This window comes from Xyrauchen texanus, chromosome 20 (genome assembly GCF_025860055.1).
Source record: "Xyrauchen texanus isolate HMW12.3.18 chromosome 20, RBS_HiC_50CHRs, whole genome shotgun sequence".
Lineage (NCBI taxonomy): Eukaryota > Metazoa > Chordata > Actinopteri > Cypriniformes > Catostomidae > Xyrauchen > Xyrauchen texanus.
The window spans coordinates 12219782-12363960 of record NC_068295.1 but is presented as its reverse complement, the minus strand read 5'-3'; the positions used below and the strand labels follow the sequence as shown (position 1 = coordinate 12363960).

At 39.0% G+C, this 144179-nt stretch overlaps 3 protein-coding genes and 2 pseudogenes across 3 annotated transcripts; 3 read left to right on the top strand and 2 right to left on the bottom strand.

Annotated features, from left to right (window-relative positions):
* The first annotated feature begins 11559 nt into the window (after positions 1-11559).
* Positions 11560-34091, top strand: LOC127660316 (molecular chaperone MKKS-like; annotated as a pseudogene).
* A 676-nt stretch (positions 34092-34767) lies between these two features.
* On the bottom strand, positions 34768-39719 carry srd5a2b (steroid-5-alpha-reductase, alpha polypeptide 2b). The gene is given in 5 exon segments (XM_052151608.1): positions 34768-35376; positions 35568-35730; positions 37144-37211; positions 37931-38116; positions 39431-39719. Coding segments are annotated over 5 exon segments (759 nt in total). The 5' UTR covers positions 39706-39719; the 3' UTR covers positions 34768-35309.
* Positions 39720-45000: 5281 nt separating this feature from the next.
* LOC127661101 (protein MEMO1-like) lies at positions 45001-63330 on the bottom strand. The gene is made up of 9 exons (XM_052151669.1): positions 63016-63330; positions 58983-59064; positions 58834-58902; positions 58388-58500; positions 57818-57929; positions 49397-49539; positions 48808-48884; positions 47435-47539; positions 45001-46164 (listed from the first exon to the last, which is right to left on the bottom strand). The coding sequence occupies exons 1-9, from the start codon at positions 63074-63076 to the stop codon at positions 46033-46035; spliced, it is 894 nt and encodes a 297-aa protein (XP_052007629.1). The 5' UTR covers positions 63077-63330; the 3' UTR covers positions 45001-46032.
* A 9593-nt stretch (positions 63331-72923) lies between these two features.
* On the top strand, positions 72924-113845 carry LOC127660315 (WD repeat-containing protein 27-like; annotated as a pseudogene).
* Positions 113846-137946: 24101 nt separating this feature from the next.
* LOC127660961 (uncharacterized protein C14orf93-like) lies at positions 137947-141180 on the top strand. The gene is made up of 8 exons (XM_052151466.1): positions 137947-138021; positions 138833-138872; positions 139077-139118; positions 139379-139539; positions 140381-140442; positions 140530-140603; positions 140702-140820; positions 140948-141180. The coding sequence occupies exons 4-8, from the start codon at positions 139480-139482 to the stop codon at positions 141164-141166; spliced, it is 534 nt and encodes a 177-aa protein (XP_052007426.1). The 5' UTR covers positions 137947-138021; positions 138833-138872; positions 139077-139118; positions 139379-139479; the 3' UTR covers positions 141167-141180.
* The last annotated feature ends 2999 nt before the right edge of the window (positions 141181-144179 follow it).

Here is a 144179-nt window from a genome sequence, read left to right as displayed (position 1 = left end):
GGAAACAGACAGAAAGAATCCAAAATCATGCAGGTTTATAGTTTAGGTTGGAGCACTGCACTCCGATCTTTATTCGCTGAGTGAGAGAGATCTCAATTCCACTCTTCCCTTGTAAACACATTCTCCAGCGGTAAGGCTGTCTGCAGCAGCGTGCTTGTGCTGGCTATGGGGCTGGGTCACAGGCATCCAGCACTGCTTTAAGCCCTCCTCACAGGGCCTGCCAAGAAGAATCAGCCTGGTACACTGTGCAGCACTTGCAAAGCCCTCTCCCACGGCTATTAGTAACCATTCATCTGGGGAGCCTGGGAAAATGCCTCCAAACCCGCCAGTTTGTCAGGGGGAACAGCCTGCCAGGTGTTCTCTCCCCTTCTGCCACACCAGCACTGTAAGCCCTGGCCCTGTGGAAAAGAAGAAGGGGGTCTGTTAAGGAGGTGGGGTATAAAGACCCCATCCATTAAGACCTGCTCATAAGATCAAACTCACTGGTGTGGGGAGAAAATGCGTATAGGTAGAAAAACTCAGTCAACTATAGATGGGCATGAAAGTGCAAACAGCTGTCTGCGTTCTTTGGCGCGTCGTAATTGTAATTGCCTCAGTGTGAAAATCATATGTTACGTGTAAAGACGAAGCTGGAAAAAGTGATGGGAGTTACTGTCTGTCATTTTTCAGCCCAATAATAACACAGTAAAAAGCAATCGAACAGATGTCGAACTCAGTCAGGCTCAACGCAACAAATTGAGAACAATCAATCAATCCTAAAGCTGCACTGTCCTCTTTGTGAATGTACAGAACAATATGGATAAAATAACATCGATAAAGTATAAATAACATGTACGTGTTAGCTTGGATACTTTTAAAGGAAAGCTTCACCTTATTAAAACTGTCCAGAATTGTCATTTTTAATACTTGAAAACACTAATATTGGCAATATTAAGATGCATATAGAATGGAATATGTTTACAAACACAAAACTACCTGTATTAGTACTCAGTATCGGCCGACACCCAAAACTAGGTACTTGTATCTGCCTTCAAAAATTGGTATCTGTGCACCGCTACTTTTGTAGACTATTCAAACAAAACAAAAATCACAAGACATGGTCTTGGAAAATGTCTGTATGCGAATGATTGTACAGACAGTCAATTTACACCAGCTCGCTAATAACACTTCACACCAGTGTGTTCATATTGACTGATCTTGTTTGACTAAACAACTTAAACAGAATTAGCTGTCGGCCTCAAAGTAGGTGGAGCTTTAGGTCACATCTACTGATGATGTGCACCAATGGCAGTAAGAAGGTGCTTAGCAGCAGGTAAAATGTTTTTGAAAGATTTTATTCTAAATGACATAACACCAGTTCGTTCGGCGATTTCGTGTGAAGTATATCAGGGCCTTTACTTACCCTGTTGTTCCAAACCTTTATGACTTTCTGTCTTCCCTCATAAACTAAAAAAAAATATGTTAGGCAGAATGACTGCCTCACTAAACATTTACTTTAATTGTATGGAGAGGGGAATGCAATGAAATTGATGAATGGTGACTAACACCATCAAATCTTGCAGTGCTCTACAGAATATAGACAGTCATAGTCCCTTTAAGAACTTTTGTAATGAAAGACATTCACTTGATTTAGCTTGATCTTAAAAGGTTCTTTGGTGGAGACATTGAGCAAAAACTTGATTAGCTCATGTTCTCTGTTTAAACCTAATTCTGTTTTGAACTCGTAACATCAGAGATGCTAAGAAGATTAGGTTAAAGCACTTAGCAGGGACAGGGGCATATGGGGGCTGCAGGTACTGGCTCTGTCCTGACAGTCACCACGTTTACATGGAATTAATAAAGCTGGTTATTTCAGGATTTTTGAAGAAAGTGGCGTTTGAAACACCATGTAAATGAGAACGCCGATTTCCTTAAGCCATTGAAGGGATAAACAGAAAGCGGATGAACACACCTAGGTTTCTCCAGGAGAATGCTGATTATGTGGCTATGTAAACACAAGCAGCATTCTAACAGTGCGCATGTGCGTTGAACAGATCGCATAACAAAAGTCATAGGATTGAGTTCAACAAAATATCAACAAAACGTTTGTGGGACTAGTGGGAAAAGCACATACACAATAAACTATACCCATTTATAAACACCACTGTGAAATATCCACGGTCCCTTACGTTAGCTTATATGCACTGGTACATTATGGGAATCCCACAGTTTTACGTAAAGGGAAACCTGACTATTGAAGCGCAATTCCACTGCAGGTTGGGATAGAATGGTAAGGAAATAACTCAGCAACAACTCTGGAATATCTGGAAATAAAGCAAAGTAAAAGAGAATAAAATAGAGAAGTTTTCCTCAGATACCATGTGTGTTATTTACACAAGCATCACAGGGAAATATTGTTGCTCTGGAGAAATCTGCTTACTGACCGAGCCACATGTATACAGGAGTAAAGAATAAGGTGCTTATACAGTGCATGTAAACTGAAATGCTGCTTTCTCACAATAACCCGCTTTCTTGTGTCCATGTAAATGTATTCTATAAATGCCACTCTTTTACCATTCTTCTCACTCTAAATATCATTATGCTGTATAAGAGGGAATATAAAAAGTAAATGTCAGTGAGAAGCACAAATGGCTACATAAGACATCATAATCTGCCTCCTTCAAGCAGAAAACATTTCCTTGGTTAGTTTGCCAAGAGTCCGGCTCGTGCTTGCACCAGGCCAAGACTTTTGGTGGGAAAAGTTCCCCCTTTCCCGCCCTCTCCAAAGCATAAATAAATCAACTCACTATGAGCTAATGGGGAAGCATGAGGCAGCCAGTCAGGGGGAAAGATACAAGGGCTGACATTTGGAAAATGGCCTTTGCAGCTGAGAGACGAGCAGACTGCTCCGGAAATGTGTTGGCATGTGGCACTCGCTGGATGTGATGAATGTGACAGGCACATCGAAATCTGCAAAGACAGCCATACACAGGTTGATAATGCACACATCTTTGCTGAGAGTGCACATAAATTGCTGTGCTTAAAGCATGCATGATGAAACCATGCAGATTGAAGTAGGTTGACACGTACAAGGGCAAAATGTCTCCAGTGAATGAGTGTTCACATAAAAGGATCTGGGGAGCTTTAGTTGTTGATAACCAAGAGCTGGAGCGGTCACATGTTCTGTGACTGGTCAAAAGCAGAAATCTCTGTGACGGTACATTTGCAGAGGTTCTCATACCACACAAACACCAGGGCTCAACAATAAGAATGTGCCACAGACAGAGTTTTGGGCCAGCTGACAGAACATTCACTTGCCCTTTTGGGCCTGTTCTGTGTTGTCACTGCATCTTACATTGAATGAATGAATGAATGAATGAATGAATGAATGAATGAATGAATGACAGATGGATACCTCATAGTTGTGTGTTCAGTTTAGATAAGGAGATCAGCATTTTAGTGTTTGACCTCCACATTGAGCATGTTACCCTTACATTTATTCCCCCATCATAGTTGAGTTTCATTTCCTGCCAGAGGCCTAAAAATACTTCTAAACCTCTTTGATCATGGATATATAAGTGAAGGAGACAGTCTGTCCTCACACACACCCCATATGTGTGTTTTATCATTTATTATGCTTATCTGTCATTTATAATGAGTCAGCCTTTCAGCCTTTCTGATATATACTAGACAATGACCCTGTTCTAGCCCAAGAGTAACACATCAGGCTTTCTCACACACTTTGCAGAGATTTCTTGATGTGCTCAGCAGATTAGCTCATAAGATATCTGAAATCGATCTGTAATGAGGGATGCTGGACACATAAACCATGTCAAGAGTGAAAGTTGAAATGAGTTCTTCTTCATCTGGGAAACCAGCTACTGACAGATTGAGAAATACCCCAACATCCAAAGCAAGACTATCAACATTCAGACTCCCTCAGTTCCTCCTCCTTTATTTGGTTTTGGGACTTATCTCTTTCTTCTTAAGATGAGCAAGACAGCATGCAGTTTTAGTACAAAGAAACAAAAACAGCCCCATGAAGAAAAAGGCCCTGTTCATACATCAGCAGAATACGGTTATCAGTCCGGTATTGAAAGAAAATTAATTGGTTATGTTCACAAACAGTTCGGTAACAGCCAAAGTGACTCCCTTAAAATTTCACGACTCACAAGGGGGTTTATTAAAGTGAGTCCGATTAAACTGTGCAATGTGAACAGAAATTCAGTCAGTGGACAACCAGTTATCTCTCACACCATTTAATTTCAATAGCTACTCTTTACTGCATACACACTGCTTATTTAATGTATTAGTTGTGTTTTTTTCATGTGAGGTTCTGGGAACTGACAGAGACAGAGATATAAGCTGTGTCAGTTTTAGATCCAATCACTGTCTTTCCACTGGGCTGCTCCCACCAGTTTTGAGGTCTGGGTGCAACCCAAATGCTGCACCCTACGTTCAGTTAAAAATCATTTAAAGCTGTTGTCAATTAATTTTTCACAGATAAATGAGTGCCTCTGTTGGACTCGCTTATTAAACAACATTGTGTCAACTGTGATGAGACACAGAAAAGTGTTTAAGTTGCTATCTTTGATATTTACTTTTTTCATTGTTACTACTGTGGTTAGCCTACATGTTTTATTCACAGATATCCCAACAATAGAAAAGACCTTTGGTTACTTGTTCATATTTACATAATTGGATCTGTTCCTGTAAGTTATTGAATGAACAGGAGAATTTGAAAATCACACCTTTACTGTAAGTAAACACTGTTGTCAATAACAAACACTGATCTACATATGGCTACATTTACACAGTCTGAGCAGCTCAACATGAAGGAGAAAGAGAAAGAGATACACAGTTAAGGACACCTACACAGCAGTACAGCTGTGCCTTGACATGCCATGAGAAAGGCTGTAACATCTAAAAAGGAGATATTTCTTTTTATGAGCTTAACTGCCCTGTAATCTACCTCTCTAAATGGGACCTGGCTCATGCAGTGAGTCAGCCTTTTACAGGCTCTAAGACTTAGACTTAGAGTCTAAGTGCTACCTGTGCAAAACAAACGGCCTCCCTCAGACTCCCTTCTGCCCCTCCCTCTCCTTTCACAGGGCAGGTTGAGGGGTAATGCATTAGAGAAAGAGGGACAAACACAATGAGAAGACAATAAAAGTGGGCAGACAGCATCTCCCATTCTCATCTGTCCAATTGACTACATTGTCAAAAGTATTGGTAATTTGGTACCAAATCAATAGGAAAAAATAAATAAAAATTAATTAATCATTTACTCATCTAAGATGTGTATGAATTTCTTTCTTCTGCAGAACACAAACAAAGATTTTTAAGAAAATATCTCAGCTCTGTGGGTCCATAAAATGCAACTGAATGGTGATCAGTCCTTTGAAGCTCCAAAAAAGCAGATAAAGTCAGCTTAAACATAATCCATCAGACTCCAGTGGTTTAATCAATAGCCGCTTTTCCACCACTGGGCATTACGGTTCTGAGCACGGTACGGAACAGTTACAGTAGCATTTCCACTTGAGCAAGTTTCAGCACGGCATGATTATAAACCATTTTCTTATCGGAATTATCAGCATGGTTAGCTAACCGTCCTCAACCTTTCTCAACCGTGCTGGTGGAATGGCTTACATGATGACTCACAAATGTCAATTTGCCAACGCCAAGGTAACTTATAGTGCTTTTAGCTGTTTCTAGCTTGCCAAGTTTAATATTTGGCTGAAGTTAATAAAAGTTAATACAAAATTAGAGTATGTTTAATGTATCTTCATGATTTCATGTTGATGGTTTAACTAGTATTGTAGCATATATCTATATATATATAGATAGATATGTATTTATGTATATTTATTTATTTATTTACACGCCTTTTTCCAAAAGGGAAACTCTAAATATATCAAATAATATACTTTTTAGCTAGTCTGTGAGCTTACACAAGCCCTCATGATGATAAACCTCTCGCCTTTTTCTCTTTGCTTTCCTTTTTGTGACATGGTCCGTGTGTATCAGCATAGTAAAACCAGGGGGAAAAGTAGTCCTAATCACTGAAACAAGCAATCGTTCTCCATAGCGCATTCACTCCAATGATTACTTTTCACACCGTCACCATAGACTGATCTGTTACGGACATTCAAATGATTTCACTGCACCACAGTGGCAAAGGAAACTGTAACCGTGAACTGGCCCAGAACGGTTTTGCGATGAGGACTGTTTGGCCCGAGGGTGGAAAAGTAGTTAATGTCTTCTGAAGTGATTCAGTTGGTTTTGGGTGAGAACAGACCAAAACATAAAACCCCGTTTTCACTGTACACCTTGAAAATCATGATTTCAATCTCGATTACACTTCCTATAGCACCATCTAGCACTCTGCGCATGCATCAAGCACTAGGAAGTGTAATCAAATTATATGCTGTACATGCTGGAATTTCCATATTAAACAAGGAGTAAACAATCATAAATAATGTTTTATTTCCTGTTTGCTTACCAGCAAAATGTTTTTCGATTATTAGTCAGGTGAATAGGAATTTTACAGGGCCAAATGGCAACCCTAGTCGCTGCTTTTTTAGGAGGCTGTGTCAAGTTAAATGTAGTTAAAAACCCATCTCGAGGGCCACACATTCGGAGTTGCGCTCCATCCAGCTATGTTTGAACAGGAGAATGCATTCTCATCTTGCTGTAGTTTGTTGCCTGTAGAGCTGGAGTTTCACTTACTGCCCCCTGCTGACTTAGACAAAAATTGAAGACGATTCTTCAATCTTGAATTGCTTCAGTGGTAGGAAAATGTCTTATTACAGTCCAGGGGATTGATTAATTGTCTACATTTCATGTAAAACCATAAATTTTTATATTATTTAATCACACTGAATAAACGTGTTAAATCAACACCCCTAGTCAAAACACAACAAGAAAAACCAATCTTTTCTTCCCAATTTTGGAATGCCCAATTCCACTACTTAATAGGTCTTTGAGGTGGTGCGTAAATCCTCGCATCTTATCACGTGGCTCGCTGTGCATGACACCACAGAGACTCACAGATTGTGGAGGCTCATGCTACATTCAGCAATCCACGCACAGCTTACCATGCACCCCATTGAGAGCGAGAACCACTTAATTGCGACCATGAGGAGGTTACCCCATGTGACTCTACCCTCCCAAGAAACCAGGCTAATTTGGTTGCTTAGGAGACCTGGCTGGATTCACTCAACACACCCTGGATTCGAACTCGCGACTTCAGGGGTGGTAGTCAGCGTCCACTGACAACAAGAGAACATTAAGAAAAATAATGGGGGTGGGTGAAACATATGGCCTGCATATAAACTGAGGTGGAAGCCAAGTCAAACACATACACCACATCTCTATGGGGGTGAAGGTGAAACTCATGGGAGGGCTACCGAGTCTCAACTAGTTTTTATTCTTGCTGGCATGCAGGTATGGCATACATTTCTCCACTCAGTTTTGAAATCATTCCCTTCTTGCTGAGGGACAGCCGGGTGCAAATTGTTCTAGCTCTGAATCTGTGTGACACTTCTGGTGTTTATGAAGGCAAGATAGTTTTTGAAGGTGTGAGGGAAAGTTGCAGGTCTTCACTTGTAGCATCATCATAGGTAATTATATATTTCAATAGCCTACAGAAAATTGTCAAATATGCAGACGCAACTGATATTTGTCATATCTTGACGGGTACATTTAGTATTGTATTGTAAAACTGCAGTGGCATTTGTGGTTCAACTGGGAGCAACAAAATACACATAAATCAAAATACTGTGGTTAAACATTAGTAGACCTTAATGGACGTAAGAGACAGTTCTGTACGTCACCATCATCTGAACTGAGTTAAATAATACAATTAAATATGTAACATTGCCCAACCAACAGCAACAAATCTAGAATGTTCTCTCATGGTTTTAATCATGACTTTTGCATATAATAATGGTGGAAACATCAATGGCTTTGTTTCAGAACGTGGTGAGCTGCCTTGCTGTCTACTGCCTACTTTTTTTTTATCTTAACTGAAATGGAACCATAAGTGCCCGATTTGGAACTCTCTGCAAAAGCAGCAAATCAGTGCTTCATTTAAAAAGTGCACAGGACACTTGACTCACAATTGATTTCAATAAAGTTTGGAATTAGCATGTTGTTAAGCTAATGTCAAAATACTCAAAATAAAAAATCAAGGGTTCAGTTAAGCTCTTAAAAATGAAGTGAATAACTGCAAACTAATTGCAGAATAATTGGGTTTAAAGGCAGATATGTGAAGCTTAACATTTTTTAAATGTGTGTATTTAAGGTGTACATTTGTTTAAATTGTCACTTTTACAGTCGTTTTAGGGTTTTAGGGCCATGAAAAAAAAGTTATACATTTGGATATAAATTCACAAAGAAATAGGTTAGTAAGCAAATTTATCACACTTAAATCATGTTAAGGCACATATTGTTTACATCTTGTGGCTATAGTTTTGAAACAGTGAGTATTTCAACATTTACAGATTTGCCACATTATATAATCTATATTTCTCTTTCATCATTCAAAATTTCAAACAAATTTTTTTTTTCACTGAGCATATAGCAAACACATTATGGAATTGTTTTCTCCATGAAGGATACATGTGATGCTGCCCCAGGCTTTTGGCTAAAAGAATGTATCTTAGAAGGAAGCATAATTATGCTGCCCACCTTTTGGCACAGCCTTTGCATTGGGAACACACCTATGATGCCTAAAAAAGCTGCCTACATAGGCAGCTCACTAGATTTAGGAACAGAATCCTAGAAAGAGCAGTGAGGTCAGAGTGAGATCTTTCCTTAGTTTGGCCTGGATCTTCAGGTGTCTGTCCTCTTGAAACCACCTCACCTTTTGCTCCATTGCATCTCTAATGAGAGAGCCCACTTCCTGCATGTACAAAATCATGCTGGAACACAGACTCCAAGGAACTGGGGTTTAGATCCACGTGCGGTTTATTAGAAAGGTGCAAATCAGGCAGCAAACAATTAAAGTATAAATCCAGGTGAACAAGACGTAATCAAAGGGCAGGCAGCAGAGAATCAAACAGTGGGTAAACAGGAAGGAGTCAAACATAAGCAGGCAATAACAACAATGTAAATGCTCAGAAATTTTAGCAATGGCAAAACAAGACATCGCATTGATTCTAGTTAGAACAGCGCTTAAATAAGTGGCTCATGACATGAGGAGGTATTCGACGGCGGGGTCTCCCACGGGATCGAGGGGCAGGTTTCTCCGAATAAGTCTTGTGGAACTCAGTGGTGAGAGAGTGACCCCCGACATCTGGAGTCTAGGAGTTCTCAGACCAGATAAGCCTCCTCGCAATCCACGATTATGGGCGGGGAGTTCGGATCATAGTTCTCCTCCTCCTCTCTCAAGCCACCAGCGGGTTTGAGCAGTGAAACATGAAAGGTGGGAGAAAATAGATAGTTAGAGGGTAGTTGAAGGCGATAAGATACCGGAGTGATTTGTCTTAGAATCTTGAAAGGTCCCACATATCTGAGGCTGAGTCACTTGTGGAGAGCCAAACCCATTGACCTGGTGTGTAGTTGGGACTGGGGCATCAATGACGATCGCCCTGTTCCTTCTGTCTCCTAACTTCCCTTTGGAGATGGACATGAGCTTGGTCCCACACTTCTTTGCTCTGCCGTAGCCAGTCGTTGATGGCCGGTAGCTCTGTGGGTTCTCCTGACCAGGGGAATAGAGGGGGTTGAAATCCCAGCACACATTGAATGGGGGTCATGCCCGTGGATGACTTCGGAAGGGAATTTTGATCATACTCTGCCCACAGCAGATACCGGTTCCAGTTAGCTTGATTCTGGTGACAATACATTCTAAGAAAGCGTGTGATCTCCTGGTTTAAGCATTCAGTCTGGCCGTTTTTTGGCCAGTTGTGGATGGTATCCTGAAGTGAGTCTGATGTAAACATTGAGTTGTTGAAAGAACGCCTTCCAGACCGAGATGTAAACTGTGGACCCCTGTCGGAGACGAAGTCATCAGGTAGTCCATAGAAGCAAAACACCTGATGCAGAAGATGTTCAGCAGTCTCGAAGGCTGTAGGAATCTTGGGCAAAGGGATTTGTCGACATGCTTTAGAGAAACAATCAATAACAGTTAGAATGGTGGGATTACCTTGGGAGACAGGGAGATCTGTGATAAAGTCGATGGTGATATGAGACCAAGGATGATGGGGGTTGAAGGAGTCCTGCAGGAAGTTGCTTGGAGGATTTGTTCGTTGCACAGGTGGGACAGTTGTTGATTCAAGAGATGGTTTCAGCCTGCATAGTGTTCCACCAGAAACAGTTCCTGAAGCAGTTGAAGTATGGCTGCGATACCTGGATGTCCAGAACTAGTGGTGGTATGGACCCATTGTAAGGTCTTTTCCTGAAGGAGCCATGGTATGTAGGTCTTATCAGATGTTCATGGGGAGTCGGGACCTGAATGTGAGATTGGGTGATTTCTATCATGATGGCCCATTGGATGGAGCTAAGATTAATGACATGGGAATGATAGGTTCCGAAGTCTGGTTTTGGGTGTCAGACTTAAACTGACAAGAGAGTGCATTGGCTTTGGAATTATATGTACCAGGACGATATGTAACGGTGAAATTGAAATGCCTGGATTCAGTCTTTTGGCCAGCATAAATATTCAATGCTTTGATGGTCTGTTAGCATGAGGAAAGGATGTCTTGCCCCCTCCAGCCAATGTCACCATTCCTCAAGAGCTGCTTTCATTGCCAGTAATTCTCAGTTGTCCACATTGTAGTTTTTCTCTGCAGGAGATGGCTTTCAAGAGAAATAAGCGCAAAGATAGAGTTTCGGAGGCATACCATGTTGTTGTGAAAATATGGCTCCAATCCCCGTGTTGGAGGCGTCTACTTCAAATGTGAATGGGTTATTGGTGTCAGGATGGTGCAGAATGGGGGTGGAGGTGAAATGGGTCTTCAAGATCTTGAAGGCCTGGAGGATCATTGTAGACCAACACAGTTTGGTGCCCTCTCCCCTTAACATAGATGTCAGTGCAGCAGCAAATTAACTGAAATTCCAGATAAACTGTCTGTTGAAATTGGCGAACCACAGTAAGCACTGCAACTCCTTCACGGACGTGGGTTGAGGCCAGTTTAGTACTGCACGTACCTTGTTGTCGTCCATGGCCAGCCCCTCTGAACTGATGATGTAGCCTAGGAATGATGCTTTAGCACAGAGTTGGTGGTGGATTAGACGCTGAAGGACTGTTCTGACATGGGCGATGTGTTCTTCCAGGGAGTTTGAGTAAATGATATTGTCGATATGTACAATTACCCACTGGTTCAACATATCTCTGAACACATAATTTATGAACGACTGGAACACTGAAGGACTATTAGCCAATCCGAAAGGCATGACCAGATATTTGTAGTGGCCATCGCATGTGGAGAATGCTGTCTTCCATTCAACCTCCTCCCAGATGCGAATGAGACTGTATGCACTGCGATGGTCGAGCTTGGTGAAGTATCTTGCGGTGTATCATCCAGAGGTAATGGATAATGGAACTTTACCGTTATGTTGTTGAGAGCAAGGTAATGGATGGAAAGACGGAGCCCGCCATCCTTCTTTGCCAACGAAGAAGAACCCGGCTGCCGCAGGTGAGATGGATGGTTGAATGAAACCCTTTGACAGTTCCCCCTCAATGTAATGTCTCATAGATTCAGCCTCGGGTTCAGACAAAGGAAAAATCCTCCCTCGTAGTAGTGTAGTGAACTTGGCAACAGTTCAATGGCACAGCCACCACAGGCCTTACTAAATGCTTTAACAAGGTCATCATACTCAGAAGTACTCTGTGACATTAGTGGTTCCAATGGAAACAGGTGAAATTGGCTTTAGGCAGCTGGAGAAACAAGTTGAGTCCCACCGGGAAATTATTACTTCACAGCAAGAAACATGAGGGTTGTGTTGTTGAAGCCATGGTAATCAAAAAATTACAGGGTTGTGTGGCGAATTAATGATATAGAGGCACGTCCTTTCTGTGTGAATCATGGCAACTTAGAGAGCGATATTGGTGTAATGAATGTGCCCAGTCCCCAGGTGACGTCCATTTAATGCTGCCACTGTCAAAGGAGATTCACAGGAGAATAGTGTTATCTCAAACCTCTTGGCTAAATTTTCATCAATAAAATTGCCTGCGGCACCTGAATCGATCATGGCTTGAGTGGTGATTATGTTCTGAGAACCAGTTATAGTGACAGTGGAATCATGACGTTACTCGCCGCGGGTTTAGATGATTGGTGGGCAGTAAGGGACAGGTTACACGTAGATGTCCGGCCTGATCGCAATATAAACACAGACATTGCCTCATGTGGTGTTCTCTCTCCTCCGTTGTCAGATGTGCATGCCCAATCTGCATGGGTTCTGTTTCACATGTGCTGAATATGGTTTGCGATGTGACCATAGGGAAGTAAGTAGACTGGTCTTCGTGAGCGGATGAGATTATCTAGGCGAATGGCTAGGTCAATAAACTGGTCCAGGTTCTCCCTTCATCGTGGCATGCAAGCTCAGATTGTAGCTCCAGACTGAGTCCCCTTCAGAAAAGTAGATTGAGTGTGTCCTCTACCCACACTGTCTGAGCGGTGAGAGTGCGGAATGAGAGCGGTGACCTTCCCCTGTCGGAGTAAGAGTAAAAGCTCACCAGCATTATTTCCTCCCTCGGGATGCTCGAACACTTCTCGGAAAAGCTGGAGAAAATTATTGAACGTGGTAAACCTCAATCCCTCATTAGACCATATAGCAGTTGCCCAGTCCAGAGCCCTTCCAGTTAATAAGGAGCAAACAAAGAGATGCAAATGTCATCAGAGGGATATAGTGTGGGTTGTTGCTTCACAAACATCGAACACTGCATCAAAAATTCCTTGCATTTAAATGATGTTCCATCAAACTGCCAACCCACGAAGCAAGGTGTTCGGAGAGGGGGGGTTATTTACTGGAACATGTTGAAATGCCTGTGGTGGTTGGCCCAATACAGGAATGTGGAGGTTTTGTAAGGTCTTTACTAAATCCTCCATTAAAGCAGTCAGCCAGGTGACTTGTTGTTGATGAACAACCACAATATTTGCTTGAGCGGAAAGCTCTGTAGACAATTGGAAGAGCGCCGCTGGTTCTGTAGTTGGCGAAGTCTTCTGTAACACAGACTCAGATGAACTGCGGTTTAGATCCATGTACGCTTTATTAGAAACGGTGCAAATCATAAACAGACAGGCAGGATAATCTCCAGCAATAGAACAGGGTACACAGATGAGAGACGTGGTAATAAACAGGCAAGGTTCCGGGCAGACAGCAAACAATCGAAGTATAAATCCAGGTGAACAAGATGTAATCAAAAGGCAGGCATCAGAGAATCAAATTGGGTGTAACTCTTTCCCCGCCAAACACGGAATTTTCCGTGTTTTATGAAAAAACGCTTCCCCGCCAAACACGGAATTTTACGGGTTTCCGTGTTTTAGGTGTTATACGGTAAGGAAGACCCCTCCGCATGTTTTGAAAGAGTACGCAACTCTTTGATCAAAGAAACAGACTGCGATCGTCTCAAACATGAAGAAGTGGAGTATTGAGAAGCTCAAAATATCAGACATAAACATGCCTTTTTATCAGCTTTTTGTATGAAATGTTGTTTTTTGACAAAACCGACCTCTGTTCAAGTCGCAATAAAAAAAGAACAAATGAAGATAAAATAAAATCGTTTTTTTGCCTAAAAGCAGAGGCTCAGATCTTTATTGTGATATATAGCATCTTCATATATTCATGGAAGAAAATATTCTGCGGGCCATTAAATTTTAGCGAAAATCGTCAAAAACCCTGGCGGTGGCTGGCAACTTTTTTTTAAAAACGCTGGCGGGGAAAGAGGTAAACAGGCTGTTGTCAAACACAGGCAGGCAAAATCAACCGTGTAAACGGTAAGAAATGTTAGCCATGGCAAAACAAGACTTCGCATTGATTCTAGTTAGAACAGGCTTAAACAGTCCTTGAAATTGGGAACAGGTGTGAGTGTAATCAGTCCAGGTAGGCATGCTGGGAAATGTAGTTCACAAGCTCCTAGAATTCGGGTGAGGGAGACCTCTGGTGGTGAGCAGGAGAAGTTTGTGACACATGCAAGTTTGCACATACATTTACATTCATGAGCACAAAGATAAACCTCCCAAGCAAGGCTAAATATTCACAGGTGACAAAGGTCCTAAACGTTTTATAAGGAGCTCAAATTTAACAGGACACTATTTGTGTGAACCTAGGAGGGGAAATCATTCTAAGCCTTTCTGCATTTTGGGCTCCAGGGCCAATGAAAACATGTAACTTATGAAGACAATGAGGTGGGGAAAATGAGGTAAACATGGAGGGTGTCTCCCCAGGGTTTTCCTTTAATTACTTAGACTGTGGCAATTATCTAATGTTAATGTTATTACCAGTGTCTCTGACAACATAAATATTTTATTAGTTAGTGTTATTATCTGTTGTGGTATTGAAGCTGGTATTGAGAATCGTAAAATTTCCCTACCGACTACTGAAATGTTGGTAATTTTGTGATAATGTATAGACTTTATTGTTCATGGTAGATCTTGCTGCAATAACATGATGAAAAAGTAGATGTCATTCAATAGAACTATGAGCATCCCTGCTGTAAATTATGACGATGGAGGCGTATCTATATTTGACAACCATACGTAACATAAAATAATTATCATATGACTGTAGGATATTACATATATATAATTTAGAGATAGGTGTAGACGGGGACATTTAGTGTCCGTGTTCTCACCATAATATGTAAGGAAATTTGGGGTCTCAAAATATGTGAGCAATGAACTAATAAAACTATCCTTATTCTACATTATTTTGTCATTAAATATATAATGGAATTAGTCACGTTCGATAACCATTATAAATTAGATAAATGAAAAATAACTAGATTATTTGTCTTTTCCACCATTGAAACCATATTATATCGATTTCAAATAATAAGTCTAGTTTTATCCCCTCACACTTTCTATTGTACAGTATTATGATTAATTCACTTATTGAAGTAATATTATTCTCATGGCTTAATGAGAAGAATATCACACGTATTCAGGTACAGCGTTGAAGTGAAATCTTTTAGAAACACGAGTGACGAGATTATTCATCAAATATACCACAGTCAAATCATCTTTGAATACCGATAAACTTTATTGCTATTCTAAACATAAATCTAATCTAACAAATATATACATGAGAGAGGTTGGTGAGTAGTGACAGAATGTGAAATGAAAGGAACTTCATGGAGTCTATCGACAATGCCTTAAAAACCATTTATCCTCATTTGAGTCTACATCGATTTGCTATTGGATTACTCTGAATATTTAATCAATACACCAGCCCTTTGAGCACAAATTGGAGGTGTACTTTCGTGTATTTGGTATGTCCAGGTGTTCTTTACGTCGAAAGTACTTGGTTAAAAGTTAATTCCGTCGATGTGTAGTCAAAGTTTATTGTCTGGTATGAATGATGTTAGCTGTGAAGCGAGGCCTTCTCACTCCTTCTCGGGACGTCGAGCCCCATGTATAACAATTAGCGTACAAAAGGGCTCAAAACTAAGCGCTTTTCATGTGGAGTTCAAAGCGGTGCGAATCATTTGAATGTGACTTCACAATTGCTGTAGAATAGTGGACAGCCACAGCCTGTCAGGCAATTAATAGTGTGGAGGAAGAGGGTGTAAAAGATTTACTGTGCATTGCAATGAATACGCAAACCTATGGGGACAAGTTCTTTCAATATGTTTACCTCACACTTAGGCTTTGGGAAACCTTTCATGTTACTTGGTGTTATTTTAGTGCTTTTCTATCTTTATACTGTAAAAGGCTAAGTTTGGAAAATTTTCATTTCATATTGTTTTCTTCTCTTTTTTTTTATTAGGAACTAAATGCATTTTGACAGGAAAATAAATATGTATAGTCATATTTCTGAACTATCAAGATCTGTGATTAACTATGAAAAATTGACATTGCCAATGCTGGGTGTTCTATACATGACAGTACCGCATTTTAGAGGTCATGTACTGTACTGTGTACTGCATGTACTGTATCACATTATCACTTGCTCTGATAATTTGTGAAAATGTATGCCTTTGACATTGACAATAAACATTTACCTGTTTATTTTATACTTTTATATTTGCTAGTGAATGTTTAATTTGAAATAGTGCATTGCTGATGTGCATCAGTGCAGGTGTAGTTTTGTAGCAGTTCAAGTGTGGCAATGCAGTAGCAGTACAATTGTGGTCATTTGGAAGCAATATTCCTGCAGTTTTCTATACTCAAGTACAAGTGTGGTCATTTGGATGCAGTATTCCAGCTATTTCCAGTACTGCAGTAATACTGCGTCCAATTTACCACACTTGTACTACAGTTAAAAAAATGCAGTTATTTTTTGTAAGGGTGAAGAGCACATGCACAAACAAACAGAAACACGCCCTCATTCCCGTGCCTTCCTGTGCTCCGGAGAGAACCATCTGGCATTGCCTTGAATGCCTGAGGGCGATATGTGAAGATCTACCAGTACAGTGAAGTTCCCACACTTTGAGAGAGAGAAAGAGAGACTGAGAGTATGTGAGAGAGAGAGAGAGAGAGAGAGAGAGAGAGAGAGAGTAAGAGAGTAAGAGAGTATCTGTGAGAGAGAGAGACACAAAACGAAGTCATATCCGAGCTGCTTGAATGGCACATACAAATCCATAGCTAAAGGCAAGTCACACCATCCCCTTCCTCTTGTCTTTGAGCAATTGCTGCCCCCGCCCCTCTCCCCACAACTTTTACAAGCTTTGTAAACGTATCTCATTAACATTCAGTAATGTCAGTAACCAGATACACTTGATCTCAAAGACGATGTTGTTAAAACCAAAGTTTGTAGCTAAACTCAAAATTTAGCCATGCTGAGGAGTAACAGAATGGCTAAAGGAAACAGTTTACCAAAGGATGCCCTTGTTAACCTATTAGTTTATGGAAATGTGATGAGAAAAGGAACATGGTACAGCTTGTATTAATAAGGGCCACATTTCGGAGGGCTGCAGAACATCATCTGAAGATCGGAAATCTTGGAGCACGACGTCAGCACATCAGGGACAATAAGTCACAGACGACTGCGAGATCCAGAGCCATCACAGCCGTTTAAGTGGTTGTTACATCTCCACTTCACACCGGCCTGATTATGTTTTACACATGAGCGCAAGAGCGAGCCTGTCGCTACACTCCGGTCCATTTCAGCCTCTGACACAGGCTTTTCCAGGACCACCTGCAAGAGAACAGAGAGGAGCCAGAACTGCCCTGAATCATGTCAACACCTGAATGCAAAGCTATGTGTGTCCACATTGATGCTGTAGGGATGCAGCTTAAATGACAGTGGGGGGACAAGCTAATGACATCAGAGGAGAGCAGCTAAAGGAGGAATTTGCGATCCTGAAGACTCAATCCAAAAAGAAATTCCCCTTTTCAAGATACACATGAATGACAAATAATGACAGTGCAAAACCCATTCTACGAGAGTGCCTGCTAATGCTCTGCTAAAACGTAAGTAAGTGAGTGTTTTAGTGAGCTCTGGAGAGGAGGTGAAGTGGCCCAGACCAGGCGGTATGAGGGAGGGTAATACTTTTGATTTGTGTTGTTTTTCTCCCTCTGTTTTATATCTCGTCTGTGTCTTTCTCTCCCTTCCCATAAGTGATGATTTACGTCTCCCCATACTAGGGTTGTCACGATACCATAATCATATCTTACGATACTATACCAGCTAAAGTATCACAATACCAAGTAGTATCATGATACCACACGATAGTATGTTAATTCTTAACACAGTTTGTCATAGTGATTCTTAGAAACTAGCCATTCCACTTGTTGCTCTGGGAGTGGTGAAAATAACTGATGGATGAACTGGGAGAAGGCTCAAATGGACTAACTTGTCACCTAATACATTCTTAGTTTGATGGAGAACAAAAAAAAAAAGAAAAAGAAAAAACCTTCACCGCATCAAAACGGCCAGTTCAAACGGATACAGCTTTAAACTTTTACTCCATTATTTGTTTTGTTATAATGTTGGTAACATAAAAACACTGATATTTTAATGTTGAAAAGACTGCTTTGAGAAACTGTTTCATTATTAAAACCACTTCAGCCCCTCTCACCTTGTAAATAGCAGCGCGAATGCAGATTACACACACACCGCCACTGAGACGTGATCAAACCGATCTGGGTTGCGCATCCCAAAAGCATCGCAAGATTAAGTAGATTGAAGGAACCATTGGTGCCAAAGGTTTCTACAATCTATTGAGGCTTATGATGCTTTTGGGAAATGCAGCTGAACATAAGTGAGAAGTTAACTCCTCCATGCATTTGAAAAAAATAAATGAGTGCAACTTTTGATTTTTAAACAATAAAAATAAACATGAACCATGTTCCTTTTCTCGTCACATTTCCATAAACAATAAAAAATAAACAATACCATATAAGGGGCAAATTGTAAACAGCATTTTGCGCTCTTAAAGGGCACTGCGTGAAGGGGGTGCCACTTGAAAAGACTACATTATTAATGTTATTGCAGACATAGGTCTGATTCAAATGAAGGTTTTAGCTAAAATAATATTTCCTACCATATATACAATTATGGTTCTGTCGTATTAATGGTACTACCATTTAAAAAATACTGTGGCACCGGCAGTATTTGAAGCTTTAGTATCGTAATACCGTAGCACCGGTATACTGTGCAACCCTATACCATACTGGAGGATTCTACAGCGACTGAGTAAATAAAATGTCTCCAGCATTCTCATTTGTCTTATACATCTGAATTTATCTCCAGTCAAACATGATTATGGCACAATATTAGCACAGAGACAGGCAGCTATGGCCAAATAGCTTTGTTTTTACATAAAAGCATTTTTTTCCTCTACTTGCTGCTTTGTGTACATGAGAGTAAGTTTAGCATTGAACACAGCCATGCTGAACTTGAAGAACAGGCTGCCCCCTTGTGTTAGACTCTAGACTCTTGGATGTGTCTTTGAATTATAAGTGGCTATATTTGGGTGGTGGCGTGTGAAATGCAATGAAATTAAAGTGAATGTTACTGAGGATAATATTCTACCAAACATCTCAATTTGTGCCTCAGGGAAGAAACAATGTCATAGAGGTTCGGCGAGATAACAATAACAGAAGTTACATTTTTGGGTGAACTATCCCTTTAATCCTTCACAGACAAGCAGAGACAAAAGCTACAAGAGGAAACAGAGGAATCCTTATGTATGAGGAGGAAACTATGTGTCTATGTGGAGGACAGCAGGTCCTTTACAAAACACTGGGCGGCTTTCTCCTCACTTCTTTGTGCTGTGGCCATTTTGCAACTGACCAGTGGTTTCGGTTGACTGCCTTCCACAATTACCGTGGCGTGGGAAAGCATTGGAGGGGATGGACAGGAACTGTCAATCAGGGAATGAAAAGGAGCTCAGCGATGACAATCGCATGATGTGTCTTCATATGCTGGCAGGAGTGGCCTCTGGAACTGCTGCGCTATTGTATGCTGTCCTGTTTTCTCCACTTTCTGTTCGAAATCTGAAATATGCCATTACAAATGACTGCAGGAATGTTCCCAGAGTTAGAGAGGCATTTTCAGTCTGTTTTTTTCACCAGGCCCTGTGTGAAAAACCGGACTATGGGACAGCTTGAGGGAACAGTAAAATGGATTTGCCTAAAATGGGAGTCTGTCTGAAAATATAAAAGTTAAAGGGATAGTTCACTTACCCATGTTGTTACAAACTCATATGACTTTCTTCTGTGGAACAAAAAGGATATGTTACACAGAATGTTAGCCTCAGTCACCATTCACTTCTATAGTATCTATTTCCATACATTAAACTATGGAAAGAAGTGAATGAGCCAAACCTCCAGCCAAACATCTTCTTTTATGTTTCATATGAAGTCAAGCCGATATGGAACAACATGAGGAGGAGTGAATGATGATAGATATTTAGGTAAAGTGTTTAGAAAGGACAATGAGACTCGGTTGTTGAAGGATTTGTGCCGTTAGTGTTAAAGATATAGGGGGCGGGGGAAGATGTCTGTAAACTTCTTGTCTCTTGGATTGGATGTTTTTGCAAGGAGCAAGACAGTCATGTTATAAGTTACAGAGACCCCATACTGGGAGATTTGCAGTGACTGCACTAGAAATGTCAAAAGTGCCAGTACTTCATTACAAATTATTAAAATTAAAAAGATGTTGTGATACCATTGTTTCTGCAAGTACAGGTAGTACCAAGCATCGACTCAATTTGATACATGTGCATTGTCTGACTGACATAAGACTGCTTTCAAATGCTTACAGATTAATTTGACGTACTTGGGGAAAAAATAAATGCACAATGAATCTAATTAAAACGTGATTGGTCCTTGTATGATGTTTAAACCCCAAATGCAATTGAATTAAATAAATATACTGTCTGCATGTTCTGCGTTCTTTACAGTGAAAGTGTGAAGCTGCTCATATGCTAAAATCACAATAGAGCAATAACTGCTTATCTGGAATAAAAGTTTGATTCAACTGGCGACAGAAATGTGTGAATATTTAATAGTAAAATGTAATATTCACTTCTGTTGTACTGAATAGATGTTTTTAATCAATGTTTTCAATTATACTGTGATGCTCTGTTGTGCAGCACTTTATTTGACAAAACATAAGACACATAACATATTGTGTTTTATGCTGTGAAGATCTTTATATTAGCACCTAATTTGCTAAAGAAAAATGCAATGTATGTTGAAATGCAATTATTTTTATTTTATTTTATAAATGTTTTATGAATTCATTTTATTAAACACAATTTTGATGCTGTTGATGTTGACTTAATTGAAAAACACTTGATGGAAATATGATTTATTATTTTTCATAGTGTCTTTGCTGCCAGATCACTCTTGTAAAATACATTTTATCTCAATGAGTTTTATCTAGTTTATCCTAGTTAAATAAAGGTGATTGAACTGAACTGAACAAGCAGTTGTTTTATTTAATTAATTCATTTGATATTTAACTTTTTAAAATGGGCTAACATATTTTATCCATTTTTGCTGTGGTATTGAAATTGGTATCGAGGATCATCTTTCTTGCAGATATATTTTCAAGTTGCACAAGCTGGGTTTGTTTGCGGAGTTTCTTTTGTTTGCTGAGTTACCTTTTAAAATGGACTAGGTTGTTTATCCTCTATGTGTGAATGTGTTAAATACCTGCAAATTTCTACAAATCTTAAATTGGGTTGAGCAATGAAAGTCTTTGACATTTCTGTGTCATTTTCGAGAGGAATAGTGATATTGTGTCCAGGAAATTCCTTTCCAATAGGAGCTTGTGTTGTTGTTTTTGGTCTTCACCCTAAGAGCAGTATTAATCATTGTATATAGGGCTTGAAAGAGGTAAAGAGCAAGGGAAAGAGATTGTAATGCTGTCAAACAACAACTACTTTTTTTCCCTTTTCTACAGTATATCCTTTTGTTAATTGATCTGTTGAATGCACCAGAGGCTTCCTGTGTGTCAAGAACCTCCTGATTAAACTCACTCTTATACCTTTCTCTCTTTATCTGATCAGAATGACCTGCCAAAAAAAGATACAAAGGCACTGGAAACCAAAGAAACTATAAAAACAAAACTGTGCTCAGACCGAAGTCCACGGCTCAGGCCTGTTGTAATGCTAAGCTGTTCTATTTTCTGCCTTCAATCGCTGAGTCAATAAATGAAGCAATCACAACACGGGCTGCTTTTGTTTTTTCTTCCTGCCTCTGCTATGCATCATTTGCAGTTCCCAAGACGCTCCCTTGCTACCTTCCCTTATCTCTGTTTCTCCCTCCCTAACTGTACTTTCACCTGCCCTCTCTTTTTGATTAGTGTCGGCCGTCGGCCCAGGAGCAGTTGTGCAGCAGTTGCCCATTTTCCACCACATCCCTGCCCTTCTACCACTGCTATCACTGCTGTGAGAACTACAACCCCTTTCTCTGCACTTAGCTCCAGGGCTAACATTAACCAGCCACAGATTTTTATGGAGAGAGAGAGCGAGAGAGAGCGAGAGAGAGCGAGAGAGAGAGAGAGTGAGTGAGTGTGTGTGAGTGTGTGTGGCAGAAATAGTCTCACTCAATAAAACTCCCCTCTCTGTCTAGATCCTTCTTTGTCTCTCAGAGAGTTGCAGGTCGACAAACAGTCTCCCGTGCCTAAGGGGAACTCTTTAGATCAATTGTCGTTGCCTATTAGAAGCTTAAAACCTTGGTCTTGACTTGGTGGTTTTTTATGGAGTGAGTCATCTGGCATTTCCTGAAGAGGGTCAGCATTGGTGCTGTGAAACTTGAAGGGAAAGAGAGCCATGAAACACAAACAAGTTGAACTAGATTTAAAAAAAAAATTTAAGAAAGTGAGTGGAGCTCACTAATGGCAGTGCAAAACTCACTGCCATTATGCTAGGGTGCTCTGGGTGGTTGTCAGGGAATTGCTATGCGGTTGCTAAGGAGTTCTAAGTGGGTATTAGTGTATTGGAAGGCAGTTGCTAGTGTGTAGCTAGATTGTTCTATGTGGTTCCTAAGTAACTTACTGGCCCAAGTCAAAACAGCATACCTCTGAATACTCTTTTGGCTTTGGTCCCAAAGTTAAGAGGATGTTGAATCTACATATTGCAGCACTTCTCAAAACTCGCATAGATGCGTTTTACGTCCTCAAGTCTTCAGAATTTGGTCTATCGAGGTAGTTAGACAAGACTAACTTTCAAAAGACCATAAAAACGAGAACACACTCTTTAGCCAGAGAGTCAGGGCCTCAACTTGAAGCATGAGTCACCTTACTTAGGAGCATTTCTTTGCCTATCAGAGTTGCACTTCAGAGAGGAAAGATGGCATTTGCAACTAGGAACAAAGCAAAACCTGATCTGGTGCAACACAGACCGGATGATATAGATTCATAGGCCAAGTGATCGGTCACACATATGATGCATGGAGTTCACTTCAGTAAAAGCCATTTTGTTTTACAATTCGGGGGATTCCTTTGATCCCCATAATTCTATATACAGGGTTCCTGCACTTTTTGACCTATTAAATAGCTGTGATTTTTCCATGATTTTTAAGATTTTATTAATTTCCATGATTTTCAAGGCTTGGAAAATAATTTTAAAGGGATAGTTCACCTTAAAATGACAATTCTGTCATCATTTACTTACCATCACATTTTTCCAAACTTGTATGACTTTTTTCCCCCTGGAAGCTCACATGGTTAACTTTTAAGAAAACTTCCTACTGGCTGCTAAACAATTTCTTACTGCCATTGGTCCATGTCATCAACAGGTGTGACCTAAAGCTCCACCTACTTTAAGGCCAAAAGCTGATCCCTGTTCAGTCGGTCAAGATCAGTCAACACTAACAAACTAGCGTGCAGTTATTAGTAAGCTGGTGCAAATGTACCTACATCTGTACGATCTTTTGCATAGAGACATTTTCCATGACAATTCACATGATATTTTTTTGTTTTGTTTTGTTTTATTTGATCTACAAAAGGAATCAAATCTACTCAAATACTCATAAGTGCCCATTCACTCATACCATCTGCAGCAAAAGCCATTCACACATCAGCCCAAACTGATATGCTCTCTTATCATCATTCTTTTGTGTTTTTTGCATATTAACACTTTTATACACCAATTTTGCAGTAGTATCATAAATTACAATAACAGAGTGAAATAGGCACATATTATGACCATGTATAGCATGTTATTAGCACATTAGCACCATGAATTCAGAATGTAAACAAGACAAATTAAATATTATACTGCTTATGCATTACTTTAAATCATAATCAAATGGTTAAAACTGCTTTTTTTACTGACCTCATGTGAATTCTACTCATAGAATGAGGCATAAAGTCGTTGATTAGGAATTTAATGTCATTAGTTAAGTTTACATGTAGTCTTGTGCGTCCTGCATTCCTCGTATTTAAATGCTTCTCTAAACGCCTCTCACAGTGGTGTGGCAGGTGTCTGAATGTTTGCAAACAGTATACCGTTGCTCTGCTGTCTTGAACTTCTTTTTAACCCTGAACGAAGAAGAACTTCTCTGGAAGCATATTGGGGCCGTAAAATTCTCTGTGTTCTGAAACAAGAAGGAATGCCATCTAAACAAGAACACCGAATTTCTTATGCCATTTAAGGGATTAAGAGAAAGCATTAAACACACCAAGGTTTCTTCCGGGAAAGCTACTTATGTGAGAAGGGTATAACTGCTGTATAACTGTGTGAGTTCCAAATCGCCATTAAAGATATAGGCCAAGGCTTTTTGGAGTAACCCTGCCAACTTTTGGAGATTCTGCCCTCATTTGGAGGTTTCCGGCCGGAGGCTTCTGGCTTATGTGGCCATGTAGACACACAAGCGGCGTTCAAACAGGTTTTTGAAGAGTGCGTATTTGCTAGGAACAGACTGAATAACAAATTTCATAGGATGGAGCCCAACAACAAGTCATCAAAACAATTCTGGGAGTAAAGTGGGAAAAGCACATACACTATAAACTATACAGATTTATAAACACCACTTTTTCATCACTGTTTCACATATATGTGCTGGCACATTGAGGGAATACCAGAGTTTAAATAAATGGAAACCCCACTTTTGAAGTGCAATTCCACTGCAGATTGCGATAGAAATGTGTGGAAACAAGCACAGCAACAACTCTGGAATATCTGAAAATAAAGTGAAGCAACAAAGAATAAAATAGTGAAGTCTTCCTCTGTTCCCATGTTTGTTATTTAGGCAAGTGTCGCGGGGAAATTACGTTGTTGGGGAGAAAGTTGCTTATTGGCCAAGGTGCATGTATACAGGAGTAAAGAGTATGCTACTTATACAGTGCATGTAAACCGAACAAATGCTTTCAGGTGTCCATGTAAACGTATTACTGTATTTCATGGCGACAAAAGTGGTGATGCACCAACTAAATCATGGGATATTTAGCATTACCTTCTATTGTAATTGAGAAATTTGAAATAATTACATTCTTGTTTTAAATTAACAAAGAAACAAAGTTTTTATTTTCCTTTGTGATTTAATAATTCATGCATCAGAGGATTAAGTGTGTAGGGAGTTGATTATGCACTCAAAGCCTCTCAATATTATTAATTACCATGCATGGAAGCCAGAGGTCAGAAAAGTTTTGCGAATACAATTTAACTGCAAAGCAGAGCTGAGAACTGGGCCAGCTGATGGTATTGTTTGCTTCCCTGGTTTAAATGTCTCCCTGTGGTCACATTGTTGGGCATGATAGTTCCTTTCTCAGAGAGAGCTACATATAACAGTATCATTATGTGCAGACTGGGAGGGTGCAGTTAGCAAGTGGTGCTCTCCCACAATGAAAAACAAAAAAAAAAGGAGAGCGAGAGAGAGAGAGAGAGAGAGATGATGATGATGATGATGATGATGATGATGATGAGTAAGATGTAGCCAAAGTCTGCACTTAACATGGATGGATATGTGTTATCCACAACAGCATCCAGAAACTGGAATTAAAGCTTTATTATATGACACATCCACAAGAAAAGAGACCTGTGGCTTTTGTAGTGCTTAATAGAAACATCTGATATTCATTAGCACTGACATTCATTCATCTGGCCAGAGGATGAATAGACAGGGCCAGTCTAGTATGTATGTTAGAGAGAAACAGGGGAAAGACTTTCAGCTGGATATAGAGAGACGCATGATTATAAAAACCGCAAGCAGGGACATCACCTGGGAAGTCTTTTTTTTTTTTTAAGCGACTATGCTGGTATGGAACATATAATACAACCTAATGTTGCAATTAAAACATGTTTGTGTGTGTGTGTGTGTGTGTGTGTGTGTGTGTGTGTGTGTGTGTTGTTTGTTACAAAATGCAGGGCAAATACATAATGAATACGGGCAAAGAACATGAAAATTAGGAGCTAACTTCTGTAAACTACATAATGTTTACAGTTTGACAGATCGATGCTACAGAAAATTGTGTTTTTAATGTGTGTTTTATGTATATGGAGTCTATTGAATAATCTTATTCTTTTAACTGTACAGCACTTTGGTATACTCTGTAGTTTTAAAGTGCTGTATAATTACATTTGATTTGATTTGAACTGTACTACCTGTGACTGATACCGACCATTGCTGAGATGACTGCCCCCTCTAGTGTTTGTAAAATGAACTATGTTTACTTATTACAAACAGCTACGAAAACCTTTCTATATGTTTCATGTGTTCTTTTGGTTATCTAATAATACAAAGAGGTATAAAAGGCAAATATGGTGGCAGAAAATTTAATGATCAGTGATTTTAAGAAGAATTTTAAGAAGAAAGAAGGACAGTTCCTGTGAGAAAGATCTTGATTCATCACCATCGCACCATTAAACTGACCTACTGTAGCTCAAGGGTAGTTGTCACTGCAAGTTGTGCATTGTAAAGTCAAATCAGATGAATAGTATCTACTAAAGTGTGTGTGTGTGTGTGTGTGTGTGTGTGTGTGTGTGTGTGTGTGTGTGTGTGTGTGTGTGTGTGTGTGTGTGTGTGTGTGTGTGTGTGTGTGTGAGCGTGTATTTATCACTTTGTGGGGACCAAATATCCCCATAAGGATAGTAAAACCCGAAATTTTTGACCTTGTGGGGACATTTTGTTTGGTCCCCATGAGGAAAACAGCTTATAAATCATACTAAATTATGTTTTTTGAAAATGTAAAAATGCAGAAAGTTTTCTGTGAGGGTTAGGTTTAGGGGTAGGGTTAGGTTTAGGGGATAGAATATAAAGTTTGTACAGTATAAAAACCATTATGTCTATGGAAAGTCCCCATAAAACATGGAAACACAACAAGTGTGTGTGTGTGTGTGTGTGTGTGTGTGCGTGTGTGTGTGATTTACGAGGACAATTTTGTAAGTTACAAATTAGTAATTACAAGGGTATTATGCTATAAATGTGATTTATGAGGACATTTCTAGTGTCCCCATAATTCAAATCGCTTAAAAATCATACTAAACAATGTTTTATTGAAAATGTAAAAATGCAGAAGGTTTTCTGTGAGGGTTAGGTTTAAGGGTTGTGTTAGGTTTAGAGGATAGAATCTATAGTTTGTACAGTATAAAAGTCATTATGTCTATGGAAAGTCCTCATAATGATAGGTAGACCAACATGCGTGTGTGTGTGTGTGTGTGTGTGTGTGTGTGTGTGTGTGTGTGTGTGTGTGTGTGTGTGTGTGTGTGTGTGTGTGTGTACAAATTTTCAAGTGTCTACTTGTTTCTTGGGGTTCCTGTAGCTCAACTTGTAGAGCATTGGGCTAGCAATGCCAAGATCATGGAAGGCTGTTCAATTCCCAAGGAACCCATAAACTGATACAATGTAAACCTTGAATGAAGTTGCTTTGTATAAAAAAATGTCTGCCAAATGCATAAATACACATGTTACTGTCTACTATCAACAAACAAAATATAAAAGATTACATAGTAAGATCCAGTGGCAAATACGTTTACATACATTGACTACATTGCTAAACAACCACAGACAACCAAAATATGGTTAAAATCTCCTAATTTAGTGAAACCCAAATCCTTATAGTGAAATATTCGTGTTTACTAAAGCGGCAGTTTAATGGAACAGTACAAAATAAAAATAAAAATATAACAAAAAAAGGGAAGTGAAATAGTCAACACACTCTTTTCCTGAACGATTTTCTGGGACTGTTTATAATTTAATTGGCTATAACTACTTTACATTTTTGTTGAAAACGACTCGAAGATTTTAACGAAACAACAATAATGAAAGAAGCTTCAAAATTGTCTCCCGCCAACAGTTTGAAACTTGCCCTGTCACGTTAGGACCCCAGTGCACAAGTTGCTATAGAGACACAGCCACGAGCAGGACTGTAGGACTGAATTATAGTCACACACTTAGTGTTTACAGTTAGTGAATTCAAATTCAGTTATTGTTTTAGATTTAAATTTTTTATTAGAACTGGCACATTTTGGATAGCACATGAGACCCATGTGTAAAACATAAATACAGACTGCCAGGACTTTACTGTACAGTGTTATGGTTTAAAGAGCCCATATTAGGCTCATTTACAGGTTTATAATTTATTTTGGGGGTCAACTTGAATAGGTTTACATACTTTAATGTTAAAAAAAAAAAAAAAACATTATTTTCCTCATACTGTACATTGCTGCAGCACCTCTTTTCCCCCTCTGTCTGAAACACTCTGTTGTAGCTCCTGTCTATTTAAAGCCTCCACTTTCCGATTTGAGCGATTGTCGGAAATGTAACGCCGCTTACCATAACTGAGATTCAGCTCCCTATGCTTCCTGACGAGCACATTCCTGAGCAGTGCATTCCTGAGGCGGGAATAGCTATGTCACAAAAGTAATGGCTAGACTGCAAACCAGGTGTTTCAGGCAGTTCAGGAGCAGTGTTTTCTGTGGGAGAGTGTAACTCCCTTTGGCGTGGACTTTGTGCTTTGTAAATTTGCAGACCTTTTCTATGCACAAACAGCTATATTACACATGAAAGCATTAAAGGACCTCTTTAAGGCATTTCTTTCTTATATATTCAGTTGACTGAACAAAACGTCAAACATTGCGGTATGCACTAGGCTCGCATTTTAAACTTCACTCACAGTACTACATTTCACGCAAGGTACTGTTATTTTTTTGGAATAGAAATGAGCAACATGAGTTGTTAGGATCCATCTTTTTATATAGATTTTATTTTATACATAAACGCGCTAGATGAATGGCCTTTGACCGTCTCACTGTATTTAAAGTGTCTAGCGCAGGAGTGTGTTTTTCAGACGCTGTGACACATGGAAAGAACGTAAAACGTCTCGACACCTGCGTTCTGTTCTGTGCCTTGTGTCTCGATTTTTTTAGTGTAAGAGACATACTCAGTAATGGCTATGGGCCTACTGGCAAATTGAAAAAATCCACAACAATGTTGGGGTCACGTGCTGATAACGTCAACCTCCACAGTGTTGCTCAATAGAGTTGTTTTGTCTGAACCACTTCTCAAACTGATCTCAAATGCCATTCAGCATCACACCTTACATTACAGTGACTGTGGGCTGTTTATGGGGACTTTCACTTTCCAACTTATCAAACACACACAGAAATATGGCCTCAGGACTGTTGCAGCATCCAATGTATACAAACAGCTTTTGGAGACAGGTGTGGTTGTAATGTCCAAGTGGACTTCAGCTGTTCTGATTCACTAGTTGTACTGGCCTGCACCATGCTCAACAGCAAACCAGCCTGCATGTTAAATAGAAGGGAGGCGCATTCAGTTCACTAATCACACAGGCCTTCCTGTATTCCATCCCATGCAACCTCTCCATTGAGGTTGACTGAATGTGTCGAACAGTCTTATAACTACTGTCTGTTTTACTGAGCCATTTCATGTCAGTCAGAGACAAGTGCGCATCGCATTACAGATAATCTTTATTCAAATGCTATACTTATCTCAGTACATTATTGTAATAGAACAGAAAATATCTCAAACCAAGAAATCTTCACTGCCATTTCTAGTTACTGTATGTTCCTTCTTTATGATGACACGGGAAAGTTCTCCAAACGCATTACAAACCAATATTTCCCTTTTACAACTTATATTTGAATGCCTTTTCAATTAGTTACATAAAAGTGATTTAGCCTACTATTGGATTGATAATGATTACTTCTGTTTCAAGTGCTTAACTACATACTTTTTTGTTCTAAATGTGAATTAAATGAAAATCAGTGTTCAAAATCAGTCTGTTCAGTTCATTATTTATCCAGCTGAAATCGCCAGTTCACACACACCAGTGAAAGAGTGCGAACGCACAATCAAGAGTGCCCGTCCGGTGCGCCTGCGCACATATTTACGGCAAATGTATTTGTTTAAATACCGATATGTGCGTGGAAAATCGCGTAAGCACATCTCAATGCCAATTTTGTGCGTACGCAACGTTTATACATCAGGCCTCTGGTCCTTTCAGTGTGGTGCTTTTCAGCACATCTTTTGCAGGTGATTTCTCAGACGTTTATGCAAATTTGGAGATCCATAGAGGGGTGGACCCAGAACTTGATATCCTTCAGCAGCTCGTGCAGCTTGGGGAACAAATTGTTAAGGATAATGTGAATTTATTTGCATGTCAGAGAGTAGTGCACCCACTCCTTCAGCATTATTTGAGGGGAAATGAAGTTGTCGTGATGGAGAGACTTGGTCTTGCCTTAATGGAGCCATTTAACCAGACAACGGGTAAATTGCACTATTGGGATAGTTCAGCCAAAAATTTAAATTAATTGCATTTATTCCATCTTTCACTCCTCATTCATCATATCCTGAACACTTGTTCCATTTGTTGGACAGATGACATATCAGAGAGCAGAACATGTGTTGCAACTAACACTGAGGGAGTCCCACGCCCTTCTTGGAGGAGGCTGCACTGAGACACTTCTGGCCTCCCATATTACACACATGGTATTCTATTTCACCATAGTTACACATCACATTGCGTTTCATGTGTACTATATTGATTATAAAGTTTCACTTGAACATGATAGTTTCATTAGTCACAATTTTATGAAATGGTTTATACGTTAGATGTTCTTTATATCTTCAGAATATTTGAACGTGAAAATGATTATAATTCTCATTCATTTAATTGAATTTACTCCACAGAATCAGTCCACAGCCGCCGAAACAGCTGCAATTCTAGGTGTCTCTCACTCTGAGTTCCTCATGGCAAGCGAGGTATTCTGCAGTTCTCTTCACACTGTGGCTCTTTCCTTAGAACACGATGGAACAGTCTCATTGACCTGACATATGCCCTCCGCTGGGTCACAGATATAAACTCCCAGACCTTTGCTGGGTGAACCTGTTGCTGTGGCCTAGTGAAGGACAGATCCGATCTGGAGAAGACCCCTCTAAATACTATTTACCATGTTTTCACTCCTGTTACTATTGTAGAATAATCATTTTTTAGATGGTATAATAATCATTCTTAGATATCAAAATACTTATATGAGTTTCTAGGCCTTTGTGTGAGCCAGGAGAGAGCATATGAGGTTACTAAAAGTGTTGATGCTGCAGAGAACACAAAGAATGGTATACAACCTTGAAATACAGGATGTACTTCTTTAATCAGTTATTATATGAATGGTGTCTTGTATTTTTGCAGCTGGTGTTTTGCTGTTTCTGTTAATTAGTAGTATTCTGACATATATCTTTGGTGTATTTCCTTTATGCTGACACGTATCTCTAAAATATATGGTGTGTCTCATTAAAATACAGGATGCACTTCTTACGAAAACACTTTTAATAAGTTAGATATCTCTTATATGATATGTTTCTGGCATGGTGTTTTACCTTGATGAGTTAAATATCTTTGGAGCTTGTATTTTCTTTCATTAATCAAATGATACTGTGTATGAACAAACAAGGCCGCCTCATTATGAGGGTACACTGAAATGTAGGGCAAAGGTAAAAGGTATGTGATGGGGACATGGCTGTTTGTCTCATACACAGGTGTTTCTAAAATTGATGCACTTTTACCATGAACTATGACTTATGTCAAAAATAAGTGGAGTTACCAGTTGATGTATGTTTTCTAAAAAATAATTAGATGGGGGATTTTCCACCAATATTTAATTAGTGAGGAAAATAGAATATATTGGTGGCGAAGGAAAGAGACAAGAGTAATTATTCTATTGGTCAGAGATAATGGGCAAGAAGATAACAAAAAGGTATATAACTGAGAACTCAGGAGGATAGAGTCAGAACGGACAGCTGGCTGGTCTCATGTTTGTTGGTGTTCAATAAACTACAATTTTGGCATCTGGAACTCAAGACTCCGAGAGTTTTCTTAAAACTTAGAGAGATTCATCGTGATATTCCACGACATATCTTTGGCGCCCAACGTGGGGCTGGCATTGAGGTCAAGGGGGCAGAGGTCGCTGGTGGGACGGCTTGCACGAATCGCACAGAAACACTGGCGCCAGAAACTGAGGTAAGCATCTTTGCTTAAGGTGTTTTTGTGTGATCTGTGGTAGCGAGTCCCGGTAAGTGGCTTCCCTAAGACTTTTGCCAGTCCGGACATAGAATAATTTGAACTAATTGGCTAAAATAGAGGCGAGTTCCAGATTTCAAAAATAGGGGGGTGGGATTGTTTAAAGAGAGTTTAAGAAAGTTTATTTGAAGAAGGTAGAAAAAGCCTGGGGTGAGTCGAGAAGCGACGCGTGAAAATTCCCGGTTAGGTGCATTTATTCAAGGTTTTGCCAGAAGAGTGGCTGAAAATCCTGTACAGGTGAAAATCATAACACGGGTGGAGAAGTGAAATTCAGTAAAATTCCTCCAGGTGTTAGATTTAGTTATTTATTGAAGTGTTTGACGGAACCCGGACTGTGTAGAAAACGGGGAAATGTTGAACTATGTGCATGTTTGAGATAATGAATAATGTGCATGACTAACTATTGTTGGTGCATGTGTGCTTACGGTACTAAATGCGCTGTTTTTGTGTTTATTCAAATGCATGTTTGCAGTGTTGATGATGTATTGTGTGCAGAGGCAGAATAATACAGAGAATCAGGTGCACAAAGGAAATGCTAAATGAGAGCAAAAGTGGAAATTGAATTGAAACAGTGAATTGAATAAAACAATTGTTGAAAAAGTATAAAGACGCAAAATGGCACCGGATTCTCTGATATCTCCCTGCCTTGCTCTCACTCACTGGTCAGCTGAACGGACAGCTCTGTGAGTGAGGGGAAGGGGAGATTCAGAAGAGAAAAAATAGAATAATTGGGAAAAAGATAAAGAAAAGGCAAAAAGTTTTCCATTACAGTGAACAAGACTAGAGAAAAATGCAGAGACAAGCGAAGTTTTGTAAAGTTGGAGATCAATGCAGATCTGAAGAGTGGGAGAGAGAATTGGAAAGAGCGCTGATAGAGTTAAAGGGAATCAGCGATCATTTTTGGAAAGAATCAGAGTACATAGATTACGCAGGGCAGAAGAGAAAATTAACTGCAAAAAAGAAGGAGTTAATGAGAGCCTTAACTGAAGTGGTGAATTTAGGAGAAATAGAACAGGAGTGGCCATTTGTTAACTGGTTGGATGTTGCGGTTAGGAACATAGATCCTAAATTATTTGTGGATCACATAACTACACTCTGTAAAGCAGACCATAGAGATGAGATAGATATATACAAGGGACATTTGAAAGTGTCAGTCAAGGAGGCAAATATTCCTTACTTGAAATCTGAAGTGGCACATTATTGGGAAACGTTGTTTTAAGAGGGCAGACTTGGATAGGGAAACATAGATATGCATGATATAAAGCAGAATACAAAACTTAAGTGTGTATTGCTAATATAGACATAGATAATGATGCATTACTTATGTGAAAGCAATGTATTGCTCATGTTGAAATACATATGTAATCAAAAATGAAAGTATAATGCATGATAAAGCAAATAATTAGAAAAATGAATGCATTAGTTTAAACACTTGTGACCATGCTGTATGTATAAGAAATAAGTAATGTATTATCTTATTATCCAGTTTAGACTTTGTACCCAAGATGTATGTATAAGTAGTATGTGAGGTATAACCATGTTTTAAGAAAAGTTTTGTAATTCACAAAATAAGATTATACTAACAAACATAAAGCATGAATAAACAAATAGATGGTTTTGAGAAGAAATAAAGTGAAACCATATAAGCAATAAAAGAAGGAACATAAGCAAATAATAAAATAAAAGAATAAGAGAAAATAAAAGTTAAGAAAATAAAGAAGATAACAAAAAGGTATATAACTGAGAACTCAGGAGGATAGAGTCAGAACGGACAGCTGGCCGGTCTCATGTTTGTTGGTGTTCAATAAACTACAATTTTGGCATCTGGAACTCAAGACTCCGAGAGTTTTCTTAAAACTTAGAGAGATTCATCGTGATATTCCACGACATTACCACTGACAATCAGCCCAGAATATTAGATTCATTCCCTGCCACAGAATGCTTTGAATGAAGCCATTGAGATGGCTAATTTTGTTCTAGATGTTAAATCCATGATCAGGGATGTAAATTAATTTAGCTTTGAATGAAGATCTAAGCTGGTACCCCAAAGGTTGTATGTTCAAACATTGCACAGCAACCTAATCATTGCCATTGTGCCCTTGTGCAAGGCACTTATCCCCAGGTTGCTCTTGAGATTGTTTCTTTGAAATAAGTGAACAGGAAAAGGATATACAGTTCTACTTTTGGGCATTTTTATGCTCCAAAATGCACAGACAAACAGCATTAACAATGTCCATTAGACTCCAGTGGTTAAATTAATGACTTATTAAGTGATACGATTGCTTTTGGTGTGAAAAATATTGAAGTACTTTTAACTATAAATCCTCGCGTCCGGTAAGCAGCAGTGTTTGCGTTCATGAGAGGGCTGAGGTCATGCAGTCTTTCCAGCGATGGCATGACAACATTCCATTCATTGCAGCAGATGATCTCTACCTCTGTTGGCATTGCCTACATGTGCACCACCACATCTTCTGAGCTCTCTGTCTCTCTTGTGCTGCTGTTGCTGCAGCCTCCTTCATCTCCACATTATAGCCCAGTATTGTTATTCAGATGGGCTCCTGCAAATTATATTAGGTGATAATTTGCATTTGACAAGCTACCCAAAGCCACTGATCATTGTGAAATTAGTATTTTTGAAGATGGATGATTGACAACATTTTACAAAAGCATTTTATTTCACCATTCTTTTCATTATAGTCTCTATTCCCTTTGACAAAAATCATACTAGTGTGGTATTGTACAGTTTTTCTGTGGACCATTAAAATAAAATAAAAAACAGAGTGCAATAAAGTAGCCTTTTGTTTTTCCACCAAAAAAATAAACAATTGTCATTATTTACTCACCCTAATGTCATTGCAACCCTGTATGGCTAACTTTCCATGGAACACATTGCATTGAATGGTGACTGAGACTGATAATTCTGCACAACATTTCCTTTTGTGTTTTACGGAAGAGAGAAAGACATACAGGTTTTGAAGAATATACATTTTTGAGAAAACTAACCCTTTAGGTCTTGGGCACATGGGAAGGTCAAAAACTTTTACAAACAATCTGGTAACAGTTTCGAGACATACTGTAAATAGTCATATCTTTTCTACTGTATGAAAATCAGACAATAAAAACAAACCAAAAGTATAGGTGTACAGGGCAGGAATTGAGGAGTTTAATTATTTCCTTAGTTGTAATCTGTCAAAACGTGAAGTTAAATGCCATTTATCTGCTGTGGCTCTTCAGAAGATGAAGGGTATGAGAGATCTTCTTGATCTGGGGAAATCTTTGAACGTCTCATTATAGAACCTGGAAAACATTAAAGAAACCAAATGTCTTTCTCCAAGACTCATTTCATTGTGTGTTACAGCCTTATAGGCTACTCTCAAAACTCACTCTCTGAACCAATGATATACCTTGAACCAATGATATTGGCACAGATGAGCAGTTTGACATGTAAGTCATTTTTTAATCAATAAGATTTTTATTAGATTTTTTACCTGTGATTTGACCTGTGATAGGCTCTAGGGCCTATGAAGCAAATGGTGAAAAAAGCAAAAGAACATGTGGGTAAAGACCAGGTAGCAAGAGCGTAGCTCAACCACTCTACAATTTCTCCAAAGAAATTTGCTGCAGACACATACTCAAATAAGCCACCTGCAGTTAAACAAACACATAAATCAGTCCAGGGTTTATTCAGTGAAGCTAATTGCAGTTTACTTACACAGACTGAGATGTGAGTGTAACAGTAGCCAGCTGGTAGATAGCTGTGCAGTGTGTAAACCTCCCTCCCCTGTCCTCAAGCGGCACACTAGCAACTGACGCTAGAGGCAGCAGCCTTTAGCCTCCTCGTAAGCATGCCCACCTCCCATGCCGTAGATGCCGCTTCGAATCCCGCTCGGAGTGGTCAAGCAGGACCGGCTACAGTGGTGTCGTGACCCGGATGGGATCGAGGTTTAGAGGGGTGAGTGTAACGGTAGCCAGCTGGTAGATAGCTGTGTAGTTTGTAAACCTTATTCTCCTGGCCTCAAGATGTGCATTAGCGACTGATGCTAGAGGCTGTAGCCTTTAGCCTCCTTGTTAGCACACCCCCTCCCATGCCGCAGACACCGTTTCGAATCCCACTCAGAGTGGGTCGAGCAGGACCAGTTACATGAGAATTAAATGGATAGTTCACCCATAATTGAAAATTGTGTAATTTTCTCACCCTCATGTTGTTCAAAAACCATATAACCTTCTTTTTTCCATGGAACACTAAGACCCTTTTTCCAACTCGTATTCAGATGCAGTTCGGGTGATCCGATCACATGTGGTCAGCCCAAAATACAGGTCTAAACAGGGTCTTAATAGGTTCTGTGATAGAATCACAGAAATCACGAACGAATGTGGTCAAAATCACATGTGTCCACATTGCATTTTAGGTGTAAACGCTAATCCATTCTGTATGTGTCCCAGCAGCAATGAAAAGCAACCCCTCACCTGTCAATCAATTGTTTCGCTAAATCAAGAGTTTCAACTTTGCTGTTTACAAGTGGATTTTAAAGGAAATATCCGTTCAATTGGAAAATGTTAAAATGCGAATGCATACACAATCACAAGAGCTTCACGGATCTACTTTGATGTTACTGATATCAACACCGATGACAAGCATGTACACTAAGCTCCTTTAATACAGGTAATCAAATAAAAAAATAACGGATAATTTTGCTTGACATGTTGCATTTGTGCTTAGATTAAATTTCAGCCGCATCTGGGAGAAACAGCACGTTGTTTTTGTTTCGTGCTTTTTTGTCTTTTCTGATTTTGTTGTGCTTTAATATCATGCAGTAACACACTGACATAGTGATTGATGTATATGTATGTCATCATGAAACAGAGACCCTCCCCTCCAAATCCGAACACAAGTGGTCACATGAGACACATTTAAGTGACCAGGTGTAAACAGCAATGTGTCTCACCTGACCACATGTGATATGATCACCCGAGAAGCATCTTAATACCAGGTGGAAACGGGCCAAAAGGAGAGTCTCAGTCACTATTCACTTTCAATTGTGTAGAAAAAGATGCGATGAAAGTGAACAGTGACTGAGACCTCTCCTTTTGTGTTCTTCAGAAGAAAGTCCTAATGAACAAACAGAGGGAGAGTAATTGACAGACTTTTCATTTTGGGTGAACTATTTCCTTAAAAGGCTCTCATCAAAAAGGAAGTGAATAGGGACAATTTTTGGAGGATTTAAAGGAGATTATAAAGCACTTACATTAATTCTTCTATTAAAACTCAAGTATTAATTGAGCTGTAAAGTTGTTTAAATCATCATTTTAGGGTTTGTTGACATTACATCATCCTGGCAACGAAGTTGTAAAATTGGCTATAACTTTACACAGAAAATCTCCCTAAAATCATGTTAACATGCATTTTTTTTATGTCTTGTGGCTATACTTTTAAAACAGTGAGTATTTTAACGTTTACGGCTTTATTCACTTCCATTGTAAGTACCTCACTGGAACCCAGATTTTAGCGGTTTTTTTTATGAAAAGGAGGCACCAGTTAAAATTCATTTTTGTGGTAATCAATATTATGCCTCAAATGCTGTCATCTTAACTTGTATTGAACCCGGAATATCCTTTAATGCCTAATCTCACTCCACAGTCAACACAAATCAATATTTCACGCATATATTTATTTGGCAAATAGCGGTGTAATAATCAGGATAATGTGCAGTCAGCCGGTCATTGTCACAAAATAAACCCCTTCAGGGTGATACAAGTCCTAACCACCCTGTTCGGGTTGTGATAACGACCTGCTGACTGTATGTTAGCCCTTACATAATAAATTGTGTATAATTTGTTATATAATACTAATTCATTCAGTAATTGAGTTTTACCAGCTAATAAGCGACCATCAGAGATCCATGTGTTTTGATATGTAGCACAGTGCAGCAGATAGTGTGCCTGCAGGAAGCCATTAATAGAGCAAAACACCATCCCAGACAGCATAATGTTGAATGGAAATGGACGTCCTTTGGTCAACAGAGAGTAGATGCAGGTCCTGGAAATCAGGATGTAACAAATACGTACACTATTATTACCATATTGTTTGTGATAGGCCTATACATTGGATAAATTCCATTGGTCACATGGATAAATATGTAGCTTATTACCATACTTGCAAAACTAAGTATATGTGGCGACTTAATTTGAGGTATCTAATCAAATTAATTATCGTTGTATTAGATTCATGCTGAGTTTTTTGTATCAGTACCTGCTCTCAGATTTAGCCTGCCATGATTGAACACTCCATGATTGTAAGGGTTTAGTGATAACACCTGCTCACAAACCTGTTGTGCTTTGTCTAGATCACACTTCTGCTGAACTATTCATGCGCTTACATCTTCATTCACTGGGTTTTGGCCCTGTCATGTGTAATTACAGATCAGTCCTGCTTTAATTTGAACAAATCTCTGGTGTTGCATTTTCTTGGACTTGTGGTCAACACAGCATGAAAGTAATTAAAGTAGGAATGTGGAACATTCCAATCAGTATTTTGTCTTTAGATTTAGAGAACATTCCGGGTTCAATACAAGTTCAACTTATTGACAGCATTTGTGGTATAATGTTGATTACCACAAAATTTTTTGTCTCGTCCTTCCTTCAAAAGTAAAATTCGAGGTTACAGCGAGACACTTACAATAATGAGCCCAATTATTAGAGGGTTTAAAGACAGAAATGTGAAGCTTATAATTTAATAAAAGAACTTTGTAATATTTAAGCTGTGAAGTTGTTTAAATCCTAATTTTATTGTCATTTATAATTTAAGTGTTTGCTATGTTAAATCGTCATGGCAACAAAAATTTTAACATGCGTGTTGTTTATGTCTTGTGTATATATGTTTGAAACAGTATTTTAATGTGTCCGAATTGACCCCATTCACTCTCATTGTAGTGCCTCACTGTAACCCAGATTTTTTCTTTGTTCAAAGAAAAAGAGGGACAAGTCAAAATTAATTTAATATTAATCAACATTTTGTCACAAATGCTGTCGATTATGCTTAACTTGTATTGACATTTTCTCCTCATTTGTTGTGGGTAACACAAACACATCAATGTTTTGTGTAATTGCATAACTTGAGTTCAGTGCATACAAGCTAAACAAGGGATGGGTAGCATAAAGACTACAGGAACATACTCCAAAAATATATCAAAGTCAAATACAGAGTTGAAATTCAGGTGGTTATATGTATGCAATAATCTGTTCTGGTCATTCTATTCTAGTTCTCACTTATATATTGACAACTGTAAATTATTAATTCTTTTTTAGCCCAGCCAATGTTCTCCAACGTTTTCCCACCATGAACAGCACTTACCTTTGAAAGTAGTGCAGGCAGAATGTCCAGAGCATCAAGTGCTTCCCGATGCTGTGGTTCCCATCTGTGGTCAACAACAAAAGCAGGGGCAACAGCAGAGCAGGCAGCTCCTGGAGGAACCAGGCAAGCCTCGCGGGCACCATCACAGCACTGGTAGAGGTGTCCACATAACGGCCATAGGCATCATGAGACTTCATGAGGCAAATAAAGTGCATAACCCCACCCAGGATCATCCCCAAACTCAGGCCCTGCACCAGAAGGTCCTGACACTGCATAGAAGTCAGCTATATGTCCAATTTCAGACCAGGTTTGATTCTATTGCCGGATCTCCCATCTTAACCCCTCACAGAATTCTGCAAACAAGCCATCTCAGAGCAGCTCCTCCCCAAAAACCAGAGGGAGAGCTAAGTCATCCTGTAACATGCACCCTGCTGTAATGTGAGAATGTCTTTCTGAAAGAGATTTCACTTCTGACATATTGACAGAGTTGTCCATTTTTTTCATTACTGAACTGGTGATGAGTTGTGAGCAATGCAGGACACAAGCAGGACTATTTATTTGGTTTTGTCTGTTTGTTAGCTATTTGTATGCAGTGATGGGTAATTAACCAAAAATTATTAATTACTTCTCTAAAATTTTAATGAGATTACTGATAACGTCATGGGAAAAGTAATCCCATTACTAATTACTTTACTTTTAAGTTACTGTCTTAAATGCTTTTTCAAAAAAAGTTTTTTCTGCTCAAATGGTATTGACTTGTTTGGTGGCACATGCCCTTTGGCTGTCAGAGAAACGCAAACAGATGTACATATTAACGTAATTCCTGTTTTAAATGTATTCTACATAAATTATATTATTTTAGAAATATATGTAACCCAAGTAATGTATTTAAAAGTACCTTAATTGAGATTAGATTCATTGTAATCAGATTACACCAAACACTGTTTGTACACAACTTGGATATACTTTTGAATGCATTTGGATATACTTTGTTATTGGACACCGCTTGTCATTGTAGAACACGGATTCAGTCTCACTTTACTTACTAAAAATAAACTTTCATTGACCTGTTTGTTCAAATCAAAACATGAAAAGCTGGGCAAAAGCGGTAATTATTTTAATTAGTGAAGAGAGATTTCCGAAAGTCAAATGTGTTTTTTCTTTTGTGTTGGCGTACATAATATCTTTCAAACTGAATGTCCTCTCAGGTCATATGCGTTTCCCTAAATACTGGCATGATCATTGTTTGTCAATCTTTCGATCAAGTTCAGAGAGCTTCTAAATTTGAAGAAACATTTTTGAAATCATGCCACTCTGAGGTTAACAACACATCATTTAAAAATCATGCATTTACTCTAAAGTTCACTAAAGGTCCTTAAGAGAACACCCACTGAGAGTATAATGCACAAACGGTGTGGAAGTAGGAAACTCTGTCAAACAGCTGGAAGTATGCCCGAGTATTTCCCCTCACACCATTTAAACATAATACCAATGACCTTTCACTGTTTGTCACTAATATAATGCAGTCACTCAAAAAGTTACTTAAAACCACAGGATACCCAACAAATCCAAATCCCTCGAATTTAGATTTTTTTTTATAACAGCCTGATATCCAAATGGGAACATTAGCCATTTCATTTTGATGGATGTTGTGTATAAAATCACAAAGCACTTTATTAGGAACACATTGGTCGTAATAAAGTGCCCGATGTGGTCTTTGCTGTTGTGGTCCATCTGCCTCAAGGTTTGACATTTGTCACAGAACGTGTCAGGAATGAGGACCCAAATGCAGGAATGAGTGAAAAATAAAATATATTTTATTAAAACTGAAAACAAAACAGGCAACACAACACACAGGGGAGAGAAAACAAATCAAAACATAAAAGTAAAGATAATAACTACGAACAGGCACAACAACAGACTGACTACTAACAAACCAATCTGACAAATACAAGAAGGAAGAGGGCACAATATATAGGCAAAGCACATGAGGAACAGGTGAAGACAATAAGTATGACAAGGACTAAATGAGGGAGAGTCATGAGGGTAACAAGGAGGCAGGTCAAGAAAGAACATGGCTAAGACAGACACAGCCAATTACACATACACATGAGACACACACAAACAGAAAACAGACAGGGATGGAAGGGCAGACAGAACAGGATCATGAGAGTATTGTGCATTGTGAGATGCCATTCTGCTCACTACAATTGTACAGAGTGATTATCTGTGTTACTGCAGCCTTTCTGTCAGCTCGAATCAGTCTGGCCGTTCTCCATTGACCTCTCTTATCAACAAGGCATTTCCATCCACAGAACTGCCTCTCACTGGATGTTTTTTGTGTTTGGCACCATTAAGAGTAAATTCTAGAAACTGTTGTGCAAGAAAATCCCAAGAGATCAGCAGTTACAGAAATACTCAAACCAGTCTGTCTGGTACCAACAATCATGCAATGGTCAAAATCACTGAGATCACATTTTCCTCCATCCATTCCACATGGTTGATGTGAACAGTAACTGAAGCTTCTGACCCATATATGGATGATTTTATGCATTGCACTGCCGCCACACTTAGATAATCACATGAATAAGTAGGTGTACATGTGTTCCTAATGAAGTGCGCATTGAGTGTATTTACCTGATCTGCAAAAAGAAAAACAAAGAAGCAGATTTTTAAAAGGCCAGCTATCTTTTTTACTTCTACATTAAAGAGCTGTCTGAGTTTCCTATGGCTTTTTTATTTGAGAGCATGATGTAACCTTGAGACCAACACTGCAGTCATTTTTGTGAGCATTTTTGGTCATTTAAACGTGTGATCGCCACAGCTGACACCTGTGTCCAAACCAGCTCTACAATGTCCACCTCTCCAAAACAGGTTCAATGCAACACCAAATGGCTCAGGAGACTTTGAAATGCCAGCACTGCTAAACTGAGAACAGATTAATGAAGTGATATTTGTTCAGTTGGACCAATTAATGGGAATCACTGTCTCTATTTCCCCTCAGAAAAAAAAAAAATAATACAATTTAAATATGCAAACAGTATAATACAGAATGGAAACCAAACCCAAATTTCGATGAAGATCCAAGAGAATGCCTGGGAAACACAAATTAGAATTCAAATAGGAATTCCTAACCATTGCAAAAGGGGGAAAACAACTCTGTTACACAGGGTTCATGTTTGATTAAATTTAATGACTATGTTTTGCTGCAGTTTGAAGGTAATGTGGTTAAAGGAAAGCTTGTGGCACAACACCTTAAAGGCATGGACTGTATCGCTATCGTTTGCCCTGTCAAGCTTTTCCTTTATATACTTGGAAGAAACTGTTTTCTTTAAAAATGAGGTTTTGCCATGTAATTAGCACTATTAAAGACATTTTAAACTTTTTTGCCTAATAATTTTACCATAGTTTCTATTAAAACATGATTTGGGTTATTACATAATGTATTATTCAGATTTTCTTGAATGGAAAGTAAATCTCAGACACTCTATGCCAAAAACTGAACTTCCTTGAAGAATTATTGTTTATGGAGAACTTTAGAAAATATGAGTTTGTTTTATGTTCCTTGAAGACTAAATCAGTCTACATTCATCAAAAGAAATAAGCAGAGAATAACGTTATTTTGCAGGCATAGCACAAAGCTAAAATGTATATATATGCATGGCAATGTGAAGATTGTATACGCAGTATAAAGGAAGGGCAAAGCAGAGCAAACGAAAATTAATTTCATATTATCTCTGTTACTATGCTGTGCAGTTGTCACATATTTGTAAACATTTTCTAAGCTAATGCAAAATTATTTATTGAAGTATTTCAGTCAGATAATTGATGTACTGTCAACAAACTCATAATTACTGTGGATTGCTTTCACTGACCACAAATCTTTCAGACTTAAACTCAAAACTGCACATTTATCTTATTCTCAAACCTGTGGTTAATAAACCACTCACTACACAGTAGTTTGTGGCATAAACTCACTTGAAAGGCATCATCCATGATTCTGCTAGCCTCCAGTTTGGAAAAGGTTAACAGAGGCAAATGGGACAACACTGACTCATGTTTTAATATAACGCTGCTGCCAAGTAAAATTAATCTTGTTAAAGACTTCTCACAAACTGAACTAAATGAGGGTAAAGGGTGACTTCTCGCAAACTGCTTGTAAACATGTCACAAAAACCATAAAGCATCACAAACACAAGAAATAGCAAAAGAAAAACCACACTATTGTAACTTTTGTCATTACACTTTATTGTTTCTTTGTAACTTCGGCCATGACCATTTTGTCATATCTGGCGAGAATTTTGTAATGCTTCAATGTAACCTGAGATTCAAAAATGACTCCACTAAAGAGCGCTTCAATTAATTCTGACATATGTTTGACAACATGTGACCTGCTATTTTCTATGCAGTAATAGTTAGAATAATAATCAACGGCACTAACATAAAAACTGAAACAATTCTAACAGTAGAAGATGAGAATAATTCTCTAGAACAGGTGTTGTGCTGGGCTCTCCGACAATGAACTGGTGAAGCTGACAAGTCCCTTCTCCTACTTTGTACATGTACAGTGAAAACTGAAGACAGACTAAATCAAGTCAACTTTGACTGTGGGCAGATGAAGGGTAGAAAACACAGGACAAAAATAAAACATTTAACACTGACCCATGGCACATCTGCATGGTATGACATGTTTTGACTTGTTTGAGACAATCCAATTTCAGTAGGGATGTATAGGAGCTTTTGCCATTTTCCCTCTAATGGTGACCCATGCTACTGAGGAGATCTCGCTGCATTGTGCTCTTTAGAAGGCCTTGAGTAAATAGGTTAAGAGAAAAGCTAGACAACATGCTTAAGCCATGGGAGAGAGACTCTGCACCTCTGGCGGTTCCTTGATAAGGGTGTGCATCACTAACTACAGGTCAGCTATTAAACATGGCTGCTAACTATGGGAAGGTAAAACGGTTAAAGAATAAAGATGATTCTGGTGATGTGGAGATGTGTCTATAGGGTATAAAGGGACAGTTCGCACAAAAAATTAAAATTCTCTCATCATTTACTCACCCTCATGCCATCCCAGATGTGTATGACTTTATTCTGCTGAACACAAATGAAGATTGTTAGAAGAATATCTCAGCTCTGTAGGTCCATACAATGTAAGTGAATGGTGGCCAGAACTTTTAAGCTCCAAAGAGCATATAAAGGCATCATAAAAGTAATCCATATCTCAAGAAGTGGTTTGATAAGTGTGGGTAAGAAACAGATAAATATTGAAGTCCTTTTCTACTACAAATCTTCACTTCACTTTTTTTTTTTTTTTTTGGCAATTCACATTCTTTGTGCATATCGCCACTTATGGGCAGGGAGAATTTATAGTAAAAAAGATTGAAATATTGATCTGTTTCTCACCCGCACCTATTATACCACTTCAGAAGACACGGATTTATCAACTAGAGTCATATGGATCCCTTTCATGCTCCTTCTATGAGCTTTTTGAACCTTCAAAGTTCTGGCCACCATTCACTTGCATTGTATGGACCAACAGAGCTGAGATATTCTTCTTAAAATCTTCATTTGTGTTCAGCAGAAAAAAGAAACTCCTTCACATCTGGGATGGCATGAGAGCGAGAAAATGATGAGAACATTTTCATTTTTGGGTGAACTATCCCTTTAACTTGTATTGCACTTTCAGGACACTGTATACACTGTTATGCTTCCACACAGTTTGTGATTATATGTCAAACAAAAGCATAATAAAGATAATTTAAAGGTTAAATAACAGCATTTAACAGTATACAAAAAAATACGAAAATAGCGGTAACAATAAAGGGAAAAATGAAACAGAACAAAATCTAAGAATCAGAGAAAATACTTTAATTTGACTACAATAAAAGATAAGCTTAACAAAAGAACAAAAATATATATTTTTTGGTATATCTGGTACAGTGGTGGGTTAGTGGGTATTGTGTAGCCCTTTTGTTAATAACAGTAGGCTTATGAAGGACCAATGCAGTAGCTATTACTACAATTCTCAAGGTGCACATGGACATAGCATGTTGCAGTCTGTCACTAAATAAATTTTTCTCATTACTTTATCATTCGGCGTGAAACGTTTAATGTAGATTATATATGCAGACTTGCATAAAGAGTGCAATATCATTATGTATGTTTTTTTTACTTTTATTCAAACATTGTAAATCGTAAGGTCTTTCTTTTAAATTATACAAGGGCTCGCTGGACACCTAAAATCCTTGGAGGGTCAAGAGCATATTCTAATGCCTCATTAAGACCGCCACATAACAAAGCAAACACAACCAAAAATCTGACCTTGCAACACCCAAAAACTGACTGCACTTCAATCTATAGCATAATCCATGTTGCCTCACGTGGAAAAATAGGGTACAGGGAAAGGTAGAAGAGGTTAGTAACTTGTTACATCTGGACTCAAGGTATATATGAGGATCCCAGCAGCAACAAGCTTCAAGCAACAAGGCAGTGAGTTAGTGAGATGGGTTTGAGAATATACGTTCAAGAACGGGGCAGAGTGGTGGGGCAGGATTCTGGGTTCTTCTATGAGGCTTCCATGGTTTCCGGGAGAGTTCACCTCAATGAACGACGAGCGCACCAGCAGCGTAACTCACTGAGCTGTCCGACCAGTTTCGGCACTGGCTCGACTGTGCATAGTTTAGAAAAGAGAGGTTCATGTCTACGCCACTCTTTTTCAGTTCCGCCACAGCCTGGTGGAGGGAAACAAATTATGGGAGAGTTAGACAGGCAAAGAGATACTTTAAGACTGATAACAATAATCTTAAAAGGATAGTTCACCCAAAAATGTAATTCTGTTTTCATTTACTTGTATGTTATTTTAAACCCATAGGACTTCCCTTATGACTCTGTGAAACACAAAAGGAGATGTTAGGCAGAAAGTAAGCCTCTTAGGAAAATGAAAATTGAAAGTGAATGGAGACTTGGATATTACTTAGCATCTCATTTTGTGTTCTATAGGAGAAAGTAATCCCAGGTTGGACTAAATTACATACTAATTTTCTTTTTGGGGCTACCTGTCCCTTTTAAAGCTTCATAAAGAAATTATGTAAAGTTGGAAAGAAATAAGTTTGATGGGCACTGCAACAGTTAAAGCTTCACCCAAAAATGAATATTTTCTCATTATTCACTTACTCTGATTTCATCCCAGATGTGTATGACTGTTGTTCTTCAGAAGAACACAAATTAAGATTTTTAGAAGAAGATAATGCTCTGTCCAGGTCTTTATAATGGAAGTACATGGGTGCCAGCACTTTGATGGTCCAAAAGTCACATTTAGGCAGCACATAATTAATCCATGCGACTCCAGTCGATCAATGAATGTCTTCTGAAGTGAATCGATAGGTTTATGTAAGAACAAGTCGATAATTAAAATGTTTTTAATTTAAATCGACACTTCCATCCAGGGCTCTGATGCTGTTTGAACTGGCCAAACTCTCACGTGAGGTTCGTTCATCTGTTGTAAATAAGTGCCACTTTCGAATTCTTGAGTGAACTTGCCGACGCGCTTACGTCATGCTTCGCATCAGCTGCTGGCAGGAAGAGCTTTTTAAAGTTAATAACATTTAAATACAGTTTTATTTTTTACACAAACATATTGATTTGTTTCAGAAGACATTCATTGATCGACTGGAGTTGCATGGATTACTTTTATGCTGCCTAAATATGACTTTTGGACTGGAAAGAGCTCTATCTTCTTCTAAAAATCTTAATTTGTGTTCTGCTGAATATAGACGGTCATACACATCTGGGATGGCATCAGGGTGAATGAATTATAAGAGAATTAAAATTTTTGGCTGAACTATTCCTTTAAGTGCTAGACTAATTACCATGCTTAAGAACTAGCATTACTGGAATAATTTATGCCAGTGCTTCTGCTTTATTAAGTCAATAAGATCTTGCTAAAATGCCTTGAGGGAAATAAGCGAAACTGTTCATATGAATCATTGATTAGGTACTTACATTTAGAAGAACACCGATGGGATGGCGACCACAAATAGTATTATGATATTTCTTCAAATAATTGCTAAAGGAGATGGGGTCCAACTGTTCTATAATTCCCATTCCCTAAAAAGAAAATTAACATATATGTATTTCAAACACACCAACAAAGCCTTTCTTTAATGATCCCCACATTATTACTGACATGAATAGACATTATGATATACTATATCACTAGGTACAATTTAGAAATGAGGTTCTAAATCTTGATATTAGTTAATGCATTATGAACCATTTTTAACAGCATTTATTAATTTTCGCTGATGTTAATTTATAAATATACTACTGTTCAATGCTATTCAATATATTTACTAATAGAGACAAACCAGTACATCGGTTTTACAGATTAATCGTGCCGGTAGTTGCTTTTTGGGATTATCGGTTTTCGCCAAAAATCTATTACGATAGTTGCCAATAGTTTAATTATTTCTCTGTGACCGGCATTTGAGAATTCTGCAGTTAGAAATATATATATATATATCTCTATCTCTATCTCAGAATTTCCGCTAAGAAATTTTGGTGTTGGCCAACCTGTCTAGGAATGACAAAGTTTGCAAGACAAATTGGAAAAATCTGGTCATTTCATTTCGGTGTGTATTTTTCACTGTAACCTGATGGACTATGCATAATAATGTGATATAATGACATAAAATGAACAGTAAAAAATTTACTAAATTTGCCACATGTCTTTTCATTTACAAAGAAATATTGAAATGACCAAAATCGTTATGTCTAGGGCTGTGCGATATGAATAATATGCTTCTTATCAGACAAATATATCTGTGTTTCATGTGAGTGTTGTGTGCGCTTTCTCTGTATCAAATAATTGTGGGCGAGTCCAGCAGGCTTCCTGGAATTTACAGGAAAGCCAGAGCAGGATCACTTCGTGCTATGTTCCATTACTTTGGAAAGACCTTGTGATTCTTGTATAACATATACAATCTTATTGTACAGAGCTACCAAATAATACTTAAAAATAAGGCATTACATAGTTTAAATAATACACAAGTATTTCCTAATAGAAGTTTCAGATCAAACTTGATTCTTGAAGCAAAAGTACTTGGCCCGGTAGGTAAGCCTTTAAAAATGTTGGGTTGCTCAGAACGTATTCTATTTTACTTGGGTGGAAAGTATTAAAGTCTGTCTTTGAATCACAGGCTTTGATGTCAAAGTAACCATAACAATGACTCTCTAGTTTGGAGAAAAACCTTTTTAGAAATAGCGATGGCAAATGGCACAACATTGCAAATCCAAACCCATAATGGGGAACTTGCATGTTGACCTCATCTGCCAAACCTCAATTACCAAAGGAAAGGGCACATAAACTTGTTTACCATTTTGTCAAGGTGCTCGATAGATCTGTAAATTTCTCCTTGACCTTCATCGTAGTAGGTGTAACGAAAACGTTGACCTGCAGAAGATACACAATAGTCTTTCAGAATGAGAAAAAAGTTGAATATTCCCACAAAAATCCTAAAATGCAGAATTTAAGCAGATCACAGCTTTAGCCTTCTATAAGCCATGTCACTCTATAAGTCATGTTACAGATTACAGAATACATGCTGTAAAATGTCATTTGTAAAGTATTTCATTAGATTACTCAAGGTCAGTAACGTATTCTAAATACTTTGGATTACTTCTTCAGCACTGGTAGATTTTTTTCACTTGTTTTGACAACAAAAACATAAAGACAAAATACACGTTAAAAACAATACATTCACTGAAAAAACTAAATATCTTATGCAGTGTTGTTTCTAAAACTATGGTTTTAGAGGTAAAGAGGAAAACTAAAGGTTTTCCATCAGAAAAAACTGAATATTAAATTAAACAAATAATAATAATAAATCATTATTGTAATATTGACAATTTAATGTTTTCCCAAATTTGGGGGAACAAATTCAATGTGTGTGAGCCGTTACAAACCCCAGTGGCAGAAGTCAGAGGAGATAATGAAGAGATTGGAAGGGTCAGCCAGGTATTTGCTTAGCAGCTTGCCGTATTCCTGCTCTTTAGACTCACTCAAAGCTCCCACTAGCACAGGGACGATGCTGAAATCATCTTTATGGCTGACATTGAGAAACGAAAGACGAAATATTTCCCAAATCATTAAAAACAGAACAATATATTAAACAAAAGAACTAAACAAATACTTCTTAACTGAAATAACTGAAAAATCAGTTATTAAATCAGACACAGCTACATCAGGTAACATAACTCAAAATCCATCTGAATTAAATGACACATTTAGATCGTATTACTCACATTTCAATACTATTGACCAAAATGCATGATTAAAAGTAGAATTATATCTCGAGGAATGTCTTGTACCTAAAGTATCAAAAATGCAATCAGATTTTTGGGGAAAACCTTTATCCATGCAGGAAATCGCTAAAGCACTTGCATACAGTTTTGGCCTCCGATTTCTACCCTATTCTCTAAAGTAATTAGTGAAATTAATGAAGCAGGTAACATCCCTCATCATATGAATACTGCTTATATCTCTCTTATTCAAAAACCCAAAAAATATTATACTCAATGCTCCAACTTCCATCGGATATCATTAATCAATTTAGATTTAAAAATCATAAGCAAAGGGGGCCTGGGTTGCTTAGCGAGTATTGACGCTGACTACCACACCTGGAGTCGCAAGTTGGAATCCAGGGCATGCTAAGTGACTCCAGCCTGGTCTCCTAAGCAACCAAATTGGCCCGGTTGCTAGGGAGGATAGAGTCACATGGGATAATCTCCTCATGGTCACTATAATGTGTGGCTCTCGCACTCAGTGGGGCGCGTGGTGAGTTGTGCGTGGATGCCGCAGAGAATAGCGTGTGCCTCCACACACGTTACATCTCCTTGGTAATGCGCTCAGCAAGCCACATAATAAGATGCACGGATTGACGGTCTCAGATGCAGTCAACTGAGATTTGTCCTCCACCACCCGAATTGAGGCGAGTCACTACACCACCACAAGGACTTAGAGCACATTGGGAATTGGGCATTACAAATTGGGGAGAACAGGGGAGAAAATTAAATAAATAAATAAATCATAAGCAAAGACTGGAATCTGTAATCACAAATCTTATTCACGCAGATCAAATTGGTTTCATTAAAAGGGAGACAGTCCTCAAAAATAACTAGAAGGATAGTCACTATAGTTAATTATTATAACACCACCAATACAAACAAACCACCCTCTATAATTGTATCTCTTGATGCGGAAAAGGCATTTGACAGTGTTGAATGGTCCTTTCTATTCACAACACTCTGCAACTTTGGTTTTAAATCATACGTTATCAACTAGATTAAAACACTTTACATTCACCTACAGCATCGGTCGTAACTAATGGAATCATATCAAATCTATTTCACTAAAAAAAAGAGGTACTCAACAAGGATGCCCATTATCCCCTTTATTATTTGCACTTTTCATTTAACCCCTGGCAGCTGCAATTAGACAATGTTATAATATTTCTGGAATTCAATCTAAATCATCATAAAATCAATTTATATCCTGATGATATTTTATTATACATATCACAATTCCATTTTCATCACTTCAATCAGTCCATAATCTGATCAGTGACTTGAGCAGACTGCCAGGCTACTCCATCAACTGCACGAAATCCAAGATTCTACCAATCACCAAACTGAGCTGCTATGCTGAGGTATATGTTTAAGTTTAACCATGCCCCCCAACTACAATACAAGACATAATGGAAAGATGGAATAAATTACCCATATCACTAATAGCATTAAAAAATGAGCATACTCCATAAAATCAATTAACTTTTTTCTATGATCCCCATTAAGCCACCTCCAGAGGAGGTCTCTCCTCTTTAAATATTTCAATATCTAAGTTTTATTGGAAGAAAAAAAAAAAAATCACTGAATAAAATTACCAACCCTCCAAAAGCCCAAACAATTCAGAGGACTTGGAGCCCCAAACCACTCTATACTTTATTTCTAAACAGTTAATTTACATCACTGAATCCATAACTCAAACCTTCCCAGGTTAGATATCGAAAATGATTCAACATTTAGACATTAAGTATCTCCTAAACTTCCCCTAGTTATAAAGGCAATATTTCCATTAATACCACCTTAAATGATAGACAATATTGCCATTAAAACCACCTTAAATGATAGGTGGAAGTCACTCAACACATTACATTTCAGTCTGGAACCATCAAACCACAGCAATATGGCTCATCCCAATGTTTTTAACCAACAAAAAACATTTAGTCAACAGAGAGTAGCAACCAGCCTGGGCTATCTATACAACGATGGTCTGTTCATGACCTTAGACCCTATTCAGTCAAAAAAACAACATACTCAATCAAGCTTATTTTAAATATATACAATTAAACATATTTTTTAGAAAATCAGTAAACCTTCAATATATCAAGCCTTGGTATTCTTAAAACTGAGAAATTACAGTCCCAAATATATAAATTAAAAACATCCACAGACAAACACATAGCAGTTCCAATTCAAAAATGGATTACTGACATCGATACGGACAATTAATATCAACTGACAAGCAGTCTTTCACAATATTTATTCCATGTCCTGCAATACCTAAATTCAACTGATCCAATACAAGATTATCCCCAGAACACACATCACAATGTACAAACTTCACTGCATGGAATACACACAAAATAACATGTCAACATTGTCCAACTTTGACCGATGGTTATTTTCATGCGCTTGGACATTTTCCACATATACAACACTTTAGGTCAGAGGTCATATGCAGGCTTTCAGAGATACTTGGCTTCAGCATCCCATTGTGTCCCATAATAGTGTTACTTGGAGATGTGTCTACATTAGGGTTGTGCCGATGGACGATATCATCGTCCATCGTGATGGCTGACCAACATCACGATGTAGAGCCACCATCGTGATGCCACGCCCCCTTTTGCGAGTCTTGCTAGTGTGACTCACTAATCCTAGTCTCTTCTATAGTTAACCTAAAAACGTTGCAGGGATTGCTCTGTAAATTAAATTGAGAATATAACTAATGCATATATGCTATTTTAAATACTGTAGTATATGCCAGAGACGTGACGTGTTAGTCTGTGAAAATACCGTGTCAGGCAGGCTACACAAATATTGATCTTGACATTGTTAGCTTCTTGTCTTTTTTTTACATGTCTTACACTGTACATTTAGATTAAAATATTTTATGCTGTAGGCTACAAGAAAATAGCCTTTATTAATTAATTATTAGTAGTTGTAGTGTCTCAGAAAATCTTGCTCATTGTCACATAGCTCTTGTATACACTGAAGCGGCAGTTTAAGATAAATCCAGACCAGCGAACGTCAAATAACTTTTGTCTGGTTAATACTTTTAAAGAAAAATTTCCTTGGCCATAAATCCATAATGTCAAATCAAATGAAAGAAACAAGGTGAATATGAATAACACACATTTATTAAAACATAGAAGAACAACAAATAAAGAACAAGAAAACGGGAACAACACTCAGACCGAAAATCGCCATTAACATTTCACTTATAATTAGCAGCACAATTAACTTCATCACAGGCTACAAAATAAATTATGTTATTGAAATATTGTAAAGTGGTCATATGAACTACACAAATGAACGTTTAAAAAATAATATGCAAAATCGAATAGCTCCATAGCGGATGGCTGAAAAATGCGTAAAGAAGTCTAATATCTTTCACCATAGACCATGTTTAAATTTCGATGTTTCTGGCCAGAAATACCAACATATTCACTTTATCTGGTTTTAATAAGCTGCGGATTGGAGTAACTGCACTACCCACTCTGCTGAAGACCCGCTCTGATGGAGTACTGGTAGCACACATGCACAGATATTTCCGTGCTAATCTTGCCATGAACGGAAACCATTTGTCGTTCGTTTTCCACCAAGTCAGCGGGTCCTCTTCCCCATCAATGGCCATTTCCTGCAGGTACATGGTCATTTCTGCCTCGACCTTTTGCTCATCAGTGAGTAAAATAACGAAATTATAGTTTTTATGTGGAAAATAGTATTTATGTAAAGAGATATATTAAAATAAAAAGTGCACAACTCTTCTTAAGTGAAAGCTAAAAAAAAAAAAATGCTTCACGTGTCGTGCAACCTACTGATAAAGCGCCGACGAGTCATTAGTTGGGTTAGTAAAATAACGAAATTATAGTTTTTCATATAATTTTTGAAAATTATATGAAATTATATAATCCCCCCCCGCCGATATCATCGTCCATCGCAATGTTTTACTGTCAACATCGTCAACTGCCAATTTAGGGGACATCGCCCAACCCTAGTCTACATTAAACATTTCTAAACATCTCAATCCATCTCATTGACGTTTACAAACAAAATAAAAAAATTTACTCAACTGGAAAGAACTAAACTTTCAATAAATCACTGGATCCATTTGTTATCAATGTACTCCAGTCTGGAGAACTGATTCCTTTCCCTCATATCACGATAAGACCACGATTACAACTATGCTGTGTTCCCTTATATAAATTATACAGTGTGTCATCTTATGTAGCTTATTTTGGTAAACCACATTCACTTTTTGCAGTTGTTCTTTTTCTCTCTCTTTTTGTCTCTCTATACAGTTAATTGTCTTTGTTCATTTTGTTATATTGACCTGTTCATTATAATATGTTATTTCCCCTGTATTTTGTATTTAATGTGTTTCCTTCCCCTCTTATTTACCCCTTGAAAAATGTCACACAAGATATATATTTTTTCCTCCACCTTCTCTTTTTTCTGTGTTCATATTTTGTGTATTATTGTAAAATCAAAAAAAAATAACATCGTGCTATGCCTAATTTAATCTCTCTCTTAGGGTTTGAGAGCTGAGGTATGATAGTATAATATATCTATATTAAATAACAAAGCCTTTCGAATATTAGTTGCTCGGCAACTGATCGAAGTGTTTGGGAAAATTTTTTAAATATCTAATAAAACAGGTTAAGGTAAACCATAGTAAAAAAAATTAATGGAATAAAAGAAGCGATTGGTGGTTGCTGCATTACTAACTTCAAAAATCACAGAACATCCATCATGGCAAATTAATTAGAGCCACTGCACTGGGTAAACAGATCCTGACAACAGAGATGAATGAGCATTAGAGTGGGACTGTGGGTCAATAATGCTGTTGTCTGCATAGAGATAAGATGAAACTGTAATCAATCCTTTTTATTCGCTGGGCAGATTCAGTCCAACACAAGAAAGTGCATTTCTTATGACGAGTTAGTTCAGCAGGAAGCCAAGAACATGAATCAGTAGGGCTATAACTAATAACTATTTTGAAATATGTATATTTCTGGTCTAGTTCATGAAATACAAGTACAAATTTTGGTGCAAATCCTCCATAAAAACATTCTTACATAATTTGTAATATTGAATGTTATAATTTACACTCACCTAAAGGATTATTAGGAACACCATACTAATACTGTGTTTGACCCCCTTTCGCCTTCAGAACTGCCTTAATTCTACGTGGCATTGATTCAACAAGGTGCTGAAAGCATTCTTTAGAAATGTTGGCCCATATTGATAGGATAGCATCTTGCAGTTGATGGAGATTTGTGGGATGCACATCCAGGGCACGAAGCTCCCATTCCACCACATCCCAAAGATGCTCTATTGGGTTGAGATCTGGTGACTGTGGGGGCCATTTTAGTACAGTGAACTCATTGTCATGTTCAAGAAACCAATTTGAAATGATTCGTGCTTTGTGACATGGTGCATTATCCTGCTGGAAGTAGCCATCAGAGGATGGGTACATGGTGGCCATAAAGGGATGGACATGGTCAGAAACAATGCTCAGGTAGGCCGTGGCATTTAAACGATGCCCAATTGGCACTAAGGGGCCTAAAGTGTGCCAAGAAAACATCCCCCACACCATTACACCACCACCACCAGCCTGCACAGTGGTAACAAGGCATGATGGATCCATGTTCTCATTCTGTTTACGCCAAATTCTGACTCTACCATCTGAATGTCTCAACAGAAATCGAGACTCATCAGACCAGGCAACATTTTTCCAGTCTTCAACTGTCCAATTTTGGTGAGCTCTTGCAAATTGTAGCCTCTTTTTTCTATTTGTAGTGGAGATGAGTGGTACCCGGTGGGGTCTTCTGCTGTTGTAGCCCATCCGCCTTGTGCGTGTTGTGGCTTCACAAATGCTTTGCTGCATACCTCGGTTGTAACGAGTGGTTATTTCTGGCAAAGTTGCTCTTCTATCAGCTTGAATCAGTCGGCCCATTCTCCTCTGACCTCTAGCATCAACAAGGCATTTTCGCCCACAGGACTGCCGCATACTGGATGTTTTTCCCTTTTCACACCATTCTTTGTAAACCCTAGAAATGGTTGTGTGTGAAAATCCCAGTAACTGAGCAGACTGTGAAATACTCAGACCGGCCCGTCTGGCACCAACAACCATGCCATGCTCAAAATTGCTTAAATCACCTTTCTTTCCCATTCTGACATTCAGTTTGGAGTTCAGGAGATTGTCTTGACCAGGACCACACCCCTAAATGCACTGAAGCAACTGCCATGTGATTGGTTGATTAGATAATTGCATTAATGAGAAATTGAACAGGTGTTCCTAATAATCCTTTAGGTGAGTGTATGTGAAAATTGATTTAAGAACAGATCCTCAAAAATCATAAATTGTTGCATTGAAATAAATGTTGCAATGTACGAAAGTATGGATTTATGAACAAATCCTCAAAAGTTATAAATTGTTGCATTGAATTATACACTCACTTTGCACTTTATTAGGAACACGCTGGTCCTAATAAAGTGCACATGTGGTCTTCTGCTTTTGTAATCCATCCGCCTCAAGGTTCGACATGTTGTGCATTCTGAGATGCTATTCTGCTCACTACAATTGTACAGAGTTGTTATCTGAGTTATTGTAGCCTTTGTAGTAAGATTGAACCAGTCTGGCCATTATCCGTTGACCTTTCTTATCAACAAGGCATTTCCGTCCGCAGAACTGCTGCTCACTGGATATTTTTGGTTTTCGACACCATTCTGAGTAAACTCTAAAGACTTTTTTGCTCAAACCGGTTGTCTTGCACCAACCATCATGCCACGGTCGAAATCCTTGATCACATTTTCCCTCATTCTGATGGTTGATGTGAACATTAACTGAAGCTCCTGACCTGTATTTGCCTGATTTTAAGCATTGCACTGCTACCACATGATTTGCATGAATAAGTAGGTGTACAGGAATTCCTACTAAAGTGTTCAGTGAGTGTCACAATTTACAAAAGAATGGATTTTTGCACTATTGTGTGGAAAAATATTTTTTAATACTGTATATAAAAAAGTTACAATATAGAATATAGATTACGCAAAACAATTGAAGAGAAAGTGATGTCACTATGGAAGGTTCTGCATGCATAGCAACAAAGAACCTACTTATTAATAATGAAATTAGTTGTTGATTTTCTATTAGCCGCGTTTCCACTATCAGGGTAAATGAGGGCGTGCTAGAGCTAGTTGTGTCGTCCCCCCCATCATTTCCGGGGCTTCGTTGTGCCTCCTCTGGGCCAATGGCCAAGCACGCTTGCAAGCATTTTTAGCCCGCTGATTACCCTGGGGCCATAGAAGGCTAACTGGGGATTGAGGTGTGGTGAATGTCAAAGGCAAAGCTTCGCTGAATCAGGTCTCACTTTACACCAATCAAAAACCAAAATAAGCAAACAAACAGCATCTTCAGTCTCCACCATGTTCATTTCAAGGGCCATCTAGTGTCCGGTGTCTGATACTTCAGCTTGAGCTTCCCTCTTGCTTGTGAAATGGGCAGGGTATGTGAAGTTGGCACCAGGGCAGCGTGCTAAGGGTGGGTTTTAGGGCAATGCTGCAGGGGTATTGGCCTGATGATGGGAATGCAGATCGATTTTGTTTTCATGGCTCAAGATCCGAGGCTATTGGCCCCTGCTGATAGCCCTGGTTCGCACTGGCTTGATAATGGAAACGGGGCTATTGATTAGTTGTTGCAGATCTACAAATCAGTCACTTAAAGAGTAAACGACTAGGTGTCAATGGCGTAAAACATTTATGTGAGAATATCATATTTTATAATGTCAGCCTTAACACAAGATTGTGAGACAATGTTAAAAAGCAAAAATGCAAGGGTGTGACTTAAAAAAGTTATTGTAGCAAAACTACCATTCTTCATTTCTTGTGATAAACTGCTTGCATTTGTTCTATTCCCTACTCGTAAGTGGCTTTGGATAAATGCATCTGCTATTTCTTTTTTCAAATCGATTAAGCAAGGAGTCTGTCCAGAATTTGATATGCTAACTGTCCTGATAATGACATTTAGCATCTGGTTTTTACCTCTCCATGGCTTTAGCAGTGTAAGGCAGGTGCATCTCAATGCTGTGTTCATCTTCATCTGTTTGCAGACTCATCCTCTCAAACATGCCCGTTTTCCACAGATCAGCATAAACTGCCGGAGAGTGAAAGATAAGATGGGGGAAGGGGAATGCTGTCATTTTAATCCCTTATGTGTTTTTACTTCATTGGTTTGCATTGAGGAGTTACAAACAGAATGAGTAATCCACAAAAATGAAACAAAGCGTCATTAATGTAAATAGCATCAAATAGATTATCTTTGTCATATTGTTATGTTGCTAATTGCACATTTGTCATGTTTGTGGACAATGACAACAGCTATTGGATCACTATCAGTATTGTGAATTTATTTTTGTAATATCAAATATAGTCATATCTGTGGTGAAAATGGGCACACAGAAATCTCTTATGTCAGGCTCTGTTTGATGGCGAATGAGCCAGAAGCAAAAGCTATTTGGATGAACACATTTTGTGCAATGTCATTCAGTCTATGTGTAATTCTCCACAGGTTTTCGGTTTGTAAGTGGGCAGGGAGGAAATAAGATTGTTTACCCTTCTGGTCGATCCTCAGGTCGTACAGTGGCGTTCTGTAGACCTCGGCGGGGGAGAGGGCACAGCGGGACAGTGGCACATGGTGAGAGGGACCGAGAATAAACACCCTCCGACTGCAGGGTGAGTATATGCTGAAGTTACCTCTCTACCCACAATAAACATTATGGCTACTTTAAAGGGGCACTCAGTAAATGTTTTCCTTATTAAAAAAATTTTAAATCCCTGTAATCTGACACTTTCGCTCAGAGAATAAATTATTCGCAGCAGACTGTGAATAAAGCATTTCTACAATGGCATCGGTAACTGAAAATGTTTATTTTTGCATAATGCTGCATCCACACCATTAGGTGTCAGTAAAAGTTCAAGATCGCTGCCATAATGGCCAGTGAAACAAACAAAATTACTAATGGAACATTCAAGAGAATTTAAAAAGCAGGCCCACTTACGTTATAGAGGGGTCCACCTGCTTGTAAGCATGAGCGGCGCATGCACCACAGTAAGTGTAGCCAGCATGCCTGGAAAAGAAAGCACTTGAGTGCAAAACAACAACTGAAACAGAGCCAAAAAATTTATGTTATTGTTTAATTTTACATACGGTGCTATTATGGCTCTAGCTGGACCCGCTGTAGATTGTGCTTGAGATAACCAGCCCTCAAGTTGTGAGTTAAGTTGGGATCCTAAATGGAAAGACAGAGACACATAGTATTATCAGATATGATAGGTACGGACATCATTTGACAACTTTGACACCTCAGTGGGAAAGATTATTTGAACGGCTTCCAAATATAGCTTTTACAGGTTTATTCTAAAAACTTATTTGAACAAGGCAGTAAAAGAATAGTGTTTAAGTTTAAAGTAAGATTAGATTTTGGGATTTGTTTATGCATAAATGAAATGTTGCTTTAGACCCTCTCTGTCCTGCATTTTGTTTTGGCTGCACACAAGCATCAACACACAAGAAAGAATAAAAAAATTCAGGTCATGGTCATGATTTCGAACTCGATCACACCTCCTAGCGCCATCTAGCTCTGAGCATGCAACAAGCACAAGGGAGTGTTTATCAAGTTTGAAGTCATGATCATGACTAGAGACTAATTAGATACAGTTTTGTGCTGTTTCTGCCTAGAGGCTGGAGTTTATTTTGTGGAGGAACACACCTTCGAGACAGTTATGTGGATGAATCTATATGTTCTTTGTGTTTAATCCACCTATTGGCTGGAGTTTGTTAAATAGATCATTTTTTGTTTTGTAATTCTGTCTCACAAAATTTGTATAGAAACACCAGAAATGAGCAATCCGATGGCACGGTTGTCGCGGGGGCTGTTGTAGGCGTACATGGACTATCTGAATTTAGAGGGATGGACGACAGTTTCCGTCGTTGTACGCAGGACTAATGCACACGTTTTTCTTTTTTCTGTTTGTTTGGTTTGGGGGGAAGGTCGGGGTTTGATTGTTGCACTAATGTTGGAATGTGGTCTTTATAATTTAGTTTATGACACACAATCTATTTTTTCTAATATTTCAAAATGTCAAATGTTAATATGAGTGAATTCTCTCTCTCCATGTGGAATGTGAATGGGTTGGGGCACCCCATAAAAATAAGAAGGTTATTTCCCTTCTTAGGAGTAATAAATATGATCTAGTGTTTCTACAAGAAACGCATCTTTCACTGCAGGAAGCTGAAAGATTTGGGAAGATATGGGGTGGACTTGTTTTCTTTAGTGCTGGCTCAAGTAAGAGCAGGGGAGTCATTACACTGATAAGTAAGCATCTACACTTCAAATGTCTCAAACAGATTAAAGATAAATTAGGAAGAGTCATTATTGTTTTCGCAGAAATTCAGGGACAAAGTCTTATTTTGGCTAATATTTACGCACCTAACGTTGACGATCATGGCTTTTTTTGTAGATCTTGAAGGCATGTTGCAAGCCGCTTGCACCCCTCATGATATAATATTGGGAGGAGATGTTAATCTTTTGATGGACTCAGTCCTTGATCATGGTGAAGCAAAAGAGTGTAACCCCATGTAAAGGGATTAATGGAAAGGAGGAGGCAAGAACCGGCTTGACAATATAAATAATATTTTAATTAGAAACTTAAACAAAAAGACAAACACACAAAGGTGTCGGACAGCTGTCCATAAATCTCTCTGTGCCACTGCAGTCTCCGGTCGGCTTTTATCCCTCTCTGAGGCTTGATTAGCCTGATTAGGGGCAGGATGTGTGGAATCACGACCCAGCCCCACCCCTAAACAGAATATTTAAAGAATATCTATACAGATAATCTTTTCTCTCTGGAATGGAGATGCTCAAATCAACAGACATCACACTAGCCTCCCTTGATAACATAAAACATAACATATGAATTTAGTATTACAAGCTTCCTGCATCCTTGTCCTTCCTTCATGAAACCCCCTTCAGGCTCTATTGAACATGTGTTTCAAATGTTACTTGACCTTATGTAGAAATCCTGTTCACAATTTGGCAGAAACTTTGCAGAAATTACACCTTGAATGTTCTTGCCATTAGTTCCAGAAATTCCCTTTATGTATAATAACCCTAATGATCCTCTAGTGATAGCAAATGGTTCCAGATATAGGACAAAAATATTATCTTCAAGCATTCAGTCACCTTACAACCAATGTTCTTAAAAATAAACAATTACTCAATGGGTAAAATGTCTGTGCCTAATCCTTTTCAGCCTCAGACAGTATCATTGTCTCATTTCTAATGACTTTCTTAACAGAGTTTGAAAGGAAAAGATAACAGTTCTGAGGACATTTCAACTTCAGCTGATTATGTAAAATTACACATTTAAACTACAACCAATTTGGTCACATTTTAACCGTAATTAATAAAATCTTTAAACAGTAGTGAGAGAAACCAGGTCTAAATACTGACAAATATGCTACAGTAGTTATTTATAGTGGTCGACATAAGGGATGTCAATAAAGATAAAACAGGGTGGCCAATGGCATAGTACAATTTAACAATAGCATGTGAGAAGATTGATTTTAATCTTACATTTAAATGACACTTATTGTACACAGTAGTGAGAGAGAAATTATCAATTGACAAGTCTGTTGATATAATTTGGAACTGGCACACTTTTGTTAATCTGACATTCTGCCTCAGTTATTGGAAGATCGTGATAATCTCAAAATAGTTAAAAATACATCTATCACAAGACATTTGATTCAAAGAGTTTTCACGGATAACATTCTAAATGGCTGGTAAACAATCACCGATATAGTCATGTATGGCAGAGTATCCCTAAGTGAAATAAAATAAAGAAAAATCAGGGGTCGTGTTCTCTATTGGCTTTTTTATATATATATATATAAAGATGACAATATAACAAGTTGGAAGTAGACCCACCAAAAACACATGCAAATACTCAACAACAACAAAAATCAGTGTTTCAGACAAAACAAGACTAATAGTAATGATAGCATAAAAATGAATGTAGAAGAATATATAGAGAGGCCAGCACCATATACTGTATATACAGTGTATGACAGTGTAATCCAGTGTTTGTGCTGCACTGGAGAGCTTTTGTCATGCATCCTTTGTTCCTGCATGAGAAAAAAACACAACTGGTCCTCGAGTCTAAAAACTCTTGTGTGCTGACTGCATTTACTAGAATGGAACAAGACATATGAATGCTGATTGATTTAAAAAAATAAATAAAAATAAAAAAACAGTTTTATTCTTCAGGAATACACAGCTGTCATGAACTGCAGAATCATATACTTCATCAAAAACCATTTGCAGGGTCATCCCAGCCACTGAATTACTGAGGTTTATCTGTCTGGATTTACTGATTCACCAAAGTGGGGCAAGAAAACGTTAGTGTGGATAGTATATTAATCTGTGGTGTTTGCTTGTGTAGTGTGTGAGCTAACCGGCTAACTCTTGGCCTGTTTTTGTTCTCAGCTGCTGATACACACAGAGTAGCTAATAACAGAAACACAAAATACACAAAAACAAACAAATCTGAAACTCGCAGCCTGATTGAGTTAAATCAGCCTCATTGGCTTTTGAATTTAAATGTGGTTATAGTTTACTCAATAAACCCAGAAATAATCTTTAAAAATTACTGCCATCATGGCACAGTTAACTAATCCATAAAATAATAATCTAAATGCCAGGACAAGGTAAGATAAATTAAATTTTATGATTAATATAACACTTTTGTTTACTGGTTGTTTGCACGCATTAGTGAGCAGAGTAATCGGAGTAGTTGCTTTAAACAAAATAGGCTACACTTAATATGTCTTAGTTTACAATGTGCAGTGTTACTAAAGCTTAATTGTTTTCAAACAGAACCGCAGAACAGAAAAGGGCAACGATGTGAAAAACGCCCTGTGGTCTTTAAACCGTTTTAAGCATAACCATTTAAAAATTCCCAGCTGATCTCACATGCTGTGTCTTAAAACCTAGTGAGCTGCCTACCTAGGCAGCATGTCTGGCCATCATAGGCGGGTTCATCAAAGACCTATGATGCCCAAAAATGCTGCCTAGGTAGGCAGCTCACTAGGTTTTAAGCCACAGTCATACGCGCACAGACACTGGTGTGAGCTATAGCTGGACATCAGACCCGGGCCGTTGTCGGGTCTCTGGCTCTACCTGAGGCGGTGTACCAGCTGCCGGCGTGGCTCGCTTCTCTGCACACCATCCGGTTCGACATCTTGGTGCCCGCGCCGCCTATCTTGGTCCAATGAAACCTTGTCAGTGGGGAGAAGAATGCTAGCACAAAAAAGTATACGCCTGTACTGAAGCTATGAGCTCAGGTAAAGAGTATTTTATATAATATTTATATAGATTTGAGGCATATAAGTGAAGATGCGCAAATATATAAAACAGTTGATAGTCTGGCTGTGAAGAACAAAGACCCAACCAGTTCATCCGCTGGCAGCCAAGTTTGTCTCTGTTATCCGGATGGGCAGGCTTGGCCTAACTCGGTTTCCGTTCCGTCAGGAAAATGGGCGGGAAGAGTTGAGTGACAGATTAAAACGAGGGACTGATTGGTCAATGAAGAGCAAAGGCGTGTTCGAGGAGACGCATATGTAAATAAAGCTTTGCTGATTGGAGGCCACTTTGTGTTTGGCTGAAACTCATTGGCTTAAGAAAGACGTAGGCGTGGTCTCAATATCATTCTGTTTGTGAAATCAATCAGTGTTTTTAAAACCAGAAATTAGAATGTGCTTTATTGCCAAGCGTTCTCAAAACACAAGGAATTTGTTTGGGGGTGATAGAAGAAACAAGTGCACACAGAACATTACAGTGAGACACAGAATATAAAACAAGGTAAGAGTATAAATAGACATACAAATAATAGGACGTATAGAGTGGCGTATGTACATATGCAAGAGGTAGTGTATGAGCAAGGTAGGGTTTGTAAAGTTATTTAATTAAATATGTGAATTTACATATGTACATGAGATATGTATTTAAATATTTGCACCATGGGGGAGTCCTGGGGCAGTTTAATTGTTCAGTTTAAATGGCCTGAGGGTAAATGCAGAGATAGTTCACTATCATCTCCACTGTTTTTAGGGTGTTCAGCTCAAATGATAGTTTCAGTACAGTTATAAAGTATGAAAGTACTTTTGGTCTTCAAGGAATTTGTGAAATGTTTCATTTAAATTTCTAATGCACATTAATGCTATTAACAAAAAAATATTAAATGCCACAGTACGTGCTTGTTTGTCTAAAAAATAGAAGTACTAATGTGGCCAAGAAGAAAAGTACACTGCTGGCAACAACCTATTATTTATCTCATTTAAGTAATTTAAAAATAAAACAGATTGAAATATGTTAGCTTTTAAAGGATGGACCATTCAAGCAATTATGTGACACTTCAGCGTGGCATAACCTAAATAACTACTAGTATATTTTATAGCCTATATTCCTCAAATGACACGTCCGAGTGAACCTTTTCATCTTCGACTCTTTCTTTTGAGAATGATAGACGTACATTCCAAATTAATCTCAAGGTAAGAAGGTTGACTAATGTTTGCCACCAGAGGGCGGTGTTGCCTAGAAGATTAATTAGCTGTATTTTGAGGATAAGACGGTGTGTTTCTTTGCTCTTACTTCTGCAGGTTGGGAGAGTTTAAATAGTCAATCAGAGGCGACAGATCTGATGCACCCCCAGACGATATAGATGCATCCAAGTAAAACCATTAATCTTCAGTCAAGTGTCGAAGGCTGTCATTAGCCTATATTAAATACAATAATTAGTCAGGGAAAGTGTTAATGTCACTCGACTGAAACAAAACTGCGACAGATCAAATTCAGGGGGCGAAATTGTACCGACACTGTCCGGTTTCTAAAGCAACGAGGACGCGAGTTCAGCTTGATAACAAGCCAAAAATGAATTGCAACTAAAATACACGAGCAGACGAGCTTGAGTTAAGTACTTAAATATACGTAATTTATAAAAATATATTTTTTAAAAGCTTGAACAGCAGCATACATTTACTATTAGGTAAGTTGTGAAGGCGATTGGTACTTTTAAAGCTGATGTCATTAACTGGGCATTTACAGCGAAACATGTAGGCACTGTTTTCCATTAAGATTTTCCGTTAGCCTACTTTTAAAAAATCATTGCCTGCTGCCCCTCTCACTGTGCTGTGACATGGCAGTACAAGAATACAATTTCACTCGCATCCTGAATTAAAGACAAATACTGTAAGACAACAAGACTCAAGAGTGCTCTTCTCTGGAATAGCATTTTTTCTCTGTCAATCACTTTTTTCTTTCAAACATGACATCTGTGTTCCAGGTGTAATTGCTTCTGGTGAGTTGTTGGCACATTGCTAGGCAGGGCAGTGCATCTGTCACTATGCTTGTCCACTGAATGCATAAGTGGCAGCATGCTCAGGTTCCAGAGTGTTTGTATTGAATGCAGATGTATGAAAAATGATACAAATCATTTTTGTTTGGTGATTTGCAAAACATAACTCTCTCTCAAAATAAAAAGGAAACAAATGTCATTTTTACTCATCGCCAGATGCATCACAAATCTTCTGTATCCCTGCTGTACAAATCATGGATACAGAACATTCCATTATCCAGACCAGCCCAAATCTATCTATCTACAGTACACTCACCAGCCACTTTATTAGTTACACCTGTATATCTACTTATCCATGCGATTATCTAATCAGCCAATTGTGTGGCTGCAGTTTAATGTATAAAATCATGCAGATAGGGTTTAGAAGCTTCAGTTAATGTTCACATCAACCATCAGAATGGGGGGGGAAATGTGATCTTAGTGATTTAGACTGTGGCATGATTATTGGTTTCTGTAACTGCTGATCCCCTGTGATTTTCACACACAGCAGTCTCTGGAGTGTAAAGAGAAAAAACATCTATCGAGCAGCAGTTCTGTGGGTGAAAATGGCTTGTGAATGACAGAGGTTAGAGGAGAATGGCCAGATTGATTCAAGCTGACAGGAAGGTGACAGTAACCCAAATAAATGTGTGTTACAACAGTGCTATACAGAAAAGCATTTCTGAACATACAACATGTCAACATTGAGGCGGATGGGCTACAGCAGCAGAAGACCCCTCAGGGTCCCACTACTGTCAGCTTAGAATAGGAAACTGAGGCTGCAGTGTGCACATACTCACCAAAACTGGAAAGAAGGCAGTTAGAAAAACAATGCCTGGTCTGACAAATCTAGATTTATGCTGACATACACAAATGGTAGGCCCACTGCAGCCTTAGTTTTTTCTGTTCTTGGCTGACAAAAAGTGAACCCAACTTGGTCTTATGCTGTTGTAGCCCATCCGCCTCAAGGTTCGACATGTTGTGCATTCTGAGATGCTATTCTGCTAACTACAATTGTACAGAGTGGTTCTCTGAGTTACCGTAGCCTTCCTGTTAGTTCAAACCGGTCTAGCCATTCTCTGTTGACCTCTCTCACCAACAAGGCATTTTCATGCACTGAACTGCCGCTCACTGGTTGTTTTTTGTTTTTCACACCAAGTAAATTGTTGCGCGACTGTTGCGCGTGAAAATCCCAGGGGATCAGCGGTTACAGAAATACTCAAACCAGCCCGTCTGGCACCAGCAATCATGCCACGGTCAAAATCACTGTGATAAAAAAAAATTCCCCATTCTGATGGTTGATGTGAACATTAACTGAAACTTCTGACCCATACCTGCATGATTTTATACATTACACTGCTGCCACACGATTGGCTGATTAAAATAATTGCATGGATAAGTAGGTGTACATGTGTTCCTAATAAAGTGCTCAGGGAGTGTGTGTGTATGTATGTGTATATATATATATATATATATATATATCATTATATTTACTAGATATATTACATAACATATGTGTGTTTGTTTTAGAGAGAGGAAGTGCTTGGAGTGTTGCAATCTCACCATGGTCCTGTCACTGCCACAGAGTTCTGTCCATGGGACTTTGATCTTCTCATCTCAATCTCAGAGTACCGAACATGTAAGGTATACATGACACAAAAAGGACAAAATAGCAGTACCTTTCCTAAACATGGACAGTCTAAATGTGGAACTTCTGGTATTGCTTTTGAATGGAAAATATTTATTGTTGATATAATGTTTTATTTGATTTTTGCATAAAGCATGTGATGTAAAGAAGGGGGATATACTCTGCTGTGCTCTCAGGTCAGTGTACAGTTTCTAATACCAAAATTTATACAACTGAAATCGAACTACTTCACTCATTATAGCCTATGAAAACTCAGCTGAACTTGATTTAGTCATGGACCGTTGTTCCACGTGTTTCAAAATTAGTTTTCTTAACTTAAAATTACTATGTAATCTCAACACAAAAAGTTTGTTTAGAAAGAACCTAGTTGAATTAGGTAGACCCAACAAAATTAGACGTGTCAATATAACTCAAATAATCTCTTATTTCTTCATGTATTAACTAATGAAAGGGAATCATAGCATGCTAAATGCTGGTTGGAAGCACTACAAAGTGTAATTTATTAACTATGCTATGGTTAGAACAGAATTTGCACAACAAAGCAAACAATCACTTGCATGTGTGATGTTTACCCCCTAAACATAACTCTTCTAAATCTCAACATAACAAACATTAAAGATTAACAATCAGATTATTAACAAAAGATTATCCCCCTTTTATATTAATCTTGCATAAATAAAAACATAAAACAACACTTAATTTAACATTTACTCCCTATCGAGACCCATGCAAGGCATGCTGGGAAATGGAAATCCCCTGCCCAGTTTCATCAATGCTACATTAACACCACAAAAAGTATTCATGTAGTCCCCACTCAAATGGATTAAGTAATCTTCCTTAGAACACAGTGAATTCAAGTTGTGACAAAATGTTCTAGAATTATGTTGCTTTAGTTAATTAAAATGAGTAAATTGAACAAGTAGCAAAAATAATTTTTTGAGTGCAGAGAGAATATGTGCTGAAGATGCAGAATTGTTTATTCCACAGCGTATCCACTGCTTAGTTCTTCATGGAACAAAACAAATAGCTCATCAGAGGGTCAAGTGATGATCAGGTTAGTCTTACACAAAGTCTGTGTTGTGGAATCTATACACCCCCTTTGACATTGTTAATGTGTCTTTTTTTGTGGTTGATGGTTTGGTGCTACACTATCCCTGCCAACCACAAATGTTGCTTGATGTCAAAACTGGACATTCCTAAGCTTTATCAGAAGCATCAGAAAAACATTAGGAATTTCAAACCACCTCAAAATGGAACAGATGATTAGAAAATACTCACAAACCACAGTTAAGACTGGGTATGACTACTGTTTTTCATTTACCTACCTCACTGGGGAAACAATACATCTGCTTCATGTGAAAAAGTGTTAGTCTTGCTAAGCTGCATCTGTGTGCTTTTCAAGGAACATGTTGCAATGGCAACAGTGGAGACAGCAAAGCCAGTTCTGAGAATCTGGGCCCAGAGACCGCTGTGCAACCGCAGAGGTTGGTCTTTTATAGCTCTGGAGACTTAGTGGAGTTATGTTGCTTTTAACCTCCTGAGACACTGCGTCCATATACTTTTTCTTTTTTTATTGGGACAGATACAATATACATAGATAAACTGAAACAGCTTTCCAATGCAAGTAGCATAGTTTTTATAGTGAATGCTAATTTGCAACACTCATCCCTAGAAGGACTTTTATGAAACTACAAATTTAAAACACTATGGTTAACACTATAGGCTATGCATAATTTAATTTCATTTTAATTGACTGATCTCAGTTCAGGAGGCTCTACACTGAAAAAAAATGGAAAGCAGCTCTATTGAATATACTAAAACAGTACACTTAAAATCAAGGCTGGACTGGGAAGAGAAATTGGCCTGGGATTTTAAATGTCAACTTGCCCAAATTGATGTTGATCCGAAAGTTGTTGGGGTGTTCGCTGTCCTTTTCTGCATATCGCGGCACCGTTCTGCAGTCCATTCTGTATAACAATGGCCAGTCGGGAAAATGCACGGTACGCCAGATTACCAGTCTAGCCCTGCTTAAAATTAACCTAATACATTTATGTTTGAGATGAGAACATAATTATACTGTGTAAAGTCCAAGTAAAATTCAACACCGTCATAAAAAAATTATATGATTGCATTGATTGGAAATTATCAAATTGATTTGGACTTCTAACAGATGGTGTTCACTCAAAATGATTTTTACTGCTTTCTCAATTTACTTAATTAAATTGAGCTAATCCAACACATTGGGACTATGTGAAAAATATTTGTTGAAGTATTTCTGAAACGGGAAAGGGGATTTACATTTTCAAGCATGCTTTGCATGAGACTGGATTGGGAGAGTACATTTTGAAATTAAGTGTTATTTTAATATATTTCTACACAAAATTAAAGTAGGAGCCTTGTTAGTGTTTAATGTTCTGTTATGTTGAGATTTAGAGAAGTTTCTGTCATGGTGGATATTTTTCGGAGGTTACAATTGTGGAGAAGAGTGAAGCTAATAGTCAGGTTGAGGATGGGTGATATTCATCAGAAAGGATCATCAGCATACAGACTGAGTGAGGATCAGTAGACCCTCAACAGTACCATTCTTGTCATTTTAAACAAAAAGATGTGAAGATATTATGCTAATGTGTATAGTTACTAGTTAGCAGCAAGCTGTTAAATTGAGTGGAGAATTGGGATAGATCTAATTTAAGTGAGATTAACTTAATTCCTTTGGGTTTATGCAACAAAACTATTACGTAGAACCTACTTTTTCATTCATATTAAGGAAACACATTTTCATTATGTGGAACCGATGTTCATAATTTAATTTAGTAAAACCAACAAAAAGAAAGGCTGTCATTAAAGGGTTAAACTATCGGCACACAGTCATGTGACAAAACAACATGCCACCTATCTCAGTTTCATTTTTCTTTGAGAGTGTAAGGCGGGGTGCCAAGGTGTTTGCATACAAAGGACAAAACTCCCCAGGGAGGCAAATAGCAATTTCTCTGAGAAAATCAACATATGAACTTTCTCACAATTAGCATCTCTTCCTGAGGCACCACACCCCACTGAGCAAAGATTGCAAATTCACTCCTCATTGTTGCTCTTCCACGTCTGTCCCATTCCCACCCTCCTCCTTATTCATTCCCCTTCAGCTCAGAATCACCTCAAACTCACCTAAGATATGTATGTAACAAACTATTATATCTGATGAATACAAATAATGTAACTAGGCATGTTTGGTATCATTTAAAAGGTCTCAGTGTGACTGGAACTATGGTCTCATCCCCACAACAGTGTAATATCTGGTACTACAGTTTTAAGATTGTAGACAAATTCTGGCCACTTCTTGGGGGTGCACCTACCTCCTTGATCTTTCTAGTCTCTAGTTTCATCCGATATGCCATTTAAAAAATATCATCAGTTTAACGTGAATCAGCAAGCTGTTAAACACAATGACCACATACGTGGATAATAGGCTCATTTCATTTAAAATATTCTATATTTACTGTGCATTTAATTATCACATTGAGAATCAATTGATGCATCCAAAAGCTGGAAAATGATGCTTTCAGAGGCTGTATACAGAGTTAAGATGAAAATAAGGTGCATTTCAAACTATTCTGAGACTCGTGCAGACAAACAGCATACTGAAGGTTAAGTCATTCACTAAATAGGAAGCAAGGGAGCATCCTAAAGTGCATTCAATCCAAACTTCCTATCAAAAGTTCAGTTTCAGGCTGCAGAAGATGTTTGGACCACTCAACATGTTTGGCAGACATGGAACAATGGTAATCTACTAGTTACAAATCAAAAAGGGGAATGGAAAGTCCAAACAGTAGTCACGCTCAGGTCACAGGAGGTTAAGTATTAACATAGTCTCTTAGATGTTTCTCTTAAAATTCCTTAGGAGAACTAAAAATACAAACAAAATAAAATTATTGTTGACATACAGAGCTATAAAATGTATGTGGATGGCATAAACCAGATAATCTTTAAAGACTTGATGAGAAATGTTTTGAGAGAATTTTGATTGGAGGTATCTTTGGCAATCTGAGCACAGCATGTAACATTTAGATCTTTTCTGAGACTCTAGAGAAGACACATGTGAGATTACAACAGTCTTTTTCTCTGGAGAAAAATCTGGGAAGCGCAAAACCAAACAAAAATGTCAGGTTGCTCCCCGTTTAATCTCATTGCTGTTAACAACTAAGATTATTATTATTATTATTATTGGGCAATATTTAGTTGGATGTTTTCACAAATGAGCAATAGTGAATATTACAGTTGTCACTGTAGCAGTGTCGTTGTCATGGCATCGCAAAGTTATGGCAGTGAGCAGGGTACACCTGTCTTCATCGCCGTACTACCTGGTATTTATGTGGTAATAACAGGAAACCTTCAATTAGAGGATCATTATAGCTGCAATAATGGTCTAGGGCTGTCAAAACAGCAGTTACTGCAATGGCAAGAAGGTTGTTAAGCGGTACTGTATACAGTGTGTCTCCATGCAGGCAGCTGTAAGGCTCATCCCATGTAGACTTCGTTGGTTGTGTCATTGTTGTGGCTTTCAGTACTTTTGTTCCTTGACAACAGAACAAATGACTGCTCATGATGTGGACAAAACCTGTGAGCTTTCACATGCCATGAAAATTGTGAAAGAATTCAGTTTCTCTTTTCCTCCCTTCTGATTATGGCTGCTGAAATTTGTAATGTCATATATTAAAGACTGATGTGGAAATTCCTGCAGATCCCAAAAGTATTCAGAGGGAGAGGCAAGCTTGTAGTCACAAAACAATTTTGTTTTCCAAAGCATAAATGGCAATTACTTTCAACAAAACCTCCTACTCTTAAATGTTATTATAATTAAAAGATGATATCAAGTGCCTGGTTTTAAGCACTCCGTCTTCAACCCGTCCCATCTGCACTCATGTTTAATAACTGTGCATGACTGCTTTCACCTTCTCCCAGTGATTCGAAAAGAGCGATATGTTGACCCAACAACTCTAGTTTATTGGACAAGAGAGGTGACCTTGACTCCCTTCCTTGATGATTTGCACTGCAATATGAAGGGTTTAAATGCTGTTCTAAATCAAGCCTTTGGGCAATTGTTTTTACATTTTTATTATATTTCTGTTTTGGAGCAAATGTGTGCAATCTCTATGTAAAGCGATCAATGGAAAGGAGGAGTCGAGAACCGGCTTGACGATATAAATAATAGTTTTAATGATAAACTTAAAAGACAATATAAACACACACAGTATGGACATGTCCATAAACTATCTCTCTCTCCCGTACGATCCCCTGCAGTCGACCTTTATCCCTCGCGGAGGCATAATTAGCCTAATACGGGACCGGGTGTATAGGATCACGACCCGGCCCCGCCCTGCCACACTCTAATAATGTATTCTACCACTGTAAATGGTAAATGGTCTGCACTTATATAGCGCCTTTTAACCTTAATGTTATTCAAAGCGCTTTAAACTGTGACTCATTCACCCATTCACACACACACACATTCATACACCAATGGCAGCAGAGCTGTCATGCAAGGTGCTAGCCTGACATTGGGAGCAACTTGGTGTTCAGTGTCTTGCCCAAGGACGCTTCGGCATGTGGAGTCGTGTGGGCCTGGAATCACCAACCCTGCGATTAGTGGCCGACCCGCTCTACCAATTGAGCCACAGCTGCCCCTATGAAAAAGTAATAACTGTAATTCCAATGAAAAAGAACTGTTTCTAATGTCAATAGTTATGCTCAACTAGGGGTTTCATAATAAACATGTACAGATTGATCTTTGTGAGTCAATTTTGAAATTATTTAAAAAAAATCCTTATCCAGTAATCACAAACGACTTAGTTGAGTGACGCTGAAAAGCCTTTTTGTGTTTTGAAGTGAACCTGTTCAGTGATTGCTGGTTATTTGTGAATAAAACGGACTCAAGTGAACTGTAGAAACCACTTCCCGCTTCCACCTTTATCTGCCCAACCTGAACCTTTGTTACACTGGTGCCGAAACCTGGGATAAGGAGGAAGGTAAGCTGCTATGGAGTCGTCTTCGCGAATGGAGGTGTTTCGATCCCTTGCCAGCATCCGCCAGATGCACCTTCAGGCCCTCATGGATCTGCGGGCGGAGCAGCAACTGTGCTTCAAGGCGCTCCTTCGAGCTCAAGAGGAGGTCCGACGGGCGTTGCGGAGCTTGGCACCCTGGGAGGGGGGGCACATGCCATGACGCTGGCAGCAGCAAACCCCCATGTGACACTTGCATTTATTCCAAGCCAAAATCAAATTCACCAAAATTCCAAACCAAAATCAAGTTTTGGAGGGCTTGAGAGCCATTAGTTCTCATCCATTTTCATTGTATGGAAGAAACAGCTTGGACATTCTAATAAACTTCACATTCAGTGTTCCACAGAAAAAGACGAAAGCCATATGGGTTTGGAACGAAACGAGAGTGAGGAAATTATGACAGAATTTTCATTTTGGGGTGCTCTACCCTTGTAAGATCTCCAGCAGCAGGATTGAGCACCTCTTTCAGAACGCCCCTGCCCTATGGATCTGCTGAGAGGAACATCTAGGAACATCAGATGTTTAAGCTGCATTTGATGCCAAAACTGATACATTACCTGCTACAAATTGTTTTCACTTTTTTCTCAAGGTCATGGGGCAATGAAGTACATGTCTAAATTTTGCATGTCAGTAAAATAATTTATTTTAGGCTCTCTGTGTATTCTAAAAATACTGTATTCTGTGTCTTTACCTGTTTATAGTTATAGATATAAAAAAAAAAAAGCAAACCCAGATAGCAATTACATACGTTTGTACAACTTTTTTTATTCCAGATTTCTACATTTTAATTGGTCATTCCTATACTGAACCTTGAAAGCTGCTGTAGAGTTCACATGTATGGCACCTTTGGTATTTTTACAGGCCAGTAATTATCAGTTTATGGTTTCAAAAAGCCAGGATAATTTGAAATGTAATGCTTTTACAATGTCTGGCTGCGGGTTGTATTCTGGGATGAAAGTGGGCTTCTCTGCTCTGTGTGAGACACAATTGTGTGGCATAGCACAACATATGGGCTACCTTCAGCCTTTCTCTCTTTGACTAGATGTGGTGTTTGCTGACCACTCTGTTAGAGCTGTCTAACAGGACTTAGGACTTCTCTGAGGAAGAGCAACTTTCAGTGGTGCCCAGGTAACAAAACTTCTGCCCCTATGGCTCCAGGTCCACTGGATCAGATGGTGCTTTTTAAGAAGTCTTAAAAAAGACTTCGAACACCAGCCAAGAATAATTACTGACTGTTTAGTTTTGGTTTTAGCTAGGAATGTCCTGATACTGGTATTGGAATCAGGTCTGATACTGCACTCATGTACTTGCACTTGTAGGCTATATGTAAAAATGCTCAGATACCAAAAACCGATATCATCTGATGTACAGATGTCATTGTGTAAACATTCAGCACACAAATGAAAATAGGTATATTTCCTAGTGTGATTAATAAACTCCAAAAGCTGCAATTTAATTAAACAAATAGCTAGTCTGCATGTGCTGCATGCGTCAAAGTGAATGTGTGAAACTTCTGCTCATGCACTGAAAACACCACATCATGAGCATCACCCATTCACCTTGAAGTGTGCATCACATAAAGACTACATATTTATTTAATGAAATCACAGCCTTTTGCAGTTTACTAATCACACCAGGTTATAAGGTGACCTGCTTTTCCAGAGCTGTGAAGCTCTAGTCAAAAACTGAAAGGGCTTTACTCTGTTTTCCACCAAAATAAAAGCCCCATTGTATGGAAAAAATATGACAAATATATAACTACTGTATAGTTATGGAATATTCACTGTTGTAGTAATAATAATAATAATAATAATATTAAATTGTAATTGTATTATATCTAAGCAATATCTCACATCTTTGATGCTCAGTTGTGCACTTTATTTGACATAAATAACTCTAATGTTAAAAAGCACATCATTTGATAAATAGAATTTGATGTTAAGTTGAAAATTATTTGTTAAATTTTCAGTTGATTAACGTTTTTATAAACTAATTTACTAAGATACCCTTTTGATGATACAATAAAATTAAACTGTCAAATAAAAAATTCAGAAACTATAAAAAAAAAAGAAAAAAAAAAAAAGCTTAAATAGGGCCCAACGTGTTAACCTGTAAAAAAAAATTTGACGGTGAAATTTGTTTGTGATTTTTGTTAATTTAATGACTGCTAAAATTACTACTTTTTTTTTGTCTTTTGAGTAACAGTTGCTAAAACATAATAAACATGCTGTTCTCAAATTGTAACATTCTAACAGTATTGTATTTGAAAACCTCAACACTACAAAACTAATATATATATATATTTGAAATATTATTCATTATAGTAACTGCAAAAAAGACTCAGTAAAGTGAAGTCAGTTCTGAGAAAAGCTCTATTGTAACATAATTTGTTTGCAGATGCCACTTGGTTGATATTTTGCTATCTAATGCAATGAAATTCATATATTAAGTGTTTAAAAGTGTCCAAAAACTCTGGCCACTGTGTTAAGGTTTTTTAAACCCATTCTTGAGGAGTTAACAGCACTATTCTAGTGAGTGCTGCTCGGCTGCCGCTATGGAAAATGCTGTATTTTATCATTTCAAATATTGGAACCGCATTTGTCATTTTTCTCTATTCTCTTGATTTTCTGCCTATGTTTTCTATTTAGATTAACCATTTTCAGCTCTCCTCTGATGCCCACATCTCCTCTGAATGCTGAGTTGACTAAACAAGACCAAAACCTCAGAGAACAAAAGGTCAGGGTTCACAAAACCACACACACACACTTTTGGTTGCCAAATAAATAAATCACTGCTTTTGAACAAACCAGTGATTTAGTGTCATTGACACACCCCCTGTAGTAAAATGTATGATACTAATTCATTAATGTCCTAGTTGTTAATCTTGCTTTCCTGGCAAAAAGTCAGTACCACAATACAGCAGAAATCTGTCACTAGGCACAGAAGCATTCTTTATATATTACAGTTTTGAGAGATTTGGGTTGGTTATGAATACTTTTGGAATGCCACTCTTCATAAAACAGTCTGATGACATTTGGTGGCTGAGGTCACACCCCTTACACAGCGCTTTGATAACCACAGTAGAAAGAGACGAGCCACATAGCACGTCACAAAAATCTATTTATAAAGGAAATATAAAATTCACCATATTTACTTTCTTAATGGATGATGCTGGTCTTATTGTGCTCAATTCATTAGTGCACCTTATTCCACAGACAAAATCTAAATATTTAAAAAGGAAAGGTATTAGATCAAAATGTAATAACTTGTTCTGCCTCTGAAATGACTTTTCTCCTGTCCTCACCTTGGTAGAAAAAAATGTTAACCAATAGCCAAATAGCTATTAAACTACTGTTGTTAGTTGAGTTGCCTTTCCAGTTTGTTTTTCCTCCCCAATTTGGAATGCCCAATTCCCAATGAGCTCTAAGTCCTCGTGGTGGTGTAGTGACTCACCTCATTCCGGGTGGTGGAGGATGAATCTCAGTTGCCTCAGCGTCTGAGACCATCAATTTGCACATCTTATCATGTGGCTTGTTGAGCATGCTACCACAGAGACATAGCGTATGTGAAGGCTTCACGTTATTTTCTGCGGCATCCATGAATAACTCACCATGCACCCCACCGAGAGCGAGAACCACAGTATGGCGACCATGAGGAGGTTAATCCATGTGACTCTACCCTCCCTAGCAACCAGGCCAATTTTTATGGGGTCACTCAGAATGCCCTGGATTTGAACTCGTGACTCCAGGGGTGGTAGTCAGCGTCTTTACTCTGTGAGCTACCCAAGCCCCTTTCCAGATTCTTTACGATTATTAAATGGATAGTTCACACAAAACTGAAAATTCTCTTGTCATTGCCATACCAGATATATATGAATTTCTTTTAATGCAAAACACAAATTAAGATGATTCAAATGTGAAAAGTGACCAAAACTTTGAAGCTCCAAAAAACATATAAAGGCTGCATAATATTTATCTAAGACACCGATGCTACCGGTTTAATAAATGAAGCGTTCCAATCGATTGTGGGTGAGAATAGACCAAAATGTAATGCAGTTTTTCACTCAATTTTAACATCTGCAGTCTTCTTGGCATTCATGATTCCAAGCTCAATTACACTTCCTAGCAACATCTAGCACTCTGCACATGTGTCAAGCAATAGAAAGTGTAATCAAGACTGAAATCATGATCGTGTCTAGAGACAGCAATGGAAATTGTACAGTGAAAAAGGAGTTATATTTTGGTCGGTTCTCACCCAAAACCGATTGGATAGTCTCTTGAAAGTGCAGTACATTTACTTTAAAGGAATGTTCCTGGTTCAATACAAAAGTTAAAGGGATAGTTCACCCAAAAATGAAAATACTCTCATAATAAGGTGGCAATATGCACAAAGATTGCAAATCGCCAAAAACAAATGAAGAACGTGAAAGTGAAGATTTATAGTAAAAAAGGACTTAAATATTGATCTGTTTCTTACCCCCACTTATCATATCACTTTTGAAGATATGGATTTATGCACTGGAGTCTCATGGATTACCTTTATGCTGCCTTTATTTGATTTTTGGAGCTTCAAAGTTTTGTTCACCATTTACTCGCATTTTATGGACCTACAGTGCTGAGATATTGTTCTAAAAATCTTTGTTTCTGTTCTGCAGAAGAAAGAAAATCATACACACTTGGTATGGCATGAGGGTGAGTAAATGATGAGAGAATTTGTTTTTTTTTGGTGGGCTATCCCTTTAACAGTAATTTAAGACCATTAATGTTCATATGATAAAGATATCAGCAATAATAACGCATAACAATAGATGGATAAGTAATTTCCATTGGGCTACATTGAGACCCTCTCGAGGGTGAACTTGACATTCAGCCTTCATATCCTGGTCAAAAACTGGGTTTTAGCAGGATTTCAGGAAAGTAGTAGTCCTCTATTTGGGTATGGAACACCCAATTATCACAGTCCAATCAATTTCCGATAGATAAAATCAAGTCCCTCCCTAAATATGCTGTTTCCCTCTGAAATAAATCACATTACAGAAGTAAATGGGTTTTAAATGTCGTTTCATGTTGACTACTGCCAACCAGTAGCCCACCTACCCTCCCCTTCCGCTTCTTAGAAACAAAATTAATAGAAGTTTGAGTTATAAAGTAACATGCTCTTTTCTTCCTTTCTGGCATCTTTGATTGGCTGTTTTCACTGTATAGTGACTGTCTCATTGATGTGAAAGCAATCCATCATCATCATCTCTCTCTCCCTCTTTTTTCTCTCTCTTTCTTCCTTAAGGGAGGCTCTTCTTCCATCTCCAACTGGGCATTATTTCTCTTCCTTTCTAGAGTTACACATCCACAGAGGTTTTAATTCATTCCAAAGCTTTTTGGGGGCCTAAGTCAATACCATATCTAGGACAACTCATTTCTTCATACCACTGGGCTTTGACGTGCATTGATTGTCATGATCCAATAGTTTAAAGCAGGTCATGTCTTTATGATTGAGTGTCTGATGCCTTAAAGGTTGATCGCAGAACAGACTAAAGTCTTCTTGAAGAATGAGTTATGTCAGGATGTGGTTTGTAGACAATAACCAAAAATAAAAAAAATAAAAAATACTCCCTCTCTTTTGTTCCTCTTTTTAGTACTTTGCACCAATCTACACAGCAATAAGTATGAGCTATAATTGAATGTAATGTATGATTTCTTATTGCCCAAACTCATTACAGGAACCTTTTATGGCCCAAAAGGCACAATTTATTTTTCTTTTCTTTTTTTTTTTATATATATAAAAAGAAATTTGGAATGCAGTGATTGTGATTGTAAGCATCACAGCTGCATTGATAGATCTTCTTGCTTTAGTATTATTTCGGTAGTTAGAATAATGCTTATGCTCAATATTTGGTGGTATTTGGTCAGCTCTGACAATAGTGCCAATAATTGGCCAGGTCCCAAAAATAAAAGAGAACATATTTTATGTAAAGCAGTTTAAGTTTTTGAAAAAGTTTCATTTCCAAACAAAAAAATAATTTACATTACTACATTATATGAGATACTTTTAGGAAGTAGTTGCATATATCAGCAACTTTTCAGAATATACACTTGAGTCTGTGGTGTACAATTGAACTGATTTTTGAAAAGTGTGTATTAGTATTTATGGAACAAATTTGAAAAATAATGGAAAACAAAATAGCTCCCTGAAGTGAAGGAAACTTAAATAAGGGCCTGAACTTTAGGTTGTGTCTTGTATTATGTAACATACTGATTTAACTGTGTTTTTATTTGAATAAGTTCATGTTTGTATACATTTGCAGCTGATAACTCTTTTACGCAAGGGATAATGCACAGTCAGCAGGTCAATAATGGCTTACTATACATTGTCTTGCTGTACTGTACACAGCTACTTATCAAATACTTAATAATGGACATAAAATATTGTGTTGACATTGTTGTACTGTGTGAGAAAAAGAGAGCAAGAAGTGTGGTTTAGGTGTTGGTTTAGGATAAGGATATCTGTTTTTCACCTCTCATTTGTTTAAAAGCACTGTTGGTTAGGTTTAGGTTAAAGATTTAGATTAGGGAGGTATGTTTTACTCATTAAAACCTCAATCTAATATTAACCTTAAAAACCTTGTCTGATTACAACACCAATTCACTTGTTTTTTTTGTTTTTTTTCACACATTTTGCCACAGTCACATAATGTTCATGAGACCAGGCTGCAATGGTCAATTATACATTTTATTGTCCATTAAGCAAACTTGTTTGACTGCAGAATGCCACAATTGACCAACCATAATCAAGTAGTCCAAAGAGCTGTATAATAAGCTGAGATATTGAAGTTTACAAATGAGAATTGATTAAAAAAATAAACCATTTTGGTGAATAATGTAACTTATTAACAGCACCTATTATAGTGTTAGAGACATAATAGTGTAATGTACAAACTTTTTGTCTTCTAGATGCAAGCTCTCAGAGGAGCGTGAAGGACCAGGCCTTGGTTATTCACACCCAAGTGAAGTCATCAGGATACAATGCAGCTCCTCAGTAAGTCAGTTGACTGCACAGAGAAGGCTTATTGCATGGCATAGAGGTTTTCAAACTTTTTTGTCAGTTAAAATCATATGACCTCAGATATTTTCCTAAAGTCCCCCATAAGATTAAGTAATGCCGACCTTACAATAAATTAATTGGGATAAATTTAATAAAATACAATAAAAAATCAGGAAATATTTGTATTTATTAAATGTGATATTTTCAAATCTCAAACATTTTAATAAGATCATGTTAGTGTTCTAATTTAATAGTCTTTATTAGGTAAACCTGTACACCTACTTATTTGTGCAGTTATCTAATCAGCCAATCATGTGGCAGCAGTGCAATGCATAAAATCATGCAGATGCAGGTCAGGAGCTTCAGTTAATGTTCTCATCAACAATCAGAATGGGGGAAAATGTGAACTCTGTGATTTTGACTGTGGCATGATTGTTGGTGCCAGATGTGCTGGTTTGAGTATTTCTGTAACTGCTGAGCTCCTGGGATTTTCACACACAACAGTTTCTAGACTCAACACACATGCGGCCTTCGAGCAATCTTTTGCGGACCGCACTATGATATAATCATCAGAAATATTTTTATCAGCAGCCTATATAATCTGTATGAATTGTGAAGTGTCCTTTTCATGAGGATTTATAATAGTTCTCTACATTGTTGAATCACATTAGAGAGGGAATTCAACTACAAGCTGATGTTATACAAATAAATGAATAAAACAACAAATAATATTGTAACAGATGTTCAGATTTGGATCAAAAGGAGGAAGCGGGAGACGGCTTCAGCGAACCACGTGAGTTTATTTACACACTCTGAGTCTGAGATCAACCCAAACTAAAGTAATGCTTTTCGGCGGCCATTGTAAAACTGCTGCTTTTCAGCCAGACAGTGAAGCTTCCATAACACACACTGTACTCAGGTTCAGCTCTCCCTCTTCGGAAGACTGGACCATCTTTTATCTCCCCCAACTCTCACTGTGAACATAGAAAAGGTAATTAGCCACAATTCATCCCAGGTGGATGTCCTTACCGCTTTCTCTCTCTCCAGACGGGCGCTCTACCACGCCCTCACCTCCACAAATATCTAAGCATGGCTGATGTTATGAGAGCCGTGGTCTGTGCTCATGCACAGTACATGTGGGCTCACGTCCGGTCTGCCAATCAAACATGCGCGCTCACAATCTCACTTGAGTGTTACTCAACACGGTGCGAATCTCTCTAATCTCTTGACAAGCTCATCAGAGATATGTACTCATCATTACAACAATATTTACAGGAAAAAATAACAGTTTTTCCTGAAGTGACGGTGTTGAGATGCCTTCATACAAATGCTTTTTAGCGAGCTACCTTTTCGCAAAATGCTAAGGGACAAATCTTTATGACTTGTCACTGAAGGACTTTTGGTGCTAATTTTGGAGATATATATATTATAATTTTTTTTACTGTTGAGTTAAAACACTGAGGTCACAAGCATGATAATCCATTCAACACTTAACTACTCCATTTCCATGGAACTGGCAGTTACGCTTTTTTGCCATAAGATAATTTGCTTCCATATTTTGTAGTGATAGTACATTTTCCTACAGACCTTTAAGAAATGCTATTTTACATCTATCTTTTTTCTAGTAGGACTGTTTAAACCAAATACCAACATAAAGAAGAAAGCATTACTCCCTCAAAAACTAGCACAAATATGTAACTATCTTCTGGGTATACAGAATGCTGCAGTACTCAATAAAAAAAGTCTACATGATTGCTGAAGTCTGTGTGCTGTTATTCAACCATAAAAGTCTCTTTAAGTGAGTTCCCCTCACACTCTGCAGCACCAAGTATGCCTAATACTTATATGGCTGTTTCCACAACTCCATCTACAATCAGCCCTCTGCAGTACTCATGTTAGTAAAGGTGTGGTTGTACTAGGCTTTAAGCTTGCTAAATTGCTTCAAATAAGAACCATATGATATCTATCTCTCTCTCTAGGGCTGCTGAATAGAATAAATAATACATTCTAAAATATAGCTGCATAAACGATGACGGGCCCAAGCACCATGGGTCCATTTCCACCCAGTGGCTTTCAGAAAACCATGCAAGGAGGACACATGCATTTGATATTATTCTAAACTATTTTTAATTTGGGTAAATATAAGAGGGCTATTTTAAAGTCTGTTGTAAGAGCCACACTCCGTGCTGCCAGGTGTTGGTGCTATGACCGTGACCCAAAATAGTTACATCCATGTGATTAGCCCCCAAGACTAAACATATATCTCGATTTTGATCTAAATTACACATTGCACACAGAAGATATGAGACTCTTCCGGTTTCCCATTTTTCGCCATTAATTTAATGCTTTGCCATTGCAAAATGATATATCAAAAATCTGTTCACAATTTAGCATCTTCAATGTCTTGGCATAATGTTGTCTAAATGTGGTGACAGTCTTATGAATCCCCTATGAGGAGTATTTTAAAGTTCAGACACTGCAATATCCAAATAATATAAAATGGCCAACTTACTTTTGGGAAGAGCTAATAACTATCATTATGAAAGTTGTCTGGCTTGATGAGAACTATACACTGTGGCCAAAAGTTTAGAATAATATACAGATTTTGCTCTTATGGAAATAAATTGGTACTTTTATTCACCAAAGTGGCATTCAACTGATCACAATGTGAAGTCAGAACATTAAAAACATGAAAAATTACTATTACAATTTGAAAAAAGTTTGTCAGAACTTCTTAAACTACTTCAAAGAGTTCTCATAAAAAATCCTCCACATGCAGCAATGACAGCTTTGCAGATCCTTGGCATTCCAGCTGTCAGTTTGTCCAGATACTTCCTGTTGCACTTGCCATAGATGTGGCTGTCTTGTCGGGCACTTCTCAAACATCTTACAGTCTAACTGATCCCACAAATGCTGAATGGGGTTAAGATCCATAACACTCTTTTCCAGTTATCTGTTGTCCAATATCAGTGTTTCTTAGCCCACTCCAACCTTTTCTTTTTGTTTTTCTGTTTCAAATGTGGCTTTTTCTTTGAAATTCTTCCCATAAGGCCTGCACCCCTGAGTCTTCTCTTTACTGTTTTACATGAAACTTGTGTTCAGTGTGTAGAATTCAATAAATCTGTCAGCTGAGGACATGTGAGGCTTCTATTTCTCAAACTAGAGACTCTGATGTACTTCTCCTGTTGTTTAGTTGTGTACATCTGGCCATCCACATCTATTTCTGTCCTTGTTTGAGCCAGTTGTCCTTTGTCTTTGAAGTCTGTAGTGTACACCTTTTGTATGAAATCTTCAGTTTTTTGTTAATTTCAAGCATTGTATCTCATTCCTCAAAACAATGATTGACTGACTAGTTTCTATAGAAAGCCATTTCTTTTTTGCCATTTTTGACCTAATATTGACCTTAAGACATGCCAGTCTATTGCATTCAGTGGCAATTCAAAAACAAACACTAAAACAATGTTAAGCTTCATTTAAATAACCAAATAACTTTCAACTGTGTTTGATATAATGGCAAGTGATTTTCTATACCAAATTGGCAATTTAGCATGATTATTCAAGGATAAGGTGTTGGAGTGATGGCTGCTGGAAATGGGGCCTGTCTAAATTTGTTTTTTTATTACTTTTTCAAATAGTGAGGGTGCTGTTTTTTACATCATTAATGTCCTGACTATACTTTGTGATCAGTTGAATGCCACTTTGGTTAATTAAAGTACCTATTTTCTTCCGAAACTGTAAAATCTGTACATTATTCCAAACTTTTGGCTGCCAGTGTATATGTACCAATTTTGGTGACTGTAGGTGAAAATGAGGGTGCTACAGAGGCCGTCTTAAACACCCACTTTAAAGGGGGTGCTACAGAGCCCCCATTACCAAACATACAGCTGAATTTTCATAAAAATCATACAATACACACAGAAGATATAAGGAACTTCCTGTTTCACATTTTTGTCCTTAATTTATTGTCGCCATGGCAACACCATTCGATATATCAAAAATACTTTTGCAATTTAACATCTTTAATGTCTTGGTATAATGTTGCCTAAGTTTGGTGCCAGTCACATGAATCCCCCAAGGAGTAGTATTCAAAAGTTCATGGCCTGCAATAAAAAAATTAAAATGCACATTCAATCCAAAATGGCTGACTTCCTGTTGGGCGGAGATAATGACTTTAATTTTATAAGTCTAAGTTGTCCAGTTGATGAGAACAATATATATAACAAGTTTGGTGACCACAGAAGAAACTTACCCCACCACCTTTGTCAAAAGGTGGTGCTACAGAGCTCTCCCAGCCATGCCCATGTTTTTAATTTTTCCTAGGCCTAATAGCTGAAAACTTTGATGTGTGTGCAAAATATCATAAATTCAAGCATGGCAAGTACCTCAAAAATATGTGAATAAACATAAAAAGGAATAATGACATTAATGCATTGCCATGGCAACACGGTTTAAGATATCAAGAATCCCTTCAGCATTTTTAATCTGCACTGTCTTGACATTATTCTAAAGATTTTGAAGTAATTCAGGTAACCATAAGAGGGATATTTCAAAGTCTGTTAAACGAGCCACACTTCTGCCAGTTGGTGGCACTATGAACATGACTCACAATAGTCACTTCAATGTGATCAGCCCACAAGGCCAAACATTTGGCTTAATTTTGATGTAAATCACAAGGTGCACACAGAAGATATGAGACTTATTTTTTTCCCATTTTCTGATGTTATTTTATCGTGTAGCCATGGCAACACCATTCGATATATCAAAAATCTGTTCGCAATTTAGCATTGTCAATGTCATGGCATGGCATGATGTCGCCCACATTTGGTACATGTAACATGAAATCCCTAGGAGGAGTATTTCAAATTCCAGAGCATGCGTTTTTCAAGCAATCCAAAATGGCCGACTTCCTATTTGGCAGAGCATATGACTGTCTGTATGAAAGTTTTCCGGCTTGATGAGATTGTAGTTCAAAAGGCATGTGGTATAGAGCCCCCTGAACATGCCCCCCCCCACCCACCCCCATTATTAATAATAATCCTTAGAAGAACGGTAGGGTTTCCATACTTTCAGTGCTTGGGGCCCTAATAACAAATAGTAATACATTCCAAATGTAAAATACATTCAATTCAATGGGCTTTATTGGCATGAAAGTTTCAAAAACAATGTTGCCAAAGCATCATCCATCCATCCATCCATCCATCGTCAACCGCTTATCCTGTGTACAGGGTCGCGGGGGGCTGGAGCCTATCCCAGCTAACATTGGGCGAAAGGCGGGGGACACCCTGGACAGGTCGCCAGTCCATCGCAGGCCAAAGCATAATATAGAATAAATAAAATAAAAGCAAAATACATTTTGTCCAATAACTTGGACAGTGTATATAATAAAATTATTAGTAATATATAAAAAATAATAATATAAATGACTATTATTATTTATTTCACCACATCACATTATCTACCTACAAGCCATACAGCTTTGTAGTTTATATTCTTTGTATTGAGCCAAAAGGTCAATCTGTGATGTTTAAATCCATTATTGGTCAAAGGATTTTTCGCTATACAAATATAAAGGCCAGAGTTCAGTAAATGTGAACTTTTATGCCTCGAAAGACAAAACATCTATGCAAATGCATGCATTCCTGCTCACCTGCGTTTGTATGCATATGATTAGAAATTAATGTACAGTAAGTAGTGTGACTTCCCCATAGTATTCTGTAGTTTCACTGACTAAACATTGCTTTAGCATTCAACACTTAATGGCAGAGGCTAACAGTCATATCAATGTTGATTTTTGAATTTTTTTGTTCTCCAAATGTTTCACACAAAGAGATATATCACTAGCAGGAAACCATGGCAGTCTCCTGGAGTTTAACGCCAAAAAAGTTGTGGATGCCTGTTTTTAAAAGTGCTGTATTTGTTATTTTAGGCTTTTGCCTAAGTAGCATAATTTTCAACTAATTATGCCATAATTTTTGTCTGTTATCTTTCTATTCTTGTGTCTCTAGGAGATGGAAAGCAGATTCTGTGTGGTCTTGGAGACCGTTCAGTTTTGTTGTATAACTCCTCACTACCGGCAACCCAGCTGTCCACACAGGAGTGGAAGATTTTTAAATCTGTAGTTTATTTATGAAGAATTCTTCTGCATGTTTCTTATTTTCATTTCCGAATGTGTGGCACAGAAAAAGAGGTATTTAAACTTTTGTATGTCAATCTGGCAGCCCTTAGTTAAAGATTTAGGGATTTCTGAAATTTTGTGGCCCTTCTTGAAATAGATGTTCTTTTCACTGGACTAAGGATTGTTATAAACGCAGGTTGTTTTTTTTTATCCCCTTTTCTCCCCAATTTGGAATGCCCAATTCCCACTACTTAGTAGGTCCTCATGGTGGCGTGGTTACTCACCTCAATCTGGTTGGTGGAGGACAAGTCTCAGTTGTCCGTGCATCTTATCATGTGGCTCACTGTGCATGACACCGCGGAGACTTGGCAAGTGAAGGCTCATGCTATTCTCCAATCCACGCACAACTTACCACATGCCCCATTGTGAGAGAGAACCCCTTATTGCGACCACGAGGAGGTTACCTCATGTGTTACCCTCCCTAGCAACCAGGCCAATTTGGTTGCTTAGGAGACCTGGCTGGAATCACTCAGCACACACTGGATTCGAACTTGCGACTCCAGGGGTGGTAGTCAGCGTACGAGTATGCGTAGTCAGGTAATGTAGACAATACTCACTGAGCTATCCAAGCTCCCAGGCAGGTGGTTTTAATGTTGTGGCTGATCGGTGTATGACAAGCAATCATTAATGATCAACTGTTGATGAAATATGACCATGTTTACTTAAGTGTTTATATTGTTGTAGATGATTGTAAGGCTACACATATTCTCTGATCTGTATGAATAAGTAGCTGGAACCGGTGAAGCACATACATTTTCAGAATAAGAGTCCTCAGTGTATTCATCCTTTTAAAAGTCCTGTGTTATTAATTACATTTTTTATTTATTTGTATTGGTATTTTGGGTGCACCATACTCTGGATCTGGAATTTCATTAAAAATTTCAATTTGATCCAAATATAACAAATTATAATGTGATACCTATGTGAAAAAAACATGTCTCGAGTATTTTAAAATTGTATATATAGCCTACCCTGTAATACTGATAAGCAATGTTATGACCATGTTGAATGTATGCCCCTGCCTGTTTAAGTAAGAGTCTGTGAAACATGATTCATTTTTGAGATTGTGTGGGTTATTTTGGTATGAGGGTACAGTATTCATTTTATTGTTCAGGTCTTGAAAAAGTCTTACATTTTATTAAAAAATTTCTAACAACCCTGAAACAAGGAAGAGCTTAAAAACAGTCCATATAACTTTTTCCCTCTTAGGATGACAAAAAATAGACCTAAATGTGTTTGTATTTTCAGTATCGTAACATTTTATGAGTTAAGTCACAATAAATAGCTGCACAGCTGTTGGATTCTTGCTCTGCTGTTAGTTGATGTGCTTCTGAGATGTTAAGTGGTAATCATAGACCGGACCGCCGCTGGCCAAATTGATGCCCTACTCAGAGTTCCAGGTGGACGGGGGGTTGGAGGGGTATTTGCGTGATATGAGCACGAAGCGATCATCTGTGTTCCGCATCTGCTTTCAGGTCCTTGAATAACGTATAATGTGTGATTAAGGGCAGCCGGTGGACTTTCTGGTGCCCTCATAGGTTAAGATGGTGCCCCCCTATGGAGTTGGTGCCCTAAGCAGGCTGCGTTGTCTGCTTATTGGGAGCGGCGGTACTGATCATATATATGGCTAGATTTATAGAGACAGACAGAATCCATCTGCTTAATTATCTAAATACAGGACTTGTTCCTCAGATGGTACTGTTGTTGTGGTTTTGCAGGGCACAGTAAGGCTGTGAACTCTGTGTGCTGGATTCATAGTAAGCAGTGGTTTCTGACTACCTCTGAGGCGCCCAGCATGTGCATCTGGACTTTGAGTGCTGCTGAACCTGTTCTGACCATGGGAACATAACAATAAATACAATCCTCACTGACATAAGCAGTTTAGATTTTATATACAGTACAGTAAGTAATGAGCTTTTGCAGTGCCTATAATTATAATAAAATTCAGTTCAAAATGAAGAAATGAGCAAGTATGTAATTGCAACAATACATTGTAAGATTCAAGAAATTAACTTGCATTTGTGACCAATGCTTTTGATGTGTTTAGCTTGGCTGTATTCTTCTGTTGGAACACTGGTCAGGTCCAGCACACATCAGGACTCTAAACACTTGCAGAGCTCTTTAAACCCCAGTTTCCCACTTTTGACAATCACACTTTCCAAGAATGCCCAACACAACACTGAAGTTTATTTAAATCAATTTCCTTTAGTCACATTCAGGCCTACAATCTCTTTCTGGTCTCTTCCCACCTAATGTCCTAGACCCATGTGCATATTGTATGCTTGGGTGAGACAGAGGTGACCTCATTATTTGGATAAGTTATATTAAAGGGAATTTATGGTGTCTGCAACTATAAATAGTCCCTAGGGATTCACAATATATTGAGCATATTGGTGATCAGCCAATATATTAGTGATTTCTTTTTTATTATTATTATTATTTATCAGTACATGTTGATATTGGAGATTTATCGGCCAGTGTTCATTGTTTAACTGTGGACTCTCATTTCCATCTATTCAAGATGAGTTAAAGGTGCAATCAGAAAGTTTTTCCTCATCAAAAAAGTTATTGAATTTTGACACATGCATAAAATCGTGAAGATTCACATGAGATAAAGACTTCTTACAGTATCAGTAAGCTTATAAAAGCTGTTTTAGTCTACATGGAGAGGGTCCCCTCATGGGGGCTGCCATGTTAGGATCACATGACCAGCCGAATACTACTTGCTGAATCTCAGTAACTGCCCTGTTATTGGACACTTTCACTCATGGATTAATTTGATCATGGCACACTTTCAATAGTGATTTTTTTGCAATGGTATCAGTAACTGAAAACGATTGCTTTAGAATAATGCTGCATCCACGCCACTAGGTGTTCAAGAGTCCAAGATTAAATAAACAAAAACCTACTGAATGCACCTTTAAACCTTATTGTAATACTGTAAAGCTAACTTAGTCAAGTTCACCCTAAAATGAAAATTCTCTCATCATTCATTCACCCTCATGCATCCTCAAACCAAGATTTTTAGATGAACATTTCAGCTCTGTAGGTCCATACAATGCAATTTAATGGTTGCCAGAACTTTGAAGCTCCAAAAAGCACAAAGGCAGCATATAATTAATCCTTAAGACTCCAGTGGTTTTATCCATATGTTCAGAAGTGACATGATAGGTGTGGGTGAGAAGTGGATTAAAACAGTATTTTAAAAAAAATATAAATTCCCCTACCTGCCCAGCAGGTGGCAAAGTAGAATGCGAATCACCAAAAACAAAATGTATAGTGAAAAGGAACTTAAATATTGATCTGTTTCTCACCCATACCTATTCGAAAGCTTCTGAAGATATGCATTTAACTAATGGAGTCATATGGATTACTCTAATGCTGCCTTCATTTGCTTTATGAACCTTTAAAGTTCTGACAAACATTAATTTGCATTGTATGGACCTACAGATCTGAAATATTTGTCTAAAAATCTTTGTTTGTTTGCAGCAGTATAAAGAAAGCCATACACGTCTGGGATGGCATGAGGGTGTGTAAATGATGAGAGAATTTTCATTTTTGAGTGAACTATCACTTTAAATGAATTAACTGAGTTGTGCTAAAAGTAAATTGTAAATATAATGAATTGTGCCACATTTCTGAAAGCAACAACATGAAATCGAGCTTGCATAGCTAAAAGCATTTGTGTCCATGTACTTGCTTAGAGTATGTTTTGGGCCAGATTTACGTGAAGTCTTAGAATTTATAACACTACCAAAAGATTCACCCATGCTCTTTATCGCACATGTGTTCACACATACCACAGTTACACTACGTAGATATGCAGTAGTACTCCTATTCCACCAAATTATTTTTTATTAGTCTCTTATTTTTCAGACAGAAAAAGAAACATTCCCATATATCTCTGTCCTAATTTATCACTTAACATACTCCAACTTTGGTGAAAAGAGAGAAAAGACAAGAGAGCATGGTATTTTATGCTGATATGGTCCTGTATTTTATGTGGTGATATATGAATGCACTCAGAACTTATTCAACCCCTATTAATAAACTGCAATGTCAATGTGACCACTGAATGTCTACTTAGGCACTGTTTGTTTGACTTGATGCTTCTCCATGGAGATGAGCAGTTTGCAAAGTCCATCAGAAGTGCTCAGTTTTATTATCTGGATATGTTTTTACTGCTGATGTCAGGATCAAATCTACTGCTGTACCTTTACCATCTGGACACCACACGAGATGACATCAAGAGGTAGTGGACACACACACACACACACACACACACAAGTGGTTAATGGACAATAAGCAAAATACAATAAACACAGATGACCTTACAAATGATTGTCTATTCTGCCAACAAAAAAGGTTCAATTCAAGGGCTGGTAAAAACTGGTAGTATATATAAACTGGTATATATATATATAATGCCTGTAAAACAAACTACCAATACTTGACCTCCTAAAAAAACCTTTATATACAGTACCTCAAGACCCCCACACCTTTTTCAAGGAATATACCAGGTTAACTACAAGATAAGCTCTAAATACAGCATCTGTGTCATGTTGTCGATTACCGCAGACAGTAATTTTGACTCGTCCCTCTGTTTGTAAAAATACATAATTGTGTATAGAAATGCACTTGCAAGTTGATTGAATAAGGCTTTCCATATGATGCAGCTATTTTGTTAAAGCACTTCTATGCAAAAATGTTATATTTGTTGATAGTTATGAGTTGTCCAAACCATTCTTTTAGCCAGGGGACTACATTTCTAGGCGGAAGAATTTATAGTTCTGCATTACTGACGTAATTCCTGTGGTTGTAGTTTACTCCATGTAAACAATACTTTGTGAATAGTTACAAGCTATGCTTTCGAAACCGAGGATATGTTAAAGGGATAGTTGCCCAAAACCAAAAAAGCTCTCATCATGTCATCCCAGATGTCTATGACTTTCTTCTACTGAACACAAATTAAGATTTTCAGAAACATTTCTCAGCTCTGTAGGTCCGTACAATGCAAGTGAAAGGTGACCAGAACTCCAAAAAGGAGATCAAGTCAGCATATAAGTAATCCATAAGAATTCAGTAGTTTAATCAGTCTTCTGAAGAGATTCTGTTGGTTTTGGGTGACCAAAATGTAACTCCTTTTACATTGTACATTTTGAAAGCAGTCTCCTTGGTGATCATAATTGCAAGCTCTGTTACATCTCCTATAGCACTATCTAGCGCTCTGCGCATGTGTCAAGTGCTAGGGAGTATAATCAAGCTTGAAATCAGGATTGTGCCTAGAGACTGCAATGGCAAGATGTACAGTAACAAACTAGTTATAGTTTGGACCTTTCTCACCCAAAACCAACTGGATCGCTTCAGAAGACATTGATGAAACCATTTGAGTCTTGTGGATTACATTTATGCTGTCTTTATCTGCTTTTTGGAGTTCTGGTCACCATTCACTTGTATTATATGGACCAACAGAGTTGAGATATTCTTCTAAACATCTTCATTTGTTTTCAGCAGAAGAAAGTCTTACACATCTGGGATGGCATGACAGTGAGTAAACGATTAGAGAATTTTCATTTTTGGGTGAACTATTCATTTAATAAATATTCCGGGGCAATGGCAGATCAGGATCATGAGGTGGGTAGTGGAGTGGTTTACAAATGTTATTTCTAATTTGTAGAGTAAATCCATTCTTTATAAAGACAACTTCAGAGTCAATACTCAGACCATTTATTTGATGTGCTTCATTCTACTTGCCGGGATGAACTGATTATTAAGGAGTTTATAGTCTGGTGTGGTATCTAGTTCTCATCCAGCAGCCTGAAAAATAAAACAATCTCTGTGTTCTTAAGAATTATTTTTTTTTTGGTCTAATGTGGTCAGCACTGTTTAATATAACAATAACACTCTTTAAAAAATATTCTTAGGAAGAAAGTGGAGTACAATTTTTGTATATATTTTGGCCATGGTGATATATGAATGTCTTGGTCTAGAGGGATGAGCACACCAGAGCATACTCGTCAGTGGATAATCCATTAAAAATTAAATTCTGAAGAATCAAAGAAGTCTTTATACTGTATGTATAAACACAAGTGTCTGGAAATTCCTTGAACAGATATGTAGAAGACAAATGCCAGATATCGCACATCATATTCTGTTTATGCGACCTTCATCATTTTTCCTTCTTACATAGAATAATTATGTGCACTAGCATTGGGTAAGCTTTGTGTGAATTAGAAGAATATCTCTGCAAACATTTCTCAGGCTGTTTTTATTTTTTAGCATATTTCTTTAAAACGGTCATAGCAAGCATATTGGATATAGTCATAAATCCAAATTCAAAAAAGTATTTTGAAACCATACAATAGCTTTCCCCTCTGAAGGCATGATCAACAAAATTTGGGTTTTTGTTCCTACAATTTAAGGTATAAACATAGGAGCAAGTCCAAACTTACAAAGAAATTCAGCATGAAGTCAGGAACAACCATCACTGCTGTGTCAGCTATCAATGACTTCTCCTGTATCCTAATTTCTGACTGCGCATTTAGGCTGAAATTTTTCTTGGATGCTCAATCAACCAATTAAATACAGCTCATGTTTATGGTGCAAAGGTTTACTCAGAGCATACACTTCTAGGGCTCTGTTTTTGTAAGCGTGCAAAGCACAGCACTACACGCAAAGACCGTGAGGGTGCTAATTCTAAGCAAAATACCTGTGTCTGTGCCAAGCACAAGTGAGCGTGGGTGGGAATGTTTGCACTATCTGTGGGTGCATGCTTGCAAACTGTGGGTGTACTGTATGAAGTGGCATAAAGTGCAACTTGCTATTTTCCTGAGAAATAGGTAATTGTGCTAAGATGTTTCAAAAGCACATCTTATCTCACCGCTAAGTCTGAAGTCAGTTTCTGCGTTTGCAGTTTGGAAATTCCACCAGCAGATGGTAATAAAGTTCATGTCCAAACTCTGAAAATATAGTGGAACATCCAATTATGTAGCCGTCAATAGCCATTTTATGGAACAAAAAATTATTAGATTTGTGTTAAACTATCTAAAGTTCACGGTTTATTTTTCAGTTATTATTATTGTGATGTTTATATTTACAGTTGTATTTATGATCTAATTTGATTGGTATTTTTTCACCTGTTGTCATAGTGATTTTTATGTCACTGCAAAAATGAGCCAGTGGAAGAAGTTGGACAGTGTTACATTTTTAGATTTGGTATGATTTTTTTTACCACATCGTTATTTTAATTATATTTTTGTTTCGGTTGAAGTGCAATTTCGATTTAGAAATATTTTTGGTTATATTTTTTCATTATTGTTTCAATAAATGAATGTCATTTTTCTAAGTCAAGTCAAGTGGTTTTTATTGTCGTTTCAACCATATACAGTTAGTACAGTACACAGCAAAATGAGACAACGTTCCTCCAGGACCATGGTGCTACATAAAAACAACAAAGGACCAACACAGGACCACATGAGACAACACAACGAAATAAAATACCTATATAAAAAAACCTACATATACCTATATAAAGTGCACGTGCAAACATGTGCAAAAAGTACAGGACAGTACAACAAATTACTGACAATGAACAGGACAATAGACAGTGCAGCGCCGACCAGTACTCAGTAGTGCAAAAAGATGACAGTTTCTAAAAATGTAAACATAACATACTATGAGATAGTGTTCTATGCACATAGCAGTTATTGAGGTAGCAGACAGTTATAAAGTGACAGTAATTAAAGTGCAACTCAGGACACGTGTGTGTCAAACCAGTCTCTGAGTATTGAGGAGTCTGATGGCTTGGGGGAAGAAGCCGTTACACAGTCTGGCCATGAGGGCCCTAATGCTTCGGTACCTCTTGCCAGACGGGAGGAGGGTAAAGAGTTTGGATGTGTGGGGTCGTCCACAATGCTGGTTGCTTTGCGGATACAGTGTTTTTTGTAAATGTCTTTGATGGAGGGAAGAGAGACCCCAATGATCTTCTCAGCTGTCCTCACTATCCTCTGCAGGGCTTTGCGGTCCGAAACGGTGCAAGTCCCAAACCAGGCAGTGATGCAGCTGCTCAGGATGCTCTCAATAGTCCCTCTATAGAATGTAGTGAGGATGGGGGTTGGGAGATGTGCTTTCCTCAGCCTTCGAAGAAAGTAGAGACGCTGCTGGGCTTTCTTGGTGATAGAGCTGGTGTTGAGGGACCAGGTGAGGTTCTCCGCCAAGTGAACACCAAGGAATTTGGTGCTTTTGACGATCTCCACAGAGGAGCCGTCGATCTTCAGCGGAGTGTGTTCACCTTGTGCTCTCCTAAAGTCAACAACCATCTCTTTTGTTTTGTCGACATTCAGGGACAGGTTGTTGGCTCTACACCAGTTCGTCAGCCGCTGCACCTCCTCTCTGTATGCTGACTCGTCGTTCTTGCTGATGAGACCCACCACGGTCGTGTCATCGGCGAACTTGATGATGTGATTCGAGCTGTGCATTGCTGCACAGTCGTGAGTCAGCAGAGTGAACAGCAGTGGACTGAGCACGCAGCCCTGGGGGGGCTCAGTGTGGTGGTGGTGGAGATGCTGTTCCCGATCCGGACTGACTGAGGTCTCCCAGTCAGGAAGTCCAGGATCCAGTTACAGAGGGAGGTGTCCAGGCCCAGCAGGTTCAGCTTTCCAATCAGGTGCTGGGGAATGATTGTGTTGAATGCTGAGCTGAAATCTATGAACAGCATTCGAACGTATGAGTCCTTTTTGTCTAGGTGGGTGAGGGCCAGATGGAGGGTTGTGGTGATGGCATCGTCCGTTGAATGGTTTGAACGATACGCAAACTGCAGTGGGTCTAGTGAGGGGGGCAGCTGGGTCTTAATCTGCCTCATGACGAGCCTCTCGAAGCACTTCATGATGATGGGTGTAAGGGCGACGGGACGGTAGTCGTTGAGGCAGGACACTGAAGACTTCTTTGGCATGGGGATGATGGTGGTGGCCTTGAAGCACGTTGGAACAACGGCGCTGCTCAGAGAGATGTTGAAGATGTCGGTAAGAACATCTGCTATCTGGTCTGCACATCCTCTGAGCACTCTGCCAGGAATGTTGTCTGGTCCAGCAGCCTTCTGTGGGTTGACTCTACGTAGAGTTTTCCTCACATCTGCCGTGGTAAGACAGAGCACCTGGTCGTTGGGAGGAGGGGTGGACTTCCTCGCCATCACGTCGTTCTGCACTTCAAACCGAGCGTAGAAGTCGTTCAGCGCATCTGGAAGGGAGGCATCTTTGTCACAGGCAACTGATGTTGTCCTGTAGTTGGTGATGGCCTGGATGCCCTGCCACATGCGCCGCGTGTCACCGCTGTCCTGGAAGTGACTGTGGATTCTCTGGGCGTGTGCGCGCTTTGCCTCTCTGATTGCCCGTGACAGTTTGGCCCTAGCTGTTCTTAGGGCTGCCTTATCGCCTGCTCTGAAGGCGGAGTCTCGGGACCTCAGCAGCGTGCGCACCTCCGCAGTCATCCACGGCTTCTGGTTGGAGCGTGTGGTGATGGTCTTGGAGAAAGTGACATCATCAATGCACTTGCTGATGTAGCTGGTCACTGATGCTGTGTATTCCTCCAAGTTGGTAGAATCGCCATATGTTGCAGCCTCCCTGAACATGTGCCAGTCAGTACACTCAAAACAGTCCTGAAGAGCAGAGATGGCTCCTGCTGGCCAGGTTTTCACCTGCTTCTGAAGCGGTTTTGTGCGTCTGACGAGCGGTCTGTATGCTGGAATTAACATAACAGAGATGTGGTCTGAGTAGCCGAGGTGGGGGCGGGGCTCCGCCCGGTACGCGCCTGGGATGTTTGTGTAAACAAGATCAAGCGCGTTCAGCCCTCTCGTTGCAAAGTCCACATACTGATGGAATTTAGGGAGCACTGTCTTGAGATTTGCATGGTTGAAATCTCCGGCGACAATAAACAGTCCGTCGGGGTGAGCGTTCTGCAGTTCGCTCATAGCCCCATACAGTTCACAGAGCGCTTCCTTAGCGTTAGCGCTGGGGGGAATGTAAACTACGGTTATGCAAACAGTGGTGAATTCCCGTGGTAGATAAAAAGGTCTGCATCTAACAGTCACAAGCTCCAACAGTGATGAACAGTAACTAGAGACTAGCATAGAGTTCTTGCACTATTCCGTGTTGATGTAAACACACAAGCCACCACCGCGAGTCTTACCGCAGAGAGCTGTATTTCTGTCGGCACGAAATGAGGCGAGCCCGTCTAGCTGAATGGCGGCATCAACCGGTAGAAGTGAAGTGCATGTTGATACAATCGCTGTTAATACTAGCCATGATTAGTGTGTCAGTACATGTAAATGATTAAATACATTCTTTATAATTTTACGGAGCTTCCATAAAAAACAGATTTGTAAAAAAATAAATAAAAAGATCCAGTTTCAATAGGTCCTTAGAATGAGAGTGGATGGTGATTTAGATATTTGTAGATCAAAAAAGCACAGATAGTCAGCATAAAAGTAATCCATCCTATCTCCAGCATTGATATTAATGTATTCTAAAGCGAATCGATCACTTTGTGTTCAAAAAGAACAATATCTCGTTTCTGTGATTGTAAGCGATTCAATGGAAAGGAGGAGGCGAGAACTGGCTTAACAATATAAATAATAGTTTAATGAAGAAATAAACCAAAAGACACAAACACACACATAGGCCAGACAGCTGCCTGTAAACGCGCTCTCTCTCTGTCGCACCACCCTGCGCAGTCAGCCTTTATTCCTCTCTGAGGCTTGATTAGCCTGTCACAGTGATGTAAGCACATTGGTGAGTTCCTTCAACTCATTGGTTGTGTGTCTGCCATGCGTCTGTTCACATGTAAATTCGTCCATTCATCAACGCCTGACTGGAAGCAATCTTTTAATGTACAAAATAATGTAAGTCCATATCTATTCTATTCTTCTAATCCATTGCATACAGTCCATTTACACTACCTACTTATTATGCATAACACTGCAATAACCGGAAAAGAACCTCCTGAATTAAATTGCACTTGACTCAAAATAGAATTTGCATGGCCTAGAATTAGTGCATGCTTGCACAAAATTACCAAAACTTCATGGCCATGCCCATTGACTTTGCGCTTATGACTTATGGCGTAGCGCTGCACTTAATGCTAGTGTTCTTAAAATAGGGCCCCTAGTGTCCATCTTTTTAAACCCCATTGAATGAATTCCCATGTATTCTGGCCACTTTTTGGCTGCTTTTCCTTCACTTTCTGGTCAAACTTTAAAAAAAAGTTTAGTACAGAAATTCATACACATTATATAATTGTATAAAAAACTAATTTCAAGCACTTAAGCATATGCCTTTAGACCTAAATCATGAGAAACATAAATTAAAGTGTGTCGAGAATTATTATTGTAAATTAGATCTGCCTAATTTCCAGCTATGTCTTCATCGTTAAATCCTATTAAATGTTTTACAATTAATTTATTAAGCAGTCAATGAACTGAACCCTGCTGTTTGTTTATAAGTCCAATTCAGTGTTTTCATGAGGTAATGTGGCAGATCATTTTTGGAAATGCATGCAGTGGAACACATCAGCATAAGATTTTCCCATATAACTTTGTTATAGTTTTCCTTTGGGCGCTTTTGATTATGAAATGCAGTTCAGAGTGTATTATTATGTTATGGATAGGGTAATCTCATGTGCTACAAAAGCTATGAACTTCTCAGAAAACTGGAAATTGTATTGACCAGATATTACTTGTGGTTTAATTTTCCAAAGTGGATTTTGCAGGCAATTCAGTATATCTCAGAGCTCTTTAACTGCAGTTTGTCAGATATTTTCTTGGCTGCTGGTGCTGACAGCACCATCCAGGTGTTTGATATGAACCAGGGCTGTATGGCCACTCAGTTCCAAGATGGCCACTGTTGAGCTGTCCGCCACATCACCCAGAACAAGGTAAGAGAAGACCACATGATGCTGGCCAGTTAACATATTCATAATATGATTTATCAGAGTGGCATTATATTCATAAAGTGAATCTTTCTGGAGTAGAATACCTTAATGAGATATTGTACCTTATCTAGCCCTTAAAAATAACTAAATTATTTTAGTTATGGTGAAGTCAGATTGATTTAGTCATATTAAATAAATATCACATATATATATATATATATATATATATATATATATATATATATATATATATATATATATATATATAGAGAGAGAGAAAGATGAATATGAATATAATATTTAATAAGTATACATAAAATGAAAGTAAATAATAAAACAAAAAATATTTGTTTAGATATTTTTAAAGGCACCTGACAAAAAATGTGCACTGCAGAACAGCATTGCACGTTGATGATAGCCAACCATAACAGAGGTCATGAACATATAGAAGAAATTACAAATGTATTTGCTGCAAGAAACCTGGACTACAACTATTGGACTAGTGGCTTCTGTGGAAAATGTGTGGAATGTGTCCCCTTTGAGCTGATTGTGTAACCTCTTCAACTATAATGAAGAGGTTAGAAAGCAGCTCTGGTGCTGATGGGAATTCATTGAAATTGCATAAGCTCATACAGTAGTTGCTTTACTAAAACACTAAAGCAAACCACTAGGTAGGTGGGTAGTTTATAAATTATTATTGTGGTGCAGTACTGTGCTCTGGATTACTTGTAAACCTACATTAAGGCACTTTACGCATCTGTAAAATGCCTTACAGTAAGGCATCTGACTCACTTCGCACTTGGGGTGACCTCATAGCCATAGCAACCATGATGAAATCATTATAACAATGAGCCAAATGGCAACAATACCAAGTATATAATGAGTCTACCTCTTAACTATAATTAAGGAAGTAAATTAGTCATACTTTCCTAATTTTTGTATTTGCAAGTTAATTCTGTGACAGACTATAGATTTGTTCATGAAGCTGTTTGTATGTATTTTGTCTGTTGTGAATGCTGACAGCCATGCTGAAAAGAATAGAAAAACCAGCCTAGGCTATTTGGCTGGTTTGTTTAAGAAGCAGGGAAATCAGGGGAAGTGGAGCACCCTTACTGCCCATACTCTGATATTTGTTTATTTAGTCTTTAAACAGGAGCTCTGTACAGTCAAGAAGTAGTAGAAGGTTAGATGTTGAATAAACAAGCATAAACTGAATGTGTGGCATCCTTGAAGAAGGGGTCAAAGCTAATGAATGGATTCAACATCAAACCAACTCGTGTTAGAGCTACTCACCAAATCCACTTTCCAAATATCAATAGCTCTGCAGTTTGGCAGTCCAGTCCTCCCATTATATAAGGCCTCTCTGAACGTTACACAAGAAAATGTCTTCTTCTTTAAAATATAAAAGTTCAGCTTTTCATTTGGGATGATCCAAACCACAGTTGAGTGAGGTTTTCCACGGTGGGCCTAAGTTGGAAGTCTTGCATGTCACATTCATCTTATTGAGTATCTTGGTCTAAATCCCTCTAGCCTACAGATTAAGACGGATACATGAAATAAATTGAGGGAGGATCTGACTTAAGCCAAGCATGTTGTATTAGCACATTCTGTCTGTAGAGGATCATGTTTTAGGTATGTCTGCATGCCATCCCTGTACATACTATCTGGCAAATTGTGCTGAACCAACATGGATTTTCTACATGAACTGGCCAGATAGCAAAGACAGAACCCTGCAAAAAATCCCCACCAAAGCAGCACTGATCACAATTTACCTGGGGCAGTTTCCTGTGATGCAGGTCATTTCTGAGGGCTCAGTTGTAGAAGATAAATCAGGCTGCTATCTGTATACACTGTTTGGACTGTAAAGCATCACTCCTCCACTGCAATCCAGAATCCAATCCAAATGTTAAAAATACCCTCAACTATACCATGCTTCTGAATTTGTACCCAGTAACAATGCTTCTCTCCACTTAAAATTGGAGTAACATCCCTTTAAAAGAAAATTTGCATAAAAGGAAATGACTATGAATTAGTTTTAATGGACACCACAGAGTATTAACAACTCATATAGCACCCGATGAAGTTCGACTAAGGGTGGTATATGCGAATACACAGGGAAATAGCATATACCAAAGTACCACTGTTTAGTGAATTTGAGAGATAATGTATCTTTTTTTGTGAAAAATTCATATTTATTACTGCATGAAAACACAATGAATATTAATGAAGATAATGGACATAAATGGACACATGTGTAGGTTGCATAGTCTTTGAATATACACTCATTGAGCACTTAATCAGGAACTATTGTACACCTACTTATTCATGCGATTCATCTAATCAGCTAATCATGTGGCAGCAGTGCAATGCATAAAATCATGCCATTAATTTTCACATCAACAATCAGAATGGGTAAAAGATGTGATCACAGTGATTTCAACTGCCAGACGGGCTGGATTGTGTATTTCTGTAACTGCTGATCTCCTGAGATTTCATGCACAACAGTCTCTAGAGTTACTCAAAATGGTGCCAAAAACAAAAAACATCAAAACCTGGGCTGTACATTGGCTTGCTAGATACTACAATAACATAATGCTCTTTAGAACACTAAGAGCAACCTGGATTCCCAGAGATTAGGGCCAGACTGACAAGTACATCTATCATTTAAATCAGGAATCCAACATTTCCAAATTCTCCAGAAGCTGAACCTGCTTGTCTTTTACTCTAACCTCAGCCAAAAGGGTCTTGGAAAGAATGCTCTTCCTGTTCTTGACCCAACAACAACTACTCTGCTTTAGGTGTACACTGAGAATGTTTAGCAACTGAGTAGTTTTAAATAAACAGATACAGTAGATATTAAGAAGAAAGACATTTTTGGGTAAATAACTCCTTTAAGAACATTCTGTAAAAGCATCAGGGTGGAAAGAGCATTTTGGACTTGTCTATCCTCCTATGAATGAAGAAAAAAAAAAGACTAGCAACTGAAAGTTCCAGACTCTGAATAAATTTCACTCTGAGACTTCATGTCTGTATAGAAATTCTGCACTTGAAGTGCTCCAGTTTGGTTCTAGTTTTATTTCCTCTAAAAGTGCAGCTGAAGATATTAAAAGACATATTGTCCCTCTTATCATTTTCACACTTTGAGAAATGTTGTGAATTGCTTCAATACCTTTTCATTCCTCAAACTATTATATTTGGAGATCTTTCCACTCTTACTCGCAAACTCCAGAAAGTTTCAAATCTCTCTTTCTTGCCTTGATAAATTCCAGGTCAACCATTCAAGTTCTGGTCTGGAGCATTTAACAACCTAGTTCATCCCTGCATAAAAATGCAGCTTCACCCAGCATGAATTTTCTGGTGATCCAAACTGGTGTATCCTTGTGAAGAAACAGGTTATTTGCTGGTTACAGTGGTTGAGCAGCCCAGCTGACTATGGTATGGCTCATGTAATGAAAAATAAACTTTTCTTGATCTTTTTAAATAAAATAATTAGATTTTTTATTATGTAAACATGCTGGCAGTTTCAGAACCAAAAACGTCCTCCCCAGTTCATCTATTGGAACTACTCCAAAATGGCTCTCAAATAGGATTCCTGACCTCAGAAAGTCGAAAACATTAATCCATGTCCGCCCACATTTAAACAACAACAATGACAATTTAGTGTAAATTCAGCTCACCCATTCACAGTTAATGTAATGCAGGCTTTCCAAATAGGCTGTTATTAAAAAAAGGGACAGCTTTAACCACATTGCACCCAGTAGCAAACCTCGTAAAAAATAAAAATTATAATTTCACATGTAAATAACCAATCATAACAGAGGGCATTTAAGTCAAAGTCTTAATGGTAAAGTGGCATTAAATGGCCAGTTTATTCTGGGTCAAAAAGGGTGTGGAAAATGGTCATGTAAAACTAAATTATGACTGTAATTGGTGCAAGAAACCTTGACTAACATTATCAGTGGACCACAGTGGAAAAAATTATGACAATTTTAATGATATGTCTGCTTTAAAGAGCCTAGTAGGGGCCAAAATGCAGCATAACAGCGACCAACATAAACAGTCAAGGAGAATGATGTGAAACAAGATTACAAGACAAAAATGTGTACTTCTATGTAGGATTTGTTTCAGTGGAAAAGAGAAAAGAAAAATTGTCAAAGAGAGAAAACCATGAAACCATGCAGGACAAAATATTAAAGACAAATGCAGTCCAAACACAGGAGCATATGTGAGAATAAGTGTTATAATTTGCCTGCAGTCATTGAGAAACCATGTCTGGCAATGAAGTCTTTCTGCCCAAGAATCGGGTCACTTTATATATATTTTTCAATTTTTCCATTGGTTGGCTCTTTGACATTTCTCTGACTTCAAGCAAGTGAAATGGCTTTATCTTCCCCCAGACTTCATTTAAAGCACAAGTGACATCATTCCAGAGGCCCAGACAAAACCTCTGGCCAAAAGCCAAGCAGCCAATACTGAGCCTAATGGAACATCTTCACTAAACCTTCAATTGGATTATCATCTTTCTTTTCCTGTATTGAGACTGCAGAGTATGTTCTGCATATGGCAATTAAAATGCTTCCTTTCAGATCACAATTAGAAATTTGCCCTTCAGATGGGAGCAACTCTGGTCATTTTGAATTATGTGAGAAATACTGGCAACACATCTAGTTCTTTTTAAAGGCTTTTTTCTGAAACATCACCATGTCATCAGCTGCACAGGAGTTCAGGATGCCCCTGGTGGGACCGTGGTTACTGGTCCTGTAGCTCACTTGGTAAAGCATGGCACAATACCAAGGTCATGGGTTCGATTCCCATGATACACTAAAATTGATATAAATAACTGGGATATACTTTCTATAAAACTGTGTTTTGTTTTTTGTTTGTTTTTTTTTTCAAATGTTTACTATCCTTAATCATTTATGGTGCCTTGTGAATTGCCTTTACAGCTTTAATTCATTTTTATTATTTTTAATGGACCATCAAGTCAATTCATCACAAGAAATTGGATTGTGTCTCTTCAATTTAAATTTATTTTATAGAAGTTTCAACATTTTAGGTAAGTAAAAACATATCTTGAGTTCAATAATAGTGTGAATGTACTTTGTAAATCCTGGCTAGCGTTCATTAAAAACTGTTTTCTTAGAGATCATTGCAATCATTACACAATACACTTTTTGCAGCAAGAATTAAAGAGAACTAGGGGTATAAATATATACAGTATATCACAGAGATGGGTGACTCGAGTTACATGACTTGACTCGAGTCTGACTCAAGTCGTAAATTTAAGGACTTGTGACTTGCTTGACTAAATGAAGAAAATGACTTGACTTTGACTTGAGAGTGATACGTGACTTGACTTAAACTGCGTGACTCAAAAATGACTTGAATGTTTTTTATTAATATTATTGTTTTCAATAATTTATTATAAACGGTAATGAAATATGTTTAAAAAATATTGCAACATCAATTAATTCATATTTAAAAATGTAAGCCCGCCAGCACCACTGATCTGCATATGGTGTGCACAATGGGCCAAAATGAAAGATGATTATCCAGTTACCAAAATAATCTCCTTCGGATATAAAGATTTTGAATTGGACTGTGAATAAAAAAGTATGAAAATATGCAGTGCAAAAATATCCGATACAACCACCACAACCTCGAATTTCATCAGACATTTCAAAAACCACAAGGAAAGGTAAGTAAATCATTTAATTATCCAGAAAGATTAATATGTAAAATTACTGTTCAAATGTTTGAGGGTTGTCAGTAAATTTAAATGATTCACAATTAATCTCATGTTTTGTAGCACAAGTTTGAAATTACCCGACATTGCCTCTAAATGTGTGTGTGCCTTTTCTAAACCTTCTCAACAGTCAACAATATAACATAACTATAACAGGTAGATTTGCATTCACAATGCTTTATTTAAAATGTGACAAGTAGTATAAAATATACAGAATGACTTGTGACAAAATCAAAGTGCTCTCATAGTGATTATGAAGCCGTTGAATGCAATACTTTTATGACTATTTTATATAAATGTATCTCTTAAGGGAAATGACTGCCTTCAGAAAAGTTTAGATGGGATTTTCTTTTCATCTTAACTCTGTATATTTTTCTAAAGAGCCATACTACAAACAAATTATTTACTATTTTAAAAAACAAAGTTTTCAATAAAATAAAATGTTAATATTGCCCATAGACTAATCAAAAACAAACAAATATGCAAACAGTAACATGTTGCTAAATGGAATTTACATGCGTTTGTCCGGGTATCCATAAAATTACTTCCTTTTACAATTGTTCATTAAAAATGTAACTTTGCTTTTGGGCTGGGAGATATGTAAAAAATATTTTAATGATAATAGCATTTAAAATATTGCAATATCCGATTATGTGGTGAATATTTTGCTTGATTGATTTTGCTTTAAAAATTAAATTAATTTATTGAAACTTAAACAAAAGACATTTCTAAATTCAAATTGCACTTCAAACGAATCAAAAAAAGCTATTAAAATAACGAAGTGGTTAATATCTTATATATAGATGCCTCCTCGAATCCAAAATTTACCATCTCCAACAACCCCATTTGCCATCACACAAACATCTGTCAACAACACGAGATGAAATATTACTAATAGCCTATAAAATTAAGATCTAAAGACAATTATAACTGTAAAGATTTTTATAATAATCATCATAATAAATAACCCTAATAAATCCCCTTGTGTTCCCAAAAAATGCTGCCAAATGTGTGTTATTATCAAATGTGTTTGCATTGCGTTTTGGTAATACAGTTTATGCTGCCTAAAGAAAAGAAAAATAAATTTTAGGTTCAAGGTGAACGTGTCTTGTATTACTTTATGATTTAATAATTTACGTCTTTGTTTCTTTAATACAAAGATACCTGTATATATAACTGAACCTGCGTTCACAATGTGTAAGAGTGAACTGCTCTGTGGAAATAAAGCAAAACTTACGAGATGATCGGTGATCATGTGCAGCATTCTCATAGACTATATTATTTTTCCAAACAGTTTTCAGTTGAATGAAACAGAGAAAAGGGAGTTCCCTTTACAAAAAGCTTCACTACGATGCTGCGCTGCTAATCGCTACGGGGGAACAACTCTAGCTGTGAACCGAGCTGAAATAGTGTGTGTAACACGTCAATGAACATTGACCGGAATTTATAGCCTCGGCTGATGTAATCGTTAGATGCACCTGTGGCCAGGCTATAAATGGATACATCACCAGGTGTCGTCAGAAACTCTTTTTTCAGAGCGATTCTGTTTCTGTGTGTTTCACAAACCCTGTCAAAACTTTCTTTCCTCTGTTAGGAGTTAGAATCAGTTAGGCAGTGTGCAGTGAACGTTGTTCTCTATTCTCTTCTGTCTAGAAAATATTATATATATATATATATATATTTCAAAAAAAGAGAGAGAATGACTGAAAGCCGCAAACGATGCGTGTTCCCCTCTTCTCGCTCTATAGCTGAAGACGACACACATCAGTTTTTGCTCTGTTTGTTTGGGGGTAAGAGCACGCTGCTCTCGCGTTGCAGCAGGGTGGGTGCGAGCACTGCGATTTGCTTTAACAGGCAGAGTGCGTCGTGCTCGCCTCGCTTGCTTCCGGGAGTCAGCACTCACGAAAAAAAAGAGCCGTTCGTGGGGCTCTTGCATGGATTTGGCTGAGGAGCAAGAGACAGGTTGATCCCTTTCTCTCACTCTCTCCCCAAACCCAGCTGGTCCTTCACATGATCTCGAAGCGCGTTCTGACGCGTCTTCGGATCATGAGGTGGATCGCGATTCTCTTCCCGCCTCCGAGCGTTCCGTCCGCGATAAAAAATCTACGGAGGAATTGCTCGATGTTGTTACTCGTGCGGTTGCCAGATTGGACTGGCCACGCGAAAAAGAGACCCCCAAATGCTCCAAATTAGGGGATAGATTTTATCTTCCAGTCTAAGAAAGGGAACGCCTCATGGGTCCCTTCCCTTTCTTTGATAACCTCCATGAAGAGCTTTTTCGCTCATAGAGAACCCGTAAAAAAAAAAAAATTATAAAAATAATTATAATAATAATATATATATATATTTTCTTCCCGTGTTCACATACCCTCGACGTCATTATATTCGACTATCGTGGGTGCTGAGGCACGGGGGTATTCAGTGATGCCGCCGGTCGAAGAGATGCTTGCGGGCTATCTCTCGCCGGGCTCGGCATCGTCACTTAAGAAGCCCTCTCTCTCCTCAAAGCCTTGTAGGACAACCTCCACTTTAGTGGGAAGGGCTTATCAAGCAGCAGGTCAGGCTGGTGCTGCTCTGCACACTATGCTGTTTTACAGGCGTACCAGGCTGACCTCCTGGACGACCTGAGTGTGGGTTCTGCACTTGACGAGCAAGCCTCAGACCCGCCTCGGTCCTGACTGAAGGGAGGCTCAAAAGCAAAGCGTGGCGAGTCGTGCTCCTCCTCCCAGGGATTGGGGACAGTCTCGCCGCCCTCGCCAGCCCCCAAAGCAAGACCTCAGGACTATAAATTCTAGTAAGAGAAAACCCTGACGGTCTTGCGCCTAGATTAGGGGTAGCTCCCTCGGGACGGGCGCGTGCTTCACTTCACCCCTCCCGGTACCCCCTCGAAGCCCCTCCATTCCCGCCACCTCTTGGTGTTTCGGGTTGCAGAGGCTTCCGTCAAAATTGGGTGTTTTCGCTGTTCCTGCATTTTATTCAGGACGCGAAACTCCCGACAACCCCTCAACAGGAAGTGTTAAAATATAATACCCATCTCAGGGATCCTGCAGCGTGGAAACTTCTGCCGGATATATTCTTTTCTGTGGGTCTTATAAGGGCGTCAGGATTTAATTCACTCGCCGCTTTTCCGTGTTTCAACGGCTTGTTCTCACTACCGTGAACCGGATTTCTTTTTATGTAAAAACAAAACAAAAAAACTCAATCTCCTGGTTAAAGGGGCCATGGTATGTGTTCCCTTCCAGAGAGAGAGTTAGGTTATTACACTAAATACTTCCCGTTTCCCATGGAGGGTGAGGGGTGGCGTCTGGCTTAGATCTTAAAGCTTGAACTACCCGTGGGTGTTCAAGTCCAAGATGATGCCTGTCAAGACGGTCGTGTCTCAAGCCCCTCAACTCGTTTGGCTGGTCACCATCGATCTTATGACGCACTTCTATACTTCATTTAGAAGTTCTGCCACAACATGGAAAGTTCCTGAGGTTCACTTCCGGGGGCGAAGTCTTCCAGGGTCAGGTTCTTTCACTCAGCCTAGCCCTTTTTACCCGCACATTTACAATGCATGATGTAGCGCTGGCTCCTTGCAACTCCGGGGCATCTGCATTCTGAATTATGTAGACGACTGGCTGATCCTAGCGCAGTTCCAGGAACTGGCAGTTCAGCACAGGGACATCGTCTTAGCTCATCGGTTTCTCTGGGGTTGAGGCTCAACGCCTAGTAAAGCGTCCTCTCTCCCACTCTGAACACTGTCTATCGGGGCATCGTATGGAGTTCAATCACAATGCGGGCACAACTGTCTCCCGCTAGGATTGAGTCCATTCAGATCACCCTGAGCAAAGTCAGGCTAGGTCAAGGTTGCACTGTTATCAGTATCAACGATTTCCAGGTCTCAGGGCGACCGCGTCCACGGTGATCCCTCTGGACCTTCTGCTCATGAGACCATTTTTGTTGTGGCCAAAAGCCAGGGGATTTCTTCCAAGGGCCAAAACCCCTAGGCTAAAAAGGGTTACGCGCCTCAGGCTTCGTTCCCTTTCTATGTGGTTCAGACCCCAGTTTTCTGCCTTGGGTCCCACTCTAGGTGCATCTTGTTGTCGCAGACTGCTAATGACAGACGCCTCCCTGACGGGCGGGGTAGTGGCCTTAAGTGGTCGTCCAGCTTAAGGGGATAGGAGGGTCGTCAGCTCGGTTGTCACAGTCACTGTCTCTGGTTGATGGCTGTATTTCTGGCCCTGAAATACCTCCTCCTGAGGCTGCCATGTCTTGGTGCGGGTGGACAATACAGCGGTAGCCTCTTACATAAATCATCAAGGAGACCCACGTTCTTGTCAGCTGTATTTCTGACATGTCGGATTCTCCTTAGGGCCCAGGGTAAGCTCCTGTCACTCAGGTCAGTTATATCCCTGGATGCCCGTTATACTGAGAGCAGATTCACGGTCCAGACAGAAAATACCAACGGGGAGTTAAGAACTCCACCCTAAGGTAGTAGTTGCCCAGAGTTCAGCCAGCAAGGGTTTTTGCCTCTTACTGATAGCACCGAGCTGGCCGAACAGGGCTTGGTTCTCGGAGCTAATCTCTTCCCTCGATGGCTCGCCTTGGGCGATTCCGAAGAGGAAGGATCTTCTATCTCAGGCACAGGGCAATATTTCATCCCTGCCCTGAATTGTGGAATCTTTCATGTTTGGCCCCTAAGGGTACCAACTGAGGGACACAGGGCTTTCTCTTGAGGTTATCGAGACCTTTTTAAATGCTGGGCTTTTTCCACTTGGAACAAGTTTGGGTGAGATCTTAGGGCAGAAGAGGACCTCTTCGCCTCTATGAATAGCGCAATGTCTCCTCTACTTCTCCCTGAAATTACCCAGCCCCCTTGGGTCTGGACGTTAAGACACATACATGACCCAGAATGCATCTGTATGCATTTCTTTCCCCTGTTTCTCTGCTCCCGGGAGTCTTGGCGATGTTCACCAGCAAGGGTCTTGCCTCCTATTAATGGTGCTGCGCTGGCCGAACAGGATATGTTTCTCTGAGCTAATTCCTCTCCTCGACGGCTCGCCTTGTGCGTTTCCGAACAGGGAGGACCTTCTCATCCTTGGCCCGAATTGTGAAAACTTTCATGTCTGGCCCCTAAGGGTACCAAATGAGGTTCACAGGGTTTTCTCTTGAGATTATCGAGACCATTTCAAGTGCTAGGGCTCCCTCCACTTGGAACTGATCTGGGTAGATTTTACAGGGCAGAAGAGGACCTCTTCGCCTCTGTTGATAGTGCAATGTCTCCTCTACTTCTCCCCGAGTCACTTTTACATCTAAAATGACCGCAAAAGTAACGAATGGTCCATGACAGAACTTTTACTATTCAGATCCGTCATTATTTGTAGTGCAACCTTTGATTGGCACACACATTCTGTACCATGCAATGTTTTGCATAACCACAATATGTTAACGATACTCGTAAATTTGTACCAGTTGACACATTTTGCAAGTATATCGTTTTAACCATTATAGCGTCCACCCATAAGGGAACAATATACTCTCTGGAACTTTATCCTTAGCTGATCATAGCTGCATTATGTCATTGCAGTTGTCAACTGAGGACAGCAAGTGGTTTCCGCTCTGTCAGTTGACTAAGTACCAAGAAAATTCGTAAGCTTTAAACAATACATTTGTTTATCCTTTCTCTTAAAGTATATATTTGTTCCTTTTAATGAGAAGCAGATTAACCTGGCTTCCACAGAGCGTAAATAAAGACCCAGACCCACAAAAAAACACACTATATTCATAATGCATAATCAGAGTAAACACAACAATCAGACCCACCTCATGTGATGAGCGAAAGAGGGGCCTCAGGCAAACGCTTCCATGATGTTTTGCTGCCAAATTTATTTTGACCTTTATGTTAATATTTCTTGAATTGTCTGGTCATGTCTGTACCAATATTTTTGTATAGACAAAAACAGTGTGCTTTGGCAGTCTAAGCAATCTCATTAAATAAGTTCATTTATTGTATGGTTGTGCTGCTCCATAAAGTCTGATGACAGGAGGTGAACTGGTGAAATGCTATAGATAGTATTAAAACACTTTATGTGTATGTGTATAACATTGTTAATGGAGTAATGTGCTCAGTAGACACATATCTTTCAGGTTTATCTGATAGGTTTATATCTATAAAAAGAATAGGGTTAAGCACCAGGGGTAATTCCATCACTGTGGGTTTTTAGATAGCACTTATTAAATTGTAAGTAAAGACAGTGAATTTGTATGTGTGTTTGTTTAATTCTAGTGTTTCATATTACCCAAAGAATATTCAATCAGTTGTTAGATACCCTAAAAGAATTCTGTGTCAAGCAATCTACGCCCTGCTGAAAACTCATTTTAAACCAGAATAAAATGGTTTGCTGGACTAAAAAGGTTTAAGATGGTTTTAGCTGGTTTAATATTGTCTCCCAGCCTGGCCAAGCTATTTTAGCTGGGAGTCAGCTGGTTTCCCAGACTGAGCAGCTAAAACGTACCCAAAACCCTTCTAAAACCAGCCAAAAGACCAGTTTGACTAGACTAGATGACCAGTAAACAGTGTTGGGTAGTAACGGATTACATGTAATCCAGATTACGTAATTAGATAACAAAAATTTGATTGAAGTACATTTTTAAATACTCAATCGGATTAAAGTTACTTTTTATGGATTACATGATTACATGTTAATCCGACAACTGTGGAAATTGTTTATAATATATTGATCCCTATATTTAATTATTATTGTTTTAAAATATTTTCCATTTTTTATTCTTAAACAGCCTACAGCTCAAATACTGAATGTTCAGTAAGTCTTTGAGTGTTTTCGTAAGGGGGAGGAGGGTTGTGGAATTACAAATACAGACCTGATAAGGGCCATCAGACAGGTGTCTATAAATTTCAATGAAGATGGATCTTTTTTTTCTAATCCACATAAATGCCAAAACCAACGGCATTAGTGCGATAAAGTTAGCTTTTGATTTGCCAATTGCTTTAGTACTCTGCTTGAAAAATTTGGCTTTTGGTTTTGTGACAATTGTATTTTTTTATGACGTTGATTCACAAATATAAATGGTTGGATCTTTTACAACACATGGATGGATTCAATAATGGCTGGAGTAAGAACATTTTAAGTGCCTTTTTTATTTAATGCAGAAACAGGCAAATAGCGAGTAAACAACACACACAAAAATCATATATATTTTTATATTTATATCAATTAAGTAAAATTTTCGGAAAGTTTTTACCATTTTATTGTAATCAAATGCATGTTACATTAAATAAACAAGAATTAGGTCAGAAGTAATCAAAAAGTAATCTAAAATAAATCAGATTAGATTACTTTAAGAATATAATCCAATAGATTACCTTACTAACTACAATTTTAGTCATGTACTTTGTAATTAGTACCAGATTACAATTCAGAATAATCTACTGTACCTAGCACTGCCAGTAAACCATGTTAGGCTGATTAAGATCTAAAAACCTGCTTTTTTTCAGCAGGTTAGACTGGGGGATAAAATGCTTTAACTGATGTTAAAATATCTATTGAACTGTTTAAAATACTTAAACAGTATTTGAAAATACTTAAACAATGTTTGAAAATCTGAATAACATTGTGGTGGTGGGGGTGTGATCAAGCGCCGGATTGAGAATGCAGAGCGAGATCTGGAGATGAGAATGATTATCTCTGACACCTGTTTTTCAGTGCAGTGAGGGCATGAGAGGATTTAAGAGAGAGCCCGACACCAGAGAAAGGAGAGAGATTTTACACACGCATTGCATGCTGTGCATTTTGTTTGAGGCTGAAAAGCAATGTTTTTGGTTCCTGTTTTTGCTGAAAAGTGATTTTTGTGTGAAATAAAAATAAAGCTCACTTGGATTGTTTATCCGGTCCCTGCTTCCTCCTCCTCCACACCCAACTAACCTGTTACAATCATCTCATTCTTTGAAGATAAATTGTTTGCTCAACCCTGTGTTATTCTAGCCCTATATTACATTTCTTAACACAAAGGGAGAAATTGTGAAAAATGTTGTGCTCTGTGATGTCATACAGTGGAAGCTTATGGTGACTATACCTCGTCAAGCTTTAACAGAATGCAAAAGTATAATTCAGAAGTCTAATAAATTATTTAATGAAACTAATGATTGTTATGAAAGCATACTATAAGTTTTGGTGAGAAACAAACCAAAATATAATGTATTTAGTGAAAATTTTCACTGAAGAGCAACAGTTCACACAGCACCCACAACATGGTGGACAATATTGAAAATAGAAAACAAGTGATCGATAGAATGTACCATCACTCGTCACTTCTACAGTTACTTTTTGAGCAAGAATGAGTTTGACAAAATCACTTCCAGCTCAGATAAATCCATAATTGCAATAGTGCTGATTTATGGACTTGCTTTCCTCAAAAAGCAAAGGTACTAGTTACTGAGTCTTTTTTAGTAAATGGTTTGACTTGTACATCTTCATAATGATGCCAAAAGTTACTGAACTTCTGCATTCAGAGTTTTATTCTGCACTCATAATCCTTGAAGAGTATCTAAAAAGGCTTTGTTGAGTTTTAATTCAGCTTTGTTTTACCATGGCTTTATGATTCTGTTCATGTGCTGAAGAATAAACAATAGAATCTCCACTCAAAGCTTCTCCCAAGTCTGTCATGTTACCTTCATCACTAAGCATAAACTGGCAAAATCTAGGGAAATGTGGTTGAGTAATTGCAAACACAAGCCCCGGGAATAATGAAGTGATGCATCGATTCATGTGCTTTCAGAAGTTTATTCCCACATCAGTTTGTACTGTCCCTATGAAATCCATCAGGCCTTGAGGAAACATGACCACCAGTTGGGTAGCACAGCTATGTGGATATCAATTTTTTTTTTAAAGCACCTTGATAGAGAAAATACAGGCTTCAGATTTATTGCCATACTCAACTGAGATTTATTCTGTGCTTTTGGACATATTCATGGCCTCTTATTCATTTAAATGTTCTAGAAGATTGTGAACCTCATTATGCATCAGTTTGAAAGCAGTCCCAAGCACAGCATCAGCATGATAATTTCACCATTTACCTTGTAAGAGTGTCTTTTTTATAATTGGGTTGATTAGTGATTGGTTATCATCAAATATGGTGCCTTTCAGCAAGGCACTTAACCCTATTACCCTAAGGAGATTGTTCCTCTGTACTATAAGTTGTTTAAATAAAAGCCTCTGCCAAATGACTACTTACAGTACATACTAGAGGAAGTGATGTCTACCGAGAGAACAAAAATTAGCTCTGGAAACATAAAGCTGATACTAAACAGATCCACATTAGGGACTGAAGACCCTGGACTTCTTTTGTTTTTCATGCCAAAGGCTTGACTTTCCTGAGCAGTTCTTCAGTTCTTCACTCAGTTCCCCTGAGTAAATGGTCAGTTCAAATGCGGGATTTGGTAATAGCGGCATAAATGTTATTCAGTCTAGAGAGCAGATGATTATACAGTATGTGCTCTTTTCAGTTGCTTCACAGGCAAATTCCAATAGATAGTTATGTGAAATAGATTTTTTTTTAAATTCTAAAGAAAATTTGAGTTGTGCTTGCACGTGCAAAACTCTACAAAACGTTGCTAGAGTGTTGTGTATGGTTGCTACAGTAGGGTGTCTGGGTAGATGCTGGGACTTTTCTGAGGGGTTGCTTACTGGCCCACGTCAAAAAAGCCCATATCGGAAGTCTCTATGAAATTTCAGAGTTCCTTCTATTTGAGTAAAGTCTGATTTCTTAGAGAGGTAATAGCACACCTCTCCTCAACAAGTCACACAATTTGAGGTAAGAGTGTTCTTAGTAATGAAGAAGGATGAGTTACATGTCTGTCGAAGTTTAAAACTTAGGGTAGGGTTTTATAGAAGGTCACATTAATTAAAGTCTTTGTCTCTATCTCTTTCAGGTGTGGGTCACAATGAAAATCAAATTAACCGCTGTCATCACTGCACTGCAGCCTTCTCACCCTGCAGATACTTCATTGCTACTGGCTCAGAGGACCATTTTGTGAGTCGATCTTATACATCAATGAGGGTTGGGTACCATTCAAATTTGATTTGAGAATTTCAATTCAAAACCAGTTCAATTCCGTTGAACTCCGATTTGAGTTAGTAAACAGGATGTAACATTGCTACTTGAATTTAAATTTAAAAGAAAATTCTGTTAAATGGATAGTTCACCCAAAAATTTAAATTCTCTCATCATTTGTTTAACCTGGACAAGCGACAAAGGCATTTCAAACATTTCATACAGTGCTATTTCACTGCCTACTGTGGTATTGGTAAAGAAACTGCATTAAACTTTGCATTAAATTTATACCACAAAAGCTGGCCTAGAGTAGAGATATGAAGAGAAACCTACAATCATCTCTGTTGTGCTGGACCACTTTTTCCAGTGAACTCTTTAATTATCCCTCTCTTAGTTTTTCTTATCATATTCAGCAGCTGCATCACATTTAATGTTGAGTTTCTCCACATCCTTTGCCAGAAGTGTCAAAACAACTGGCTCTTATGAGAACAACAGTAAGATATCCATACTTTCATGGTGTTCTGTTGTTAAAAGTGCTCTGTTTTTCCACAGAGCCATTTACTAAGCAACCTTCAAAAATAATGGAGTGGGTTCGTTCGCATGCCCAAAAGTTATGGTTCATTGTTGATGGATTTTCGAGCAGGGGTATCGCCAAACTGGATCATGCAAAATGAAAGCCCTGGGTCCCATCTCTCTTTTTTATCTCTCTTTATTGTTACAGGATATGGCATTTAATGGCATTTTTATCATTTTCTATAATTGCAGTGCTCATAAGCATGCATTATACATTTGCTAAATGTTAGGTTTTGCAAATATTTAAAACCTCACTTAAACAGTTTAGTCTGAAAAACTGTTGTCATCAGCTTTCAGCTTTACCTGAGCCAAGATTGTTATAGTAACTGAAATTATGTAGCATACCTGCATCATCCTCAAATTCCAGTTAGAGGCTATTTCTAATTTTTACATAAATGTTTTATAGAACTCTTCTTATAATACAAAATTATAATTAGAATTTTGAATTGAATAGTTTGAGTTTTTTTTTTTTTTGCACTTTTTGAAGCAATCAAATTACTTTTCCATTATTGTAGGATGGCAGCACTCTGCTCTGTTTGTGTTTGTGTATGTGCGTTTAGTCCTTGCTCAAGTCAGTGGAATAATATGTGTGTCTTGATGTCTGTTATTAATCGCCAAGTCTAGGCAAAGCAGGAGAGGTTTGAGGCAAAGCAGGAGAGCTATAAGAGGATATCCATTGAACCACAAGCTTTCCAGTGTTTCTTGGAAGTTGACAATGAGAACAGTAGTAAGCTACTATGCTGATATTTGTTGGTGTCTTGTGACTTCCATAAGCCAGATGCATTCGTCGATGTCTTTTACGTTTATGTCACTATTAACTTTCATTGTATGGAAAAGAGCAGTTTGGATATTTAGTTGTAAATAGCTCGTTTTGTCTCCCACCAAAGAAAGAAAGTTGAGAAAATCACAGTAGATGACAATTCTCATTTGTGGGTAAACGATTTCTTTAAGATGAGCAGGTAACTGTCCTGCTTTTACTCTTAAGGACATTATTTCAAACATATGTATGTGTCATGATGGCCTGGCTAGTGTTAGACAAATATGTGTCATCGCCATCTGTTGACATGACAAATTTGTGAGTTCTAGTTAAGAGTGTCTGATTATGCATTTAATGCAAATGTTATTGGATGTTAGCATTCTCTGTCATTATTAACCTCTGTTATGGCCAGTACAGAAAGAGAGGATTTGGTGTAAATTTGTCCTTAAAGGAATAGTTTACCCCAAAATTAAAATGCACTCATCATTTACTCACCCTCATGCCATCCCAGATATGTATGACTTTCTTTCTTCTGCTGTACTCAAATGAAGATTTTTAGTAGAATATTTCAGCTCTGTTGGTCCATACATTGCAAGTGAATGGTTCTAAAATGTGAAGCTCCAAAAGCACATAAATACAGAATAAAAGTCATCCATACAACTCCAGTGGTTAAATCTATTTCTTCAGAAATGATATGATGGGTGGGTGTGTGAGAAACAGATCAATATTTTAGTCCTTTTTACTATCATTCTCCACATTCACTTTTACAATCTTCTTTTGTTTTTGGCAATTCACATTCTTTGTGCATATCGCCACCTACTGGGCAGGGAGGATAATTTATAGTAAAAAAGGACTAAAGTATTTATCTGTTTCTCATTCACACCGATTTTATCGCTTCTGAAGGATTGATTATTATTATGCTGTCTCTGTGTTTTTTGGAGATTAAGAATTTTGGTACCACTCACCTAACAAGGAACAATCCAACAACAATTTAAAGGTTTGGAACAAATGTTGTAAACAATCACATCGTAAACCTTAAATCCCATTCAACCAATGTTAAGGAAACTGGACATTTTCATGTTCCCACAACCAGGGGCAGTTCTAGAGGGGGGGGCAAGGAAGAAGACTGCCCACCCCCCTGCGGTCGGATGATATAACAGTAGCACACACCCATTAGATATCCTGCATAAAGGGGTTTTCACACTTGAAATTGCTAACTCGGGGTTATCTTATTCCATGTTTCACACTGTTCATATTTTATACCAGGTTATTATAATTACCTGGTATACGTTTTTGAGATTTCAAACTGTGCATTTGTTTTTGTTTTTTTGTTATTTAATGAGTTATTGAATGATTTAGTGATCTTTGACCTTTCTTCTAGGCTTATATATATACAGAGCAGCAACTTTCTCCATAAGCTCCAGAGACAGTCTGAAACAGTCCTAAATGTGGTTTTCAATCCTGCCAATCCGGAAGTAAAACTGTTAAACTTATTAAACACTAACTGTAAAGCAATTGTTCTCTTTTTAACAATTATGAATACCTAATAATGACTGTATGTACTAAACGTCTAGGTTACGTATGTAACCTCCGTTCCCCGATGGAGGGAACGAGACGTTGTGTCAGAGCAGCGACACTAGGGGTCTCTCTTGAGCGCTGATATTCACCTCTGGACTATGAAAAAAAGGCCAATGAGAGTTGGCAACCAGTATTTGCATGTCCCGCCCCCGGACATACGGGTATTTAAGCAGCGCAAATACTGGAGTTCATTCAGGATTTTTCTGAGGAGCCGGAAATGGTCCGGCCACAACAGTGGCTCGGCTCAGCGACGTGGCAGGGGAGACACAACGTCTCGTTCCCTCCATCGGGGAACGGAGGTTACATACGTAACCTAGACGTTCCCCTTCTGTCGCTCTCTCCACGTTGTGTCAGAGAAGCTACACTAGGGGTCCACAGCGTGTACGTGAACTGCTGATACAGGAGCGAGCAGGTATTCTTACGTGCAGGACGACCAACTGTATCAGGCTGCACGTACCCTTCCCCAATGCCCCATTTAAGCCATCAGGATTCCTTATTGTTACCCCGGAAGGGGGAACAAGGTGCTGGCTGCCAACCTGGGAACGGGCCAAGCCTGGCCGGGCCTCTTTTCTCTCTATGTTTCTCGCATAGAGCAACTTAGGCCGGGGCCCTTACATGCATTGAGGGAAGGGGGTCTTAGCCCTTATTCAGGGCGGAGAAGACCCTGCGGAGGCCACGCCTACCCGAGAGGGGAGGCAAGTTTAAGTGGCAAAACCATCAGAGGCCTGACTTATGGCCTATGTGGAAAAGTCGGTGCGGTGGTAGATCCAGCCTATAGAGGGGGGAACATACAGCACGGCATCCAAGGCAGCTGTGACTGCCTAAGGGAAGCACGGGAGTCCGCTCGCCAGAGGGGACAGAACCGTGGCGTTACACAAAGGGGGAGTCCGAAGGAGGCCTTACCTGTGGAGCACCTACACCAGTGCAGGGTAGCTTGCGGTACCCGCAGTGGCTTGGGTCGGCGAGTTCCTCCACTGAACTGCGACCCATGAGCGCTAGGGAGGAATCAACCAGTGTCCCAAACCTGAGATCTCCTGGGAATGAAGGCGCACTGTTTCCCCTGGTTAGGGAGAAGGGCACTAGATGCAAGCGATTCACCCGGTCAGATCGTGGGCGTGCCACCGAGTTCTACGGGCTCGGTACCTGAGAGAACACGGGATGATACTGACCCAACTCGGAGATTGTAGAATCTCGCGAAAGTGTTAGGTGTTGCCCAGCCCGCTGCTCTACAAATGTCTGCTAGGGCAGTGCCCCTAGCCAGTGCCCATGAGGACGCAACACTCCTGGTGGAGTGGGCTCGGACCCGAAAGGGGGGGGCACGGCCTGGGTGTGATAAGCCAGGGAAATGGCGTCGTCAACCCAGTGGGCGAGTCTCTGCTTGGAGACAGCATTCCCTTTCTGCTGTCCCCCAAAGCAGACGAAGAGCTGCTCAGAGCGTCTAGTGCTCTGTGTGCGGTCCAGGTAGATATGTAAGGCACGTACTGGACACAGCAGTGAAAGGGCTGGATCTGCCTCCTTCCGAGGCAGCGCTTGCAGGTTCACTACCTAATCCCTGAAGGGTGTGGTAGGAACCTTGGGCACATAGCCCGGTCGCGGTCTTAGGATCACGAAAGTGTCTGCCGGACCGAACTCCAGGCAAGCGTCGCTAACAGAGAACGCATGCAGGTCCCCGACCCTCTTGATGGAAGCGAGCGTGATCAGCAGGGCGGTCTTGAGAGAGAGGGCCCTGAGTCCAACTGAGTCAAGCGGCTCGAAGGGGGGTCTCTGGAGTCCCGTAAGGACGACCGAGAGATCCCAGGAGGGGAACAGGTTAGGCCGGGAGGGAGCTATCCTCCAGGCACCTTTTTAGGAACCTGACGATTAAGTCGTGCTTACCAAGAGACTTTCCGTCTACCGTGTCATGGTGGGCCGTGATAGCGGCGACATACACCTTGAGGGTGGAGGGGGACAGCCTCCTCTCCAGCCTCTCCTGAAGAAACACGAGCACTGACCTAACTGCGCACTTCTGCGGGTCTTCGGCTCGGGAAGAACACCAGTCCATGAACAGACGCCACTTTAGGGCGTAAAGATGCCTGGTAGAGGGGCTCTGGCTTGGCTGATTGTATCTACGACGGTAGATGGTAGACCGGCTAGATCTTCCGCATCCCGTCCAGGGGCCAGACGTGGAGGTTCCAGAGGTCTGGGTGCGGGTGCCAGAGCGTGCCCCGTCCCTGAGAAAGAAGGTCCTTCCTCAGGGGAATTCGCCAGGGAGGGGCTGTCGTGAGAAGTGTGAGGTCCGAAAACCAAGTCCGGGTAGGCCTAGTAGGGGGCTACCAGAGTGACTTGCTCCTCGTCCTCCCTGACCTTGCATAGCACCTGTGCAAGAAGGCTCACTGGGGGAAATGCGTACTTGCGCAGCCCCGTGGGCCAGCTGTATGCCAGCACATCTGCCCCGAGGGGAGCCTCTGTCCGAGCATACCAGAGCGGGCAGTGGGAGGTTTCTTGGGAGGCAAACAGGTCTACCTGAGCCTTGCCGAACCAGTCCCAAATCAGCTGGACCGACTGGGGGTGGAGCCTCCACTCCCCGCCAGGCAAGCTTTGTCTTGACAGCGCGTCCGCTATCACATTGAGGTTGCCGGGGATGTGAGTGGCGCGCAGTGACTCCAGTCGCTGCTGACTCCAAAGGAGGAGCGTACTCCGCCTTGGCGGTTTATGTAGGCTACGACCGTGGTGCTGTCTGTCCTGACTAGGACGTGTTTGTTCCGAGTTAACAGGAGAAACTTCTGCAGGGCCAGACAAACAGCCAGCAGCTCTAGGCAGTTGATGTGCCAGCGCAGTGGGCCTCGGTTCCACCAGCCTGCGGCTGCGCGCCCATTGCACACGGCGCCCCAACCCAATTTGGAAGCGTCGGTTGTGACCAGAACACGTCGGGACACCTGCTGCAAGGGTACACCTGCCCTTAGAAAGCAGAGGTCTGTCCAGGGTTTGATGGTTTAGCGGCAGGCAGAAGTAACTTTTACGTTGTGCATGCCGCGGCGCCATGCTCGTCTCGGGACTCGAGTCCGGAGCCAGTGCTGAAGTGGTCTCATATGCATCAACCCCAGCGGCGCGGCCGCCGCAGAGGATGCCATATGCCTCAGGAGCTGTTGGAAACGTTTTAGCGGGACCATGGCGCCTGGCTTGAAGGAAGCGAGGCATTTCAGCACTGACTGAGCACGCTCGTTGGAGAGACATGCTGTCATTGAGACTGAGTCTAACTCCAGACCGAGAAAAGAGATGCTCTGGACTGGGGAGAGCTTGCTCTTTTCCCGGTTGACCTGAAGCCCCAAACGGCTGAGGTGCCTGAGCACCTGGTCTCTGTGTGCGCATAGTAACTCTCGAGAGTGAGCCAGTATGAGCCAGTCATCGAGGTAATTGAGTATGCGTATGCCGGCTACTCGGAGCAGGGCAAGAGCTGCCTCTGCGACTTTCGTGAAGACGCGAGGGGACAGAGACAGGCCGAAGGGGAGGACTATGTACTGATACGCCTGGCCGTCGAACGCGGACCGTAGGAAGGGTCGATGTCAAGGGCAAATTGAGACGTGGAAGTACGCGTCCTTCAGGTCTACCGCTGCGAACCAATCTAGATGCCGGATGCCAGATAGAATTTGTTTCTGGGTGAGCATTTTGAACGGGAGTTTGGACAAGGTCCGATTGAAAACTCGCAGGTCTAAGATCGGTCGTAAGCCGCCGCCTTTCTTGGGTACAACAAAGTAAGGGCCGTAGATACCCTTCTTCGTTTCGGTTGGAGGGACAGGCTCTATCGCGTCCTTTAATAGAAGGGAGGTGATTTCTTCGCGCAGGGAATGGGCATGTTGGCCGTGTACTGCGGAAAAATGTACACCCACGAAGGGGGGCAGAGACCTGGCAAACTGAATTGCGTAACCGAGTCGAATGGTCCGGTGCAGCCAGCGTGACGGGTTATGCAGTGAAAGCCACGCCTCTAAGCTCCGTGCTAGGGGCATCAAGGGGACAAGTTTTTTGGACGTACCCGGCGGGGCTTCGCAGCGGTGCGGAACAGGTAACGTGGCGTCGGGAGGCAACGTGGTGTCCCGAGGCTCCGGTGCTGAGAATAAACTCAAAGCACTTACCTTGCTCCGCGCACCCAGCAGGGGGCGGGTTCGTGACTGAGGAGGAGGTCTGATGCTGGCATCCTCTGGACTCGTCTGAACCGGCCGGCCGGGGGACAGTCGTGAGGCTGAAGGCGGGGACACCGCGTCCATGGAGCCGGGACTGTTGAGGCCTGAAAGCAGAGTGCCGTGAGAACGGCATTTGCGGGCCAGGTGACCCCTGAGACAACAAGGAAATAGCTCTATAGAGTGTAACGAATTTAACAAAAATTCTCCTCCCGGCCCTCCACCGGGAACGGAGTGGTCTTACCTGCTCCGGAGCTAACGTCTCGGTCTCTGGGTCTGTCATCTCAGGAGAGCCTGGGAGCCTTCTGGGTCCTCAAGGGGGTCCGTGAGACGATGGGCGTCCAACTTCTGCGGGGGCTCAACACTGGGGCTGAGAGCTGGGCCCACTCACTTGTTAGTTGAGGCGGAGCACCACTTTCTTTCTTTCTTGAAAGCCGCTGGAGGACGCCCTCGGCGAGCAGACAGGGCATGGTCCCTGGCGGCAGGTTTGCGGCAGGGCAGGATGCTTTTTTTTTTGCTTGAAAATAGCCTTCGTCTGTTTCTTCACCACTGAGGACTGCTGGGCGAAGTCGTGAAGTGGTGTCGCCGAATGGACGGAGCTGGGAGATGGGGGCGTTTGAGAAAGCGTGCTTTGTCTGCCTCCCGTACTGCCTGTCCATCGGTGCGTTTCTGGACCACGGAGTGGCCATCGCCTGTTCGAGTGCAGTTCCTGCAGCACGTCAAGAACAGGACTACCCAAGTGCAGATTTTGAAGTGCCCTGGCCCAGTGGACTTGCAGGAGGGGGCCATGGCGTGCAGGGGAGCGGTCTGGGACCGTTCTACCACCGAGGGTAGCGAGAGCGAGGAGCGAGGAAGCTGGGCTTGCTCAGCTCGGTCATGCACGTCCGGGAAGGAATCCAGGGGTGCGGCTGTGAGCGGCGCACATGCCCGCGGAACCAATTAAGCCCGGGAAGCATAGCGGACCTTCTTAGCGTCAGGCTCAGACTGGGCGGAGACCGAAGGTGGCGGCCCAGGCGAGTTATCCGCATCCGACGCCGCTGTTACGCTCTCCGATGCAGCGGTGATGTCATCATCCAATGCTGGGGAGCTCGAGGGACTGGACGGTAGGCCGTTAAGCGGACCGCACTAATCCCGAGCTCGAGGGAAGCAGGCAAGCGTGCCAGGGAGGCGGGAGGTTTTCGGGAGATTTACCCGGTAAGCGTCCGTTATTCTCCCCAGATCGTTCTCCATCGCCGCGGGCGCTCGCCTCAATCCCGTGAGGAAGGAGGCGAGCGCGGGGCGGCTGAGATGGCTCTCTCACTACAAGAGAAAGCAGAGATCGCAACGCTGCCGCGGCTATGTTCTCACACTGAAAACATAACCCATTGGAGAGAATGCTCATCCCGAGCTCGGACAGAAACAAGCAAGCGTGCCGGGAGGCGGGGGGTTTCAAGGGGTTCACCCGGCAAACGGAGCCCGTCATTGTCCCCAGATCGTTTTCATCGCCACGGCGCCTGCCTCAATCCCGTGGGAAGGAGGCGTGAGGCGGCTGAAGCGGCTTTCTCTCACTACAAGAGAAAGCCTACGACCGCAATGCTGTCATGGCTATGTTCTCGCACTGAAAACATAGACCATTCATAAAAGCGCTGCCTGCGTGTGATCGCAACCCAGGAATGCAAGGCAGTTTTTATGACCGTCAGAGGTGGGGAGACATCAACCACATCCAGAAACTACACAGGGCGGAAATATCGTCTTTAAAAAGACGCATCCTGAGAAGGACGTTCAACGCTGCTGTGTTTTGCTCTTTAGAGCGAAATTACTCTTTTAGAATAACTCTTTCGAAGTTGTCTGCGCTGTCGAGCGCCCAGGGGCAAGAATGCACAGCCGTGCACGAAGGAGAAAGCCGCTGTTATGCGCCGTCAGATACAACAGCATGCAGAGCGTCAGAGGATTAACCAGGAACTTGGTGTGTAACTCGCAGCAGAGTTCATGCACGACCATCGGCTCCGAAGAAATTTTCTGAATGAACTCCTGTATTTGCGCCGCTTAAATACCCGTATGTCCGGAGGCGGGACATGCAAATACTGGTTGCCAACTCTCATTGGCCTTTTTTTCATAGTCCAGAGGTGAATATCGGCGCTCAAGAGAGACCCCTAGTGTCGCTTCTCTGACAGAAGGGGAATGGGTATTTATAATTGTATTGGTTGATTTGTGCTTGCCTGTTCTTTTGCCTTGTGCCTCTTTGTTTTGATATTTTTTGCTTCTAACCAGAAAGAATATAAATGAGAGAAGACATATGTATATTACATGGTCTCATAATACTTGATGACATAGATTACAGTAACATACCATGCTGAAGCTATTGAAATAGAACAATCTCTTCGACTACTGAATGGGTGTCTTTTATTATAGTCTACCTGGTTTAGTGACTGTGAATGTCTTTCAAAGTGTGTTTTGTCCCACTGCCTTGCTTTGGGACTTATAAGGAAGCCCTTATTCCTTTCACTGTTAAATGAATCCACAGAAAAAAAAGACTTCCACTGGAGGTTTCAAGCAGGGAATGAAAGGTTCTGTTGGGAGATAAATGTGAGTCGCAGCACAAGTCTCCACGCTACTCACTTGGTCTAGTGTGTCATCACCTCAGTCCCTCGTCTCCAACTCAACTCAACACATCACTCACACACACCTGTAACAACCATCATACTGCTGTTTTAATAAACAGAGTCCTCATATCAAATATAAGTCATACTTAATCAGTGCCAACAAATGTCTTTGTTTCATTCTCATGTTCATTTGAACGCTTTCACCAACTGTGCAAAAGTTGTTTTTTGAAAAAGGTTTGTTTTCTTTTTGTTTGTTTTTTTGTTTTTTTGTGAGATTGGATATTAGGCTGTGTGTTCTATTCTCTACAAAAGACCTAATTGTAATTTTGTTTTCATGTTGTGATTAAAGGAATAGTTTGCCCAAAAATAAAAATTCTCTCATCATTTACTCACACTCATGCCATCCCAGAAGTGTATGAATTTCTTTGTTATGCTGAACCAAAAATATCTCAGCTTTATATCGGTCCATACAATGCAAGTGAATGGTGGCTAGAACTTTGAAATTCCAAAAAGCAGATAAATGCAGCATAAAATTAATCCATAAGACTCCAGTGGTTAAATTTATATCTAGAAGCAGAATATGTATGGTGTGGGTGAGAAACATATCAATATTTAAGTCCTTTTTTACTATAATTCTCCACTTACACTTACACATTCTTTTGTTTTTGTTTGAAATGATGCTTTTCAGTAACTTGGCAGAATGGGGCCAATATCAGGGTACTGGAACATTAGATAGTGTGATCACGTTGACCACAAACATGGCTTTAGAAGTAGCTTCCGTGAAGCTGCTTCCCCAACTACAAATTAGCTATCACACTATAAACATTTTTTATCAGTGATGGACAGGGGTGTAAAGTAACGAATTACAAATACTCACTTTACTGTAATTAACATTTTTCCAAGAATTGTACTTTCTTAAGTTGTTTAAAAATGTTATACTGTTACTTGAGTACATTTTAAGTGCTGTAATTGTACTTTTACTGCCCTATTTTCTCACCGTCTGTGTTCGCTACATCCCTGTCCTGATGTTATTTTGATCTATCAACATGATTGGCTAGAGAGAGTCTCGTGACTCCCGTCAAATCAAATCACACATATTAAGACTTGAACAGCAGCTGCAGATCTGGCGCCAACTGTGGAGAATGCCTCAAGCACAGTTCAACACCTGAACATCACGGCTGCACCTGGAAGGGCTTGTCGCAGTGAAAAGGGCCAATTTCATGATCGTGTCATGTGAGTTTAACTTGCTCAAGCCAGATATCAGCATTAATCCTGCCTCTAATTTGAAGGAACATATCGAGGTAAATTTCATATTTCTGCTTAGTAGATTCTGTGTGTCTATAGTGTAGCCTGTCATTTAACTATCTAACACTGAGATTATTGGGCTGCTGTTAGAGGATTAATACAATGTTATCAATAGGTCTGGGCAATAAAATGATATAGATGTTTATCGGAAAAAAGAGAGATGTCCTCGATCAAACTTTTGAGTAATTTTCTATACTTAGCCTATGTTCTACATCTAGAACAGGGGTGTTCATTACATCAATCGCGATAGCAAGAGCATTATTTAATAATAATATTTAAAAACATATTGTTAATTTTTTAATAATACTGACCCCTGATGTAGAGAGTGTTTGAATTGGTATAATAAATTACCAGGAAAGTAGAGATGATAAAATAATTTATAATTATGTTTAGCCTTTATAATGATAGAAATGTATCAACATTTGCAGAACAAATTCAGTAGAACATTCCACCAGTCACAAATTTTTCTTAGCTTAAAATATACAAGAACTAAATCAAAGTTGAATATTGTAGCTCAAAAGGAGGACAATGTGGCCCCCCATGTGCTTAAAGAAATAATTCCCACAAAAATTCAAATTCTCTTATCATTTACCCTCAATCTGTCTATGACTTCTTTAAGAACACAAATTAAGATTGTTAGAGGAATATTTCAGCTCTGTAGGTCCATTCAATTTAAGTGAAGGGGTGCCAACATTTTGACGCTCCAAAAAAGCACATAAAAGCAGCATAACATTAATACATACAACTCCAGTGGTTGAATCCATGACTTCCGAATTGATATGACAGGTTTGGGTGAGATACATTTTTTAGTCAATTTTTGCGAGAAATTCTTCTCTGCCTATTAGATGGCGATATGTATGAAGAATGTGAATCACCAAAAACGCAAGAAGAAAGTGAAAGTTAAAGTGGAGATTGACTGAGAAGGGAGGAGAATAGTAAATAGTAAAAAAGGAATTAAATATTTATCTGTTTCTCACCACATCTATCATATCGCTTCTGAAGACATGGATTAAACCACTGGAAGCACATGGATTAAACTACTTTTATGCTGATTAATGTGATTTGTGGAGCTTCAATATTTTAGCACTGATTCACTTTCATTGTATGGACCAAAAGAGGTGAGACATTCTTCTAAAAATCTTATTTTGTGTTCTGCAGAAGAAAGTCAGTCATGCACATCCATGATGGCATGAGGGTGAGTAAATGATGAGAGAATCTATGTGGTCTATGTGATGTAGCCCCTGTCCAAAACAACTTTTCCTATGGCTGCTCTACCTCCTCTATTGTGCAGGACATGACGTGCCAAGTGATCCTGCTTATTTAGCTTTTTTTGCATTCCTTGCATTGTTTGAACATGTTTTATGCACAACAATAACGCTCTGTCGACATTAAGGGAAATTTAGACCCTACACATAAACTGATTTTAATGAAATTGTTTAATACATTACGATTTAAAATGCTGATCGGTGTATTGAAAATAACTTTTTAATCATTTCATTTCTGTTATCATATCTCCCTTTTAATTTTTGGATTCAGATTCATGTAGTGTTTATCAGCGATAAGTGATGTATTTTAAAAGTTGGCATACAGTGTTCATTATAATGGGGCATAGGTTTTGCAACTCTGTACTCAATTCTCACTACTCATGAGTACTTTTAAATGAGCTACTCTTTTACTCTTACTTGAGTAGTTTTTAGGACAGCTACTTTTAATCTACTCACACAAACAATTTTGAGAAGTAACAGTACCTCTACTTGAGTTTGATTTTTCAGTAATCTTTCCACCCCTGGTGATGGATATTGCACACGAACGTGGTGTAACCCTGGACAGTGGAATGCAGGGAGAGGCGAGTGGTAATTTACAAGGCTGTAAAAGGTATTCTTTGGTTTAGTGCTACAGGACGTTTTTGAGGGAGTGTGATTCATGAATTGCAATTGCTGGATTTATAAAGCACTCTAGAGTGAGCTCAGAATGTGCTCTCGTCTCTGATTCACTGGGTGAATGTGATGCTGAGGCCATGATCTTCCTTGATGGGGAAAGATGCTCAGTCATCATCTGGTCAGTATATCAACAGAAAAGCTGAAGCTGTCTGAAGTTTGAAGAGTGCTTTCCATCAAGGGCTTCAGTGCATCAAAACCACAGGGCTGTGATATCTTTGGCAAACAATCTCTAGTGATTCAAACAGTCAAATCTAATACTTTACCAACATCTACAGATATATATTGTGTTACACCAACTTTCTCATACAGTATCTGTTTCATTAATGGAAGAACATTGTTTGGATTAACTGTGGATAAATTCTTGGACATCTGAGAGTGAATCTTTAGAAAGAGATGCAGTGGCCCCACAAAATATTTGAGCACCTGAGCTGCAAACAAAAAGTGCATGAATTTCATTTCATGGACAACAAGATTGCAAACAAATTATGTTAACTAACTAACTTCACTTTTCTTAGCTGTTACTTTTACACAACTGATCCTAAGATAATTTTTAGTTGCTGTACTGTATGAAGTTAGTTCCCACAGGTGCCTAAGCAGATTAACCACATGCATATTAAAGGGATAGTTCACTCAAAAATGAAAATTCTCTCATTATTTACTCACCCTCATGCCATCCAAGATGTGTATGACTCTTCTTTCTACAGCAGAATATTTCAGCTCTTGTAGGTCCTTACAATGCCAGTGAATGGTGATCAGACATTTGTAGCTCCAAAAATCACATGAAGGAAACATAAATGTAATCCATAAGACTCCAGTGGTTAAATCCATATTTTAAGATGCGATTTGATAGGTGTGGGTGAGAAACACTTTAAACACTTTCAGATGTGAAAGTAAAACTAAACAGGCACCATATGTGGCTTTCAGATGTAAAAGTGTAAGTGGAGATCTAGAGTAAAAAAGGTCTGAAATATTGATCTGTTTCTCACCCACATCTATCATATTGCTTCTGAAGATCTGAAGAGTCTTATGGTTACTTTTATGTTTCCTTTATGTGATTTTTGGAGCTACAAAGATCTGATGACCATTCACTTGCATTGTAAGGACCTAAGGAGCTGAAATATTCTTCTAAAATTTTTCATTTGTATTCTGCTGGGGAAACAAAGTCATACATGTCATGGAATGAGGGTGAGTAAATGATGAGAAGCTTTTCTGCTGAAGACATCAAACCTGAGTTACTGTTTCTGATGTTACCCCCAAACAGAAAAAACAGATCATAGCCGAACATGGGTCCCTTCGTGGTTTTGAATGAGATGTATTAGTGGATTTATTGTAAATGATTTTAAAGCCTGTTTTATAAAGTTGCGGCGTTCCCGGTATGTCTTTCCTGTAAAACTCATTAAAACAGAAGGAAGTTCTAAATACAGGAAGATGAGATGCAATGGAGAAAGATAATGAGAAATAAAAAATAATTCTAGTCAAAATCTGGGTCATTGTGAAAAATTTACTTTTGTGGGAAATCCATCCATGTGTGACCACACATCAGGCTGCCAGGGTCTTAAAAAGTCCTGGACCAACACTGTGATTTACAAACACTGTTGTGACCAATTAAAGTCATCCACACAAACTCAATCACTTTTATGAGGAATCTGTAGTGTACATACAACTGTAAACCTTGTGCAAAGCCATATTATATGATCTGTTAGAGACCCACAATCCATCTCAGTTTCACGTTAAAGAGATAGTTCACCCAAAAATTACAATTCTGTCATAATTTTCTCACCCTCATGTTGTTTGTTCCCAACCTGTTTGATTTTCTTCCATATAACACAATGGAGATGATTGGTAGAATGAGAGCCTCAGTCACCATTCACATTCATAATGGTGAAAAAGAGATGCAGTGAAAGGGAATGGTGACTGAGACTTACATTCTGCCATTAGTGTTCCATGGAAGAGAGAAAGTCATATGGGTTTGGAACATAATGATTGTGAGTAAATGATGACATAATTTTCATGTTTGGATAAGCTATAGGTTTTAATACATAGAAAATATAAAACTGAATTAAATGCTTTAACAGAGCATGCTCTAAATTATCCATTAAAGCATCTAGTCTGTTGAATCATACGTGTTTATATCGTGGAGTGTGTGTAGCAGGTCACATGTAACACTTTAACTGATCAGCATAAGAAACGTGAGAGATGAAAAATTGAAAGATGAAAGTCCAGAACTCCAAGTTTAAATTCTGTCTTAATTTACTCACGCTCATGTTGTTCCAAACCTGCATGACTATTTTTCTTCTATAGAACATAAAAAGCGACTTTATGCAGAATGTTAACCTCAGTCATAATTAAGTTGTATGGCAAAAAAAAATGCATTGAAAGTGAATGGTGACTGAAGTTAACATACAGTGGCAAGAAAAAGTATGTGAACCCTTTGGAATTGCCTGCATTAATGTATAATTTTGTCTTCAAATCTGTTTTGATCTTCATCTAATTTACAATAATGAACAAACACAATCTGTTTAAAATAATAACACACCTTATTGTATTATTCTTGAACATACTGAATACATCATTCAAGCGTTCACAGTGTATGTTGGAATAAGTAAACCCCTAGGCTGATGATTCATGATAAAAAATGTTTTCCAAGTTTATCAAGACATCCTACAGAATAATTTCAGGGTGGCTGTGCGCCAGCTAAAGTACAGAAGAAGCTGAGTGATGCAGCAGGTCAATTAACCTAAACATCGAAGTAAATCCATTACAGAATGGCTTCAAAAATAGAAAATCCACCTTTTGAGTGGCCCAGTCAGAGCCCAGACCTTAACCCAATAGCGTTGCTGTGGAATGACCTCAAGAGAGCCATTTATACCAGACATCCTAAGAATATTGCTGAGCTGAAGCAGTTCTGTTAGGAAGAATTGTCAAAAATTGCTTCTGAACGTTGTGCAGGTCTAATCCGCAGCTACCGGAAATGCTTGGTTGAGGTTTTTGCTGTCAAAGGGGATCGACCACTTATTAAATTCAAGGGTTTACTTACTTTTTCCACAAATCTGTGAATGTTTAATATGATGTGTTCAATAAAGGTATGAAAGATTAGAATTGTTTGTGTGTTGTTAGCTTAAGCACATTGTATTTGTCTATACTTGTGACTTCAATGAAGATGAGATTACATTTTATGATCAAATAATGTTAAAAAAATTACAAAAAAATTAAAAAGCTTATTCCAAAGGGTTCACATACTATTTCTTGTCACTGTACTGCTGAATTTATTTTGTGTTTCACATAAGAAAGCTAGTCAGAGTGAGTAAATAATGTCAGAATTTTCATTTTTGGGTGAACTATCCCTTTAATCTAGGTGAATTCTATTTTCAGAATGTGGACAGAGTTGTGCCATTTCTTGGGAAATCTCAGATACACAAAGTGGTGCACTGTTCATTCCCTGTGATGGGTCTAAACTCATCCAGTCCTATATTATTTCTTATACTCTCCAGTGTAAATTCAGTCCTGTTGTTTTGAGCTGGTATTGATATACACATGGCCTTGAGATTTGCAGGCACAGTTGTGCTCTTTGTTCTGCTCCAAGCTCTTATTCATTCACATTTCCAAGGTTGGAAGTGGAAAGTCTTGTCGCACTGGCTCAGTTACAGAGACCTGTGGAGTTTAAAAACTGAGTTCATAATTCAACATGCATTCACTCTGTCTAATTCTCGTTTTATTTGGGAAGAGAACATTTTAAGGGGATAGTTGACCCAAAAATGAAAATTCTGTCATATGCGTTTACATACCATCATGTTCCAAAAACATGACATAAAATGAGATGTCCATACAATAAAAGTGAATGGTGACTGAGGCTAACATTCAACCTAACATCTTTTTGTTCTGTAAGTAATTTAGTTTTCATGGGAACAGTATGAGGGTGTAAATGATGACAGAACTTTCATTTTTGGTTCATCTATTCCTTTTAGATCAGGAATGCAGTTCCTATTTCGTATTAGTATATCAAAATGCACTCTTTCAATCGCATTGACAAGCATTGTTTTAACACATGTAGAATGAGTAAACTTTTTCACATTGCAGTACACAATAAGGTTTTTGTTTTCCTTAAGTGACCTTGTTGACTTCCTAGTGATACCACACGTATTGCTACTCAACATTTCATTTCTGATTTCCTATACAACATATATTATGTCAGCACATTCATCGATAATTTTCATTAAGTTGCAGCACATGGATTTTCCAAGTTATGTGTGATGAAAAAGAATTATATCCTTAGGAAGAGAGCGGATTTTATTGCACAAACAGCTGTAGTTGTATCTCTTGGCTGCCTTGTAGTCATAAGTTTGGTCAGATCCCAAGCTAAGGAAGCCATGTTGCATAAAGCAGCTATAAAGCCTTGAGGTCATCATTTTAACTCTGCATCCTTTCCCAGTGCCGTTATAAAACAACATTTTCTCATGAAATATTTTGCACTCTTACAATAGGCAAGTACTTTCAGTTTGTGAAGAAGAATATGTATGTGCATTTATTAATGTAGCAGATGCTCTTTTACAATATGATTTGCAAATAAGGAAAAGCACAAGCAGTTTATCATAAAGGAGCCAACAATATATACAGTGTCGCAATACAGAATTTAGTCACCCAGAGCAATACAAAAGCTAGGGCAGAAGCTTTCAGCTTTTTTCATCACACTCCCAGTGGGTCAGATGTTTACATGCACTTTGTTAGCATTGATTTAAATTCTTTAACTTGGGTCAAAAGTTTTGGGTAGCCTTAATTCCTTAATTGCTTCTTACAATTTCTAAAACATTTCTAAAGTGTCAGGTTTGTAGGCCTCCTTGCTCATGCATGCTTTTTCAGTTCTGGCTACAATTTTTTTTAATCAGATTGAGGTCAGGGCTTTGTGATGGCTAATCCAATACCTTGACTTTTTCGTCCAGCTAGCATATCTAATCACAGTCTAACATATTTCATATTTCATTCCCATCGCTATTAACTAAAATTCTATTTAAAAAAAATACAAAATACAAAATTTGGACAGACAATGAACTGGTTAAAATAAATGATTCACTTGTTTTAGTGATGAGAACACTAAAATCGCATATCCCAGCTAAGCTGGGGTTAGAGTACAGGGTCAGCCATGATACTGCACCCCTGGAGCAGATAGGGTCAAGGGCCTTGCTCAAGGGACCAACAGTGGCATCTTGGTGGTGCTGGGGCTTGAACCCACAATATTCTGGTCAGTAAGCTAGAGCCTTAACCACTGAGCCACCACTGCCCAAAGCCCAGTTTCAAAGTAGTTTCATATGGTATTTTGGCTAAATCTGTGGTTACCATACAGTACTGTTCTAGTGAGGTTTTGCAGCAGAACTGTCAGTGCTTTCTCGATATGCTTACCCCAGACCTTTTCTTTTCTCTTCCACAGTTCATGTAAATTCAGATGTGGTTCTCCAAAACTGGGTCAGCAGTGGCACTTGGGATCATAATGTGATTGATCTTTCAAAATGAGATTATTATACCATTATGCACTGCAGATGCTGTCTGTAATGATTTAATGATCTCTGCCAAAGTAGAGGTCATCCTTGTTCCAGGACACATTCCCCAATTTAAAAGTTTTTCAGGTGTAAGATTCTTCTACCACAATTTTTTTTCCTCTACTAACTCAGTTTTAAACATGGTATGGTTTTGCTTTTCTTCCTCGCTCTGAGCAAACATGAAGGTGGCCTGATGGAAAACAGATTAAAATTGTTGCAATGTTATAGGAATAGTTCACCCATAATCAAAATTCATCATTTATACTCTTTTTCTGAATATTTGATGACATTTTGAAGAACATCCTGGCCACTTTTTTATATACATATATATATATATATATATATATATATATATATATATATATATATATATATATATATATTGAAAGTAAATGAAGAAAGAAGGTTTTTCGAGCTCTAAAATAAAAACAGAATTCAAAAAGCATCATAAAATTGATCAATATGACTTGTGCATTATATTCAAAGTCTTCTGAAACTACATGATATGTTTGTGTCAGGAAAAAACATTAATTGATGTTGTTACTTCTAATCTTCACTTCCACTGTCACTCTGCTTGGCACATTCATGAGAATTAATGAAAGAAGTATTTGTTTTTATTTTAGGGATCAGAAACTAGACACTGATAAATTGATAATATTTTGACTTGTAAGGGTCAAGTTACGGACTTCTTTAGAACTATAGGGTATTTTTTCAACCTTTGTTCGCTGATTTCTTACCCTTGCCTAATAGCCACTTTACATTTAATTTTTTACTAACAATGAACTTATTAGGTAAAAACCAAAGATACCAATAGCTAATAAGGTGCCAAATGCATCCTTTATAGGTTCTCATTACACCGTGTGTATGTGCAGATTATTAGTATATAATGAATATAGAAAGCAGAGACGTGTGTTGCTTAATATATATAGCAACAAAAAAGCATCTTCTTGCACTAAGTGGAAAATAGTGCTATTTGCACCTCTAATTAAATACTACCATACAGTATAGGGAATCAACACGTCTATTGTGTTTAATTCGAGTCCCATAGACACCCAACACCAACCCCTAAACCTAACCCTAAAATCCTTTGCTGAAATACTATATGCATTCTACATGTATTTTATACTTATAAGCCACATATTCACATAGAGTAATGAAAACCTATAAAATATGTCATTTGCATCATACTAGCTACTGATATGTTTTGTTTTTAGCAAATAAATTCGTTGTTTTGATAAAAGCAAATGTAAAGGGGCTATAAAATCTTGTTTTAGAAACAACACTGCATAAGATATTTAGGTTTTTAAGAGAATGTATTTTTAACGTGTATTTTGGCTTAATGTACTGGCAGAGTTTTTAGTCAAAACAAGAGAAAAAATCTACCAGTGCTGAAGAAATAATCCAAAGTATTTAGAATATGTTACTGTCTTTGAATAATCTAATTGAATATGTTACAAATTACATTTTATAGCATGTATTCTAAGAATAAGAAATCAGCCAAGAAAGGCTTAATAAATACTTTATAATGTTAAACAAGTCCATAACTAGTCACTTACAAGTGTAAAAAGTGTTGTGATTTACTGTCTAATTTCTGATCCTTAAAATAAAGTGTTACCATAGTTTTTGGGGGGATTTTTTAGGCAAAGAAACAATGAAAGGCATGGGGGTGAGTATATAATGACCAAATTTTCATTTTGGGTGAATTATTCATTTTAGCAATGTGATGGCATTAAATTGACTTTTTGTGCTTGTATTTGCCCGATAATTGACATCATGACATAATATCAATGGTATTAGTGGAGAAGTATGAAGAAAGTCATTATCTATAACTCATAAAAATCACTCTTGACCCCATTCACCCAGCACTCTTCTTTTTCAACCTATTGCTCTCTGGCCCATGCAGCCAGGCACAGGAACAGTTTTTCCCTCAGGCTATACACCTCATGAACAGTTGAAACTGCCCCCAAATACATTCCTTTGGTCAATACAACCATGTGCAATATTCAATCCATCCATTCCTAACATTATTGTGCTATTGTATATTTCTCTTTTTTTATCTGTTATATCATATTTTTTATGTCACTATATGTATATATATGTTTAAATGTATATGTTTGTATATATGTTGCGCTCTCTTTGCATTGGAATCTTCATGACAAATTCCTTGTGTGTGAAAGCAAACTTGGAATTAACGCTAATTCAGATTCTGATTCAGTTGTTCCTTTTTATTTAGTACTTAAAAAGATTTTTAGATTATCGACTGTGCATTATATTTAAGTTTAAATTAAGTTTATAAAGTTCCTCTTTTCAAAACACTGACTTTTTGTGTCATTAGGCCATTTATGAATGAGTCATTGCTGGCAAACAGAGGAGGTAAGAAAAATGAAGTCATTTAAAAAGTGGTTTGAGCACATGAAGATATCTCAGCATGTGACTCAAACCCTTGGCGTCTGAATAACACAGCTACTATGTAAACTTCTGAAAGCATAATCCCTCTCAGTTGGCCTTGACATATCCTTCTGCAGATGCACACAGCTTGACCACCTACCAAACTTCAGAATGAGTGAGAGAGACTTTCCATTAGACAGAAATTACCATATGCCAAATGTGAGACATTCCTATGGAAGTTAGTGTAGACAACCCTATGAAGAACCATACTTGTCTATGTCTGCAAACTTGCAGAGGCCTCAATTTTTGTCTGTGGAATTAAGCTAATTCTGTGCACCTGAGAATGACCAACAAAAAAATGAAGATCCAAACATAAGTTCAGGATGAGCTTGTTCAAGTGGCTGTAGACAGTAATCATACTTACATTTACATTTAGTCATTTAGCAGACACTTTTATCCAAATTTGTCATATAAAGTTCAACAACATCTTCTGTGTTGTACTGCAAAGTTTTCAAGGTGGCAGAAGTAGTATAGGCACTAGCGCAGAAGAAAGAGTTTTGCTTCTTCTTTTTTTGTACAGTAAGTGCAAGTTCAATACTAAGTGCAATTAGTGTGGATTGGTTAAGTGCTTGCAGAACAGAAGTGTTTTCAGCTGGTTTTTGAATGTTGAGATGGTATCATCTCAACATTCGTGTAATAGGTTGGAAGTTCAAGATCGTGTAGTAGGTTGGAAGTTCATTCCACCACAGAGGAACAGAGAGAGTGAACATTCATGAAATAAACTTTGAACCTCTTTGTGATGGGACCACTAGGCACTGCTCATTCATAGACTGCAGAGAGCGAGTTGGTGCATAGACCTGTAATAGTGAATTGAAGTAGGAGGGTGTGGTCCATTGGCTGTCCTGAAGGCTAGAGTCAAAGCCTTGTATTTGATGTGGGCAGCTACTGGTAGCCAGTGGAGTGAAATCAAGAGTCACTGCATGAAAAGTGGGATTTTCGTCAGTAAGCGTCACTGTAGATTGTCGTGGAAGTTCAGGTTTACGACTGCACACGGCAATTTGCAGGCAACACCCAAAACTGCCGTGAATTGTCGGAAATTGACGTGGGCCTTGCTTGGCAGTTGTCCCCCCATGACCCCCCTCCTCCTAATTCTAGGGGAGGCTTTAACATGTAAATGAAAATGCTGTGAGCTATACAAATGCAAATGAGGGTAGCAGGGGGAGTTTTACCCCAGGTGACATTTTTCTAAAAGGTATAACTTAATTCTAAGAAAATCTCTGGTAGAAATAGATCAGGCTCAGTATAGCGTAATTATAGACTCTTACATTTAGGATTGATTTTAAAGTATTATTACTGGTATATAAATCATTCAATGGGCTAGGACCTCAATATATTGCAGATATGCTCACTGAATATACAGGTGAAACTCGAAAAATTAGAATATCGTGCAAAAGTTCATTAATTTCAGTAATTCAACTTAAAAGGTGAAACTAATATATTATATAGACTCATTACAAGTAAAGTAAGATATTTCAAGCCTTTATTTGATATAATTTTGATGATTATGGCTTACAGTTTATGAAAACCCCAAATACAGAATCTCAGAAAATTAGAATATTACATGAAATCAATAAAAAAAAGGATTTTAAATGCAGAAATGTCGGCCCTCTGAAAAGTATAATCATGCATATGTACTCAGTACTTGGTTTGGTGTTATTCTTTTACAAGGATAAGTTACTTTTAGCTTGTGCTGCTTCTAGGGTACTTTACCCACTGGGCAATGTGACGTCAGAGTGACGTCTTCTCCATGTCATTTTTTTGTCATTTTTGTTATGGAAGACCAAGATGCTTCAATAGCGGCCTTCAGCTCTTCTGCATTGTTTGGTCTCATGTCTCTCATCTTTCTCTTGGCAATGCCCCATAGATTCTTAATTTCTTCTATGTAAAGCACTTTGAATTACCATTGTGTATGAAATGTGCTATATAAATTAACTTGCCTTGCCTACATTTTAAATGTATATATTTAATGAAAGTATGCTAGATTAATTACATGTCATTAGCAATGGCCAATATTGTGTAAAAAAGATACACAAAACAATTTATTTCAACAATTAATTTTATTCAGGCTTTGCCACAAAGGTAAAATGTGCATTCCATGCAAACAACATCACAGTCTCCTAGAGCTCAACCACTGTGCATAGTGGCATGACTACAGTGACCTTTTCTTTGGTCTTGCTTAAATGCACAGTGGATGTGTTAACCACACATCTCCCAGCAATGCGCTCAACAGGCAGAAATTATGCTGGGTATGACGTGTCTGTTCCCTGCAAGCTCCAAACTTCTATTGGCTTTCCATAAAAATATCTGTCCAAACATATATTAAATATCTTCCTTTGTGTACAGCAGAACAAAAAATGTATACAGGTTTGGAACAACTTGAGGGTGAGTAAATTATGACTTTTCACTTTCCATCTGTGACTGGTCATTAAATCACTGCCACGCAAAGACCTCTATTCGACGTCAAAACTAGGTCCACTATTTGGACGTCCAACCATGACCCAACTTGGACGTCATCTTGACATTCAACATTTGACCTGAACTGGGTAAGTTTTTTTGGATGTCATTTGGACGTCTATGACAGGTGCAGTAAATTTACATGATTAATATGTAATATATATATATATATATATATTACATATTAATCTATTATAAAAATATTATATATTATAAAAAAAATATATATATATATTTTTTTTTTTACAAATATCAACATTGTTATCAACATGATTAATATATATGAATACAGATATAAACACTTCAGATATTATTTATAAACAAACACGATTTATTATGTGTAGTAGTTCATGTTTTTTTATTTATTCATTTCTTTCCAGCGTTGGAATGTATGAAAAGTAAAAAGGCCCAGAAATTGGCTGGAATAAGAGACCTTGATATCTTAAAAGAGGCATAAAGAGACCCCCTTTGTAGTTTTTATTTAATTTAACTGATACGTGTCTTGCTTAATACTCATTTACCTGAATTTACCAATGCCATTGTAGATATATTCTGTTGTTCTGTTCTGTTCTTGGTGTTCAATAATAAAAAAATTATAAAAAAAAAAAAAAAAAAAAGCTCTATCAAGGGCTTTGGATTTGTCAAAAACCAGTCAACGTCACTCTGATTGGCCGAGGCAGCACATCATCATAACCCAACCAGTAAACGCAAATCTGATTGTCCGAGGCGACACGCCAGGCATTTGGCGCGTCTTTTTACAAAGCATTGAAAAATGGCCGCACAGCTTTTCAGCCTGCACCGCTGGTGAACCCATCGTTTCCTCAGTCTAAATTGAAGGTAAGTTCGGTCAGCCTAGTGAATTCTATGTCCATGTGTACGTATAGTGTTAGGTAGTTTAGCGTTATTGTCTTAAATTTCACAAACCTGCTGTGGTTAGGTTACAGCCGCGAATGGTCAAGGGCGTTAGCCTTAACGGCAGTATTCTTTGTTTTGCTTGCTGCTCTTGGTTCATGTTCAGTTTCTGTTATTTTTGCTGTCCACGAGAGAACATGTCGATTTGAACAGTTTGGGACTCTAAACTGCACGTATACAACTAGCAGCATGGTATGGAGTTCTGACCGACTAGATCGTTGCTAACTAGCTAGCGTCCGTATACGGGGACAAATAAAACATGTAAAAATGTAAATCAGGGTCCTACAAACTCAAAGCGAGTAATGTGCTTGTATGCTCTAGGATATATTAGTTTGTAACACTGCAACTCTTAAAGGATTAACGTTAGTTCACTTTCAAATAAAAATGTCCTGATTATTTACTCACCCCCATGTCATCCAAGATGCCCATGTCTTTCTTTCTTCAGTCGAAAAGAAAGTAGGCCTCAAGATTTGAGGAAAATATTCCAGGATTTTTCTCCATATAATGGCAACCAACTATTCAAATGTTCAAAGAAGGTTCAAATGTCAGTCTCAATGCAGATTCGAAGTCTACACGATCACAGTCGAGAAATAAGGGTGTTATCCAGCGAAACGATCTGTCATTTTAAATTGTAAATTATCATGATTTTTTTTTTGAAAGTGAATTAATCATTTAACTGTTGTGTGATGGAGATTGAAAACTTTAAGATGTTTAACCCATTTTTTTTGTCTCTAAGGAGTGAGGTGTCCTTCCCTGTTATAAACCACCTAAACAAGGTACATGGATTATTATTCTATTCAGGTGGTGATCCTATCACCCTGGCTGCCTGTTACTGTGCACACATTGCTTTGAACAAGAAATCAAGTAATTTAATTTACAGTTCAGCAAGTTTTATAGATTTCAGATGTATTATTTCTCTTCTAATAAACTGTTAAGTTTCATAATTTGATAACTTCTAAAACAGATTTTTTCTGGTGCAGATGCAGTGATTGGAAGATGGACCTTCCCATTGCCTTGAGGTGGTAAGTATTTATCTATTGGCAGTGGAGAAGACACTTTTAATAGTACCACCTTCTCTCTGTCCACTGAAACTGCTTTTCAGTTATAGGTGTGGCTTGGTTTCTATCATGTCAGATGATTACATTTCTTTACACTTTTGTTTCTTTCTCCAACAGATCTGTACTTATAACAAACACTGAAGCTGATTACAAAAACAATTGTGAGAAAGCTAACCTTGGTATTCTAATTGGAGCATTGTAATCATCAACAAATGTGTGTTCAGTGTTCCAGAAAAAGGTCCTGAGCCTACTGGTCGACATCCGCCATCGCCTGAAGGAAACGCAGCCTGCCTCTTCAGCAGTCCATATAGAGAGGATTGACACCATGGAGGACTTTGAGTTGCAGGAGCAACACCTCTCTGATGCACAGGCCTTTGATACCTTGGTAGGTTTTACAAGTCTGGAAGTAATGGATAGACTAGAATAAATTAATACAGTGCACTCGCACACTGTTAGATTCCTCTTTGTGATTTTTAGTTGTATGTGTATAACTAGTGTATGTATGTAGTCTCATGTGTCTAGAGGGTGGAGGACATGTTTTCTGCGACAGTTAATTTTCCTGTAGCTTTGTTTAGCTCAGCAGCTAATTTTGAACTGGAAATGCATTACACCTTGGCATGTCTCCAGTTATCACCTGCTACTGATACAATCAAATGGAGTTTTTGCAATATGATCTAGTCCCATTTCAGAAGGTGGCATACTGTTCTAGATCATTTTCCAAAAACTCCTTTTGATCGTCTTAGCAGCAGGTGATAAGGTGTAATGCATTTCCTGTTGAAACTAGCGTTTTAGCCAAACCAAGCTACAGGAAAATTAATACATGGTACAGAAAACATGTCCTCCACCCTCTTGAAACATAGGACTATTGTTATAGAAGTTGTATAGAAATTACATGTAAAATAGGTCTAAATTTGACGTTGAAAAGACTTCCACAAACGACCACTTTTGGACTATAAATAGCCCTTACACGGAGGTCCCACCGACGTCAACATTAGACGTCCGGTAGACGTCGAAAAAAGACGTCGCCTGGCGTTACAAAACAACCCCATCAATGGACTGAATTTGGACGTCCAAAAATGACATGGAAAAGACGTCACTCTGACGTCACATTTCCCAGTGGGTAAAGTACCCTAGAAGCAGCACAAGCTAAAAGTAACTTATCCTTGTAAAAGAATAAGTGTAAGTTGCTTTATAAAAGTGTATTTTTTTGGTCTTGTCATTTTCAGGAAGCAGTACGCCATCTTCACAACTCCGAGACAAATTGTAGGCGCTACGAACCGGAGCAAGGGTAAGATTAAAACATATACTTTCATTCTCCTGAATAAGGAAATAGATCCGTTAATACCGATCTTAACCGTACATTTTGGTTTCTCAGACTAACCTCGCCTCATAACGAGGCCGTGACCTCATATTTGCTCGGAGCTATGTCTGCAAGTCCAGACATTGTGTGTAAGTAACTTTTAATATTTTCTCCTTTTATTGTTTAATTTTACTGTGACTTGCATTGTTTTTTTTTTATTCATTTCTCTCATTTAATCGTTTTCCAGCTGCCTGTAAAACATATTACGAGACCGTGCGCAGGAGCTTCAGGTACAAACAACCAGATCTTGCATCGCAGGCAGAAGCTGTGAAGAGTTCAGCTCGGAGTCGAGCGAGAAGAAAGAGGGTAAGATTTATTTGATTAGATATGTTTTTGGTCAATGTGACTATTTTGCAAGTGCATTAATAGATGTGTTGTGTCCATACGCAGTGCATCGCGCAGTACTGATTGTCTTTATTGGTTGTTTTCACAGCTGCTAGAAGCGAGACAGAGTGTGCTGGCTGAGGATGAGGTGGGCCTTTGGAAGTGCGCTACCATAGACCTAATGTCGGATGAGGAAGACGGCATCGTTGGCGGGGTGTCTGGATGGATTGTGCGACCTCCGTCTTTTCGCAGCCAGGAGCTCACAGAACTCTGTGCCACACTGCAGTCTAGATTAGAGGCGATGCCAAAATACAGGGCAACGCACTAGTGATGCGCGGGTCTGCTTTTTTTCCAACCCGCGGGTCCCGCTTTTTTGAAATTATTTGGCCCGCCCCGCACCAATGTATCTATTTTTACAACCCGCCCGCACCCGCGACCATTAAACAGACATACATGTAATGTAAATGAAAACAGCCTTTATTTCATTTAAGTGCTTGGAAACATCGTGTAACATGTTGTAAACAGGCAACAACAGACGATTATGTATGAACCATCAGGTCATATTAATAAAATAACGATAAAATAAAAATATTTTCAACATTTAGCCTACAAAGCAGCGTTTGTATTAATCTAATAGGCTAAACAATTTTTTTTCTTCAGATTTGTATAGGCCAACAGTTTACAGTCTACGCTACATAACCATTGAACTTTTGTTTTATTTAACACACAGGAAATGTTCATTTAGCGTTTTTACGTTCGCTGTGCAAAACAAGTATAGCATCCACTGTACCGGGGTTTAATCTATTTCGCCTAGACTCCAGCACCCGGCCAGCAGAGCTGAATGTGCGCTTGTGGCCGGGACACAGAGAATCATTTTTGCCACCTTGGTAAGCACAGGAAAGGCGATTGACTGCGACTGCCAGAAGCTTAGAATGTCCTCTCCATCCCAGAAGAACTGGCCCTCAATGTAGCGCTGAACCTCGTCTCTCTCGGCAACTTTCATCCTCCCACTCACTAAACTCATCTCTTTTTCTTTTGACTCGCTCGGCTTCATCAACTAAAAATAAAATATAACAATATTTAACCTTTTAAACATACATTAGACCACTGTAGCTAAAACGCAAAACCCGGGCCTATAGGCCTATCTATTTGCTGTGCTACTCACCTCGGGGCATCGGCTCTGTCTCCCTCACACTTGCTGGAGGTGTAAGCAGCGCACTGTCAAATTCCATGCATGACAAGTCTTCTGGCCTGGTCATACACAGCGTTTCTCTCCTCCGCTTGAAACATCTTCAGGGACTTAAAACGGGGACAAAAAAACGTTCCAAGCTTGTGGGTGACGCTGATGGACATTTTCTCGTTTAACAGCTGCGTTGCCTGTGCCCGAATATGAACCATGTACTCCGGATCACCATATTGGGGCTCGCAGTGTTTCTTCAGTTTAAAAAACCAAAGGACGACCAGCTGAATTGTTGGATACGTATCACCCTCCATCTCTTCACTCGCTGTTTTAAAAGGCAACAAAAACTCAGAAACTGAGTTTAACACATCCAGCTGAATGCCATCCATTCTGTGGAGCTGATCTTTCCCCTGCAAGGCCTGTTGGATTTCACGGTACTGTTTACTGACTGACTGCATCATCGCAACTTTACTGTTCCATCGGGTTTCGCATTCCTGTGTCACGGTGTGTGGGAACTGTACTACAGTGCCGGATTTTTTCAGGTATGTCACAAGGCTTTTGCACTTTGCAATGACATCACTCACGTCGCGCATGTATGTTGGAGTGTTCTCTTTTACATCGAATGTGTGTTTGAGAACGATGTTAATGACATGGGCTGTGCACGGAATCCACTTGTAGCTGCGAAGGGCAGCTTTTATGTTTGCGCCCTGGTCACTTACAAACATTTTGATATGTGAGCAGGTTCAATGCCAAAGTCATGCAGCTCCTTAATAATTTGCTCGTGGATGTTGTGCGCTGTCTTTTTGAGAGTAGAGTCAAATTCAGCTGTGCTTATGACACGGCTCTCCGATTTCCAGTCGTCATTAATAAAGTGACCAGTAAATGCCGTGTATGCTCGTTTGTTGAACTCATTAGTCCACATGTCAGTGGTAATGGCTATGCCACAATCCAGAGCTTTATTTATCCTCTCTGAGAGGATTTCTTTTTTTTCTTGCGCGGTCGCTTTGGCTCTGTCGCAAACAGTTTGCCTGTGAGGGAGTACACTGCTGGCATCCACACGTCCATAACGTGAACCAATGTTAATTAGAGACTGGGCTACGGTATGAAATCCATCTCCAGATACTATGTCGAAGGGCCGCAGATCTCGACAGCACAATTCAACACAAGCGTCTGTGACCTCGGACTTGACATGTGCTGGTACTTTACTTTTGAGGAAAGCAGTAATGTTTTGAGACGTGCCACTGTCGTCCTTTTCTTTGACCCCCGCAAATATGTCTAGACAAGCTGGAAGTGCCCGTTTTGTGGCTCTCGTGTTTGTAAATTTTCTCACAGGAGTTGCACTTAACGTAGCCGATACTGCAGTTGTCTTCTGCTGCAACTATTTCAGAGTACCGGTCCCAAACACTAGATTTAGCAGCCTGGCCTTTTTTTCGTTTAGTTATGTAATCTCCCGACCTCAATTTCTCCCGCACCTCGTCCTCCATCTTCACTTTTTTATTGCTACGTTTTGTTGTTGTTGTTGTGTCTGACGGCGGGAGCTGCTTGGCGCGCAGCTTTTATGTGTAGGCTACGTGACGCCAAAGTTTTGGGGAAATCACTACGGCCTTCGTATTGTAACCTTATAAAAGAACCTAATAAAATATGAAAATAGATATTCCCAAATATATAATATAGGCTGGAAATTGCAAAAAACATACATGAAAAAAAAAAGAGAAAAGTATGACCCGCCCCGCAAATAAAGTGACAATTTATTTCCCCCCAACCCGACCCGTGGGTTACCCGCGGGGTCCGCGGGTTACGAGACGACCCGCGCATCACTACAACGCACCACAGACGTCTGCAAAATGGACCACATTCGGACCGAATTACCTACAGCTCCGAAGCTGAAAACAGACACTTCATGGTGCTGTAGGATTTTGGGCTTCTCGTGAGCTTCCAATTTGTTGTGTGGGCAGATCTCATATGTTTGTATAGTTTGTGTGTTTGTGCAAATAAAGCTCTTTCTTTGAATAAACAGCATGTCCCTGGCAATTTATTTTCCTCAAATTCATTCATGTCCTTGATGGTAATAATAATGTTGGCCATAGTATAACAATATGAATATACAACATAATAGCATATGATATGAATTTATTTATATATAAATAATTTATAATATATA

What these genes read in the sequence shown, in the direction of transcription:
- LOC127661101 (XM_052151669.1), bottom strand. Translation starts at nt 63,076, where the DNA reads ATGTCGAACCGGATGGTGTGCAGAGAAGCGAGCCACGCCGGCAGCTGG. An exon ending in CAGCTGGTACACCGCCTCAG is followed by an intron (nt 59,065 to 63,015) that starts GTAGAGCCAGAG and finishes CTTTCCATTTAG; the next exon opens with GATCCCAACTTAACTCACAA. An exon ending in ACTGCTAAAGCCATGGAGAG is followed by an intron (nt 49,540 to 57,817) that starts GTAAAAACCAGA and finishes TCTCAATGTCAG; the next exon opens with CCATAAAGATGATTTCAGCA.
- LOC127660961 (XM_052151466.1), top strand. Translation starts at nt 139,480, where the DNA reads ATGGAGGACTTTGAGTTGCAGGAGCAACACCTCTCTGATGCACAGGCC. An exon ending in CACAGGCCTTTGATACCTTG is followed by an intron (nt 139,540 to 140,380) that starts GTAGGTTTTACA and finishes TGTCATTTTCAG; the next exon opens with GAAGCAGTACGCCATCTTCA. An exon ending in GTCGAGCGAGAAGAAAGAGG is followed by an intron (nt 140,821 to 140,947) that starts GTAAGATTTATT and finishes TTGTTTTCACAG; the next exon opens with CTGCTAGAAGCGAGACAGAG.